Consider the following 144,179-nt stretch of genomic DNA (forward strand, 5'->3'; position numbering starts at 1 on the left):
CCCCTTTACTCAGTATAAAATAATAACATCAAATAACATGGGGAATAAAGAGGCAGATTGAAGGACAAAGAAATCACCAGATAGTAAGCCACTGAAGAGAGCTACCACCATTTCCCTCTGTACAAACAGCATGGAAATTACCATTATATGTAGCATTTTACTAACATGATTTGTTATAGTTTTACAAATTAGTAATGTTTTTTATGTTATTACTTTTTTAAAGTTTTTAGAGAATTTCCTATATACCTCACTATGCTTTCTTATTTACTTGGCTAATTTTTTTCTGTACTATATGCTTCTAATTATGTAGGACAAGTTAATGGAAAGTAAGACTTAGGGCAAGTGTGGATCACATAATTTTCAGTTCAGTTCAGTTCAGTCACACAGTCGTGTCTGACTCTTTGCGACCCCATGAATTGCAGCATGCCAGGCCTCCCTGTCCATCACCATCTCCCAGAGTTCACTCAGACTCACGTCCATCGAGTCCGTGATGCCATCCAGTCATCTCATCCTGGGTCGTCCCTTTCTCCTCCTGCCCCCAATCCCTCCCAGCATCAAAGTCTTTTCCAATGAGTCAACTCTTTGCATGAAGTGGCCAAAGTACTGGAGCTTCAGCTTTAGCATCATTCCTTCCAAAGAAATCCCAGGGCTGATCTCCTTCAGAATGGACTGGTTGGATCTCCTTGCAGTCCAAGGGACTCTCAAGAGTCTTTTCCAACACCACAGTTCAAAAGCATCAATTCTTTGGCGTTCAGCCTTCTTCATAGTCCAACTCTCACATCCATACATGACCACAGGAAAAAGCATAGCCTTGACTAGACGGACCTTAGTTGGCAAAGTCATGTCTCTGCTTTTGAATATACTATCTAGGTTGGTCATAACTTTTCTTCCAAGGAGTAAGCGTCTTTTAATGTCATGGCTGCAATCACCATCTGCAGTGATTTTGGAGCCCCCCAAAATAAAGTCTGACACTGTTTCCACTGTTTCCCCATCTATTTCCCATGAAGTGATGGGACTGGATGCCATGATCTTCTTTTTCTGAATGTTGGGCCTTAAGCCAACTTTTTCGCTCTCCTCTTTCACTTTCATCAAGAGGCTTTTTGTCTTCACTTTCTGCCATAAGGGTGGTGTCATCTGCATATCTGAGGTTATTGATATTTCTCCTGGCAATCTTGATTCCAGCTTGTGCTTCTTCCAGCCCAGTGTTTCTCATGATGTACTCTGCATAGAAGTTAAATAAGCAGGGTGACAATATACAGCCTTGACGTACTCCTTTTCCTATTTGGAACCAGTTGTTGTTCCATGTCCAGTTCTGTTGCTTCCTGACCCGCATACAGATTTCTCAAGAGGCAAGTCAGGTGGTCTGGTATTCCCATCTCTCTCAGAATTTTCCACAGTTTATTGTGATCCACACAGTCAAAGGCTTTGGCATAGTCAATAAAGCAGAAATAGATGTTTTTCTGGAACTCTCTTGCTTTTTCCATGATCCAGCGGATGTTGGCAATTTGATCTCTGGTTCCTCTGCCTTTTCTAAAACCAGCTTGAACATCAGGGAGTTCATGGTTCACGTATTACTGAAGCCTGGCTTGGAGAATTTTGAGCATTACTTTACTAGCATATGAGATGAGTGCAATTGTGCGGTAGTTTGAGCATTCTTTGGCATTGCCTTTCTTTGGGATTGGAATGAAAACTGACCTTTTCCAGTCCTGTGGCCACTGCTGAGTTTTCCAAATTTGCTGGCATATTGAGTGCAGCACTTTGACAGCATCATCTTTCAGGATTTGAAACAGCTCAACTGGAATTCCATCACCTCCACTAGCTTTGTTCGTAGTGATGCTTTCTAAGGCCAGCTTGACTTCACATTCCAAGGTGTCTGGCTCTAGATTAGTGATCACATCATCATGATTATCTGGGTCGTGAAGATCTTTTTTGTACAGTTCTTCCATGTATTCTTGCCACCTCTTCTTAATATCTTCTGCTTCTGTTAGGTCCATGCCATTTCTGTCCTTTATCGAGCCCATCTTTGCATGAACTGTTCCCTTGGTATCTCTAATTTTCTTGAAGAGATCTCTAGTCTTTCCCATTCTGTTCTCTTCCTCTATTTCTTTGCATTGATCACTGAAGAAGGCTTTCTTATGTCTTCTTGCTATTCTTTGGAACTCTGCATTCAGATGCTTATATCTTTCCTTTTCTCCTTTGCTTTTTGCCTCTCTTCTTTTCACAGCTATTTGTAAGGCTTCCCCAGACAGCCATTTTGCTTTTTTGCATTTCTTTTCCATGGGGATGGTCTTGATCCCTGTCTCTTGTACAATGTCACGAACCTCATTCCACAGTTCATCAGGCACTCTATCTATCAGATCTAGGCCCTTAAATCTATTTCTCACTTCCACTGTATAATCATAAGGGATTTGATTTAGGTCATACCTGAATGGTCTAGCAGTTTTCCCTACTTTCTTCAATTTCAGTCTGAATTTGGCAATAAGGAGTTCGTGATCTGAGCCACAGTCAGCTCCCGGTATTGTTTTTGTTGACTGTATAGAGCTTCTCCATCTTTGGTTGCAAAGAATATAATCAATCTGATTTCAGTGTTGACCATCTGGTGATGTCCATGTGTACAGTCTTCTCTTGTGTTGTTGGAAGAGGTTGTTTGCTATGACCAGTGCATTTTCTTGGCAAAACTCTGTTAGTCTTTGCCCTGCTTCATTCTGCATTCCAAGGCCAAATTTGCCTGTTACTCCAGGTGTTTCTTGACTTCCTACTTTTGCATTCCAGTCCCCTATAATGAAAAGGACATCTTTTGGGGATGTTAGTTCTAAAAGGTCTTGTAGGTCTTCATAAAACCGTTCAACTTCAGTTTCTTCAGTGTTACTGGTTGGGGCATAGACTTGGATTACTGTAATATTGAATGGTTTGCCTTGGAGATGAACAGAGATCGTTCTGTCGTTTTTGAGACTGCATCCAAGTACTGCATTTTGGACTCTTTTGTTGACCATGATGGCTACTCCATTTCTTCTGAGGGATTCCTGCCCGCAGTAGTAGATGTAATGGTCATCTGAGTTAAATTCACCCATTCCAGTCCATTTTAGTTCGCTGATTCCTAGAATGTTGACATTCACCCTTGCCATCTCTTGTTTGACCACTTCCAGTCTGCCTTGATTCATGGACCTGACATTCCAGGTTCCTATGCAATATTGCTCTTTACAGCATCGGACCTTGCTTCTATCACCAGTCACGTCCACAACTGGGTATTGTTTTTGCTTTGGATCCATCCCTTCATTCTTTCTGGAGTTATTTCTCCACTGATCTCCAGTAGCATGTTGGGCACCTACTGACCTGGGGAGTTCCTCTTTCAGTATCCTATCATTTTGCCTTTTCATACTGTTCATGGGGTTCTCAAGGCAAGAATACTGAAGTGGCTTGCCATTCCCTTCTCCAGTGGACCACATTCTGTCAGCCCTCTCCACCATGACCCGCCTGTCTTGGGTTGCCCCGCAGGCATGCCTTGGTTTCATTGAGTTAGACAAGGCTGCGGTCCTAGTGTGATTAGATTGACTAGTTTTCTGTGAGTATGGTTTCAGAGTGTCTGCCCTCTAGTATTTAAAGAATAAATATTGGGTTGGCAAACTAGTTCGTTTGGGTTTTTCCATAAGATGTTACAGAAAAACCAAAACAAATTTTTTGGCCAAGCCAACAACTGGTAAATTCTATACTGAAAGTACATCAGCCCTATATTTATCACAATGCTTCCTTAGATTATAAGCAACATGTACCAGGTAAGTGTTTTTATCCTTTTATTTCTCTATTTGAAAAAAGAGTCTCTATAAAAATAATTCATTTGAAATTCTTTAATTAGGTATACATTTTATATCCAGCTCAAGTACTGGAATATGTACTCACAAGTATCTCTCTTTCACTCAGAAATACAGGAGTGTCATTGTGGTGCAGCTATCAGAGTCAGGTGCAAAAGCCTTGGGTGGAGCATACAAGCTAGAGTGTGGAATGACAGGGAATTATTAAGACGTGCTTTTGAGGAGTTCATAGTAGGAGAGAAGCCTGCATCGTAAGTGTGAGATTACAACAGAGTGTGATAAGCATAATGATAGGGGCATGTAGAAAGGGCTGTGGGAGCAAAAGAACTCTTCCCAAAGGGGCTAGAGGGCATCAAGGGAAAAGGACATTTGAACTGCATCTTCAGAAGTCAAAATTCAGCCATGTGTAGAATGCTGGCTAACGCTCTTTCCCATAATTCCTCTGATCAGATGATCCACCTACACATGTTCTGTGGCTTCTCTGTCATTACATGATTTCACTGTCTTCCTGTGTGTGTCACTGCGCTGGGGCTTCATGCATTCCAAGGGCATGTCACATGGCAACAAAAGAAAGAGCGAGAACTGAGGACCGAGGGCCTTGCTCGGGGATGTAGCTGTTATATGGAGCCCTCTTTGCAGTCACATGATCCTTGTTTCTTCCTATAACATGGGAGAGTCTTTCTTTTTAGGATTCAGCGGCTCAACAGGTTTGGAAGGATTTGGTAAGGGGATGCCTCCTTGAGTTCTATTGCTTGGAGAAGACAGGAAATTAAGCAAGTCAAATGGCAAAGGTAAAACCACTGTGGAAGGTTTCTCTGTGGACAAGGATTGAAGGGTGTGCAGGTACCGAAGCTGAGCAGCGGCTGGAGTGCCTGATAGAATCTCGGCTGCCATCCTCAGGGACTCGGAGGCGGCCTTCTCCCCTTCTGCAGCGATCATCTAGACAAGGGATGCGAGGAAAAACAATGTGTGATTTTTCTTCTTCGCTCCATGAAGGTTTTAATCCTACTTAGGGTGATTCAACAAACAAGCACTAGTATCTACTATGGGACAGGTGCTGCTAAGCACAGGGGAGCAGACTGCCTTTTTGCTTAAGATCTTGATCTAGGGAGAGAGATATATTGTTGATTATAATGGGCTTTCCAGGTGGCACTAGCGGTAAAGGATCCACCTGGAAGTGCAGGAGATGCAAGAGGCTCAGGTTCAAATCCCTTGGAGGAGGAAATGGTAACCTACTCCAGTATTTTTGCCTGAAAAATTCCATGGACAGAGGAGCCTGGTAGACTACCATCCATGGGGTCACAAAGAGTTCATTGTAACTTGGTGCAGAATTTGTGAAGAGCAATAAGTGTTAGAGGAATTACTATGTCTGGTGGGCCTTGGAAGAGTATTAGGGTTTTGCTATTTTAGAGGAAAGGTTGGCCTGCATTCCAGGCAAAGACATGCAATCCTGAAAGAATGACTCCCAACTCAGGTTAGCATTTCAGAAGAAAAAGCACAAAAAAGGTCACCACCCAAATGTCCCCTTAAAGTGGGCAAAGGGCACTAGACTCAAAGATCTAGAAGCAGCTCTGCCCAGAGGACTGCCTTCCTCCCCATCTTCGTCCACCAGTGCTCCAAAGTTATCCATCCTCTTGGCAGTATGGGATTTTCCTTACCTGCTTTCTGTTCTTTAAGGGGAAATCTGCCTCCCCTCCAGCCCTCATTTTCCTCTTCCCGACCCCCTTTCCCACCCACACCCAATCCTCTGGTAGCCACATCTTCTCACTGGCATGCCTGAGCAGATGCCATGCGTGGCACAGCCTCCCCTGGGCTCTAGAGATGAGGGAAGTGTGCTCTGACATGGTTGTCCCTCCAGAGCTTGCACAGAGCTAAGGATACAGGCCTGGGTGTCATTAACCTAGAGGGGACAGGTGACGGATATCACTCAGGGAGAGATGCCAGTGCTAGAGAAGAGGGATGGAGTTCAGGGAAGATACCTCTAGGGAAAGAGAGTGAAGGCAAGACCAGGGAGGAGGAGGTCAGTGTTACCAACAGCATCAGAGAGAGGGTGTAACAGGGAAAGAGATGTTGCCCTGGTCAGTTAGGAGGCTGTGAGCATGCCCGAGGAGGATAATTTTAATAGCGTGGTGTGTGCACAAGCCAGATTCCCCCCAGCGCCTGGATGGATAGGTGAGGAGCGAAGGGGAAATCTTCTCCACAAGGAGGGTTTCTTTTGGATTTTCTGGAGCTCCTCTGATGCTCCGCCACTGTGCGGGAGGACGGCATGCTCAGGGCTGGCTCACCCGCACTTTGGCTTGTCTTTGTGCTTCGGCTTCCACCGCCAATGAGTGTTGCAGCCCAGCCGGCAGGCGCACATCCTTACTGAAAGAGAAAGCGGGTGGGTAGGTGAGTGTGCAGCGCAGCTTTAGCAGCCAGAGCTTTCAGACAAACCTGCCGCCTTCTCTACGCTCGGTTCATGATACATAGTGGATTCTGATTAAGCAGAGTGTGCCGCCCTAGACCTCTGTGCAGACAATGGGCAGAGAGGAGGGGCTTAAGCATCATTGCCTCCAGTGTGGATTTTTATTATCACTGATGCTGTAGTAGAGCTGTGGTTTTCTCTTTACAAGTAAAGCAAATTTTGTGTTGCTGTATTGGGTTGGCCCAGAAGTTCGTTCAGGTTTTTCCATAGTATCTTACAGAAAATGTGAATGAACTTTTTGGCCCACATAACACTATGATAATTTTCCCACTTAAAGTTTAATCTGAATTCTGGCTACTAAATCTGAATAATGAACAACAGCCTTGAAGAGCCATACTATTAATAATGAGGGAAGTCATCTAAGTTGACAAAAGAGAACTGAATCAAAAAGGGTAGAACTGATCAAGTACTTAATGTACTGGAAAAAAGATACAAAATTGGATTTTTCCCCCTGATTATAACTATAAAAAGTACATAGAAAACAACTTGGCAGTTCCTCAGAAAGCTAAATATGGAGTTACCAGATGATCCAGTAATTTCACACCTACGTATATAACCAGCAGAAGTGAAAACATGTTCACATATCAACTTGCACATGAATGTTCATTGCGAATGTTGATTGCGGCCCGATTAATAATGCCCCCAAAGTGGAAGCAACCCAAATGTCCATCAACTGAGAGTAGATCAACAAAGCGTGGTATAGCCAGTCACACGATGGAATATTATTCAACTGTAAAAAGGAAGGAAGCACTGATGCACGCTACACCACGGAGGGACACTGAAAACATTATGGTGAGTGAAGGAAGCCAGACACAAAAGGCCACAGATTGTGTGATATGTTTATATTAAATTTCTAGAATAGCCAAATCTAGAGAGACAGAGAGGAGTCAGTGGTTGTCAGGGGCTGGGGGTTGAGGCAGAAATGAAGAGTTCCTGCTTAATGGATGCAGGTTTTCTTTTGGAGATGATAAAAATATTCTGGAATTTCATGGTAGTGGTCTGTGAATATACTAAAAACCACTGAGTTTCAATTTTAAATGGTTAAAAATGATGAGTTTTATGTTATACGAATTTTACCTTAGAAAATGTTTAAATCCATAGAAAATAGGACATTTACCCAGATGTTTATAGTGGTTGTGTTACAGTAATAAGATAATATGTAAATTTTTCTTTCTTCCAAATTTATGCTAATATGGCTACAGTACTCATTCAATGAAAATAACTTTTCAAATAGAAGTTTTTAAATAAGATCAAAATATTTCCCTTTATCATGTTGTTCTTCCTGGTTAATTTCCTACCCACATTTCTGTTCTCTCCACTTTGATTCCCCAAATACAGGTCACTGCATCCAAGGCAACCTGTGGAGGGAAGAGTTGAGACATCAGTGAGAACCTCTGGGTGCACCGATGGCCACTGCACTGAGAAAGCACATTTCTTCTGAAAGGCCATTATGTCCTTCCCTTTTTCATTTTAACATTATAAGGCCTTGCAAAAAACTGTTTAGTTTGCACAGTGCCACTCAACAAATACTTGTGGAGTTAAAGATGGTGTGGTAGGCCGACTAATGGCTCCTAAAGACATCCCTGGAACCTGTGAATGTTACCCTAAAAGAAACTGTGCAGACGCAATTTAAGTTCAAGGCTATTAAAATGAAGGGCTTATCCTGGATCTTCCCAGTGGGCCCAAAAAGCAACTGCCAGGGTCCTTATAAGATGGAAGCGTGGTTGGGGTGGGGGACAGCTGGCTACAGAAGAGGAGAAAGTGATGTGATGATGCAAGCAAAGGTTGCAGTGCTGTGATTTGAAGACGGAGGAAGGGGCCACGATCTAAAGAATACAGGCAGCCACCCAGCGCTGAAAAGGGCAAGGAAATGGATTCTCCTCTCCAAACCTCCAGAAGGAACCAGCCCCTGCTGACACCTTGACTCTGGCCCAGTGAGACGTGTTTTGGACTTCTGGCCTTGAAACCATAAGATAAAACTGGTGGTGATTTGTGGTTTGTTACAAAAGCTATAAGAAATATAGAGATGGTATGTTTGTTAAATTTGCTCTAAAATACATTTATTATTGGGGCTTCCCAGGTGGCGCTAGTGGTAAAGAACTTGCCTGCCAATGCAGAGATGTAAGAGATGTAGGTTCAATCCCTGGGTCAGGAAGATCCCCTGGAGAAGGGAATGGCAACCCACTCTAGTATTCTTGCCTTGAGAATCCCATGGACAGAGGAGCCTGGCGGGCTACAGTCCATAGGGTCGCAAGAAGTTGGACATGACTGAAGCAACTTAGCACACAGCACATTTGTTAAATTTGTTCTAAAATGCATTTGTTAGAGAACCAATATTTTTAGTCTCTCTCTCATAGGATATTCTCTTCCATATAATATTCATTTATGGGAGCTTTCACTTCCTGTTTTTGGCACCCGTCTCCCCTACCTCCCCATCTCAGGAGTGGGAAGAAAATGAACTGTGGGTTCTGGAAAGGAGGGATAGGCATGGAGCAATAGGTGGGCCATACTCTTTTTCCTTTTTAACTTATTTCTGATGATTTCTTGGGGACTAGATAGCTTAGTACACTGGGAACCCTGAGAAGACTAATTTGAGGGGTTGATGGGAGGAAGAAATTTTGAAAAAGACTTCACAGAGGAGGTGGCATCTTAAAGAACAATACAATCTTGCCGGTGGGGAAAAGGGAAGTATTTGGTGCAGTGCTGGGCTCTGCTTAGTCACTCAGCCATGTCCAACGCTGCGAGGAACAGCCTAAGAGGAGGCATGGGGGCATAGACAGGCTGAACGCTGGAGAAACACTCGCGTAGAGTATCAGACACACCAGAGGAAAGACGGCAAAGCTGAGGCTACAACAGTTGGGTCATTTATTCACTCATCCAAAAACCCAGTATCTGGCTGCTGTGTAAGAGCCCAGGACCAAGTACTGAGGACAAAAAGATGAATAAAATATGACCTCTGACAGAATGGAGTTCAAGGTCTGCGGAAACAAATGTGTAAATATATAAATTATAATTCAGCATAACAAGGGCAAGCTTGAACGTCAAGCATCTGGACCTTATCCATTATCCCTTGAGGAGGGATGAACAGAAAGAGAGGGTTGAAGGGAGGATAGAGGGGAGCACACGACAGTGGTTTTTAAATTACAGAGCAGCAACTTCCCTGTGTCTTCTTGCTCTAACTTTCTCTCTTTTCAGCTTCTCTTATTTCCTGAATTCTTCCATTTTCACTAGGATGCTAATCCCAGTTTTATCAGTGATGAATTGCACAAGCCACAAACATTCGGACACCTCATTGTCTCAGCTGTGTCTGCCTAGGCCTCATCAAGAATAATCATTATCAGTGCCTTTGATCCTAATGTTGCTTCTGCTGGAGGTCTTCCTTTAGCTAGACTTGTTCATAACCTCCTCGGAGAAGGCAAGGCACCCCACTCCAGTACTCTTGCCTAGAAAATCCCATGGGCGGAGGAGCCTGGTAGGCTGTAGTCCATGGGGTTGCGAAGAGTCGGACATGACTGAGCGAGTTCACTTTCACTTCTCACTTTCATGCACTGGAGAAGGAAATGGCAACCCACTCCAGTGTTCTTGCCTGGAGAATCCCAGGGACGGGGGAGCCTAGTGGGTTGCCGTCTGTGGGGCTGCACAGAGTCGGACACGACTGAAGCGACTTAGCAGCAGCAGCAGCAGCAGCAGCAGCAGCAGCTCGTAACCTCCTAACTCAGTTTAGGGCCTGGGCGCCTCTTGGCCTCAATGACATCCTCCATCACTGATGATAACTGCCACTTGACTGGCCGGCTACCTAGAATGCTGCTCTGTTCTCATCTCTCTTCTGAACACCTCTGCCAACTTGTCTTGGTAAGAATTGCAGACACCCACTCTGGTTGCGAGCGAAGTTGCTGAGCTTGCTCTCTGCAGGGCTAGATGCTGCTGCTTGTGAGGCAGTTCTTGTTTTTCTCTCTTTTCACCCCAGCTCAATAAAATCTGGATCATTGGCTGGGTAATTAACCACTTAAAGGTCTGTGATATTTTGCCTCTTTTAACCTGATAAAGTTTTTCAGTCTTTATCATTATCTAACTTTGCTTGTTTCCCCAACTAGACTGTAATGTCCCCAAATTCATTCCTTATCATTTTTTATTCCACCACCCCCTCCTTCCAGCCACTGGGGGAGGGTGAGAAGCAAAAGTGTGGCAATGACTGACTAATCGCAGCACAGATGGGTGACTAGGACTGGTTCAGGGTCTGATTGGCAACCTCTTAACTGTCAGCTCCTTTCGGGATTGTACCTTTAACAGTGAATGCACGGCACATGGAAGATTCAGTAAATGGTCAATGAAGAAATGAATAAAAGGTAAAGGGATATTTCAACATACTTGGTGTTAAATTCGTCTAAGTACCTTTACATCTTGAGCAATGTTCTTCCTCTCAAGAAGAATTTCAGTGAGGGATCGATGAGCTAGGAGACGCTTCATGGTGGTTTGCACAAGGAATTGGACGGCTTTGGACACATGAGCAAGACTGTTTAGGAGAAGAGAGGCATTTTCCATGCGGTAGTAGCAGACGGCATCTATCTCCATCACAAACATGTCTTTGGTTACAATCTAGGCAGAAAAAAAAATTTTGGATGACAGGCCTGATTCTTGGGCTTCTTTCCCACATAAGGATAGAGCGGTTAAATATGTCCAAAGGGTATTTTCTCAGAGACAGATAATAGTAAGAAAAAAAAAAAAGAGTAGTTGGCTCAGTCTTTAATCAAATAGACATTGAAAAAAATTATGGAGTTTGTATTAAATACACTAAACAACTCAATTTAAAGGAATCCTGTTATAAATCCTTTTGTAAAAATATCAGGAATAATTTTCTTATATGAAAACATCCAGTTGATTGTATATCAGGTCTTTTTAAACTGATGCCAAAAAAATCTGCTAAAAGAGCAACACATTCTGGGAAACCAGTACTCATGTGTATTGAGTGTATATTTAGAGGGCAGTTTGTGATACGTATCAAAAGCCCTAAGAGATGTATGTGTACAACATTTCCTTTTTTAGACAAAAGGATATATTTTAAGGATTTAACTGTAAAGATGTGATTGACAGTATTGCTTATTGTAAGAAAAAATTAGAAATCGAGAGTTCCCTGGCAGTCCAGTGGTTAGGGCTTGGAGCTTTCACTGCTGGAGGTCTGGATTCAATTCCTGGTCTGAGAACTGAGATCCCATATCCCATGCAGTGCCTGTGTGCTTAGTCATGTCCGACTCTTTGCGGCCCTTTGGACTGTAGCCCGCTAGGCTCCTGTGTCCATGGGGTTTTCCAGGCAGGAATACTGGAGCAGGTTGCCATTTCCTCCTCCAGGGGATCTTTCTGACCCAGGGGTCAAACCCACATCTCCTGTGTCTCCTGCATTGCAGGAGGATTCTTCACCCACGGAGCCGTCAGGAAGCCCATGCCACGCAATGCAGCAGCCAAGAAAGTTTAGAAATAATATCAACAGTAGGGAATTAGCTGAGTAAATTCCAGTTACTAAACTCAATTAGTGAAGTAAATTAATTGAGTAAAATCCACACCATGAAATGCTGTATGTCTGTCTAAAATAGAGGTAGAAACATAGCTAATATATAAAAAGATGGTAACAGTATATTTTTGAGTGAGAAAGGATAGGTGACTAAATAGGTATGTATGGTATGATTGATATATATGATGTATATATGTAGTATTTATGTATATATGATGTGTATATATATATATATATACACACACACACACACACATATATATATATACACACGTCTGAAAGTATAACCACATATATAGAAAAGTTTGAAGGATACATTCCAAAATATCAACTCAATGGGTAACAGGATTAGGTGTATGTTTTATTCCTTTTTCACATTTTATTATCTAAAATAAGCCTTTTAAACAAATATCATTTTTATTCACATTTCTGTTTGCCAAAAGAAAGGATGAGAAAGAACCTCAAATGGAAAGTAGGAGACCATTTAGGAAAGGTTTATAAATCGGAATCAGTAACAGGAAAGTCTAGATGTTAACTCAACATTTAACTTTTAATTGTGGTAAAATGAACAGAACATCAAATTCACCATCTTGACCATTTTGACAAGCACAATTCAGTAGAATTAGGTACGTTCACACTGTTGAGCAACAAGCATCCAGAACTCTTTTCATCCTGCAAAACTGAAACCCACTGAACACCTCTCTGTTCTCTCCTCCCCCAGTCCCCACAACCATCCTTCACTTTCTGTTGCCCTGAATCTCACTCCTCCAGGTTCCTCATACAGGAGTCATACAGTATTTGTCTTTTTGCGACTGGCTTATTTCACTTAGCATAATTTTCCCAAGGTTCATCCATGTTGTAGTATGTGCCAGAATTTCATTCCTTTTTAAGGCTGATTAGTATTCCATTGTCAGTATATGCCACATTTTGTTTATTCAGCATTGATGGGAACATGGATTGCTTCCACCTTTGTGGCCATTGTGAACTGCTGTTGTGCACACAGGTATATAAGCATCCCTTCAATTAGCCTGCTTTCAATTCTTTGGAGTCTATACAACCAAAAGTAGAATTGGTAGATTATATGGTAATTCTATTTTTAATTTTTGAATAACTCTTTTCTACACTAGCTGCACCATTTTACATTCCCACCAACAGTATACAAGGGTTCCAATTTCTCTACATCTTTGCCAACACATTATTTTGTTTTTTTTTTCTTAGTAATTGCCATCCTAATAGATGCGAGGTGGTATCTCATTGTGTTTTTTATTTGCATTTCTCTAATGATTTTAGTGATGCAGAGCATCTTTTCACATGTTTATTGGCTATTTAAATATCTTTTTTGGAGATATATGTCCATTCAAATCAAGGTATATACAATATATCATATATAGAGGGCAGTCTTCTTTACTCATTCAATTTAAAGATTAATTTTATCTAAAGAATACCATAACAGCAACATCCAGATGTATTTGAACAAATTATGGGGTACCATGCCTTAGTCATGTTGACACATAAAATTAACTATCACTAAGGCCTTTGTCCATTTTACTTGGATTGTTTGCTAACTTGTTGAGTTATAAGGTTTAATATATTTTGGATATTCACCTCTTATAAGAGAGAATATTTGCAATTTTTCCCCATTCTATAAGTTGCCTTTTCATTCTGCTGATTGTATCCTTTGATGTATAGGAGTTTTAAATTTTGATGTAATCTTTCTTTCTTTTTTTTTTTTTTTTTCTGCTTTTGAGCAAGAATAGTCATTTTCTTCTAGGCCAGAATTGGTAGAGTGCTTAGCCAGGAAAAATGTAGACAGAAAGAAAAATCCCCCACTTGGCTTACCTCATGAAAGGGTATCTCCAAGGTTTGGAGACGAAGGTCAACCTTGTGGTAGGTATCCAGGCAGGGCAAAAAGAAGAAAAGGCCTAGAAATGGGGGGAAAGGGAAGTGACCAGTGAATAGCTGGCATGGAGGCTGTTTGGGGTTCACTTTTTTGGTGTCAAGTTGAATGCTGAGTCACTTTTCTTAGCCTCAATGGTCTATGCATAGACCATTGGGCCATCACACCTCCACCCTGTGTTGTGTTTGTTGTTGCTAAGGTTACCAAATAATTTGTTGTTCCATATGGGACATGTTTAGGGGTGAAAGGAAAGGACTACACCGGGACAACAGGCCCAATCAGGGATTATACCCAGTAAAATGGGCTGTATGGTCAGCTTGGTCATGGTGCTGACCTGTCCAGATCTTGGGTCACACATCTGTCTCCTTCATCAGATTTAAACTCTCTAACACAAGTGTCTTATGCATTATTGTTAGCATTAGTGCCTAACTAGTGCCTTTTAGGTGCTCTATAAAAAACTAGTTTTTGAATCCATGTGTGTACCAAGGTGACCAACTTTAGAGCCAGCAACCTCAATGTGGTATTTCTTATACTGGGAGTCCCAGAGGTGATCAGGACAGCAGCATCATGATATCAGCCTCTGGTTGGCTAGTCAGTCCTCACCCACCCAGTATAATGTGTAAGGTGCCTGGCTGTAGGTCCTAACCTAGGGGGCCCTAGCACATAGCTGTCTGCATCCACTCTCTTTCGGTCGCTAGTGACCTGGTAGTAATGCTCTCTGAAGGATTTCATAATAACTGGTGTTACAAATAACAGACTGAAAAATGAAGATATCACGAGTCAAGTCACTTCATGGAGTCTGAGGGCCATATTACAGATATACATGAATTGATGAAATTGGCAAGTTTCTTGCGGGGGGTGGGGTGGAAAGAAGATTGTTCTTACCAGGGCCTTTGGCTCGTCCAGGAAGCAGATGTCCCAGTCGGAATATAATTACTCTCTCATACTCCTGTACAACCTAAAGGGAAATGTAATACTTTTGAATTACTCTAGGAGAGAAAAATGAAGTCTTCAAAAGACCTTGGCATGACAGTGATTATAAGTATCAGAAATCTCTTGCTTTGAGAACCAAGAAAAAATTTCTCTTAAAACTTACATTTTCAAAATGTAGAATTTCAGGAACCAATGAAAAAGTATATTGGCCATGTTAATTTTTGAGCCTGTGGACAGAATTTTGATTAGGACTCACGATTGTCTGAAAAATAATTGCTTCCACCAAATCAAAGAAATCACAGCATATTTAATCTTGTATTTTTGCTGTGACTGATACATTAATAGCTTTACATGAATCTCTTATTCAGTTCAGTTCAGTTGCTCAGTCGCGTCTGACTCTTTGCGACCCCATGAATTGCAGCACGCCAGGCCTCCCTGTCCATCACCAACTCACGGAGTTCACTCAGATTCACGTCCATCAAGTCCGTGATGCCATCCAGCCATCTCATCCTCTGTCGTCCCCTTCTTCTCCTGCTCCCAATCCCTCCCAGCATCAGAGTCTTTTCCAATGAATCAACTCTTCGCACGAGGTGGCCAAAGTACTGGAGTTTCAGCTTTAGCATCATTCCTTCCAAAGAAATCCCAGGGCTGATCTCCTTCAGAATGGACTGGTTGGATCTCCTTGCAGTCCAAGGGACTCTCAAGAGTCTTCTCCAACACCACAGTTCAAAACCATCAATTCTTCGGTGCTCAGCCTTCTTCACAGTCCAACTCTGACATCCATATATGACTACTGGAAAAACCATAGCCTTGACTAGACAGACCTTAGTCGGCAAAGTAATGTCTCTGCTTTTGAACATACTATCTAGGTTGGTCATAACTTTTCTTCCAAGGAGTAAGCGTCTTTTAATTTCATGGCTGCAATCACCATCTGCAGTGATTTTGGAGCCCAAAAAAAGTAAAGTCTGACACTGTTTCCACTGTTTCCCCATCTATTTCCCACGAAATGATGGGACCGGATGCCATGATCTTCGTTTTCTGAATGTTGAGCTTTAAGCCAACTTTTTCACTCTCCTCTTTTACTTTCATCAAGAGGCTTTTTAGTTCCTCTTTACTTTCTGCCATAAGGGTGGTGTCATCTGCATATCTGAGGTTATTGATATTTCTCCCGGCAATCTTGATTCTAGCTTGTGCTTCTTCCAGTCCAGCGTTTCTCATGATGTACTCTGCATATAAGTTAAATAAGCAGGGTGACAATATACAGCCTTGATGTATTCCTTTTCCTATTCGGAACCAGTCTGTTGTTCCATGTCCAGTGCTAACTGTTGCTTCCTGACCTGCATACAGATTTCTCAAGAGGCAGGTTAGGTGGTCTGGTATTCCCATCTCTCTCAGAATTTTCCACAGTTTATTGTGATCCACACAGTAAAAGGCTGTGGCATAGTCAATAAAGCAGAAATAGATGTTTTTCTGGAACTCTCTTGCTTTTTCCATGATCCAGCAGATGTTGGCAATTTGATCTCTGGTTCCTCTGCCTTTTCTAAAACCAGCTTGAACATCAGGAAGTTCACGGTTCATGTATTGCTGAAGCCTGGCTTCGAGAATTTTGAGCATTACTTTACTAGCATGTGAGATGAGTGCAATTGTGCGGTAGTTTGAGCATTCTTTGTCATTGCCTTTCTTTGGGATTGGAATGAAAACTGACCTTTTCCAGTCCTGTGACCACTGCTGAGTTTTCCAAATTTGCTGCCATATTGAGTGCAGCACTTTCACAGCATCATCTTTCAGGATTTGAAACAGCTCAACTGGAATTCCATCACCTCCACTAGCTTCGTTCATAGTGATGCTTTCTAAGGCCCACTTGACTTCACATTCCAGGATGTCTGTCTCTAGATGAGTGATCACACTATCGTGTTTATCCGGGTCATGAAGATCTTTTTTGTACAGTTCTTCCATGTATTCTTGCCACCTCTTCTTAATATCTTCTGCTTCTGTTAGGTACATACCATTTCTGTCCTTTATCGAGCCCATCTTTGCATGAAATGTTCCCTTGGTATCTCTAATTTTCTTGAAGAGATCTCTAGTCTTTCCCATTCTGTTCTTTTCTTCTATTTCTTTGCATTGATTGCTGAAGAAGGCTTTCTTATTTATTCTTGCTATTCTTTGGAACTCTGCATTCAGATGCTTATATCTTTCCTTTTCTCCTTTGCTTTTTGCCTCTCTTCTTTTCACAGCTATTTGTAAGGCCTCCCCAGACAGCCATTTTGCTTTTTTGCATTTCTTTTCCATGGGCATGGTCTTGGTCCCTGTTTCCTGTACAATGTCATGAACCTCATTCCATAGTTCATCAGGCACTCTGTCTATCAGATCTAGGCCCTTAAATCTATTTCTCACTTCCACTGTATGATCATAAGGGATTTGATTAAGGTCATACCTGAATGGTCCTGTGGTTTTCCCTACTTTCTTCAATTTGAGTCTGAATTTGGTAATAAGGAGTTCATGATCTGAGCCACAGTCAGCTCCTGGTCTTGTTTGTGTTGATTGTATAGAGCTTCTCCATCTTTGGCTGCAGAGATTATAATCAGTCTGATTTCAGTGTTGACCGTCTGGTGATGTCCATGTGTAGAGTCTTCTCTTGTGTTGTTGGAAGGGGGTGTTTGCTATGACCAGTGCATTTTCTTGGCAAAACTCTATTAGTCTTTGCCCTGCTTCATTAGCTACATACAAACCTTATGGCAGCCATTCAGGTACTCAGACCACCCTTCAAGAAGAGCCTGCAGCCAACTATATGTTGTCTGTATGTGACACACTTTCTAGTCAAAAGTACAAATAGGTTGAAAGTAAAAGGATAGAAAAAACTACACCATACAGAGTAACCAAAAAATAGCAGGAATGACTACACTGATGTCTGACAAAATGGAGTTTAAAAACCAACATACCAAAATGTTACTAGTGATAAAGAGGGACATTGTGAAATGGTAAAAGTGACATTGTGAAATGGTAAAAGTGTCAATGCATTAGGAAAGTATAACAACGGTAAACATGTATGTATCTAAAAATAGAGCTCCAGCATATATAGGGCAAAAACCAAAAGAAGATAAAAATAGACAATTCAACAATAATAGTTAGAGACTTTACTATCCCACTTTCAATTGTGGGTAAAAGAACTAGACAGAAGGTCAACAAAGAAAGAAAAGATTTCAACAACACCATAAGTAAACTAGACCTAACAGATAATTATGCATAATTCCACTCAACAATAGAAGAGTACATATTCTTTTTGTGAAAACGTGGACTATCTCCAGGATAGACCAAATGCTAGGCCATTTAAAAAAACCTCAATAAATTTAAAAGGATTGAAACCACACAAAGTATTTTCTCCTATAACAATGAAATGAAATTAGAAATCAATAACAAAAGGATATTTGGGAAATTAAATCACACACTCTAACCAACAGGTCAAAGAATTTATCACAAAAGGAACTGAAAAACACTCTGAAATGAATGAAAACAAAACCTCAAGATACCAAAATGAATGGGATGAAACTAAAGCAATGCTTAGAGGAAAATTTATAGCTGTAAATATCTATAATAAATGAGATGAAATATCTCAAAATAATACACTAATTTTTTAATATAAATTTATTTATTTTAATTGGAGCTTAATTTCTTTACAATATTGTATTGGTTTTGCCATACATCAACATGAATCCGCCACAGGTATAGGGTTCAGGATGGGGTACACTAATTTTCTGATACTAGAAACAGAAGCACAAACTAAACCCAAAGTAAGCAGAAAGAAAAAAGATTCAGTGGAAATAAATGTAATAGAAAATAGAAAAACATTAGAGAAAATTAATTGAAACCATAGTTGAACCCAAAGAACCATAGTTGGTTCTTTGAAAAGTTCAGCAAAATTGATAAATATTTAGCTAGACTGACCAAGAAAAAAAGAGAGATTAAAATGTTGAAATCAGGAGCCAAAGAGGAATGACAAAGACATCACTACTATCCTTATAGAAATAAAAAAGATTATAGATGAAAATACTATAACAACTATACACGAACAAATTAGATAACAAGTAAAATAAATTCCTAGAGTCATAAACTACCAAAACTGATTCAAGAAGGAAAAATAAAAGTGAAAAAGACCCAGAATTAAAAGATTGAATTAGTAGTTTAAAAATTTCCAGCAAAGAAAAGTCCAGGGCCAGATGACCTCACTTGTAAATTCTGCCAAACATTTAAAGAGGAATTATCAGCAGTTCTTCACAAATTCTCCCACCTCATTCTCTGAGGCCAGGATTACCCTGATACCAAAACAATACAGAGACATCACAAGAAAGGAAAACTATAGACCAATATCTCTCATGAATATAAATGCAAAACTCCTCAACAAGACAACAAGCAACCTGACTCCAATAACATATTAAAAGGTTTATACACCCTAACCAAATGGGACTTATCCTAGGAATATATAGTTGATTTACCACCCAAAATTCAATGAATACAGTATACCACATTAGGAGAATAAAGAGCAAATGTCACGTCATCGTCTCAATGGGTGAAGAAAAGGCATTTGACAAAATCCAACACTCTCTTATGAAGATGAAGGAGAAGAAGAGGAGGAAGGAGAACTTGCATGAAATTGGCAACAGCCTCAGCAGCATCTGCAGCGTTCCCACCAAAGACATACTCTTCCTGGCCACTCCTGCCAGTGACTAAGAATGACAGGGATACAAGGGCCTGGCCATTTCTGTCCATTGTGAGACTCATCTCCGAGGCAAACTTGGCTCAGGAGTTCCCTTTCAGTAGGTCCAAGACTTCCTTGAAGTTGTCCCAGTCTGAGGCTCCTTCTGTCCAATCCTTCCCTCCCCTTCTCAGATCACAGGTGTTAGATCTGCCTCATTCGCGGAAGGCTTTCCCTTCCCTACTTCCATTCTCAATCTTTCTTACAATGTCTCCCCACAAATCCCTTGCACTTCTAATTCCATCTTGGTATGTTCTTCCTGAACTGACACAAGTCTTCGTTTACTTCAGGGACAGCTTCAGACACATGTAAAACCACCTGTGTGTGGATGCCAAGTTGCTTCAGTTGTGTCTCGTTGTGATGTATGGACTGTTGCCTGCCAGGCTCCACTGTCCATGGGATTCTACAGGCAAGAATACTGGAGTGGGTTGCCATGCCCTCCTCCAGGGGACCTTCTGGCCCCACGGATGGAACCTTCACCTCTTACGTCTCCTGGTGCCTGGTATTGGCAGGCAGGAAGGTTCTTCACCACTAGCGTCACCCATGGGCCCAAGATGTTTGTCATTCGTGATCTCCTGAAGCTGCCTGAGGTTTCCTGAATGTGTTAATAATAGGCACCATGACCTATTCTCGGGGAAGGCAACGGCACCCCACTCCAGTACTCTTGCCTGGAAAACCCAATGGACGGAGGAGCCTGGTGGGCTGCAGTCCATGGGGTCGCTAAGAGTCAGACACGACTGAGTGACCTCACTTTCACATTTCACTTTCATGCATTGGAGAAGGAAATGGCAACCCACTCCAGTGTTCTTGCCTGGAGAATCCCAGGGATGGCGGAGCCTGGTGGGCTGCTGTCTATGGGGTCGCACAGAGTTGGACACGACTGAAGCGACTTAGCAGCAGCAGCAGCAGTAGCAGCAGCATGACCTATTCTGGGCCCGTCTTTGTGTTAGTATAGAGTGTAGATCAACTGGATACAGGTCCTGTCTTGAAGGGGCTCTCAGTCTAATGGCAGAGATTGAAGTGAGTGAAAGTTGCTCAGTCCTGTCCGACTCTTTGCAACCCCATGGCCTATACAGTCCATGGAATTCTCCAGGCCAGAATACTGGAGTGGGTAGCTGTTCCCTTCTCCAAGGGATCTTCCCAATACAGGGATCAAACCCAGGTCTCTCTCATTGCAGGTGGATTCTTAACCAGCCGAGCCACCAGGGAAGCCCAAGAATACTGGCGTGGATTGGGTATCTACAAACATTATACTTGTGGTAATTGCTAGAATGGATGAGAAAGGTGGGGGAGATGAGAGCACAAGGAAGGGAATGATAGTCTGGAGGAGTCAAGGAAAGCTTCTCAGTTCTCTTTGAGCAGGTATAAAAGAGTAAGAGCTCTTCTGCAAGGTGATTGGGAGTGAGCTCATTCCATGCAGAACAGACAGCAAGTACCAAAACACAGAAATGAGAGTGGACATGGGGTGGTGAGTGAGAGACACCAGGAAATTACTTGTTAGGTCCTCATGGACTCTCACCTTTATGCAGAACCAGATAGAAAAAGGGAAGGTCACGATGATGAAGAGCAGCGATGTGAGGACAAGAAGCCACTCACAGGCCCCTAAACTGGAAGACTTGGTACCTTGAAAAAAGAAAAAAAAAATTATATTGGAACTTCACCACATTTACTGACTAGCGCCTCTAGCTCAGTCCCTGATATTAAGGTCGGATCAGTTTGTAGACTTAGCTGGAAACAGTAGAATGAGCTGGACGTCAGTGTGCTCGTTTCCCAGAACCTGTCTGTGTGACGGGCTTTGGGGGCTGACAGAAGGCGGAACAGGCTCCTGGAAAGGCAGCGGTGGGCACCCTGGAACAAGCCCAGCATCTGAACATGTGGTCTGGGCTCCAGTTCTGATGCCACCGTTTTCTGTTCAAATGGCCTTAAGCAAGGCACACAACCTCTCAGTTTCCTCATCTATTCCAGGAAATGCTATTCATCGCATGACTATTTCATAATAACTGTCTCATGGGCTATTTCATATCTGGCATAAGGATGAAATGACATATACACATAGAAGCATGAAACTGTTTTCTTTTGTGTGTGTGGTGGTGTTATTTGAAGTGATTCAAAACACATGTGTCCAGAGGTTTATCTTCCCTGAAATTACAACCCCGTCTATCACTTGCCTCAATAACTGAAATTTCTGCATGACAGCCCCTTCTTGTTTTCAAGTCGTTTTTTGTTTTTGTTTTTTTTGGCTGCACCCCACAGCTTGTGGGATCTTAGATCCCCCTGACCAGGGACAGAACCAGGGCCCCCACAGGGAAAGTTCCAACTCGTAACCACTAGACTGCCAGAGAATTCCTGGGAGCCCCTTCTTTGGGTAAAGGTGTGGATCTTTAGACAATCTCTGAAAATCACCTTTGTGGGGTAATATTAGCCCATCTGTGCCTATAAAAAGGTGATAAGGAACTGGAGTACAGACCATCCAGGTTGCTTGAGTGATAAATGAAATGGTGTTTTTATCAGGGAAAGTTCATCTCAAGAACACAAGCTTCTTAGGGCCTTGTCTTATTTACACTGTGTCCCAGGACTACAGTAGTGCCTGAAACACACATTCAGCAAATAATTCTTGAATGTAGAAAGGAAGGCGAAGTGGATAGTGAAAATGATTTAAATGCAATAGTTACAGAAATCTCAAGAATTTTAATCTTTAGGTACTAGAATATTGGCCAAAGGGACACTATTTGTCAGTTTAAAAAAATCTCATAGAGAACTAGAAGGTGACTAAAGATTACAAATGGTAAGAAGTCTATTTTTAAGAGAAGGGATGGAAACGGATAACTAATTAGTGGGCCTGAAAATTTTATTTCCATGCTGGGAAAATAACTGGAAAGGTCATCACCAAACTGATGTGCAGATTAATTGAAGAGGGCAGATAAACAAGATGCACCAGCAGAAAACTAACCTCAGTGCTAGATGTCAATCTGTGGTGGTTCCCAAATGGTGTCCCACAGAACACTAATCCCACAGGGTGCTCCACAGATCAACAGTTCCCGGAATAAATGAATTTAGAAAATACTGTGAACGGTGTTCCCCTCCTGGAGCTCCCAACAGTCACGGGCGTATTGAAGCTAGGAGAATCCCTTCAGCAAAGAAGCCTTCTTAACTTTGTTTAACCTAGTATTTCCCAAAATTTGACCAGGTGATGTTTTCTCCAAACAAATGCATGTTCCATGGAATTTATTTCTCATGCAACCTGTTTGGGGAGAGATGACTCTATCAGGATCACATTGGTTTTTACAATATTCTTTCCTGAGAGCAACAGTAGTGTTCTTGCCATGTTTAAACACGTTTATAATAATATTTCATTTGCCAGTGATAAGCATGGTTAGTAAAAATAAATAAATGCACATACAGACAAAATTTACATTTTCTCAGTGAAGAAAGTCCTCAAAATTCCTTCATATAATAGTTAGGGATATGAACAGAAAACTAATATCTATACCCAAATATAACTTATACGTTTTACTAACAAAGTATTTTTCTCTTAAAATGAGTTCCTTGAACATCCAGTTTGTTAGGTTTAAATAAATAGTGAAATATGACATGTTAAAGCCAAAAGAGCCTTTAGATACGCCGTAGTGTGAGAATCCCCAACATTTCAATGAAGTGAAGCTTCTTTTTGTTTCTCCCAATCTTAGGTGGCCTGGTAGAAATGTGGTGCTACATGAGGAGGAGAGGGGGTATTGCTGTGTCTGTGGGAACCACAGAAAGCTCCCAGTCAAGGACTCAGCAAGCAGGTCTCATCCTTAAGGTGACCCATCCACTTGGGGGGCCACTAGCTCTAGTGACTTTATAGCTGAAGAGACTGAATGAGGCCCACAGTGTGAAGCTACTAGCCCAAGGCCACCGCTAGTTGGGGGCAGTGCTGGAACCATGACCAGAAATCAGGCAGAACACCCTGCAAGGACGGGCTTTTCAGTAAGACTTATTCTGAGATTCTGGCTTCTCTAGTTTCCACCTGTAGGTCTTGGACAAGTAACTTAATTTCTCAGCATTTTTTCTTATCTGTGCCTACTCAGTAAAGCACTTAGCTTGTGCCTGGCACAAAGTAAGAGGTCCAAAAATGGGGCTCCCTTCCTTTCCTACCCCACCCATATGATCTGAAGCACAATACTTCTCAGCATTAATACTCACAATACTAATGACTCACAATACTAACCTCAGCATTAATGTAGCAGTGAATCCAATAACCCTTTAATAATCAGAAATTTCTGATCCATGAAGAGGCATCAGGTAGGCAAAACAGCATTAACATGGTCAACATAAACAACAGCCCAACTGCTGGAATATTTCTCAAGTCATAGCTTTCAATGCTACAGCATATAGGGAAGTGCTGCTAGCTGGGAAATGTTAAAATTTTGTAGTCAGCAGAAAGTAGTATAACACTACTCCTTATTTACCTTCCTTTAAAGTTAAACCTCCTTCATCCTATAATTAAGGTAATGAGTTTTTTCTTCATTCATCATAAGATGGATGGGAGTCAGGGACTTCCCTGGTGGTCCAATAGTTAAGATTCCACCTTCCACTTCAGGAGGCATGAGGTCAGTCCCTGGTCAGGGAACTAAGGTTCCACATGCCACAGAATGTGGCCAAAAATTAAATTAAAAAAAAAAAAAAAAAAAGGATTGGAAGCAGATAAATTTGCTCCTAAGAGTTGTTTCACCTGCAGAAGCCAAAGAGACCCTTTTCCCTGTGATTCCCTCCCTTTGGTCTAACTTGCCTCTTTTAGCTTGCAAAGATTCTGCTCTGAGCATTTATATGTATATTCTTTCCAGGCTTTGTGTAAGATAAGCACTTTGAATGTTTATCTTAGCACATTTCATGTGAGCTCATTTTAATGTTTACGTTAGCTCATTTTATCCTCACAATTACCCTCTGCGGTGGGTACTCTTGGTGTCCCCATCTGATAGATGGGTAAGGCTCTGCCTGAGATCAAATGGTTAACTGAGATCTGGCTTTTCTTTACTTGGCTCTATGTCTCTACTTTTTAGAAAGAACGATCAGCGCAAGGAAGGTGTAAAATGCTTTTAGGTTAAGTCTGATGAAGAGCCGAGAAAAAGCTACAAACTACCCCGAATCATCAGCTCCTGCATTTCTTAAACTAGGGGCCCACATACTCTTCCAGCCACAGGAGCAGCTGCAAGGTTCCTTCGGCATGTTGGTCCCCAACCTGGACCACACTCCCTGCCACCTTCCAACCGTGGCTGACCCCTGCGAACAGTGGTATTCGGTGGATGTTATTTGTATTTCTTCTGATGTATTTTGGTCTCCACCACTGGTGGGTCAGCGGGTCCTAACTCGCTGTCTTTCATTTCCTGGGAATCTGAGCAGGTCCAGCCGGCTGCTCTGACCTCTGTAGCTCTCAGGGCGGTGACTCGTTGCACCCTAACTGACATTTCTTGGGTACCACTTGGAAAGACCGCACCCTCTCCCGGGGCCTCAACCTGCCCGCTGTACCTTCCTCGGGCCGCTCGCTCTCCAGCAGCGCCACCACTTCGGTGCCCTCTTCGCCAGAGCCCCGGACTTCATCCACGTCCACCACAGTGGCTGCCGGCGCTCGGGGCTCGCCCGGGCTCCCTGCCCGCCCGAGGGCCGGCTGCTCCGGCTCTGCATCCCGGTGCCCGCGGCCTCGGCCGCCCCTGTCCGTCTTCGCCCTTTTGCTCTCCTTGTGCGAGGAGCCGCTGCCTCTCCTGTGGGCGTCTCTGGAGGAGCTCCGAGCCCTTTTCTCCATCCTCAGAGCGACCTGGCCCGGGAGTGCGGTTCCTGCGGCGTCTCTTGGCAGGGATGCACGCGCCTCCCTGGGGGAGAATATAATGACCCTGGGCGGGGGCGGGACCCCAGAGGTGTGCGGGCGGGGCTCTGCTCAAGGCGAAACCCGACCGCTGTTTCTCAGGGGTCAGGGCGCGCCGCCCTTGAGACTCGGTGCCACCTTCAGCAGTGAGTTTGTGTGAGAGCCCGTGTGCCGGGTTAAAACGTTTTAAAATGTGTTTCTAGAGACGAACATTTGAGCTGAAATATCATGCAGGCCCGCAAACTGCTGAAGGTGTGATGGCACTTTGCTTTACGATTTGTTAATATTGTATGAATTACAATATGTGGTCCCCGCGTAAGGCTAGTGAGATTAAGGGACAGAAAAGGTTGTCCGATTAGGGTAACTTTAAGGTAAAATTAGAAACTTCTCTGCAAGCACCACCCCTCCCCCCATCTCTGCCTTAAGATCTTCTCAAGGTTACCTTTCCTCTCCTAATTTACTTTATGTCCTGGCCCCACTCTTTCTGCCAAAGATTTCGCAGGTAAAGGTGTTGGCTGACTACTCCTGGGAAGATTCACATTTTAAAAGGGGCGAAGCAGGGGTGGGGGTGGGTGGGGGTAAGGAAAATTCTCCCAGACCTCTACTTACACACACACATGCTCTCATTTATATTTCTTTTTTAATAATTTATTATTATTTTACTAATGCTTAAGCCTGCTGATGTTGCTTCTTGAAGAATCAGAAGAGAAGGGATCTGATTTAACTTTTTTTTTTTTTTTGATTTAACTTTTTTAAGGAAAGGGCTACTTTTGTTCTTGGCTAAACCCTGTTCCCATTCGTCCTTCATAAAGGCAAGAGTTTTGCTTTTTTAAGCCTTACTGGCCATCTCCACTCAGCAGTACCCTGGGGTAGCTGCCCCACCTGCATCTGAAACGTTGAATGGATCTATTTCTTTCTTATTCTCTATTAATAATTTCTCATTGAATAGGAGGTTGGTCTGGATAACCAAAGTCAAGATTTATGATTCTACTCAAAGAGTTCATTACAGTATGGTAGAGATAATGATCACTTAGTTTTAATTTTCCAATATTTATTGAGTTCACATAGTGATAGCTTTTTTTCTTTCTCAAAAACTTTATTAAAGAATGAGGCCTGGGAGACTTTCCTGGTAAGAGGGTAAGACTCCATGTTTCCAAAGCAAGGACTGCAGTTTCTGAAGTAACTTAAATTGACTCTGGAAAAACCATTCTACTATTTTCTTCCATATATTCTGAGTTAGGTCACTGGGAATATAATAATTAAAAGATGAGTAAAAAAAGTAAAATAGATTTATTTTTTTACTGTCTAAACCTGATTATTGTGTGGACTACATAGGGAGGGTAAATGTTGCTTTTCAAGTGCCTGACTCAGTGTTTTTTCCCCATAACACTATACTGAAAAAATTTTTGAAGTTGCATTTGGCCCAAAGGGGGGAAAATATGATTATTTACTATTCATTCAAAATTAATAGTTGCTATTAAACATAGCTAGTTTATCATCTTTAAAGATTTTCCTATTTGGGAACTGTAGCATTTATTAATTTTTTCTCATCTTTTGATTCTGTTATGTATTAATTTGACCTAGAGTCCTAGCTGTAGACTTTTAAACTAAAATTGTACCTCAATTTTTGAGGCAAGAATTGGCAGGATATCTGGCAAATTACATTCTCAAAGCTGTACCTTCTCCCCCAATAAGATTTCTTGTAGGAGAAAAATTGATGAGAAAAAGCTATACTTGATTGTTGCAGCCCGTGTTGGGTACTTGTTCTCAAGTCTCCTCTGCTATTATCACTGCTTCATTTTCCATGTCCATTTATTACAGTAACACAAGCATCTGCTTACATCACAAGGCTCTTTGGATTATGAGTGACAATGACAATATCTGAGAAAGGGGGTAACATTCCATGTTTAAAAAGGTCAACATGCTGAGTGCTGAGGTAGCAGCACTAGTCTCTAGCTGGCTGGCCTCATCTCTTCTTAAAATGATGATGCTGTTTTCTTTTAGATTCCTTTTTAATTGAAAGTGTGTCAGTCATCCCTTTGCTGAAAATATATGTGCACAGCTTTATCTCTTAATACATTAGCCCTTGTTTGGGTTTGTTATGAGGCTGACCTCTGTGGGAATGGAGGTATCAGGAGAGGGAGAGGACCAATTAAAGTTGCTGGCTTTGAGTTTGTTTCTAAGACAAAGGTCATGAAAGATTTTAATGCTTTCTAAATTAATATACTTATTCTCATTTAGCAGCTTGAAATTTTATATCTATAATGAAGAGTGAATATTTATACATCTTATTTAATGGAAAAGTGGAATTCATTATCACTAGATAAAATTGCAAATATTTTAAAGCTAGAAGAAACTATAGGGACTTATATGTAACTTTCTCAATTTGTAGGTGGCAGAGAAACCAACCAGGAGGGCACAGTAGTGGTCTAGGAAAGCGATGCTGATGAGAGCTGGCTTTGGCAGTGGGGATGGCTTAGAGTCAGGAAATTTATTTCTGAGGTAGAGAAATAGCAGAATTTAATGACTGCATGGAGTTATGAAGGGGGTGGTGGGGGTGAGGGGATAGACGAGAGATTTTTACCTTTATAGGTTGAGCAGTTGGTAAATAACTGCAGGCATCTCTGGCAGACCCACTTCCCCTAATTATACTGCTCTCAAGCATTTCAAGCTCTGGCCTTCTTTGCCTGGAGAGGCAGTTGTCTACTTGTTAGGTGTCGGTAAGACTGCCTGGACTTTTCTCTCATGAATTCACTTCACAGATACATAGTGAGCGCTTACCGTATGTTTAGCATTGCTCACCTCTGAGAATGTAAAGGTAAGATATGTTCTTGAGAAACAAGAGAGTCTAACAGGGAGAAACGTGTAAACATACAGGTGTGATAAAGTGTGTATGTTATGACAGAAAGATCTACACCAGGGTTTCTCTGCCTCAGCCCTATTGACCTTTTGGACCAGATAATTCTCTGTTGCAGGGGTCTTTCCTGTGTAAGATCTTTAGCAGCATCTCTGGCCTCTACCCACTACAAGATGCCAGTAGTACCAACCCTGAGACATTATCAAGTGTCCCATAGGGACAAAACTGCTCCTGGTTGAGAACCACAGATATCTATATGTTACCATGAGGACCCAAAGGAGGGGACAAGTAATTCTGAGTAAAGTCAGAGAAAACCTAGTTTAAACCATATTAAGAGGTGGGCAGGTGATTCTCAGAGGGCTTCAAGAACTGGGCCTTCCAGCAGATCAAACGACTACATGAAATTCCTAGTCAAGGGTTTTTGATAAGCTTTAAATATTTTTTGTTACCATGGATGAGAAATGTGTTCACACACTTTTTAAAAAAAGATTCATTTTATTTGTGGCTGTGCTGGATCTTGGTGGCTGCCACAGGCTTTCTCTAGTTGGAGCGATCCCTGGCTACTTTCCAGTTGCAGTGGGCAGGCTCATTGTAACGGTTTCTCCTTCTTTTGGAGTATGGTACAAGTGGATTTCAAATTCAACCAAACTTTTTCCAAACCAGTATTTCAAAATAAAGATAAAACTTCAGGCATGGAATTGGCTGCAAGGGCTCAAGCCTGCTGCGCAGGAAACCCCACGTCGCTCCCCCGCCCTTCGTGGGCCTCGCTTTACGCTGCGCAGCCTCCTTGCGCACCGGAAGGGACGTTCATCCGCGCTTTGTCTGGCGCTCCTGGACGCAGAAAACTGGCCCCACCCAGCTTCTTGCAGAATTCAGTGAGTGTCTGGCTCTTACCTTGCTCCCTGGAGGCCTGTGAGCATGCCAGCTGACCCCACTTGGTCGCCTTCTGAAAAGTCTGGGTGGAGGTTACTTTTGACCGGAGGGGTCCCCAGCATCTCCTTTTCCCCCAGCCTTCAAGCTACCCTTACGGGCTGAGAAAATCAATCCGATAGACCGCACACCAGTAATCTATTCGGGACAATGAATCAGGGGTGGGGGTAGGGTAGGAACTGCAGTTCTCACTTTAGCGGCGATCAGAATCACCTCGGGGCTTCCCTGGTAGCTCAGCTGGTCAAGAATCTACTTGTAATACAGGAGACCCCTGTCCCGTACCTGGGTCGGGAAGATCCCCTGGAGAGAGGATAGGCTACCCACTCCAGTGATCTTGGGCTTCCCTGGTGACTCAGACGGTAAAGAATCCGCCAGCAATGCGGGAGACCTGGGTTCCTGGGAACCCATTCCTGGGTTGGGAAGATCCCTTGGAGGAGGGCATGGCAACCCACTCCAGTATTCTTGCCTGGAGAATCCCCATGGCAGAAGGAGCCTGGTGGGCTATAATCCATGGGGTCACAAAAAGTCGGACACAACTGAGCCTCTAAGCACAGCACAGAATCACCTGGAGGGCTAATTAAACTGCGTTGTTGGGCTCTTCCTGCCCCTTCCCCAGGTTCTAGTTGAGCAAGTCGGGGGTGGGGTCTGATAATTTCTAACAAGTTTCTAGATTGTTTTGATGCTCTGGAACCACAAGTCGGGAATCCCTATCTTAGAGGTTAAACAAAGTGTTTTCTAAATACTCTGTTTAAAACAGCCCCTTCTCACTCCGGCTTACCCTGGTTTATTTTTCTTAAGTTATCGCTATTTGACGTTTTATATATTTATCTGCTTTTTGTTTGTCTTTAGTTAGGTCCAGGAGAACAGAACTTTGTCTTGCTCTTGTAGTTCCATATTCTAGTACTGCCTGGCACATGGTAGGAACTAGAAAATCTGTGTTATTTGAATGAACATGCGTTTTGGAAGGCATGAGCCAAAGCTGAACATGTGGGAGTGAAAAAGGTCGCTCAGGAAGAGGGGGAAGACTGAAAAGGAGGAGCCAAGGCCAGACCCTGGTAGGTGTGGACATTTAATGGAATAACAGAAATAAGAGCAGAAACCTAGGTGCCAAGCTCAATGAAGCAGCATTATAGACACCCAGAGAGGAGAGATTTTCAGAAAGGGAGGGGACACAGAGAGGAAACAGTAGCCATCACCTACCGTGGAAAGATTGAAAAGTTCTTAGGATTTGTCATTGGTGGTTTTGATAAAACTGAGATGTTCAGAGTAGCAGACTGAGTGCTTTGGATTGAGTAGCGATTGGTGGATGAAAAAGCGGGGGAAAGTGAGCGTGGACTGTTTATTCAAGGATTTGGCCAAGAAGGAATGGCTGGAGGATGTCAGAAAGAAAGTGTTTTTCGCTCTGTCTCTCCCTCTCTGTGTGTGTGTGTCTTTGGGAGGCAGAGCCAAGTCATTTTCTAGTGGTGAGGCAGGAATATGTAAAAAAGTTTAACAGGGATGGCAAAGGTTTAGCGTAATTGCTGTGAGGAATAGAACTGAACAGTGACATCAAATGGCCCCAAGTTGGGCATAATGTTAAACTTTGGGAGGTTGGAATGCTGCCCAAGTTCTATCATGAGCTTCTAACTCACCTCCTCCTTCACGGACAGTGTTTTCAAAAGATTCTCATACTTGTCATGGGGCATATATTAAAGCTTCAGATTCTTAAAACACACACACACACAACAACACAAAACTCATTATTGGCTGTTTTTTAAGGCAGGAATGCTGGTAGGAGCAGCTGCAATGGAAATATCCTCCCAGATACAGGCAGGGGATGGGAGGAGACCAGGTGGAAACAGTTAATTAACAGAAGAAAAGTGTGCTCTGGTCATCATAGTAGGATGGGAAACACATTGGTCTGACTCACAGAGCTGTCTGGTTGTGGTAATTAATTGTAGGGTCCCAGGGATGAAATCAACAAACAACTCACTAAGTCTTTTTGATTTGTGTAATTACAAAAGCAAACAAACCAACAAAACACAGTTCTAGGTCTGGGGAACGGAGGACTCTGAGTGAGAAACAGGACTCGACAGTTCTGTTCCAAGAACTAAATCAGATCCCAGGAGTGTAGCCTAAATATTCTTAAAGAAGGATGCTGCTGAAACACTGTACCTAAGTACTGCAAACCTTTTCTCCAGCCTTTCCCCAAAGGCCTTGGAACCCCTTATGGATAAATGTTCTGGAAAACAGGAGGAACTCAAACTTCTTAGTAACTGTCACTAATTTCAAAAGAACACGAATGTCACTGTGTGCTGTCAACATTGAGAATATAGGGGTTAGGTGATAAATGAATTAAATTCTGGTCAAGTTCACCTTTGGGCAGGGCTAGTAGGACTGTGAATTCATCCTGTGGTTAGTACCCTACTTGCCAAGTGAATAGCTGGAATAGGTAATCTTAGCAACTGACAGAATTCTTACATGGGCACAGTCACTCATTGAGTAAGGGCTATTCTGGTAGAAAATGCCAAGTCATGTGCCAAAATAGTACATCAAAAATATTACTACATACCTGCAGAGTGTCTCCATCAAAGGCAAGAAAGATGCTAAGGTGATGGTTCCCACCTCATTCCAGTTTAGGCACTACGTAAGTCTGACCGTTCTGAAACCCAAGCAAGTGATGACTTCAAGTGTAGCTTAACTCTTCCAAATGGGGTCCCCTTATTGAAGCAACTCAGTCCCTGACACTCAGGTTGCAGTTATTGATCTGAGATTTAGCTCCAGAATATCTTGGTAAAAATCTCTTATTTTCACATTATGCACCAATAACTTTCTAGATTTGATCAAGAGTTTTGTTTTTATTGCCTATCACTTTTTTATATCCTTGTTAATTTCTGCCAGTTTCTTTAAAGTGGGCATCATAATTGTACTTTTTCAGATTGTTAAAATTTGATAATCTACGTTAAGAGCATGTAGTAAGTGCACCATATGTTACCTATTATCATAGATAACGGGGTGAAAATCAGGGATATGGTTTTTCAATTCATTGTCCATTTTGCTCTCAGGTTGTTTAGTGAGATGGTAAATTTTCAGAATTTTCGGGTGTTCCATTTAAATGCTGATTTGGCTGGGTTAAGGATTTCAGTTTCAGCTTTAAAGACATTGCTCCATTGAGAAATCCAATGGCAATATAATTTCCATTGCTTTCCATTGTAAAAGCTCTTCTCTTTCTTCTGGATGTTGTCTAGAATGGGATCTTAAGTTTATTAGTCATCCTAAGGACTCAGTGGAACCATTTAATCTGAAAATTTGTGTTTTTCTTCAAATCTGAGACATTTTCTTCTTTCCAAATTTCCAACCCTCACCAACATCTGTTGTTTGTGTAATACCTGTCATTCAGAGGTTGGAGTAGTGTCCAGCTGGATCCATTCTTAATGTTTCATCACTTTCCTTTTAATTTTCTATTTAGCCCTGTCCGTTTTGCTATAAACTAGCCCACAGATCTTTTCTGTATTTCTGAGATTACTCAGTATTCTTGGTTCATTGATGAACATTTTGTTCCTTAGAGCTTTTGTCTTAATGTCGTGGGATTTTAGGTCAAAGTAGATGTGTGTGCTCTGGTTTCTTTCTTGACTCATCCTCGGTTATATTTTGGTTTTCTTATTCCTTTAATTAGATGGTATATTTTAAGGTAAAAGTCTTCATACTCTGCCTTTCTAGTCTATACCTCTTAAACTACCATTATCTGGTTTTCAAGGCCCTTATGCTGCTGCTAAGTAGCTTCAGTCGTGTCGGACTCTGTGCGACCCCATAGACCTCCTCCGTCCCTGGGATTCTCCAGGCAAGAACACTGAGTGGGTTGACATCTTCTCCAATGCATGAAAGTGAAAAGTGAAAGTGAAGTTGCTCAGTCGTGTCCGACTCTTCAGCGACCCCATGGACTGGAGCCTACCAGGCTCCTCCGTCCATGGGATTTTCCAGGCAAGAGTACTGGAGTGGGGTGCCATTGCCTTCTCCGAAGGCCCTTATACATCTGGCTTAGTCCACTTATCCAGTAAAATACACCCCAGGTTATTTCCTCAAATACATCCTCTTCTTTAGTTTCCCAGCGCTTTTCTCTCCAGTGAAGTTCTCCACTCATTCGGGAAGCCCTCGTTGCCCCACCCATTCCGCTCTGCTGGGAGCTGCATCTGTCTAGCTCAGCAGCGCTTCTCCACCAAGCATCAGAATTGCCTGAAATTTCCTCCAATAGACCCACACCGGCTAGAATCAGAATATCTGCTGATCAGACCCGAGCATCTTTTTCACTTCTTAAAGAAGCGCCACGGGCGACTGAGAGGCACACCTAGGCTAAGACCTTGCAGCCTCCTCCTCCTCCGGCCTAGAGGTGTTTGGAAGGGTTCTTGTGCGCGCTGCCTCACCTCGTGCCTCCCAAGCACGTCGCAAGAAGTAGGCGCCGGCCATCCCAGAAGGCTGCCTGGGGGGGGACCTAGGCGGCCCCAGGACTGGGACCGAACCCAGGCCAGATCCCGGAGCCACCAGTCCTACCTAACCGTCCCACCGGCCGTGAGCCCTCGGGGCCGGAACTCGGCGGCCGGAGCGCACCTCGCGGGCCCTCAGGCACTAGTGCGCAGGCGCGCAGGCCGCCTCACAGCTGCGGGTCGGTGGTTGCTAGTTCGTGTGCGCCTTTGACGTTGCCAGGCCCGCAACGGCAGCGGCAGCGCCAGGGTGAGGGGCGGCCGGCAGGGTTGGCAGCTGAGGGTGCTTCGCCTGCTTCCCGCCCCCCTACCTCTTTTACCCAGGGCCGAGGGCAGTCCCCTTGAGGGACTTTGGGAGGTAGGGTTGGGAGGGGTCAACACCTCGCGCCCAAGCCGAGCAGTTGGGAGAGGGCGCGCAACGACAAGGTGGTTGACTTGGAAGACGACGCGGGGAGCCTCTCCGTAGGTTTGGGCTCTGGAGAAAGTCTGCCGTCTGAGCGTGATTCCGCGGAGCCCAGTCCTCGCACTGTAGAGGAAGGCGTGCTGCGTGTGCCTCCTTCCCAGTGCTGGTTCCGGAAGAGTGGGCGAGAGTCTCTGACAACGAAGTCTACAGTGTAGAGTGAGATCCGGGACAAGCAGAGTTAAGGCTTTACCAAAAAGCGGGCCAGGAACTTAAACTTTTCACACGTTAGGTCGCGGCAGGGATTTCGTGAGGCACACTTGGGTTAATCATCACAGATTGGGATTTAGACTTTGAATTATGTAGGAGCTTTCCCAAACCCAAGTTTCAGAGCACCTTTGTGGTATTGTTTCTGCCTCGTTTACCTTTAAAATGCACCTCTCAGTTGTTTATATTCCACTTTGGGCCATTTTAAACTTTTTATTATTTTTTTTCCTCTTGGGTTTGCCTGCTTTTCCTCATGAGCAATGATTCTGCCTTAAATCTTGTAGGGTGCAATGTCTGAACAAGAGCGTATACAGGAATGCCTGAGGAAGGAAATAAGGTCACTTCTCATTTCCACCAAAGATGGTTTGACCCCACAGCAGTTGGAAAAGGAGTACCTTTTGATGGTTGGCAACCATTTGCCGCTCCGAATCCTTGGGTATCGGTCCACAATGGAGCTGGTGTTGGACATGCCTGATGTTGTCAGTGTCTGCCCCTGTGGGGATGGTACTGTAATACTGAAAGGTAGGTTTAAGATCTGGAGGTCTGGGGACTTATCTGGTGGTCCAGTGGCTAAGACTCCATGCTCTCAGTGCAGGAGGCTGGAGTTCGATCCCTGGTTAGGGAACTAGATTCCACATGCTGCTACCAAGAAGTTGCATGCCACAACTAAAGAACCCACATGCCACAATGAAGACCTGTTGTAGCCAAATATATAAATTAAAAAAAAAAGATTTGGAGGTCTATGAACTTTGTAAGAATAATCACTTGTTAAAGAATTGTTATAGCTCTGCAAGTATCCTGCATTCCAGGTAGGGGATTTTACTTTCTTGAGGGAGAAGAGAGATCATAGGCACCTTTGAGGTTGTGGGCAGAGTTAGATCTTTAGCACAATCAGGAAACCCTCCCCAGAATGCTGTGCTTTCACAAAAACTACGTTTTGCATATGATTTCATGTTTTAACATCTTATGTCAGGAGAAACTTAAGGGGATTTTTTAATAATGGAATCTTGTTTTAAATTTCATGAGGCACAAAAACATCATTGTAGGGAAGTTTATTGTTCATCTCTAGAGTTTCAGATCTTTCAGGAGTTAATTAGTAGCAGTGTTAACACGTTGGGTTCCACTGTACTCCATCCTCCAGTAGAGAAGCTAACAAGCTGTTGTCTAGAATACAAGAAATGGAGTAACCAGGGATTCATGTTTATCCTGCCACCTAGATACAAAGCTACTTGGAGAACAAAAAATTATATAACCACAGGTGCAAAGAATGAAGAAGGGAGCCAGTTTTCACCTAAATATGATTTCTTTTTTTTTTTTTTCTTTACACCTCCTAAGCCATCCCAGATGAGTCCACCAAAGGAATAGCAAATTTAGTTGCAAAACAGAAGAGCAACCATAAGGTTCGAAACTCTGTGCAGAAGGGAAGGGCCAGTGTTTGCTCTGGTCCCAGCTCTCGCCGGCGAGTACCTTACCGAGGAAGGGTGCCCCCTATTCTTCCAGCCGTTGTGAAGAGCGAGTTGAAAGACCTCTTGGCGTTATCTCCTGTTCTCCTTTCTGATTTTGAAAATGCATTTGCCAATCGATTTGGACGATCATTCCAGTATGTGCAGTATGGCTTCCTCTCTATGTTCGAAGTGCTGAATGCTGCTTCAGATGTTGTTTCTGTGGAGCAGACCAGAGCAGGTTCTTTGTTGACACTGAAGAAGAGTGTATCAGAGGAAAAGCAGAGAGGATGGCCTGCAGGTAAGCACATTAGCACAAGTAACCGTATTGCAGATCAGCAAATTTTGGAGCTGTTGTACATATGTGTATATATATATGTATGTAATGGCTAAGCTCCATTAGTTTGTTGAAGTTGAATCCTGGCCCTACCACTTGCTAGCCGTGTTATCTCAGGCGAGTTACTTAAAATGGCTAAGCCCTTAGTCCCCTCATCTCCATAATAATTATACTTGGCTCTTGGAGTCATGCTGAGGATTAAATGAGACAAGATTCGTAAAGTGCCTGGCATTTAGTAAGCCCACAGTAAGTGGTAGCTACTATTATGAAAACATAAGATCAGCTCTCTCTGGAGTGCTATAAATTAACAGTTATGTGTGTTCAGGTAAAGAAGATATAGCATAGAAAATGAAAAGTTTAAAAAATAATACTGGTCTGTGGCATTTGCTATCTGATCTTGGCTATCACTGAATCTTTGATACCCTAGCAGGCACTGTACTAATTTATGTAGTGTAATGATAACCACTGTATTTGTATAGCATTTTACCTTGGATTCTCATACTATAGACAGGTTGGGTGAGTAACTGTCTTACAGATCAGAAAGCCAAAACTCAAGAAAGTTGAATGACTTTTCAAAAATTTCATGGCTAGAAAAGTGGTACAGCTAAAGTTAGGTACTGAACTCTTATTACTGCTCATTCAGTGCTTTGCCTACCCAAGTACTGTCTCTCTTAAAGGCTCAGAAGACTAATATGATTATTGATAAAATGTCTGTCTAGACCCTTGACAGTGTAGAATCCATTCACTGCCTATTTGAGGAACTCTATGCCCATTTCAGTGATTTTTCTTTTTCTCAAAATCTGTGTTTTTAGATTGATATAGAAAAATCATGAAACTATCATGAATTTATAAACCAATATTTAAATTGTGATGGGAAGTGTAATTTGACAAGGATATGGTAGGGGGTTTACAGGTTCTAGTCAAGGAAGACTATGGGGGCCACTGAGTGTTTTGCATCTAAACCTCAATGGCATCAGTATTCTTTTTTTTTTTAATTTTTTGGCTGTGCCATGCCACTTGTGGGATCTCTGTTCCATGACCAGGGATGGAACCCAGACCGCAGCTGTGAAAAGTGCTGAATCCTACACTAGGCCACCTGGGAGCTCCCTGTGTTAGTATTCTTGAGGTGCTTAAACTTTGGGAGAGTAACTCATGCTATTCAACTTCTATGAGTTTGAGCTGTATAAAGCAGTTTGACAATTTAATGAATTGTAGGGGGTGGATATTCCTTCCCAGTGATTGAATTGTTGATTTTCTCCACCCATAGTCCGTTATTCCTCATCAGGATATCTTGGAAGTAATTTTTTTCTCTTGTCAGCTTGATCTTAGGGTGAAAAAAGAGCTAGGCCTTGCTGGGGTTCAGTTATCTTTCATGTTTTTTAACAATATACCTTTCTCCTGTGGTGTTTCCCTACCTGCTAATCTTGAAGAAAATAATCTATACTCTAGGATAATATCCTTTATTCTGTAGCTTTTCATTCTCCACCTCTCCCCTCATACCACTAGATGGTTATCCAGTTTGAAAAGCATAATTCAAGCAGATACTTTATTTGAAGACTTAATGGTCTTCTAAACAAGATACAGCTTTTTTGATTTTTACCTATTGAGTCCTGCCTCTTTGTAATGATTTTCAGGTGTCCTTAAGTAGAGTTTTAGAAATCCCCAATCTTTCAGTAACACCTTATTATCTCCTGGTTTTGTTCTGTAGATGACTAATCATTTCCATTGTATGTAAAGTTGATTAGCATAATATGAAAATGCAAGCTGACTCTTTAGTTCTAAGGGCCTAACCTCTATATATAGCCACCAGAAGATTAACTAGAAATTGGTAGTGATAATTTTTCTCTCTTCTTTTATTCACCGAAGGTAAGATTTTCACCCAACCTTTTAGAATGAAGCAACAAGGGTCATATCCCATAGGCTTCCCAGTAGCAAAGGCATGCTTTTCAAAACCCACTTCAAACATGGAACCACCAAAGCAAATACTGGACATGGAAAGGAATTCTAGATCAAATGTAATGGAGACTTCAAGGCTGAATCACAGTGAAAAATTAAACCAGGTAAGATGTCTGAGTTTGGAGCTGTAAATACACCACAACTGTCTTTAAATTTAGTGGTTATTACTTAACTTTCAAGGGAAAATTGCCCTTTTGAAATTCAAGTCATTCACTTATTTCAGATTTAACTTAAGCATTGTTTTGTGGCTCTGTGGTTTAGTAAGAAGTGAGACCTGGCAGTGAGAAGGGTACAATTTTATCAACTCCTTGGTTTCTACTATTTTCTGCAGATGACTCCCAAATCTGTATCTCTAGTTCCATCTTCTCATCAAAGTTATAGAAGCATACTTGCCACTTACCTCATGAGTATCTTCACCTGAACGCTGGCCCTGACACTGCAGTCCTGGTAATGTGACTGTAATGCTGAAGGACTTTGAGTAAAAACTATTAGACTAGACCCAACAAAAACCCGGTTAAGTTTGCAAGATGAACAAGTAGAGCTCAAAATAAGGTCATGGAAATTAAAGACATAAAAGTGCTTTATTTCTGCATGTAACAGTCCAGTTTTCCCAGCACCATTTGTTGAAGAGATGTCTCTGCAGCATTGTATAGTCTTGCCTCTTTTGTCATAGATTAATTAACCATAGTTGCATGGGCTTATTTCTGGGTTTTCTATCCTGTTCCATTGAGCTATATTTATATTAATATTCTTGTGCCAGTATCATACTGTTTTGATGACTGTAGCTTTCTAGTATAGGCTGAAGTCAGGGAGCCTGATTCCTCCAGCTACATTTTTCTTTCTCAAGATTACTTTGGCTATTTGGGGTCTTTTGTGTCTCTATACAGATTTTGAGATTTTTTTTGGTTCTAGTTCTGTGAAAAATGCCATTAGTAACTTGATAGGGATTGTACTGAATCTGTAGATTGCCTTGGGTATTACAATCATTTGGGCAATATTGATTCTTGCAATCCATGAACTTAGTGTATCTTTCCACTTGTTTGTATCATCTTTTATTTCTTTCATCTGTATCTTATAGTTTTTGGAGTATAGATCTTTTGTCTCCTTAGGTAGGTTTATTCCTAGGTATTTTATTCTTTTTCATGCAGTGGTCAATGGAATTGTTTCTTGAATTTCTCTTTCTAATCTTTTGTTGTTAGTGTATAGAAATGCAATAGATTTCTGTGTATTAATTTTGTAACCTGCAACCTTACCAGATTCATTGATGAGTTCTAGTAGTTTTCTAGTAGATCTTTAGGATCTTCTATGTATAGTGTCATGTCATCTGCAAACAGTGACCATTTAACTTCTTCTTCCCCAATTTGGATTCCCTTTACTTCTTTTTCCTCTCTGATTGCTGTAACTAGGACTTCCAAAACTGTTGACTAAAAGTGGTAAGAATTGGCAACCTGGCTTTGTTCCTGATCTTAGAAGGAATGCTTTCAGCTTTTCACCATTAAGTACAATGCTAACTGTAGGTTTGTCATATATTGCCTGTATTATGTTGAAGTATGTTCCCTCTGTGCCCACTTTCTGAAAAGTTTTTATCATAAATGGGTGCTGAATTTTTGTCATGTATACAATGGAATAACACTCAGCCATTAGAAAGAATGAAATAATACCATTTGCAGCAACATGTATGGATATAGAGTGTCATATTGAGTAAAGTAACTCAGAGAAGTGTTGTATGACCTCCTTTATATGTGGAATCTAAAAAGAAATGATACAAATGAACTTATTACAAAACAGAAAGAGACTCACAGACTGAGCTTATGGTTACCAGGAGGGAAGAATGGGGTAAAGGATACTTAGGGAATTTGGAATGGGCATGTACACACTGCTGTATTTAAAACAGATAGCCAACAAGGTCCTACTGTAGAGCACATGAAACTATTTTAATGTTATGTGGCAGTCTGGATGGAAGGGGAGTTTGGGGGACAATGGATACATGTAATGTGTATAACGAGTCCTTCACTGTTCACCTGAAACTATCACAACATTGTTAATTTGTTATACCCCAATACAAAATAAAAAGTTTTAAAAAAGTCCTTTTTTCTATAACTTTAAAAAATTAGCTTTAGTAACTTAATTTATATATAGTAAAATCTGTCCATTGAAAATGTACAGCTTGAGTTTTAACATATATATCTAGATGTGTAATTGCCATCAAAGTCGAGAAACACCATTTCAGTCTTCCCCAGTGAATTCCTTCATGCCATTTTGTAGTTGATCTCTTTCCCCAACTACAGCTACAGACAACCAATACTTACTATAATTTTCACTTTCCAAGAGTTTCATATGAATGGAATTAAATAATGCTTAACTTTTTGTGTCTAGTTTCTTTAACAGGATGCTTTTGAGATTCATCCAATATATATCAGTAGTTTGTTCCTTTTTCTTATTGAGTATTGTTTCTCTGTATTGATATACCACAATTTATTTTCCATTCATCATTAGGTAATATTTGGGTGGTTTCCTGTTTGGGGTATTATGAATAAAGCTGCTATGAACATTTGCTTATACTTTGTGTGAACATTGGCTTAATTTCTCTTGGGTCAATACCTAAAAGGTAGATTTTTGCGTCAAAGAGTAAGTTTAACTTTTTAGAAATTACCAAACTCTTTCCAAAGTGGCTGTACGATTTTACTTTGTGAGCTATGTATAAGAGTTCCACTTACATCTCTGTTAACATTTGGTATTATCAGTTTAAAAAACAGTAGCCATTTAAGTGGATGCATGGTAGTATCTCATTATGGCTTTAACTGAAGTTTCTCTAGGGATGAATAATATTGGGTATATTTGCCCAGTGGCTCAGGGGTAAAGAATCCACCTGCAGTGCAGAAGATGCAGAAGACATGGATTTGATCCCAGGGTTGGGAAGATCCCCTGGAGGAGGGCAAGGCAACCCACTTGAGTCTTTTTGCTGGGAAAATCCCATGGATAGAGGAGCCTCACCAACTACAGTCAATGGGGTTGCAAAGAGTTGGACCCAATTGAAGTAACTGAGCATGCGTACACACACCATTTGTATACCTTCTTGGAAGCATCTCTTCCTATCTTTTGCTCATTCTTAAAAATCAAATTTTCTTTGTATTGAGTTGGAAGACACTGATTTTATAAGAAATATTTATTCGGTCTTCATCCTTTTCTCGCACAGATCTCCTAAAACCTTTGGAAATTCCTAAGTAAAAAGAGCAATAAAGGTGGCTTTTGTTATTTTAATGAGGTGACTTTTGGAAAGCACCTAAGAATTGCTAATTCTTACTTAGGTTCAACCTAACTCCATTAGGTTGCTAATGGAGTCAACTATGTAATTCAGTTCAGTTCAGTTCAGTTCAGTCGCTCAGTTGTGTCCGACTCTTTGCGACCCCATGAATCGCAACACGCCAGGCCTCCCTGTCCATCACCATCTCCCGGAGTTCACTCAGACTCACGTCCATCGAGTCTGTGATGCCATCCAGCCATCTCATCCTGGGTCGTCCACTTCTCCTCCTGCCCCCAATCCCTCCCAGCATCAAAGTCTTTTCCAATGAGTCAACTCTTTGCATGAGGTGGCTAAAGTACTGGAGTTTCAGCTTTAGCACCAGTCCTTCCAAAGAACACCCAGGACAGATCTCCTTCAGAATGGACTGGCTGGATCTCCTTGCAGTCCAAGGGACTCTCAAGAGTCTTCTCCAACACCACAGTTCAAAAGCATCAATTCTTCGGTGCTCAGCCTTCTTCACAGTCCAACTATCACATCCATACATGACCACAGGAAAAACCATAGCCTTGACTAGACGGACCTTAGTCGGCAAAGTAATGCCTCTGCTTTTGAATATACTATCTAAGTTGGTCATAACTTTTCTTCCAAGGAGTAAGCATCTTAATTTCATGGCTGCAGTCACCATCTGCAGTGATTTTGGAGCCCCCAAAAATAAAGTCTGCCACTGTTTCTACTGTTTCCCCATCTATTTCCCATGAAGTGATGGGACCAGATGCCATGATCTTCGTTTTCTGAATGTTGAGCTTTAAGCCAACTTTTTCACTTTCGTCTTTCACTTTCATCAAGAGGCTTCTTAGCTCCTCTTCACTTTCTGCCATAAGGGTGGTGTCATCTGCATATCTGAGGTTATTGATATTTCTCCCAGCAATCTAGATTCCAGCTTGTGTTTCTTCCAGCCCAGTGTTTCTCATGATGTACTCTGCATATAAGTTAAATAAGCAGGGTGACAATATACAGCCTTGATGTACTCCTTTTCCTATTTGGAACCAGTTGTTGTTCCATGTCCACTTCTAACTTGCTTCCTGACCTGCATACAGATTTCTCAAGAGGCAGGTCAGGTGGTCTGGTATGCCCATCTCTTTCAGAATTTTCCACAGTTTATTGTGATCCACACAGTCAAAGGCTTTGGCATAGTCAATAAAGCAGAAATAGATGTTTTTCTGGAACTCTCTTGCTTTTTCCATGATCCAGCAGATGGTGGCAATTTGATCTCTGGTTCCTCTGCCTTTTCTAAAACCAGCTTGAACATCAGGAAGTTCATGGTTCACGTATTGCTGAAGCCTGGCTTGGAGAATTTTGAGCATTACTTTACTAGCATGTGAGATGAGTGCAATTGTGTGGTAGTTTGAGCATTCTTTGGCATTGCCTTTCTTTGGGATTGGAATGAAGACTGACCTTTTCCAGTCCTGTGGCCACTGCTGAGTTTTCCAAATTTGCTGGCATATTGAGTGCAGCACTTTCACAGCATCATCTTTCAGGATTTGAAACAGCTCAACTGGAATTCCATCACCTCCACTAGCTTTGTTCGTAGTGATGCTTTCTAAGGCCCACTTGACTTCACATTCCAAGATGTCTGGCTGTAGATTAGTGATCACATCATCATCATTATCTGGGTCGTGAAGATCTTTTTTGTACAGTTCTTCCATGTATTCTTGCCACCTCTTCTTAATATCTTCTGCTTCTGTTAGGTACATACAATTTCTGTCCTTTATCGAGGCCATCTTTGCATGAACTGTTCCCTTGGTATCTCTAATTTTCTTGAAGAGATCTCTAGTCTTTCCCATTCTGTTGTTTTCCTCTATTTCTTTGCATTGATCACTGAAGAAGGCTTTCTTATGTCTTCTTGCTATTCTTTGGAACTCTGCATTCAGATGCTTATTTCTTTCCTTTTCTCCTTTGCTTTTTGCCTCTCTTCTTTTCACAGCTATTTGTAAGGCCTCCCCAGACAGCCATTTTGCTTTTTTGCATTTCTTTTCCATGGGGATGGTCTTGATCCCTGTCTCCTGTACAATGTCACGAACCGCATTCCACAGTTCATCAGGCACTCTATCAGATCTAGGCCCTTAAATCTATTTCTCACTTCCACTGTATAATCATAAGGGATTTGATTTAGGTCATACCTGAATGGTCTAGCAGTTTTCCCTACTTTCTTCAATTTCAGTCTGAATTTGGCAATAAGGAGTTCATGATCTGAGCCATAGTCAGCCCCGGTCTTGTTTTTGTTGACTGAATAGAGCTTCTCCATCTTTTGCTGCAAAGAATATAATCAATCTGATTTCGGTGTTGAGCATCTGGTGATGTCCATGTGTAGAGGCTTCTCTTGTGTTGTTGGAAGAGGGTGTTTGCTGTGACCAGTGCATTCTCTTGGCAAAACTCTATTAGCCTCTGCCCTGCTTCATTCCATATTCCAAGGCCAAATTGCCTGTTACTCCAGGTGTTTCTTGACTTCCTACTTTTGCATTCCATTCCCCTATAATGAAAAGGACATCTCTTTTGGGTGTTAATTTTGGAAGGTTAGAAAGCTTCAGTCCAGCTCTAAACCTCCTAGGAGGGTAGAAGAGTTGGAAATGAATTTCATTCATAGCTAGTGGTTAATCAGTCATGCTGATGTAACGAAGACTCCATGAAAACTCCAGAGGGTTTGTAAAGCTTCTGGTTTGGTGAACATATAGAGATTTGGGGAGAGTGGCATGCTAGGAAAAGGTGTGAAAATTCTGCAGTCCTTCCCACATATCTTGCCCTCTGTATCTCTTCCATTTGACTTTCATTGAGTTATATCTTTTTATTTATTTTTCATTGATTAACAAAACATATAATTGACATATAAGATTATATTAGCTTCATACAATAGGATTAAAACAGGATTAGATATATGTATGTATTGTGAAATGATCACAATAAGTGTACTAAACATCCATCACCACACAGAGTTAAAATGTTTTTTCTTGTGGTGAGGACTTTTTAAGATTTACTCTCAGCAACTTTTAATTATAGAATGCAGTATTATTAATATACAGTTAATACCTATGTGTGTGTATATATATTTATATGTAAAAGAAATACCATGCTGTCCATTACATCCCCAAGACTAATTAGTTTATAACTGGAAGTTTGTACTTTTTGAGCATCTTCACCTCTTTTGCCCACCCCCTGCATGCTGCCTCTGGCAACCACCCATCTATTCTCTGTTTCTGTGAGTTTAGTTTTCTTTATTGTTTTTGTTGAACCGATTTCACATGTAAGTAAGATCATGCAGTATTTGACTGACTTGTTTTACTTAGCATAATGCCCTCAAGGTTCATTCATTGTTATTACAAATTGTGGGATTTCCTCCTTGCTTTATGGCTAATACATATATTCCACAACTTCTTTATGTCTGTCAATGAACCCTTAAATAGTGTAAATGCTGCAGATAATATGGGTATGCAGATATCTTTTTGAGTTGGTATTTTTGTTTCCTTCAGATAAATACCCAGAGGTTGCTGGATGATATGGTGCCTCTTTATACCATTTTGTATGGTATAGGCACCAATTTACATTCCCACCAACAGTGCACAAGAATTACTTTTTCTCTACATCTTCATCAGTACTTGTTTTTTCTAGTCTTTTTGATAATAGTCATTCTACCAGGTGTTAGGTGATATTTCATTGTGGTTTGGTTTGCATTCCCTGTGTTAGTCCCTCAGTCTTGTCCAAATCTGTGACCCCGTGGACGGTAGCCTGCTAGGCTCTTCTGTCCGTGGAATTCTCCAGTTGAGAATACTGGAGTGGGTAGCCATTCCCTTCTCCAAGGGCTCTTCCCAACCCAGGGATCAAACCCAGGTCTCCTGCATTGCAGGCAGATTCTTTACCATCTGAGCCACCAGGGAAGATGATTGTTTGTATCAGGCAGCCCCTTTTCACTTACCTGTTGGCTCTCTGTACATTTGGCAGGGGCAGGGGGAATGTCTATTCAGATCCTCTGCTTTTTTTTTAGTTGAAGTTTTTAGGGTTATTTTTTTCTTTGATGGTGAGTTGTGGAAGTTCTTTTATATATTTTGAGCATTCATACCTTATCAAACGTAAGATTTGCAAATATTTTCTCTCATTCATTTTTGGATAGTCTTCTTTTTTGTGCCATAGGTTTTTAGTTTGATGTAGTCTTCCTTGTTTGTTTTTGCCTTTGCTGCCTTTCCTGCCTTTCCTTTCAGTGTCAAATTCAAAAAGTCATTTCTAAGACTGAGGACAAGGAGCTCATCATCTAAGTTTTCTTCCAGGTGTTTTATGGTTTCTGATCTTAGGTTCAGATTTTTAGTTCACCTTGAGTTACTTTTGTGTGTGGTGTGGAGTTCTACCTTTTTATTGTTGTCATTGTTTAGTTGCTAACTTGTATCCAACTTCCCTGTGACCTCCATGGACTGTAGCCCACTTGGCTCCTCTGTCCATGGGATTCTCCAGGCAGGAATACTGGAATGGGTTGTCATTTCTTTTGCCATTATCTTTTTATAATAAACCAGTAATCTAGTAATTGAAATGTTTCTCTGAGTTCTGTGACCCATTATAGCAAATTAAATTGAACCCAAGGAGAGGGTTATGGAAACCTGCTTTATAGCCACTGCTCAGATGGCAGCCTGGACTTGGAATTGTCATCTAACGTCAAAGGATGCCATGGGTGTTCAGTCTTGCAGAACTCAGCCTTGTGGAACTGGGCCATGGAATCTGAATGCTGTCTCCAATGTCAGAATTGACTTGAATTGTAGGGTACGCAGCAAATAATAAGTAATTACCAAAAAACCATAAAGTGATGTATATATTAAAATGATGTATAACATAACCACATTTATTTAAGAATGTATTCCAATATCAAATAGCAAAGTTCAACAATGGAAAACTGCAATTAATTTTGCACCAACCTAATATATTTGGGTAGAGTGTTCTATAAATGTCAGTAAAGTTGGTTATAGTACCATTCAGGAATTCTTTATTTTTGCTGATGTTTTCCTAGTTTTTCCTTTAATTGCTGCAGGATCAGTGTTGAAATATTTAAATATAGTTGTGGATTTGTTTATTTTACTTTTTAGCCTTAGATATAAATCTCTGTTAGGTGCATATATATTGAGTTGGCCAAAAAGTTTGTTCCATAACATCTTATGGAACAACTTGAATGAACTATTTTAGTCAGTCCAATATTTAGGATTTATGTATGTCCTGATGAATTGCCCTGTTTATCATTGTGAAATACCCCTTTTTATTGCTCATGATATTCCTTGTTTTGAAGTTTACTTTGTTTTATATTGCCATAGTGATGCTAGCATTCTTTAGATGTTAACACTGTATATTTTTATATATTTTTATTTTTAACATACTTCTTTTATATTTCAAATGTGTTTCCTTAAGACAGTATTTGGTTGTCTTGCTTTATTATTTACTCTGTCAGTTTCTGTCATTTAATGGGCATTAAATCTGATTTTTGCGTTTTAAATCTGATTTTTGCAGGTTTTTCCCTATTTTTTCTTCTGGATTAATTTTTAAAAATAAAAATTTTAGAGCAGTTTTAAGTTCACAGCAAACTTGAACAGAAAATACATGGAGTCCCCATATTTCCCCTGCTCCTACGTTCAGGCGGGGTCTCTCACTATACCATGAGCTTTCTGCAGCAGAGTGATACCTTTGTTACAGTTGAACCTTTACTGACACATCATAATCACTCCAAGTCTGTAGTTTACATTAGGGTTCACTCCTGATACTGTAAATTCTGTGGATTTTGACAAATATGTAATGACATATATTTACATTGTAATATCACACTGTATAGTTTTACTGCCCCTCACATTCTCTGTGCTCTATGAGCTCTTCTTTTCCTCCTTTCTAGCCCATAGCAACCACTGATCTTTTTACTGTTTCTATAGTTCTGCCTTTTCCAGAATGCACTATAGTTGGAATCATACAGTATGTTGCCTTTTTATATTGCCTCCTTTCATTTAATGATATGCATTTAATGTTTCTCCATGTGTTTTCATGGCTTCTTAGCTGATTTCGCTTTAGTGCTGAGTAATAGTCCATTGTGTGCATATATTGCGGTTTATCCATTTACCTCCCGAAGGACATCGTGTTTGCTTTCAGGTTTTGGTTATGAATAAAGCTGCTGGAAACAGTCTGTGTGCAGTTTTGTGTGTAGACATAAATTTTCAGCTCCTTTGAGTAAATACCAAGGAGCATGATGGCTTGATTATATGATAAGTGTTTAGTTTTACAAGGAACTGCCAAACTGTCTTCCAGAGTGGCTATATCATCTTGCATTCCCACCAACGTGAGAGTTCCTATTGCTCCACATCCCCATCAGCATTTGGTATTGTCAATGTTTTGGATTTTGATCATTCTGCTAGCTGTATTGGAGAAGGAAATGGCAACCCACTCCAGTATTCTTGCCTGGAGAATCCCATGGACAGAGGAGTCTGGCCTGCAGTCCATGGGATTGCAAAGAGTTGGACACGACTGAGCAACTGATATACACTAGCTGTATGGTGATACCTCGTTGTTTTAATTTACACTTCTCTAATGACATTGTGTTGAACATCTTTTAATATGCTTACTTTGCTATCTGTATATCTTCTATAGTGAAATGTCTGTTCAGATATTTTGCCCTGTTTTTAATTAAGTTGTTTGTTTTCTTATTGTTGAGTTTTAATGGTTCTTCGTATGTTTTGTTTGACAAGTCTTTATCAGATATATATTTTGTAATTTCCTTTTTTTTTTTTTTGCAGTTTGTGACTTTTCTTTTCACTGTCTTTATATTCTGTCTTAGAGCAGAAGCTTTTTATTTTAATGAAGTCCAGCTTGTCAGTTATTTTTTTAAATAGATCATATCTTTGGTGTTGTATCTTAAAAAGTCATTATCATACCCAGGGTCATCTTGATGTTCTCTAATGTTATTGTCTAGGAATTTTAATAGTCTGTATTTTACACTTAGGTCTGTAATCCACGTTGGGGTAATTTTTGTGAAGGGTGTAAGGTCTCTGTCTGGAGTCAGTTTTTTTGCATGTGGCTGTCCAGTTGTTCCAGCACCATTGTTGAAGATTCTCTTCACTCTGTTGTATTGCTTTTTCTCTTTGTCGAAGATGAGTTGGTTGTATTTTTGTGGATCTGTTTCAGCATTCTTTGTTCTATTCCGTTGGTCTGTTTGTCTGTTCTTTTGCCATTACCAAGGTATCTTGATTACTGTACCTTTATAGTAAGTCTTGAAGTCAGATAATGTCAGTCCTCCAATTTTTAAGAAATGTTTATTTTTATTTGGCTGGGTCTTAGCTGCAGCACTCAGGATCTTCCATCCTTCTTGTGGCATGCGGGGTCTTCTGTTTGTGACGGGTGGGATCTTTTTCTTTTTTAAGTTTTTAACTTTTAAGTTTTGGCACGCAGATTCTTTAGATACAAACTCTTTAGTTGTGGCAAGAAAACTCTTAGTTGTGGCAGTTGGGGTCTCGTTGTTCCCCAGCCAGGCACTGAACCTGGGCCCCCTGCATTGGGAGTGTGGTGTCTTAGCCACTGGTACCACCAGGAAAGTCCAGTCCTCCAAATTTGTTCTTCTCCTTCAATATTGAGTTACTTATCCTGGGTCTTTTGTCTCTCTATATAAATTCTAGAATCAGTTTGTTGATATCTCCCAAAAAGCTTGCTGGGATTTTGATTGGGGTTGGATTGAATCTGTAGATCAAATTGGGAAGAACTGACCTCTTGATGACATTAAGTCTTCCTATCCATGAACATGGAATACTTCTCCATTTATTTAGTAGTATTAATAGCTCTTTGATATCTTTCATCAGAGTTTTGTATTATTCTTCATACAATTCCTGGGATTTCTTTCGAGGGAATGATGCTAAAGCTGAAACTCCAGTACTTTGGCCACCTCATGCAAAGAGTTGACTCATTGGAAAAGACTCTGATGCTGGGAGGGATTGGGGGCAGGAAAAGAAGGGGACGACTGAGGACGAGATGGCTGGATGGCATCACTGACTTGATGGACACGAGTCTGAGTGAACTCTGGGAGTTGGTGATGGACAGGGAGGCCTGGCGTGCTGTGATTCATGGGGTAGCAAAGAGTCGGACACGACTGAGTGACTGAACTGAACTGAACTGAACTGATACCAAAGTATTTCATTTTGGGTGCACTGACTTAAATGGTCATGTGTTTTTACTTTTGAGTTCCACTTCTTCCTTGCTGGTATATAAGAAAGTGATTAGCTTTTGTCTTATTAATGTTGTATTCTGCAACATTGCTATCATTGCATATTCATTCTAGTTTTTTTTTGTTGATTCTTTGGAATTTCTGTATAGTCAAATATGTCATCCTCAAGCAGAGATAGTTATATTTCTTCCTTCTGAATTATTGTACAGTTGACCCTTGTTGAATACTGTGAGGGTTGGGGGCACCCACCCCCTTGCACAGTCAAAAATCTGCATATATCTTTTGATTCCTCCCCAAACAACTACTAATAGCCTACCTTTGACCAGAAGTCTGATAACATAAACAGTTGATTAACATGTTTTGTATATTAAATGTTATTATATACTGTATACTTATGATACAGGGCTTCCCTGGTGGCTCCAGCGGTAAAGAATCTGCCTGCAATGCAGGAGACCTGGGTTCAGTCCCTGAGTTGGGAAGATCCCTGGAAGAGGGCATGGCCACCCACTCCAGTATTCTTTCCTAAACAATCCCCTGGACAGAGGAACCTGGCAGGATGCAGTCCAGGGGGTCTCAAAGAGTCGGATACAACTGAGTGACTAAGCACATACTTATGATAAAGGAAGCTAGAGAAAAAAATTTTAAAGAAAAGCATAAGAAAAATATATTTACTTATCAATATCATAAGTTTACATTGTTTATAGGATGAATCATCTGTCAGTACTTACATTAATAATGTCTTACATGATACAAAACACTGTATGTATTATATTAACACTAGATGTCAAAAAAGATAATGTGAAACAAATTAATGTTAATTATAGGTATAGTGATTCATACATTGATATTGTAGAAGCAGCAATATGATTGTTTTATGATAGCCTAAAGTAATTGATATGATTGCTTCATGGTTGCCTAGCCTATACACAACACTATGACTTGTCATAAAATTTTTATGACATACAGCATTATAGTTACATGCATAATACAGTTTTGGGAACATTGTTACATTTTTAAAAAAACCACTTATCTGTAGCTATAGGCTGATGAGCAGTTTCTCCAATTAGGAAAGGTATATTGCACACTAATTTAATTCTTTGAAAGTACAGTTATAAAACAGTAAGAAAATGGACACATTGTTAATTTTATCTTAAATGTCACTCATCTTAATGCCTGTGTACGGATAGACCAGTATCTGCATGTATTTTATACGTTCATGACATATGTTTTAAAATTTTTTTGAATATTTCTGTGCTACACAGTTCACCTACAAGTTTATTCAAATTTTCATAAATCTCGATAATTTTATATATTGTTGAAACAAATCTGTAAGTGAATCCATGCAGTTCAAATTCATGTTGTTCAAGTGTCAGCTGTGCTTTCCATTTCCTCCAAAAACAGCGTTGAGAAGCAACAGTGAGAGAGGACATTCTTACCTTGTCCCCAGTTAACTATTTTTTATGATTCTATTTTATTGCGGTTATTTGTTTATTAGTTGTAACTCTTTAAAAAACATTTTTAGTGGATGTGGATGCTTTAGGGCTTTCAACATATATTTTAATTTATCACAGTTGGTCCTCGTGTAATATTACACTATTTCATGTAGATTAAGAACTTTAGAACAATAGATTTACATTTCACTTTTCCCATCTTTTGTGCTGTTGTGATACATTTTAATTGTATGTATGTTATATGCTCCTTAACACATTTTTGTTTTGCTTTAAAGTATTTTGATAACAGTGATTTTCTGTTGCATTTAATCCCATTCAGATTATTTTTCATTTTAGATATTTTTCATTTCTGCATATTCCACTTAGATCTTTTTTATATCCTTTATCTCTTTATTGTGTTCATACTTTCCTTATATACGTAACCATTTTTTGGATGCACTGCATCATCTGGGATCCTAGTTCCTTGACCAAGGATCGAATGTGTGCCCTCTGCAGTGGAAGCGTGGAGCCCTAACCGCTGGACTGCTAGGGAATCCCCTGTTTTCCTTTTTGATATGGTCATATTCTCCTACCTCGGTGCATGGCTGGCAACTTTGATTAGCTGCTAGACGTTATGAAGTTTTCATTGTTGAGCTTCACTCAGTTAATTTACTTGGGCTCAATTGAGTATTTTGAGTTTTACTTTTTTAAGACTTGTTAGGTCAAGTACTTGGGCTTCCTGGGTGGCACACTTGGTAAAGAATCTGCCTACCAGTACAGGAGATGCAAGAGACGTGGGTTTGATCCCATCCCTAGGTCAGGAAGATCCCCAAGAGTAGGAAGTGGCAACCCATTCCAGTATTCTTGCCTGGAAAATTCCACAGACAGAGGAGCCTGGCGTGCTACAGTCCATGGGGTTGCAAAGAGTCGGATACTACTGAGCCCTAGAGGGTTATGGTTAGGTTAGAGGGTTTACTATCCATTGAATTTTTTTTTTTTAATCCATTGAATTTTGTTATCTTAAAATTCATATGTTGAAGCCCTAACCCCCAATGTGTTAGTATTTGGAGATGGAGCCTTTGGGCAGCAATTATGTTTAGATGAAGTTGTGAGGGTGGAACCCTCATGACACTATTAAGTGCCCTTGTAAGAAGAGAAACCAGAGAGCTTGCTCTCCTTCTCCATGTGCATACAACAAGGAAAAGCTGTGGGAGCATACAGCAAGAAGTTAGCCATCTGCAAGTCAGAAAGAGAATCCTTACCAGGATCCAGCTGCGCTGTGTCAACTGAAAAAATGCACAACCCAAGAGCTGAGAGTTTTTTTCAGCAGACATTCTTAGTATTTCAAGCCTAGGAGACAGCCTTTCAGATAAATGCCAAGGAAACTGTTCTGAAGAGGAAGGTGCAGGGTAGGAGATGGGAAGGATATATAGGAGTTTTTATAATAATACCAGGTAGTCGGAACAAAAGGCTACTGTTAATAAAAGAAAACTAGATAGCTCAAGTTATGGAATTTAGTTAGGATCTGTCTGCATAGGGGAAGGTGCAAGAGTCTGGGCTCACTGAAATCATTGCTTTGATACGCACCTCAGCTATCTGGGGCCAGTGTTCGGTGATTTCTTATGCTGTACCATCGCGTGTAGCTCTGTTCTGATGGCTGCTAGATGGTGGGCATTCCTTATTTCTCCCTTAGGATCCATGTCTGGGTGGCTGCAAATTGCTGATGGCTGCAACATCCTTTATTTACTGATATGGCAAGCAATATTTTATCCGTGGTGGCTCAGCGGTAAAGAACCTATCTGCCAGTGCAGGAGACAGGATTGATCCCTAGGTCGGGAAGATCCCCTGGAGAAGGAAATGACAATCCACTCATGTATTCTCACCTGGAGAATCCCATGGGGAGAGGAGCCTGTAGAGGAATAGGCTACAGTCCGTGGGCTTGCAAAGAGTTGGACACAGCTGAGCAACTAAACAACAGGAACAATTTTATTTTTCAGATGGAAGCCTGATGTTGGGCTTCCAGCCTCCAGAATTGTGAGGAAATGAATTTCTGTTGTTTGCAGCCACCTAATGTCTGTTATTTTGCTATGGAACCCTTAGTAGACTAAGACTTCTAGTTCAAAGAAACCTTCAGTCTAGGGCTAATTTGGCTCCACCACTGAGGCATTTCCTTTCTGAGGAGTCACCTGGATGTGTTAAGAGGAGGTCCTTCCATTCTGCCTTAGTCAGTTCAGTTCAATTGCTCAGTCATGTCTGACTCTGTGACCCCATGGACTGCAGCACGCCAGACTTCCCTGTCCTTCACCAACTCCTGGAGCTTACTCAAACTCATGTCTGTCCAGTCAGTGATGGCATCCAACCGTCTCGTCCTCTGTCATCCCCTTCTCCTCCTGCCTTCAGTCTTTCATAGCATCAGGGTCTTTTCCAATGAGTCAGTTCTTTGCCAAAATATTGGAGTTTCAGCTTCAGCATCAGTCCTTCCAATGAATATTCAGGACTGATTTCCTTTAGGATGAACTGGTTGGATCTTCTTGCAGTTCAAGGGACTCTCAAGAGTCTTCTCCAACACCAGCTGGAGAAGAACACCAGTTGGAGAAGAACACCAGTTCAGAAGCATCAGTTCTTCGGTGCTCAGCTTTCTTTATAGTCCAGCTCTCATATCCATACATAACCACTTCTTTAGTGGAAATAGTTAATTTTTCTCAGCTCCATGTGAGCTCTGGGTGTTGTGTGGCCTGTTGCTTCTTGTTTGTTTCACCAGTTTCAGAGTACATCCCCTTCCCCCCTGCCTTATGTATAGATCACTTGTCATCCAGACACTTCGGGGGTCCCTCTACAGATCTCTAGAGCTATCACTGTCTGTGCCAGTCCCTCTTCTCCATACCTATCCATATATTAGCATCCTCGTCCTTCCCAAACTCGAATTTGTCTCCTCAGTTCATCTGTTTCTATTACCTCTTTCTGGGCTGCAGACTGAAAATTCTCCAGGCTGCCAGGTGGGGCAGTTTAGGGCTCTCCACTCAGTTGTACACTGTTATTTAACATCTGTAACTCATCTGTAACTCAAGTTGTTTATGGCAGGAGGGTGGGGGTCATAACTTTGGTTCTAGAGGTAGAGACTTTTTAACACAGAAAACTCAGCCTAAAAAAGTTATTCATAGTCCTACTGTCAAAAGATAGTTTTCACTCCATTCCTTTCTTAGTGATTTCTCCATTTTTTAGGTCTCTTTTGTTTTTTTTGGCATTTCCTGTGCTGGAGAGACCTCACATGAGTCTACTCATCTTCCTTTGTAGGTAAACTTGCTATATGCTTGTCAATGCCTGTCGTTATCTTTGAAATTCAGAAGATCACAATGAACTAACTGTTGGACTCTTTCCCTTTTATTTTATTAAAAAGATTTGCTGCAGTACATGGACTCTTGACTTCGCACACAGGCTCTGCGGGGTCTTCTGTGGTTGCGGCTAGGAATCTAGGTGGCTTCTCTCGTAGAGCGCGGGCTCTAGAGCATGCCAAGTTTAGGACATTTGCGCCTGGTATGGCTCCAAGGAGAGGAGTTAGACACAGAGACACTTTTCCTATATTTATTTTCCTTTGAGTTTCATCCTGTGTTTTGCAGCCCTAAGAATTCTTCATAGATGCAACCTGATCACAACTTTTCACTTCTCGTTGGAGCTTTTTGCTATCAAAACTATTTAAATCTTTTTTTTTTTAAGGAGTAGGCTTTAATTCCTAAATCATATATTTTAATTTCCTGGTGGGACAGATGCTACATAGTTATCAGATCCCACATAATTCTATTTATAAAAAGTACAACTTTCTATTCCTTAAAATTGTAGATCTATAAATTCGCCAGGTGTTGCCTCAACTCTACAAGTATATGTATGTGTTTTTGTATTCATAGAAAAATAATAGATAAATTTATAACAAATTTGTTAATTGGAGAATTTTTTGATCATTTTTTAATGTTTTTTTTGTAGTGAGCATACATTATTTTTGTTATAAGAAAAAAATGTTATTAAATCAGTTTCTCCTTTGTAAAATGAGGACTGGAGTTTCTTCATTTTTTTCACCTGCAAGAGGAACAGGCCAACTTGTTCATTTGTATCCTGTGTTTTCCCGTTTTCCTGTTTTATTTCACAAAAGCAAATGGTTAGAATAATTTAAACTATTTTTGTGAGACATGAATAATCTTTTTACCACATTCTATTCAATTTCCTTTATTTTGATCTCTTTAGGGTAAGTTTAGATGAGAGATGAAAATGTGAATCGGCAAGTATGGATTAGCCATTATCATTCTAGTGAATGAAGCCTCAGATACTCTAGCCAGTCCAGCTCTTCAGAATTCTGTGCCTGAGTGTGTACTAACAGTGATGTTACTTAATAGGTTATTGACTGAAAGAGTGTTTGGTTCAAGTACAGGGATCTGGCATTTCTTTGTTCTCTAGCTTTACAATCAAGAGTACTGTCAGTGAAAAAAAGTGAATCAATAGTTGATCTAAGAGTGAAATGGGAAATTTTGCTGGAGCCAACCTGAGGATTATAACCCATGAGGTGGTCTTTCAGAAAGTTCTAAAGGCTGTTCTGCTTGTTAGAGGTCAAGGCACAGTTAAATCAGTTTTTGAGACCAAGAGTTATACATCAAAGTTTACATAGTCCAACAAGGTGAGTAGTGGATTGTTGTGACCCCCTAGAGGATTAAGAAAGGAATGTTGTCTCCTAGGGAATTACTTTGCTGGAGCCAGAAGGAATTTTTTTTTTTTTTTTGCAAGTGGGCATTCCTGTGTCTTCTAAGGGAATCTAGTTAATATATAATGCAGACATACAGTACACACTGAAGCGAGTAATAGCTCAGATGGGCAGAGAGATTTTATGTTTAATTTTCCTGTCCTGTCTTAAAAATTTTACGTCACAGTACCCTTTCCTACCCCACATTTAGAAAACTTTATTGTAATATTCGACATGAGATTTAAAGTAGGTAAACCTGGAGTTATAAACAAAGTTCTAGTCTTGAGTGAACTGAAAATCAGGGCTGGGTGTTAGTTTGCAACTGACTTTTACACTCAAACAATTGATAGTTTTTACATGAATTAGATTCTGTGATTGGTGTTGTATATAAGAATAGAAGCTTTTTATTTATTTATTTAAGGAAAGAAACTTTTAAAATTTTACGTGGTGACCTGGCTCAACTGTCTTGAAAGAGTAACCTCAACAAGTAACTGGGTATGCTAGACAGTTAATGTGGTTCTCTGAAAGGTGCATTTTCTGGCCAACGTGGAGTAGTGTTTCCCTGCCTATTTTTTTCCATGAGTTCAGATGAAATGTTTAGTATGGCAAGTCAGATTCCATACTTACCTAGTTTTTAGTCAGTTGAGATACTTAGCAAATATTTGAGCAGTTGAAAGTGTCACTTCTGTGTGTGTGTCTGTGCCAGTTTTGTGATCTTAATCAGAAATGTATTAATGTTTTACCATATGGCCAAACGGTCTGCAATATATTCTTCTAAAGATGTTACTTCTGTTCCTTTCTGCTTTTAGCTTCATGCGTCTTCTTTCCAAAATGCTTCCACCTTCAAGTTTCTAAATATCACCCAGGTGTCTTACGTTTTACAAAACTTTCTTATTACAAAAGTAATACAGATTGATTGCAAAAGATTTACAATACAGAAAAGCACAGAAGAAAATGAAAATCACCTGTTCTTTTACCACCCAGAAAAGTTGACGTTTTCTTTCAAAGAAAATAAAATTAGCATCATTCTGGTCCAGGTTTGTGACTTGCTTTTTTAAGTCAGGATTATGAATTATGAATATTCCACATTATTAAATATTGCAGCACAACATAATTTTTAATGGCAGTATGGATATGCCATAATTTTTTAACTTGGGGATTTAGGATGTTGCTATTTTTGCTATTAAACATAACCTTATTGTTGAAAATCTTACTCAAATTTGTACAAATTGTTAGTTTCTCCATAGGATAAAATTCTAGATAAGTAATCACTACATCTTGGAGAAGGAAATGGCAACCCACTCCAGTATTCTTGCCTGGAGAATTCCACAGACGGAGGAGTCTGGCAGGCTATAATCCACAGGGTTCCAAGAGTCGGACACAACTTAGTGACTAAACCACCACCACTGATCCCTATATCTGAAGAAACATGTACTTTTATGACTCATGATGTATGTAGTTAATTGTCCTCCATGAAAGTTGTTTCAGTTAACATTCACACAAGATGCTTGTGAATGGGCTTGTTTAATTTGTACCTTTGCTAGTACTCAGTATAAATTGATGCTTCATCCAAACACCGTCCCCTGACCTCTCCCTTCTTACCAACCCTTGTCCAAGTTAGATCTCCCATTGCTTTCCTAATACTTTCAAGTATAGTATTCTTTGACACTATAGTATTTGACACTATATTTGACAAAGTATTTGACACTTTGATGCTATATAGTATTCTATGACAAGTCTGTGGGTTTTTCATAATCTTTATCATAATTGTAATTATGTAGTTATATGACTGTTTCATGGTGGTCTCTCATCACTAGACTGAAAGTTCCATGAGGGCAGTGATCATACCTAATTTATTTACCCCTGTATATTCAGTGCTGAGTACAATGTGAAGTGCATAGTATGTGTTCAGTACATATTTGTTGAGTGAATAAATGAGCATTCTTGTAAAAATACCAATTTGATAGGCAAATAACCATATTTGACTATTAATATCTGTTTATTAGAGGTTGAACTTTTATTCTGTTATTGGCTAGCTCATGTTAATTTTTTTAAATCAATTGCCTTTTCATATCTTCGTCCGTTTTTCTGAGGGGTGTATCTTTTTTATTCAGAGCTCTTCTCTGCTTCTTCTTGGGTCCTGTAGGCTCCTATCTGAATATATATATATACACACATATATATGTGTGTGTGTGTGTATGTATACATATACATGTATGTATTATATATTACAATATATATGTGTATATATATACACCTTAACCCTATATATATATTCATATATATATATAATGGGTTATTTTCCATCTTTATCGCCTTTTATAATCCTTTGTTCACTTGATTTATTGTCCATTTTTTTTCTGTTTGGTGTGTAGGCATCTGAGACTAAAGCATTGTTGAAATCAGGGTCCCCTCTTGATTACTTTCTTCATGTCAATCACTGATTGCCTCTCACTCTTTTTTTAAATTTATTTTTGGCTGCACAGGTTTTTCTCCAGTTGTAGCAAGCAGAGGCTACTCTCTGTTGCAATGCTCAGGTTTCTCATTGTGGTGGCTTCTCTTGTTACTGAGCATGGGCTCTAGGGCTCCCAGGCTTCAATAGCTGCCATTCCCGGGCTCAATAGTTGTGGCACGCAGGCTTAGTTTCTACGAAGCATGCGGGGTCCTCCCAGATCAGGGATCAAACCTGTGTCTCCTGCATTGGTAGGCTAACTCTTCACCAGTGACCCACCAGGGAAGCCCTACCTCTACTCTTACTCCCTGCCCTCCCACATTGTAGCTGTTAACCTCTGCTTACAGATATTTCCAAGATTACTTGGACTTTAATAGATCTCCCTCACCCCATTCAATATATAGTCAGCAGAATTTAGTCTTCTAGCTTGAGGCAAAAAAAAAATTTTTTTTTCCTTATCTTGAGATGCTTTCTGTTCTTAGCTAAGAGTCTATCATTTTGACATCTTAACCCAAGCTTGGCAAATATTTTCTCAAAAGGACCAGGTAGTAAGTATTTGAAACTTTTTAGGGCCTAATGATCTGCATCATAACTACCAATCACTGCCCTCATAGTGCTAAAGCAACCTTGGACAGTATGTGAATGAGTGATAAAGAAGTTGTGGTACATATACACAATGGAATATTACTCTGCCATAAAAAGGAACCCATTTGACTCAGTTCTAATGAGGTGGATAAACCTAGAGCCTATTACACAGAGATAAGTCAGAAAGAGAAAGACAAATATTGTGTATTAATGCATATATGTGAAATCTAGAGACAGTACTGATGAACCTATCTGCAGAGCAGCAGAGGACACGCAGACGTAAAGAACAGACCTGTGAATACAGAGAGGGAAGGAGAGGGCGGAACGAACCGAGAGAGTAGCACTGAAACACACATGACCGCATGTGAAATTAGATAGCCAGTGGAAATTTGCTGAATGACACAGGGGGCTCAAATCTAGTGCTGTCTGATAACCTAGAAGGGTAGGGTGGTATGGGAGGTGGAGGGAAGTTCATGAGGGAGGGCACATATATATATACACATACATATATATATATAGCTGATTCATATTGATATATGGCAGAAACCAACACAATATTATAAAGCAATTATTGCCCAATTAAAACTAAATTAAAAAGCTATATGAATGAGTCAATATGGCCACATTCCAATAAAACTTTATTTATGGATACTGACATTTGAATGTCATAAAATTTTCATGTGTCACAAAAGTTACTTTTTTTTCCCTCCTAGCAGTTTGAAAATGCTGAAACAGTTCTTAGCCAGTTTTGACCCATGGGCCATAGTTTGCTGACTGTATCACAAGCCGTGTTCCATAGAGATAACTCATGCTTATAATCACCACCCTGCTACTTATCTCCTAGTTTCCCAAACTCTTGGAATTGATTAAAAGCCATCAAAAATCTGCCTCTGTGTTTTAAGATCCTTTGTTTTCTGCATAAAACTTGAGGTCATTGAGGCTGTTTCCCTGGTCTCTTTTTTTCCATCCCTGTAGAATCATTGGTTCCTTCCTCTCTATTATATTCTTCCCTAGTTTCTGTGGAATCCTCCTTTGATTATCTCCTCTTTCTTCTCTTCTTACTCCCTTGGCACCCAGGGTAAAACTCTTGCCCTGTGAGTTGTGGTGTTTTAACTGGTCACGCACTGCACCAGTGTAATTTTCTGCTGCCAGATTAAAATTATGAAAATGTCTCTCCTTTGCTAAAAATCTCTGATACCAGTTTTTGTTTATGTAACCCAAGAAAAGCTCCTTAGCTTGGCATGTGAGGAGTTGCTACAATATGACTTCAGCCTGCTTTCTTCAGTTTTCTACTACTTTTCTGATGCCTTCAGGCAAACTGCTAAATTCTTTTCTCCTTTGTTTATCAAGTTCCTTCTACCGTCATTGCCTCCTTTACCACCTTTTTCTACAATATCCTCCATCCTTCAAGGCCTTCCTAAAAGAAAGCCTTCTGTATGACTTGGTATAATATGTCCTTCTGCATTCTTGTACTTCTTTAATGGCTGTCAAGAGTCAGCCAGTGCAAGAGACGCAGGTTCAGTTCCTGGGTCGGGAAGACCCCCTGGAGGAGGAGATGGCCAACCCACTCCAATATTTTTGCCTAGGAAATCCATGGACAGAAAAGCCTGGTGGGCTACAGTCCATGGGATTACAAGAGTCCATGAGGTTACATGAGTCCAGCAGGACTGAGCCCGCACACACACACACACACACTCTGAGCACGCACACACACACACACACTGAGCACACACACACACGTGCACACACAGAGTCAGCCTTAAGGTTATAGCTGTTTATGCATTTATCTCATTTCTCTACTTAATTGTAAGTGGCTTGAGAGGAATGATGCTGTCAAAGGTGACACTTTTTTGTCACCTGAAATACCTGGCTTGGTGATAATAAGTTGTTGTATTGAATCTTCAAATGGTGGGAGGATGTTGAGATGTGAAGAATCAGTTATCTTGAGATTCTTTTATTGTTCACTGAAAGAGCTTTAGGGAATTATCTCATGACAGTTCCGGAAGAAATATAAAGAACCTAAGACCAAAGGCTGAGGCATTTTGTGAAAGCTAGTTATACAGTCTTAGGAATCCCCCCTTCCCAGATCCCACTTTCCTGTCAACCTTAGGAAACAGAGATTATCTTCATTTTTCAGATGAAGAAACCTTAAAAGTTCATATACCTTGTAAGTAATGGCAGGCCCAGTGACAATAAGAAGAAATATTAAAAAAAAAAAGTTTCAAAGGAAAAAACAAATAGTGATTGTGTTTATGTGATAGGATTTTAGGTAGTTTTTTTTTATACTTTTGTGTCTTTTCTAGCATATGCGTGTATATATATGTATATGTATTTTTTTTTTACATAGCAGCTTTAAATATAACTCCATGGGCTTTCTTTTTTTTTTTCTTTTTTCATGATCTTTCAATCTGTTACAGATCTCCACTCCATGGCTCTTCACTGGACCTTGGTGTCTGGTTATGCTCTACGATACTCTCTACTCCTAACCTCCTGTGCATCCAGCTTATTTTTTCAGTTATTCCCATGCATTGTCTTTTTTTCCTTTTTTTTTTTTTTTTTTACCATATTGGGACCTCTCTATACCATTAACTTTTTTCTGCTAAAATCCTCTAACCCCTACTGTCTTAACTCAGGCCTCACCTATCTTTACTCCCTACCTGATGAGTTTAAATAACCATCCATTATTTCCTCAGCTTTATTTTTCTACTTTCTCAACTATCTGAGCTCCCTTCCCTTTTATGCTGTTGAGTGGGCCTTACTTCTGAACTCAAAAAGGGAATGCTGAAGCTATCAGGTAGTGACTTTCTCCACCTGCCTGACCCTACGTTTACAGAGCCTTTCTGAATCCATGCTGGTCCTTTCCTCCTCCATTTTTGTGACAGGGGAAGAGCTCACCTTCCTGCTTTTTAGGGCAAGACCTTCCGCCACTACTCTGGCTCCCAGGGACCTTCATTCATCCCATCTCTTCCCTGCATTAATGCATTTAATAAACACTGAATAATTTTATAAACAAAATTAGTAACAAAAATCTTTCCTGGGTAAGAGTGTGGGATTTTGTATTTGAAGATTCTAAACCTAATGGTTAAGGAGAATGCTAATTATCCTGGGAAATGTCAATATTTAGTCTTATAATGAGTCCACCTCTCTGAATGTATTTTATAGAGTATGAAATGTTACAGTGTTTCTTAATAACAATAGTCTATTTGGTTGAAACATGCTTTCTTCGATAGGTATTTCCTTTATTTACTGTTCAGATTTATCTTTGACTTTAAAAAAATTTTTCTGACTGTAATTTGAACTTTTCCCCCCTTTTTTCATAGTTGGAGAATACCTTCAAATCAGTTATTGCACAAATTGGACCTGGAGGGACTATTAATCCAGAACTAAAACATAAGATAAAATTTGTAAGTATTTTTCATTTTGGGGAAATGGATGGAAATAATTGATCATACATTTAGGTATTATTTATGATTAATTTTACTTGCTTACAAGTATTTTAGTTTTATATTTATTCTTCATCTTTTCATATATACTGCAAATGGAGTGGCTAATCTTTTAAGATCAGAAAAGAATTAATTAAAAGTTTTAATTAATTATTAAACTGTAATTCCTCCATAAATTCTCTTTTCTTCTCCTTAAATTGTTGTTCACAGTTCAAAGTCTTTACAATACCAAGTTTATATGTATGTATGTCAAATATTATTCTAAATAGTGCATGGTATCCCGTTGTGTTGATATACCGTATTTTACTTGTATGATCTGTTATCAGTTAACATTTGGGGTTATTTCTAGGCTTGGTTATTAAAAAATGCTGTAGTTGATGTCCTTGAACATTAACCTAGAAGTGGAGGTTGCCAAAGGTATTGAATATTTTAGGTTTTGAAAAATACTGCTAAATTGCCCTCCAAGAGGTTTGATCAAATTTACATTCCCACTGACAATGAAATGACACTATCTAATCATCATTAATTCAACTTAATACCTCTTGATTTTTTACATTGTGCATCTTTTTGTGTGCTTCCTAGCCATTTATATTTCTTATGTGAATTGCCTGTTCATGTCCTTGGCCTAATTTATTGTTTTTCCTTATTAGTTTGTGAAAGTTCTTTAGCAGTTTCGCATTGGGCCAAAGGGTATGTAAACTTAAAATTTTGGTGTGTGCGTAGCTCAGTCGTGTCTGACTCTGTGACCCCATAGACTATAGCCTGCCAGGCTCTTCTGTCCATGGCATTCACCAGGCAAGGATACTGGAGTGGGATGCCATTTCCTGCTCCACGGGATCTTCCCGACCCAGGAATCAAACCTGGGTCTCCTGCATTGCAGGTGGACTCTTTACCAACTGAGCTAGGAGGGAAGCCCAAAATTTTGGTGGGCGCTGTTAATTGTGATTTGAATGGTCAGAGTGTCATTACAGCTTTTACTGCCTTATTTTATTCTGTTTCAGCTGTTGTGATTTTATTAGAAACGCAAAAACCTTGGTGCATTCAGGCCCTGTTGTTTTGTTTTGACATTGACTAAGTGTCCAACAATTTATTTAAGGATGTCCAATATGACTTTTTTTATGGTAACAAAAGATTAGACAAAGGTTAAGTGTTCATTGAAAAAGGATTGCTTACATTATCCACTCAACTAGGGAGTATCATGCAGCTCATAAAGTTTCTATATTATCTTGATTAATTTACAAGGAAGTATCTTCTTGACATATTGTTGGACATTAAAAACAGGATTTATAGAATAATATGTTTAGTATTGTCTTTTCATGTAAAATCATGAATAATATGAGTGTGGGGGGGCATAGAAAGGTTTCTGAAAGGATGTTTTTTGAAATGCAACAAATAACTATCTCTGGGTCACAGGAATTTGAAATAATTTTTACTTTATATTTTTCTGACACTTGAGTTAGAATTTTTAATAAGATATATAGTATCTGAAAAAGTCTAGGAAAACATAAAGCTTTTTATACCTTACTGGGATAGAATAGGAGAAGGCAATGGCACCCTACTCCAGTACTTTTGCCTGGAAAATCCCATGGACGGAGGAGCCTGGTAGTCTGCAGAGTCGGACACGACTGAGCGACTTCACTTTCACTTTTTAGTTTCATGCATTGGAGAGGGAAATGGCAACCCACTCCAGTGTTCTTGCCTGGAGAATCCCAGGGATGGGGGAGCCTGGTGGGCTGCCGTCTATGGGGTCACACAGGGTTGGACATGACTGAAGCAACTTAGCAGCAGCAGGGATAGAATAAGTCCACTTGTAGGAATTTATCCTAAAAATATTTGTATAAGTGTGCAGAATGCAAATATGAAGATAATTATGTGCTATTTGTGATGATGAGAGATGGGAAATAACCATAGATAATTGATTAAATAAATTTAATTATATTGAGTATTTGAAAAAACTATAGCTAGTGATGCCAAAAGCTCAGCCTCTGTACACTGGTGCCAAATCAAACCTCAGACAGAGTTTTGGGTGAAGTAGAAAAGAACAGCTTTATGGCTTTTCCAGGCAAAGGGAGACAGTGCGGCCCTTTGCCTTGGAAACTGTGTCCCAACCCAGGGAGTTTGGTGAGGAGTCTTGAGGCGGTGCTGCAAGGGTGGGGTTGTGGAGAAGATAGGGGTGTGTGAAGGTCCTGCTCTTCCTTTAATCTCGTTAATCTTCTTAATGAGCTTCTCAGAAGGCAGTGGCACCCCACTCCAGTACTCTTGCCTGGAAAATCCCATGGACGGAGGAGCCTGGCAGGCTTCAGTCTATGGGGTCGCGAAGAGTTGGACATGACTGAGCAACGTCACTTTCACTTTTCACTTTCATGCATTGGAGGAGGAAATGGCAACCCACTCCAGTGTTCTTGCCTGGAGAATCCTGGGGACGGGGGAGCCTGGTGGGCTGCCGTCTGTGGGGTCACACAGAGTCAGACACGACTGAAGCGACTTAGCAGCAGCTAGTTCTTTTAGTTTGGCTTCAGGTGGTCTTTCCTGGTATGAAGAATGCTGACACCTTCTATTTATTGAATTTTAATTCTCAGTTCAGTTCAGTCGCTCAGTCATGTCTGACTCTGCGACCCCATGGACTGCAGCACGCCAGGCCTCCCTGTCCATCACCAAATCCCAGAGTTTACCCAAACTCATGTCCATTGAGTCAGTGATGCCTTCCAACCATATCATCCTCTGTCATTCCCCTTCTCCTCCTGCCTTCAATCTTTCCCAGCATCAGGGTCTTTTCAAATGAGTCGTCAGTTGTTTGTATCAGATGGCCAAAGTATTGGAGTTTCAGCTTCAGCATCAGTCCTTCCCATGAATATTCAGGACTGATTTCCTTTAAGATGGACTGGTTGGATCTCCTTGCAGTCCAAGGGACTCTCAAGAGTCTTCTCCAACACCACAGTTCAAGAGCAGTTCTTCAGCACTCAGCTTTCTGTATAGTCCAACTCTCACATCCAAAAATGACTATTGGAAAAACTGTAGCTTTGACTAGGTGGACCTTTGTTGGTAACGTAATGTCTCTGCTTTTTAATATGCTGTCTAGGTTGGTCATAACTTTTCTTCTAAGGAGTAAGCATCTTTTAATTTCACTGTAGTCCCCATCTGCAGTGATTTTGGAGCCCCCCAAAATAGAGTCTGTCACTGTTTCCACTGTTTCCCCATCTCTGTGCCATGAATTGATAGGCCCAGATGCTATAATCTTAGTTTTCTGAATGTTGAGTTTTAAGCCAACTTTTTCACTTTCATCGAGAGGCTCTTTAGCACTTTCTGCCATAAGGGTGGTGTCATCTGCATATCTGAGGTCATTGATATTTCTCCCGGCAGTCTTGATTCCAGCTTGTGCTTCATCCAACCCAGCATTTCTCATGAAGTACTCTGCATATTAGCTAAATAAACAGGGTGACAATACAGCCTTGACGTACTCCTTTCCCTATTTGGAACCAGTCTGTTGTTCCATGTCCAGTTCTAACTGTTGCTTCCTGACCTGCATACAGGTTTCTCAAGGGGCAGGTCAGGTGATTTGGTAATCCCATCTCTTTCAGAATTTTCCACAGTTTATTGTGATCCACACAGTCAAAGGCTTTGGCATAGTCAACAAAGCAGAAATAAGAGTTTTAATTCTATAAAGAGCTTAAAGACATTGTTATGTATATCCCTTGAGAAGAAGCCAGGACCCTATCTCAAGGCTGCACTATTGTTTCTTGACTTCCTCCCTTGACTCTGCATCTACCTTGTCCCTTCCTGGATTGACAACTGTTCAGATTTGTTCTTTGGAACTCAGGGAAGGTCATGGAGGCCAGAGTCTGTTTTCTGTAAGAAATGGGGGACGTGGAATCACTTCTGTGCCCAAGAGCCCCACAGTCTCCAGTTCAGTTTCACTAGTAAACATGTTGATCCATATTTACTGGTATGGAAAGAGGTCTACGAGACGATATTAAAAATCGAGAGAAGCAATGACCTGATTTTCATATTAAAGATATTTTTGTGTGCATGTGGACAACAGTGGCCAGCATCTTTGCTTAACTGTGTTTTCCAGTGTTTTCTACAGTGTCCATTGTATTTCTTTTCTGCCCTTTAAAATGCTTGAAATTATGCCATAGAATATTTATTTTACATGAGCTAAGACTAAATATGTTAGCTGAGCTAAAGAACTCTAGGAATTTCTGATCAGTCATGGCACTGCTATTTTATGCAGGAATGATTTCTTAACTCTGGAAATGTTGGAATTCACTGTCTTTTTTGGTTGTTACAACTTTTTTAAAACTAGAAGGTGACTTTAAAAAATTACTGTGCCTTTTAATTCATTAACTTAATAATGTCATTTTTGCCTTTGTTGCTATGTAAATTTATACTTTCTTATTTTGATATTTTGCCACCCAGCATTCCCATTGTGTCTGTTTATATTGTATTTCACTTTTTATTTATTAGGTTGTATCCAAGTTTCCAGAGGGTTTGCTTATTTCTAAATTGCTTAGAGAGTTTGAGGTGAGTGTTCTTTTTTTCACCAATCATGGTTTTTTATGGCTTGCATATGTTTCTCATCCTTGATGAAAATTTTGTTGCTACTCCTTGGATCCTCCAAGTCTGTGCTCTAGAACTTAAACATTTTGTTTTGCATTTTGGTAGCTGCTTTTTTACTCAAAGAGTTAAGAATATGGTTTTTAATAAATATTTGATTATGCGTAGAAAGAATATCTTTGCCACTATTGTTATATAATTAGAATGAGAGTTAATTTGTTTCTCATGTTTGATAATACCAAGCGTCAGTGGGGATATGGAGAAACAGGATACCTCATGCGCTGCTTGTGGGACAGAACCTCTTTGGCAGTATGACTTTACTTGACAAAATGTACCCCTGATAATTCTGGAGTCCACTTTTATAGATGCACTTCAGAGAAACTCTTAAACATGTGCACATGAAGACAAACATATGATACATACATTGCAGCATGGTTAAAAACTGGGAATAAATTGAATGTCTATCAATAGGAGAATGGATAAATAAATTGAGATAATGGAGTAATATGTAGTAGAAAAAATAAACAACCAAGATTTAGCTCACTCATGCCACATGGATCATTTTTGGAACCTATCATGTTAGGTGAAAAAAAATCACATTGCAGAATGATAATTCAGATACTGCCATATGCCTAATTTTAAAAAAGGGGTAGGTGTGGTGGGCTCTATTCAGAATGCCTTTCTAATAGTAGTCCATTTGTTTTCACAACAGACTGAGGCATAGAAAAGTAACTTGCCTACCAAATAGGTAGCCAGTAATGAGTGGAGCCAGGATTTGAAATCCTGGCAGCCTAGCTTCAGACTTCAGTATCCTAACTCTTAACTACTATGTCATGAACATTATCATATATTTGTACATATAAACAAGTTTGTTTGAGATACTATATAGTGTAATGATTGATAGATCAAATCTGTGTGCTATTTTACAGATGATGTGTATAATGTTATCTACTTGATAAAATTTTGTAAAGAAGTTTAAATGGCTTAAAATAATTAGAATGTTGCCTGCCGCATAGTAATTGTTTGGTAAATGTTAAAACTCATAGTAGAAGAAAAAGAAGAAAACTTTTTTTAGAAAAGATACACATCACCCCTCAAGTTCAGTTCAGTTCAGTCACTCAGTCGTGTCCGACTCTTTGCGACCCCATGGACCGCAGCATGCCAGGCCTCCCTGTCCTTCACCAACTCCCGGAGTTCATCCAAACTCATGTCCATCGAGTCGGTGATGCCATCCAACCATCTCATCCTCTGTCATCCCCTTCTCCTGTCCTCAATCTTTCCCAGCATCAAGGTCTTTTCAAATGAGTCAGCTCTTCGCATCAGGTGGCCAAAGTATTGGGAGTTTCAGCTTCAGCATCAGTCCTTCCAGTGAATATTCAGAACTGATTTCCTTTAGGATGGACTGGTTGGATCTCCTTGCAGTCCAAGGGACTCTCAAGAGTCTTCTCCAACACCACAGTTCAAAAGCATCAATTCTTTGGTGCTCAGCTTTCTTTAATGCAGAAAATTTAATTTCACATTATGAATGAAAGCAATGACTCCTTTAAAGCCTCAAAGTTTATTTCAGATAGGCCCATGAGAGAAAGCTTAAACAGTCTTGATATCTTTTGGGTTAACAAGTCAAGTCACTTATCTAATAATGAAATTACAGAATAAAGTGTAAAATAGAGTAGTAAAGTAATAGCATATGACTTAATTATTAGAAAATTTATGGGTAAAAATAAACTTCCTATGCCAGGTTCACAACTCAAAGTGAATAGTTTCCTACCATGAACGTTTTAGCAAAAGTAGCTTCCTGTATTAAAGATTCATGGAGTTAAGGTTACAAGTCAACAATTTTGTAGAAATTAAAGCAAACCTTTTTTAAATAGGATTTTTTTAAATTTTATTTTATATTGGAGTATAGTTGATTAACAATGTTTTGATTTCAGGTGTACAGCAAAGTGATTCAGTTATATACATACACACACATATATATATATGTGTGTGTGTGTGTATGTATGTATCTGTTCTTTTTTCAAATTCTTTTCCCATCTAGGTTATAACAGAATATTGAGCAGAGTTTCCTGTGCTGTACAGTAGGCCCTTGTTGGTTATTTATTTTAAATACAGCAGTGTGTACATGTCAATCCCAAACTCCCAATCTATTCCTCCCCCCACCCCAGTCACACCTTTTGCCCCTGGTAATCATAAGTTTGTTCTCCAAGTCTGTGAGTCTGTAAAACAAACCTTTTAATGTTACAGGAAAGGTCTTTGCCTTTCTTAGTAAACAAACTTCTGCAGAAATTCAACATTATTATTAAACATATATAATAAGTATAGATTTAATTTAATCTTTATTTTAACTTGTAGAAATACTAAACCTTTATTTATCCAACATGATATGAAAGCTACCTTGTGATTTGTCCTCTTGAAATACTTGGACAACAGTCTGCCCTTCTTTCAGGATCTTTTGCTAAATTGCTAATTGAAGGAAGATAGTGCAGAGGCAGCATAGGTTTTGGATCTTCCTGAAGTGCCAGTTATAGAGAGTGAGTGAATGAAGTTGCTCAATCGTGTCTGACTCTTTGCGATCCCATGGACTGTAGCCTACCAGACTCCCCACTCCATGGGATTTTCCAGGCAAGAGTACTGGAGTGGGTTGTATTTCTTTCTCCAGGGGATCTTCCCCACCCAGACCCAGGGATCGAACCCAGGTCTCCCACATTGCAGGCAGACGCTTTACCATCTGAACCACTAGGGAAGCCCATAGAGAGCTAGAAGCCACATAGAGAACTAGATGGCAAAATAGAAAATCCAAAGACAGTATTGATAACAAAAGTAGGTAATATATCTCTGCAAATAATTGCTGGAGAGTAATCAGCTGCTTCCACAAAAGCCTCATGATATCAGTGTCTGTGCCAGGAGAAAACAGGAGCACTAATGGATCTATGAGACAGAAGAACTGCAAAATAGTCATCAGGTACTCACTTCTGGCCTGGAGAATTCCATGGATTGTATAGTCCAAGGAATTGCAAAGAGTCAGACACAACTAAGCAACTTTTACTTCATCCACTAGAATGTACAGCAAGCCATTTCGAAAACTGTAACTGAAACTGTGTGTTATTTTGACCTAGTAGCAGAAAATGCTTCATAGTAAGAGTTGAATGGGGCTGGAGCATCATAGCTCCTGTGAATTCTTGAAACTGACCAGCCAGAGCTCCCTCATAGACACTAATGAAAAATTGAGCAGGATACAAAAAGAGGAGTCTTAGGTGTAAGTAGTATTAAGGGAAAAGAGCCAAGAAATTTCAAAACTAACCTACTATATTTTTAAGCAATTTACAAAAACAATGGAAGGAGGAGCTCTGAGAATCAGAAAGTAATCCAGAATGATGTCCTACAAGTCAGGAAAATGAATTTCATGTAAAATATGCAGCAGAAGAGGATCTGGGTCAAATTGCATTGTTGTTTGAATTAAAAAAGAGATTAAGTAACAGAAGAGCGTATCCACTGATAATAGGAGCATGTCAGAAATACATGTCCCTAATACAGATAAAAACTGAAACATTTTTCAAAAATATAAAGTGATACAAAACATGAAAGAACGGCATAAATCTGAATTATACAAATTTGGGAATACAGTGAAGGGTACTCAGAAAATTACTCAGGAAAGAATTATAAATAAAAGAAAAAAAATTTCAGAAATGAAGGCTAAACTTCTAACATTACAAGAACAAAAATATAGAACAGCTGATGCCCTAAGAAAACCAGTAGATAAAAATGAGGTACATTGTGAAAGTCAAAAGGAAATGAGGGAGGCACTGGGTATCCAGGTATGAAAGGCTCTGTCACTAAGATTTTTGAAATCTAGTGAGAAACTTAGGCATGCAAATAAATTAAGGTAATATGTCTGAGTAGCCTACATTGGAACCATCCTGATGATAATTATTATAAATTCTGGACAAAATATACAAAATTACTCTCTGAAGGTACTAGAAATTGTTCAAAAGCAGGCAGAAATTGGAAAGGAGTCAGCACCTAGAGAGGAGAGAATAGTACCTTTTTTATTTGCGTGGAGTTTGGCCCAATGTCGGGCCCCATACATAGTTTGGAATTGATAACTGGATAGAAATCAAAAGTTTTACCTGCCTCTGATTTGGAGCTACATAAGCAGTTGAAAAATGACGAAACAAATCATTGCGACCCCATGGACTGTAACCTGCCAGATTCGTTTGTCCATGGTATTTCCCAGGCAAGAATCCTAGAGTGGGTTGCCATTCCCTTCTCCAGGGGATCTTCCCCATCCAGGGATCAAACTCTGGTCTCCTGCATTGGAGGCAGATTCTTTACCGTCTGAGCAACCAAGGAAGACAAGCAGTTGGAAGATGAGGCAAGAAGTCATGGGATAGAGAGGGAGCATCAAATTCTGCACGTAAATTCTGCTCAAATCTCTGACTGATTCTTGAATTACACATGCCTGGGGCAGACTCACAGAAGCCTAGTAAGGCTGAAAGAACTGAATCTCTTTCAGCTGTGGCCCCAAACAGGGTCAGAGTTTTGAGTTTAAGGTTAGTCAGGTTAACTCCCTATTGAAGTTAAGCAAAAAGCAGTACTCTCAGAAGAAGCATAGAAGATTCCACAGTCTACAGCTTACCTATTATGATGTCCCAGATACAAGCAAAAATTACTGAATTAACAAGAAAATGTGCCCCTTGGTGAAGAGAAAAAGTAATCGATAGAAATTGATACTGAGATGATGCAGATGTTGAAGTTAGCAAAAAGGTTTTAAAGGAATTCTTAAAACCACATTAAAAAGAGTATAATGCAATATGTATTCATATTGAACAAATGGATAAGAAACCTCAATGGAGAAAAAGAAACTGTAAAGCCAAGTAATTTTCTAGAGCTGAAAATAAAATATCTGAAGTAATTTCACTACAGTATCTTAAGATCAAATTGGAAATGGCAGAAGAAAGCATCAATAAACCCCAAGACAAATTGGTAGCAATGATCCAATCTGAAGAACAGAGAGAGAAAATAAATGAAAAAAAATTTTTTTAAAGCAGAACCTGGGGACTTTTATGGTGGTTCGGCCATTAAGAATCAACCTTCCAGTACAGGGGACACAGGTTTGATCCCTGCTTCAGGAAGATTCCACTTGTTGGGGGGCAACTAAGCTTAACTGTGGAAGCCCTAGAGCCCATGCTCTGCAGCAAGAGAAGTCACCTCAACGAGAAGCCTGTGCAGCACAACTAGATCGTAGCACCCACTTGCTACAACCCAAGAGAGCCCATGCACAGCAGCGAAGACCCAGCGCAGCCAAAAATAAAATAAATAAAAACGGAATCTGGGGGTTCCCTGCTGGCATAGTATATAGAATTTGGCACTTTTGCTGTGATTTGGGTTTGATCCCTGGCTGGGGAGCTGAGGTACCACAAACTGTGCAGCATGGCCGGAAAGAAAAACAAACGCAGGATTGGAGAGACCTGTAGGACAGTACCAAGTGGTCTAACATGTATAATTGTGAGGAAAGAAAGATGGTAAAAAAATTATGAATTTCATAAATTTTATGAGTTTACAGATTTAAGAAGCCCAGAAAAGCCCTCAAAATGAATACAGAGGGAATCTTATGTAAAATGTGTGGGTATATAAAAGACTTTCAACCAATTAAGTCTGTGACCGTTTAAAGCAAAAATTACAACATTGTATAACCGGGTTTGTAACATACAGATTTAGTACCTGTGAAAATCATAGCATAATGAGTGGAGGGGCAGTCAGTTCAGTTCAGTCCCTCAGTCGAGTCCGACTCTTTGTGACCCCCATAGACGGCAGCCCACCAGGCTCCTCCATCCCTGGGATTCTCCAGGCAAGAACACTGGAGTGGGTTGCCATTTCCTTCTCCAATGCATGAAAGTGAAAGTGAAGTTGCTAAGTTGTGTCCGACTCTTAGTGACCCCATGGACTGCAGCCCACCAGGCTCCTACATCCATGGTATTTTCCAGGCAAGAGTACTGGAGTGGGGTGCCGTCGCCTTTAGATACATTAAAATGGAATTGTATAAAAGTACTCAATAAACTCAAAGGAAGACTGGATTTACTGTTCAGCTTTTTTGCTTGAAAGACAACAAAGGAACAAATTTTGAGAGAAACAAAATACAGATGGAATCAGCAGAAATTAAATAGCAAAAAGTGGTAGCTATATAGGATAAAATATTTGCAAACAGTATGAGCAGCAAGGGCTCCAATTCCAAAATATACAAACAACTCATGCAGCGCAATATAAAAAACAACCCAATCAAAAAATGGGTGGAGACTTAAACAGATATTTCTTCAGAAACATACAGAGGGCCAACAGGCACTTGAAAGATGCTCAACAGCACTGATTAATAGAGAAATGCAAATGCAATGAGGCATGACCTCACACCAGTCAGAATGGCCACCATCAAAAAATCTACAAATAATAAATGCTGGAGAGGGTGTGGAGGAAAGGGAGCCTTTCTGTGCTGTTGGTGGAAATGTAAATTGGTGCAACCACTATGGAGCAACAGTATGGATGTTCCTTAGAAAACTAAAAATAGAGCTGCCATATGATCCAGCAATCCCACTGCTAGGCATATATCCAGAGAAAATCGTAATTCAAAAAGATACATGCACCCCAGTGTTCTATGCAACACTATTTACAATAGCCAAGACATGGAAGCAGCCTAAGTGTCCTTCAACAAATGAATAGATAAAGAAGATGTGGTGTATATATATACACATAATGGAATTACTCAGCCATAAAATGAATAAAATAATGCCATTTGCTGCAACGTGGATAGTCCTAGGGATTATCATACGAAGTGAAGTCAGTCAGAGACAAATATAACACTTCTGTGTGAAATCTTAAGACATAAGTGAACTTCTTTACAAAACAGAAACAGACTCACAGACATAGAAAAACTATGGTTACCAAAGGGGAAAGGGAAAGAGGGATATATCTGGGATTAACAGATGCATACTAATATATAAGAAATAAGTAAACAACAAGGATATACTGTATAGCACAGGGAACTGTATTCAATATCTTATAATTACCTAAAAAGGAAAAGAATCTGAAAAAATATATATATGTGAAATGAACCATTTTGCTGTACACCTGAAACCAACACAACATTGTAAAGCAACTATACTTCAATTTTAAGAATGGTATCTGTAAATCCACTTATATTAATAATTTAATAAATATAATAGAGTATATATTAAAATTAATGAAGTTATAAGATATAATGAAAAAGCAGAATGCAACTAAATGCCATGCATATGAAATATACTGTTAGTAGGAAGACATAAATTGGTTGACAGTAAAAGATGAAAAAGATATATATATAAAACAAGCATAAAAGAACTAAAAAGACTCAAAAAAATCAGGTAAAGGAGACTTCAAGGCAAAGTGTATTATTATCAGAGACAGAGAAACATTTTGTAAGGATAAAGGGTTAATCAGGAAGCACCATGGTCAAATGTATATTCACCTAATAATGCTTTAAGATAAATGATCTAAAAATTAACAGAATTAATTGTGAATTAACTTCCACAATTATAAGGATTTTCTCTTTCTTGCAATTGATATAATAGTCAAAAAAATGAATAAGGACATGGAAAATCTGAGCCATAGTCTCTATCATCTTGATCTGTTTGACTTTTATAGAACACTGTACCCAACAACTACAGAATACACCTTGTATTCAAGTACACATGGAAGATTAAATTTACCAAGACAGACCATGTAGTTGGTTATAGAATAAGTCTAAACAAATTTCAAAATACTGAAATCTTAAAGTATGTTCTTTAAGATGGAATTAAATTACAGATCAATACAATGAGTTCCCTAAGTATTAACCCTCCAGAAAGCTTGGGAATTAAACAGTTCTCTTCCAAATAACTTTCTGGTTTAAATTGAAGTATAGTTGATTTGCAATATTGTGTTAGTTTCTGGTGTATAGCAAAGTTATTCAAACATATATATATGTATACTTTTTCATATTCTTTTCTATTGTTGGTAAAATATTGAATATAGCTAAACAGTTTATTAAAGATAGAATAAGGGAAATTTGAAAGTATTTTCCATTGAATGCTATTGAATTATATCAGAATTGTGAGATGCAGCTGAAGTAGTGCTCAAAGGGAAATTTATAGCTTTAAGATGCCTAAATTAAAATAAAATGCCTAAATTAGAAGAAAAGAAAGGTATAAAATTATCATTGACCTAAAGGTCTACCTGAATAAGTCAGAAAAAGGAGGAGGAATGTCTACATAGAAAACCCTAAAGACACTACCAGAAAATTACTAGAGCTAATCAATGAGTATACTAAAGTTGCAGGATATAAAATTAATACACAGAAATCCCTTGTGTTCCTATACACTAACAATGAGAACACAGAAAGGGAAATTGAGGAAACAATCCCATTCACCATTGTGACAAAAATAATAAAATACTTAGGAATAAATTTACCTAAAGAAACAAAAGACCTGTATATAGAAAACTATAAAACACTGATGAAAGAAATCAAAGATGACACAAATAGATGGAGAAATATACCATGTTCATGGGTTGGAAGAATCAATATAGTGAAAATGAATATGCTACCCAGAGCAATCTATAGATTCAATGTAATCCGTATCAAGCGACCAACAGTATTTTTCACAGAACTAGATTTGTATGGAGACACAGAAAACCTCAAATAGTCAAAGCAATCTTGAGAAAGAAGAATGGAACTGGAGGAATCAACCTGCCTGACTTCAGACTCTACTACAAAGTCACAGTCATCAAGACAGTATGGTGTACTGGCACAAAGACAGAAATATAGATCAATGGAACAAAATAGAAAGCCCAGAGATAAATCCATGTACCTATGGACACCTGATCTTTGACAAAGGAGGCAAAAATATACAATGGAGAAAAGACCATCTCTTTAACAAGTGGTCACCATACACAAAAATAAACTCAAAATGGATTAAAGATCTAAATGTCAGACCAGAAACTATAAAACTCCTGAAGGAAAACATAGGCAGAACTCTCTCTGACATAAATCACAGTAGGATCCTCTATGACCCACCTCCCAGAGTAATGGAAATAAAAGCAAAAATAAATAGGACCTAATTAAACTTAAAAGCTTTTACACAACAAAGGAGACTATAAACAAGGTGAAAAGACAGCCTTCAGAATGGGAGAAAATTATAGCAAATGAAGCAACTGATAAAGAATTAATCTTAAAAATATGCAAGCAACTCCTACAGCTCAATATCAGAAAAGTAAACAACCCAATCAAAAAATGGGCCAAAGAACTAAACAGACATTTCTCCAAAGAAGACATACAGATGGCTAACAAACACATGAAAAGATGCTCAACATCACTCATTATCAGAGAAATGCAAATCAAAACCACAGTGAGGTACCATCTCACGTTGGTCAGAATGGCTGCTATCAAAAAGTCTACAAAAAATAAATGCTGGAGAAGGTGTGGAGAAAAGAGAACCCTCTTACACTGTTGGTGGGAATGTAAACTAGAATGGCCATTATGAAGAACAATGTGGAGGTTCATTAAAAACCTGGAAACAGAACTGCCAGACCATCCAGCAATCCTGCTGCTGAGCATACACACCAAGGAAACCAGAATTGAAGGAGACACGTGTTTCCCAATGTTCATTGCAGCACTGTTTACAATAGCTAGGACATGGAAGCAACCTAGATGTGCCTTGGCAGACGAATGGATAAAGTTGTGGTACATATACACAATGGAATATCACTCAGCTATTAAAAAGGCATTTGAGTCAGTTCTAATGAGGTGGATGAAACTGGAGCCTATTATTCAGAGTGAAGTAAGTCAGAAAAATACCAATACAGTATATTAATGCATATACATAGAATTTAGAAAGATGACAACAATGACACTATATGCAAGACACAAAAGGGACAGCAAAAGAGATATAGAGAGCAGATTTTTGGACTCTATGGGAGAAGGCGAGGGTCGGATGATTTGAGAGAATAGTGTTGAAATGTGTATATTACTGTATGTGAGATAGATGACCAGTCCAAGTTTGGTGCATGAAACAGGGCACTCAAAGCCGGTGCACTGAGACAACCCAGAGGGATGGAATGGTGAAGGAGGTGGGAGGCGGGTTCGGGACAGGGGTGACACGTGTACAACCCATGGCTGACTCATGTCAGTGAGTGGCAAAACCCACCACAATATTGTAATTAGCCTCCAATTATAATAAATAAGTTAATTTTTTAAAAAAGAAAAAGGAATGACAAGATAGTAGGAGAAAATAGTAAAGTCAAAATAGTAAGAGACAAGAAATGATAAAATCAAGAATAGACATTAATAAAATAGCAACAATTAAGAAAGCCAATATTGATTGCAAGGTCCCAAAATTGATGAACCATTAGCTAGTTATATTAGGAAAAAAGAGGACACAAATACCAAAGTCAGGAAAGAGATTATATTATTATCATCTTACAGATGTTAAAAGGACAATAAGAAAATTTTATGAACAATTGTGCCTATCATTTGTCAACTTAATGGAATGGAAAAATTCCTCAAAAGACACGAATTACCCAATTGAGACAAGATGAAATAGAAAATCTGAATATCCCTATATCAAAGAAATGAATTTTTGTTATTTAAAAACAATAAAAAACAAAAAGAATAAAGTCTGACACTGTTTCCATTGTTTCCCCATCTATTTCCCATGAAGTGATGGGACCAGATGCCATGATCTTCATTTTCTGAATGTTGAGCTTTAAGCCAACTTTTTCACTCTCCACTTTCACTTTCATCAAGAGGCTTTTTAGTTCCTCTTCACTTTCTGTCATAAGGGTGGTGTCATCTGCATATCTGAGGTTATTGATATTTCTCCCGGCAATCTTGATTCCAGCTTGTGTTTCTTCCAGCCCAGCGTTTCTCATGATGTACTCTGCATATAAGTTAAATAAGCAGGGTGAATTTATTAAGGTCAAAGATAAAATATTAAAAATATATATTGTATTAATTATATATTAACAATAAAAATAATATGTGAAAAAAGTGAAAGAGGAGAGTGAAAAAGATTAGTAATAAAGTCAAGTAGATTTATTTTTTACTGCCTAAAAATAGGAAAAGGAGTATGTCAAGGCTGTATATTGTCACCCTGCTTTTGAATTGATGCTTTTGAACTGTGGTGTTGGAGAAGACTCTTGAGAGTCCCTTGGACTGCGAGGAGATCCACCAGTCCATCCCAAAGGAGACCAGTCCTGGGTGTTCACTGGAAGGACTGATGCTGAAGCTGAAACTCCAATATTTTGGCCACCTCATGTGAAGACTTCACTCATTGGAAAAGACCCTGATGCTGGGAGGGATTAGGGGCAGGAGGAGAAGGGGACGACAGAGGATGAGATGGATGGCATCACCGACTCGATGCACATGAGTTTGGGTAAACTCTGGGAGTTGGTAATGGACAGGGAGGCCTGGCGTGCTGTGATTCATGGGATCACAAAGAGTTGAACACGACTGAGTGACTGAACTGAACAGAACTGAACTGAAGCCCATCCAATATATTTAATTTTGTGAGTTCATATGATGTTAAAAACTAATTGGTTATCATGGAAGATAATGGAGAACTAATTCATTTTCTTAAAAAATGGTAAACAAAGAGAAAAAGCCAGTCACTTATCTTGGCTTTCCTGAATGAACTGGTAGGACTGGGTAACTAAATAACGGATGAGGGGACCATATCTCTATAAAATATTCCAACTAAATAATAAAGAATCGATAGATTAGAATATCACTATATTAAAACTCTCAATAAATAGTAAACAGGCATTGACCAGTAATGGCTACGATAACAGCACCAACATAGAGACAGCCAGACATTATGTATTCTTTTTAGAATATGACATCACCAGTAGCTTTGTTAAAGGTGTGGAGCATGAGTCTGATCAAGCCTCTGGGTCCAGCTACCAATTTGCGAAAAATAGAGTTTGCACTATGAAAGTGTCATCTGCAAAATCTGCTCTGAGAAAATTAAATCTTATAATACATTTGAAAACATAAACTCTTAGGAAAACATAAGATAACTAAAATGGATTGGAGATGGAAGACAGTGGAAGTAGAAATAAACGTCAGTTGCTTCCTTACTTATGGTGGGAGTATATAGAGAAGATAGCATAAGAAAGATATTAGGGCAGTGTGTCTGATATGTCAGCTGATGGACTGAACTAATTTACTAAAAGATTCTGAGGATCACAAAGCAAAACTCCACTATGTTTCATGTACTGATTTGGAAATATCTCCGTATTAACGCATTAAAAGATACAACAAATGTAATCTATTATGCTAAAGGATGATGTATATTCACGTTTTGACAGTTTCTGGCAAGTTTCACAGAAGAATTTGCTGGTGATGATTTCCACACAAAACTGCTAATAGTGGTTACCTCCAAGGAGGTGCTCTCCTGGTCAGCTGAGAAATGGGAGTGGACTGGAGACTTAGTTTTTGCTATATACCTTTGAAAAACCTCCAAATATCACTTACTCAAAAAATCAATAACTTATAGTTAAAAAAAATCCTTCCCAGCCTAGTCTTATGTTCAACTGAATTGCACATTCATAGTACTAGGCACTTACAGAGAAGGGAAAGAAACCCTTAAAGAGACTAATGAACATAAAAAGGAAAGAAGCCATAGTATGTAATGTACAAAGAAGTAAGTAGAGGTACCAAATCTAATTCATTACCACCCTTCCTCTGTCCTCTACCAGTTCTTTCTCTCTCAGGATAATCATGATTGGCTATATAATGACTGTTTTAAACTATGACTTGACTGATACAGGGCAACACATTTGCAAGTGTCCTGGGAGAAGTCATAAAGAGTTGACTTGGATCTGAGAGCATTACATCAACAAGAAGTATGCACTGCAGAAATCCTACCCTTTGGGCTTGGAGGCAGTGACTGGGAAGGTGGAGATGGAACTGGCAGGGCCAGTGAGCACCGAGCCCCTTGAGCCCCAGAGGGTAACTGAGCTGGCTGGTGCGCTGGCAGCCATGTGACGCGGCAGGCCGGTGTTCAGCATCAGCATTGAGGATGCCTGCAGGTGCTGTTCGTGTCCAGCAGGCTGGTGTTCAGCGTTCAGCATTGAGGATGCCTGCGGGGCGCTGTTCGTGTCCAGCAGGCTGGTGTTCAGCATTCAGGATGCCTGCGGGGTGCTGTTTGTGTCCATGTTCTTCAGGTCCAAGGACGATGACAAGATGGTCTTCCAGACAGAACCTAAGGAAATCAATAGTCATACCTCTGACATTAAAAAGGCTCCGTGGTGTTAAACAGATCCTTTCAGCTGGTGATAAAACTGTTCTACTCTGGGATCACACGACTATGACAGAGGTGAAATCTCTAAGTTTTGATGTCTTTAGTAGTATGGGATGTATTCCTAAGGGAATGCCTGGTAATAACTTATGGACCATCTGTTGCTTTTCATAGTGCAGTAAGTTTGGACTCAAATCGTTTGAAGCTCCTGCAACCATCAATTCTGCATCTCTTTGCCCTGAGAATTTCTTGTAGCAGCAAGTGAAGGTTTTAAACCTTATAAATATGATTATAGTAGTGAAGATGAATTATAATCCTACAAAGGACACTTTGGTCCCATTCACTGTATGAGGTTTAGGTCTGATGGAGAACTCTGTGCCAGTGGTTCTGAAGATGGAACATAGAGACTGTGGCAGATTATGGTAGGAAAACCTATGGTCTTTGGAAAGGTGTGCTTTCTGAAGATAGTAGTGAGCTGGCAAAGCTGAGGATCCATTTTTCAGAGCCAACAGAAGAAGAGATAGAAGAAATTGCTTCAGAGAATTCAGATTCCATCTATAGTTCAACTCCTGAAGTTATGGCCTGAGCGTCAGACAGATGCCACAGATAGTACACAGCTTACAGACTAAAGCAGAGAAAAGCATCAGCCTCCGAGTTACTCTCTGCTTAAGGCAAACATGAGCAGTGAATAATGAGGAATATGAATAAGCTCCAGTGCTGGAACTTATCAACTTGGTGATACCTATGAGTGAAAACACAAGAGTATCAGATTAAGACAGATGGAGTTATCCTCTTGTAGTCTGATGGTCTGTTGTCTTTTTAATGAATATATGTAAGCCAACTTTCAGTTTCTCTTATTACAGTTAGATTTCTGGTAGCTGTTTCTGTTATGAAGAGCGGAAATGTATTGGCTTATTTTTCTGACTCTTCCCTTAAAGCAGAAAGTTGGGTTTGCTTGTTTGCTTTAATTGTAAAGAAGAGGGAATACATGATAAAGCAACGGGTTTGACATCTCTTTCATTGTACACTACTTCTGAACATCTAATTGTTTTGCCTTGTCTCAATAAAATGCCTCTAAAACAAAGACATCCCACCGTTTGTCAAGGGTCAGTCCTCTAAAAGTGTTTGCACTGTGTGTTCCTGTCGATCTTCTCCAAGGTGATTAAGTCAGGGCAAGGATTTATTTCCTACCAACACCTAATTAGGCTTCCCAGGTGGTACAGTGGTAAAGAATCCTCCTGCCAATGCAGGAGAAGCAAGGGACGTGGGTTCAATCTCTGGGTTGGGAAGATCCCCTGGAGGAGGAAATGGCAACCCAATCCAGTATTCTTGCCTGGAAAATTCCATGGACAGAGGAGCCTGGTGAGCTACAGTCCATGGGGTTGCAGAGTTGGAATGTGACTGAACCAACCCGCACAACACCTAATCAAAAGGAAGAGAGCAAGAAACATGGTTAGCTCAACTGCTTTACCTTGGTTAGGGAGACAAAAGATTTAAGAATTCAGACCTTTTCGTTGGAGATCTTGATTAACAAGGAATTCTCAGGTGGCTCAATGGTGAGAAATTCACCTGCCAGTGCAGGAGACACAGAAGACGTGGGTTTGATCCCTGGGTCAGGAAGATCCCCTGGAGGAAGAAATGGTAACCCACTCTAGTATTGTTGCCTGAGAAACCCCATGAACAGAGGAACCTGGCAGACTACAGTCTGTGGAGTCACAAAGAGCCGAACACGACTGAGCAACTACACGCACACTCACTCTATTAGCAAGGACAAACCTAACTAATTCACTGTGCAGTTTAAACCAGACATATTTGTTATTTATTCTATATATATTATCTTCTGTGTCTATTTGGTATAATTCTTCTTTTTTCCAAGTTAAGAAAATCAGTGTGCTGTAGAAAATACACTTACACTTACCTATTTATCCCAACTTCAAGGGCGAAATAATAAGCATAGTTTTAAGGAAACATTTAAAAATAGTATTATTTTATTGCATGTGAAAAGTGGTAGTGAATATTCTTTCTGTGAACATAGAGAAATATCAACAGTTTTATTAGGATTTCTGTATTTTGTGTGTTCCCCTCTTTTTTAAAAGACTTTTGCTTTATAATCATACATTGTGAAAAATGAGAGGTAAAAATGTCTTCTAATTTTCTTTTTAATTACCATGTGCTCTAAAAGGAACTTGAAGGTGGCCTAGAAGTTTATGGTGAGGGATTATAGGTTGCTTGGTTTGTATTATACTCACGTGGAAGCAAGTGTTTATTGAATGCTGAATTTACTCACCCCTACAAATTTTGTTTGGAGTCCAAGTCCAAATTAAAGCATTGTCCTTGAAGTATTTGCATATGTTATATTCCTTGTTTTTTTTTTTTTTTTTGGTGACAGTTAATTTTTAAAGAGCAACTTTCACCCAAAAAACTGGGCTTCTTAAATGTAATAGAGCTTGTTGGAGCACTTAGTGACATTCTCCATGTTGAGTTCAGGGAAGGAGAACAAGACTTGCTGGTGTTTGATGCTGATATGAAGCCTCTAGCATCTGGTGAGTTGTATTACAGTATGATGCAAACCTGATGTTTAATTATCTCTGTAAGGACAAGGAAAAAGAATGCATCGTTTAGGTAACTATCTTAATTGTAACCACATCAACCAAACAGATCACATGTTAGCCTTGAAAACGTTTCGTATATAATGACCTCCTTCCTGATGATGTATGTTGTAATAATGCTGCTATATTAAAATCTGAGTTTTTAAAGTTTACTTTCTTCATTGTTTAGATTTTTTAATAATTCTGAAGAAATAAGTTTTCTGAGATGATGCTCTCACGGGGAAACACTAGGTGGTCCAGTGGCTCTTAACTCAGTTGTTCAGCACTGAGCGGTCTGTGTAATTCTTTTATGTAATTATGTTATAGTCCATTTAACCAGTCTCCTATCAATGGACATGTAGAGAGTATCCCCTTTTTTGTATTATAAAATGTATAGTGTTCAATATCCTTGTGCCTACATCTTTGTATAGTTACTGGTGTATTTCTTTAGGAGCTGCTATGGTTTTATGTCTATCTGGAATCCATTTTAGTGTGTCAACCTCTTATAATTGTCATAAACATATAAATTTGAACAAAATATGTGATTGGTTTGGGAATTCCCTAAAAATTAAGAGATTGTGTTATGGAACATTAAGTGGTTACATACATTGAGGTTCCGTTGTACATTAGTAGTACAAGTAGTTATACTGTACATTAAGCAACAGTGAATGTTCACAGCTAAAGTTGAACAAGAAATAAATTGAAATAAGGATGTTGAAAAATAAAACCTTTCACCAAAGTTTAAAAAACCTTACCAGACTTCTCTTCCAACCTCCTCCCCCATCATAAATAATGTAAGATTTGTTCCCATCTGGAACTTCCCTTGTGTCTCTCCATACTGAAAGGTCTGCAAAGACAGGTTCGTATCTATCATTATCTGCCCAGTGCCTGGCACATAGAATGTGCTTAGTAATAGTTTACAGGTTATTTTAATAGATACACATAGGTTTCTCTATCGGTCATTTCAGATGGAGCTGTGTCATCAGTCAGAAATTCATTTTTAGTTCAATCAGATAAGAAAATAGAAGCCAAAGCTTGTGTGTCCAATCCCCCTAGAAATTCACTGTCTACTGCTGTTATCAAGGAGACTACTTGGGATTACCCTTCAAAAAACCATAAGGAACCAGAACAGAAGATTTTCAAGAAGCCTAATCTGGTGGTAAAACCTTTGCAGCTGGTGAGTATGGTTTGATGTCTGTCTTCAAGCACTGAAGATTCAGCATTATGAAAAGTAACTGAATGAGTGTTTCTTTAGACAAAATTTCTGTTTGAGAAAAACTCTTATTTCTAGACATATGATTTTTTAGACAAGACCAGAACTTTGGTCTGAAGTCATCTTATACAGTGTTCATTCTGGTTTTCAGTCTTTTATATAACTAGCTTTCCTTGAGTCTCATTTCAGAGTTTTCAGTTGGCTTTGAAGACTTAACTGTTGTTTGAGGATGACATTGCTTGACAGACGTTGATTCTCTGTCCATGTGTTTCTGTAGGCTTGAAAACCCTTCAGGGCTTCAGAGGGAAGAACTGAGAAGCTTGGCTGTAACCGTATTCTCAGTACTTAGCTGTAGGTTGCCCCTGCACCTAGCCTCAGTTGTAGGGTGCTTTTCTCTTTTATTTGATCTCCACACACACACTTCTCCGCTTTTGTGTTCTCATCTCCTGTTAGTTATTTTGTCATTATTAAGAAATTAGTTGCTTCCTCTTCTTCCCTTTTGCCCTTCATACCTGGTTTCTTTCATGGAGGGAAAACATTTTGTTTGGAGAGGCTGCTGTATTTTCTAGAGGATGATAGAAAAGCCTAAAGGAAAATAGTATATTTTAGAATGAAAGTGTTTGAGAAGTCCCATTTTTGGGTGGAACAGTAGTCTGAAATTTAATCCATTCTTTCAAGTTGCCTTTGTTGGTAGGGTTGGTTAGGATGAGGCTGTATCTTATTTAGGCTGTAACTTAGTTCACCCTAAGTATTTGAAGCACCATGTTTTCAGTTTTGTACAGGGCAGTTGTGTGCGACACACTTTTAACTCTCTCTATGTACTTTACTTTTAACTCTCTTTATGTACTTTAACTCTCTTTATGTACAGTACTTTTTGTACTTTAGGTAAGGATCATCTTGGAAATTGTTTTAAAGGCATAACTGTGGGTCTCACTTCCAGATATTCTGAATCACTGAATCTGGGCTAGAGCCTAAGAATTTTCATTTTTATAATTTGCCAGGTGTTTCTAGTAAAGGTAACTCATGAAATATACTTTTAAGAAACATTGTCAAAGTTTGACATGTTACTCAAAGATTTATAGTGGTTTCTTTTCTTTTCTTTTTTTTTTAATTTGTAGCAAGTAGAAATGAACAAATCCCAGCTCAACTTGGCAATGGCAAATCATGACATCCCACCAGATGCTGTGCGGGACAAGAAATTATGCAGACTGCCCCCATTAGATACCAGTACCCTCGTGGGTGTCTTTGTGGAGTATATCCTCTCTCCTAGTCAATTCTACATCCGAATCTACAGCAGGGATTCATCAGAGTTACTTGAGGACATGATGATTGAAATGCGGTAGGATTCTGTTATTTTCAATGTATTTTTCACGTACCTTGTTAAGTCAGTTCTCAAACATTTTGGTCTCAGGGGTTTTAAAAATTAAGGACTCAGAAGAGCCTTTGCTTATCAGTATTTATTGTACCAAAAATAAAACAGTGAGAATGTAAAATATTGCTTAAAAATCATGATAAGTTCATTTTTCTGAATATAGTATTTTTATGGAAAATAGCTGTAGTTGGCTTACTAGAAGAAAGTTGTATTTCAGTATCTGCTTCTGCTTTTAATTTCTTGAGATACATTCTTTTGGTGAAAGCTTATGAAAACATCTGGCCTCAAATAGGTACATAGTTGGGAAAAAGAGTATTTTAACAGCCTTTTCAGAAAATTGTGAATATTATTTTGATAGTATATGAAACCTTGACAAGTAGTGGTTTCTTAAGGTTTGATGTAATGTAGAATTTGAACTTTTCAAACTCTTACTATGTTAAAATCCATTTTTTAACTTTGCACTTTGAATGGATCCAGGATTAGCTATATAATTGCAGGCTCTAGTGCAAAATTGACATGCAAGACTTATTGTTTAAAAATGAAGAATTTCAAAACAGCAGTAGCAGAGCATTATTAGAGTAAACATTCAGTTCAGTTCAGTCACTCAGTCGTGTCTGACTCTTTGCAACCCCATGGACTGCAGCACGCCAGGCTTCTCTGTCCATTGCCAACTGCCAGAGGTTGCTCAAACTCATATCCATTGAGTTGGTGATGCCATCCAACCATTTCATCCTCTGTCACCTCCTTCTCCTCCTGTCTTCAGTCTTTCCCAGCATCAGGGCCTTTCCAATGAATCAGTTCTTTGCATCAGGTGGCCGAAGTATTGGAGCTCAAGCTTCAGCATCAGTCCTTCCAATGAATATTCAGGACTGATTTCCTTTAGGATGGACTGGTTGGATCTCCTTGCAGTCCAAGGGACTCTCAAGAGTCTTCTCCAACACCACAGTTCAAAAGCATCAATTCTTTGGCACTCAGCTTTCTTTATGACCCAACTCTAACATCCATACATGACTACTAGAAAAACCACAGCTTTGACTAAACGGACCTTTGTTGGCTAGTGAAGTTGCTCAGTCGTCTCCGACTCTTTGTGACCCTGTGGGCTGTAACCTACCAGTATGCTCTGTACATGGGATTTTCCAGGCAAGAGTACTGGAGTGGGTTGCCATTTCCTTCTCCAGGGTATCTTCCTAACTCAGGGATCAAACCAGGGTCTCCTGCATTGCAGGCAGACGCTTTACCATCTGAGCCACCAGGGAAACCTTGCTGAAGGTTTGTCGGCAAACCTTTGTAATATTCTGCCTAGGTTGGTCATAGCTTTTCTTGCAAGGAGCAGGTGTCTTTTAATTTCATGGCTGTATTCACCGTCTGCAATGGTTTTGAAGCCCAAACTGTTTCCACTGTTTCCCCATCTATTTCCCATGAAGTGATGGGACCAGATGCCATGATCTTCATTTTCTGAATGTTGAGCTTTAAGCCAACTTTTTCACTCTCCTCTTCTACTTTCATCAAGAGGCTCTTTAGTTCCTCTTCGCTTTCTGCCATAAGGGTGATGTGATCTGCATATCTGAGGTTATTGATGTTTCTTCCGGCAATCCTGATTCCAGCTTGTGCTTCATCTACCCTGGCATTTCACATGATGTACTCTGCATGTAAGTTAAACAACCTGGGTGACAATATACAGCCTTGACATACTCCTTTTCAACTTTGGAACTGATCTGTTGTTCCATGTCCAGTTCTAACTGTGGCTTCTTGACCTGAATACAGATTTCTCCATAGGCAGTTAAGGTGGCCTGGTATTCCCATCTCTTGAAGAATTTCCCACAGTTTGTTGTGATCCACACAGTCAAAGGCTTTGGAGCAGTCAATAAAGCAGAAGTAGATGTTTTTCTGGAACTTTCTTGCTTTTTCTGTGATCCAGTGGATGTTGGCAATTTGATCTCTGGTTCCTCTGCCTTTTCTGAATCTAACTTGAACATCTGGAAGTTCTTGGTTCATGTATTGTTGAAACCTAGCTTGGAAAATTTTGAGCATTGCTTTGTTAGCATGTGAGATGAGTGCAATTGTGCAGTAGGTTGAACATGCTTTGGCATTGCCTTTCTTTGGGATCGGGATGAAAACTGACCTTTTCCAGTCCTGTGGCCACTGTTGAGTTTTCCAAATTTGCTGGCATACTGAATGCAGCACTTGCACAGCATCATCTTTTGGGACTTGAAATAGCTCCACTGGAATTCCATCACCTCCACTAGCTTTGTTGGTAGTGATGCTTCCTAAGGCCTACCTGACTTTGGACTCTAGGATTTCTGGATCATGAAGATCCTTTTTGTATAATACTTCTGTTTATTCTTGCCACCTCTTCTTAATATCTTCTGCTTCTGTTAGGTCCATACCGTTTCTGTCTTTTATTGTGCCCATCTTTGCATGAAATGTTCCCTTGGTATCTCTAATTTTCTGGAAGAGATCTCTGGTCTTTCCCATTCTATTGTTTTCCCCTATTTCTTTGCATGGATCCCTGAGGAAGGCTTTCTTATCTCTCCTTGCTATTCTTTGAAACTCTGCATTCAAATGGGTATATCTTTCCTTTTCTCCTTTGCCTTTAGCATGTCTTCTTTTCTTAGCTGTTGGTAAGGCCTCCTCAGACAACAATTTTGCCTTTCTTTTTCTTGGGAATGGTCTCGATCACTGCCTCCTGTACAGTGTCGCAAACCTCCGTCCATAGTTCCTCAGGCACTCTTTAACTATCAGATCTAATCCCTTGAGTGTGTTTGTCACTTTCTACTGTATAAGTAAGCATAGAGACCTTCTAAGTGTGGACTCAATGGAACTGGCCCTCAATTTTACCACCATTTGTGATTTTAAAACATCATGCATTGGTCTTTTGGAAAATACTGGTGCAGTGAGTTATATACATCTTCCAAATGTGGATGTTTCATCACACAATATATTTTTAAAAAATCACACTCATCTGATATCATCAGAAGAGTATTATGTATTAGGAAGCTGTCAAGCTCACAGTGCTAGATGTAACATTTCAAAAATTTTAATTGGAAAGGTTTGAATTTTATCATTGACAATAAATACTGTAAGTGTTTTCCTGGAAGTGACAAGCCCACTTCATTCTTGAGAAAGTGTGAGTCAAATACCCAAATCTGAATAAACATAGTTTCTGAGTGGACCTTTCATGCAAAAATGGTGTTTAATAGTGTCTTATTCATCTTCCAACTAAAAACAATACTCCATACGCACATATACACACGCAGAACAGCTGGTTCAGTTCACAACTGAAATCCGTAAGTGCTTTTCCTTAAGGCAACTTAGGAAGCATTGTACTTCCATTTTTGTTACAGAGAATATTGAAAAGATAGTCACTCTGTGTTTGAGATTTAATACACTTAATAATTTTTATTGCTTTATCATGGACATTCTTAAGTTAAATTAGCCTTTTTTTTTCTTTAAAAAAATTTAATTGGAATGCATGGCAGTGAAAAATAAATGACTACTAGTACAGTTGAATCAGAGAAGGCGATGGCACCCTACTCCAGTACTCTTGCCTGGAAAATCCCATGGACGGAGGAGCCTGGTAGGCTGCAGTCCATGGGGTCACGAAGAGTCGGACATGACTGAGCGACTTCACTTTCACTTTTCACTTTCATGCACTGGAGAAGGAAATGGCAACCCACTCCAGTGTTCTTGCCTGGAGAATCCCAGGGATGAGGTAGCCTGGTGGGCTGCTGTCTCTGGGGTCGCACCGACTGGAGTGACTTAGCAGCAGCAGCAGCAGTAGTACAGTTGGATGTCACTGGTTTGATTCAGCAAAGGCACCTGAGTTTTACCCTTTTGTAAAACTTTGTAAAAGCAAAGGCACCATTGCTTTTATACCATCAATGCAAATGTTAACCCAGTGAAAAGGGCAAATAATTATTTTCATAATAATACAATATATTAAAATAGCTTTGATCTTATGAACTCTTTGAAAGTATGTCAGGGTCCCAGGAATTTGTAAACTGCACTTGGAGAATTACCGCTCTAAATTATCTTTTTTCTATTGAATAATGATGTCTTTTGTTAGTAAACACTATGTAAAATGTTTACATTTTCCTTCACTAGATTTATTCATGAACAGCAATCTGATTTTTACATTGGTGTCACATATAAGAGTAATTTCTTTTGTATCTCTCCAAAAGCATACTGTGTTTTTTCTAAGTAGACTGTATCACTATATTATATATATTATATATATCACTATATTATATACTGTATCACTATATATATGTATGCCAAGAATACTTGGTATAATGTTAATAATGATCACTTAGTAAATTTCTATTTGAAGAAGTTTATTGGTAAAGAGAAAGAATTTGGACATGAAAAAGAAGATTAATTGGTATCAGTAATAAGCATTACCAAATCAGAAAAAGTGAGAATTTTTCTTTGCCTTTTGCCAAGACTTTCATGCTCTTGATAACATCAGTAAAACTGATCTTTAATTGTTTTCTTTTTCTATGGATTTCTTTTATGGAATTCTGCAGGCGCTGTTATTCTAATCAGTTGGTTTCTGATCGATATGCCATGCCAGAGTGTTTTATCCAGCCAGGACATCTCTGTTGTGTAAGGATTTCTGAGGATAAGTGGTGGTATCGGGTCATTATCCATCGAATTCTTGGGAAACAGGAAGTTGAAGTGTTCTATCCAGATTTTGGAAACATTGGAACTGTTCAGAAGTCTTCCCTGAGGTTCCTCAAGTGAGTTAATAAGTTCATTAAGAACAATTTAGGTTTGAACCATAATGCTGGAGTTGTGGGGGAGTAATGACCTCTCTTCCTTTTCTCCTGCCTCCGTCCTTTCTACCCCTTTCTTCTGAGTGCAGATTTGGCAAATGGTCATTTAGTTTCACAGCTGGATTACAATCTCTTGTGTTTTCTGTCACATGACTGTGAATCTGAATGGACCATGAGACTAAATTTCATCCTCTTATTAAGAAAATGATGCTTTGGGTCATGCTAAGAGTTGCATTTATATATCATGAAGTTTGGACTGTTTCCCCCTATATTTTAATTTCATGGTTTCAAAGACTTGTTATGTTTTACAAATTTCTTTCTTAGACATTAGTGTGAAGTGGTAAGACATTTCATGTAAAAATGCATGCATTAAATACTCTGAGATGGTGTGAAAAACTGAAATCAAGAAGTGGATAAGACTTGCACCACAGCTACTGAAGCCCACATGCCTGGAGTTCGTGCTTTACAACAAGAGAAGCCACCTCAGTGGGAAGCCCGTGCACTGCAGTGAAGAGTAGCTGCCACTTGCTGCAACTAGGGAAAGCCCACATGCAGCAAGAAGATCTAGCACAGCCAGAAATACATAATTTTTTTTTAAAGAAAGGGATAAGAGATTCCATAAAATGCAGTTTTAAAATATTAAATATTCATATATTTGTCTGTTGCAGGTGCTGCTACACAAAGCTTCCTGCTCAGGCTATCCCTTGTTCTTTGGCATGGGTGAGGCCAGTAGAGGTATGTTTGTTTGCTCTCCATTTAATAAGCAAACATTTGATGCCAAGAACAATTCTAAGTTCTCAGGATAAAAAAATAAAACATGAAAAAGAAAGTCATTGTAGAAAGAATGGGAGAAAGGCATGTAGACAAAAATAATTGTACTTGTCAGATTTCCTAGGGAGTTTTATAGTGTATGACAGAAATACAGAAGGAACAGCCCTTGTTTCTGTTCAAGGTAATCAGAGACAGTGTCTTAAAAGAGGTGACATTTGCATGAAACTTTGAAGGAAGATTAGCACCATAACTGAACAAACAAGAAAGACATTCCAGGCGAAGGAAGAGTAGCATGAAGTATCTCAAATTTGAGGAATTTTAAGTGGTTCTGTTTGGCTATGTAATAGAGGATGAGCTGCAGTTGGTGCATGGCAAATGATGTCAGAGAAACAGGAGACTAAGGTGGAGACCTGTAGCCATGTGCAGGAGTCTGGACATTGTCCTTTATTGTTTTAAAAACTTTTTTTTTTGTATTGGCGTATAGCTAGTTAACAAACAACGTTGTGATAGTTCAGATGGACAGCAAAGGGATTCAGCCATACATATACATGTATTCATTCTCTCCCAGACTCCTGTCCCATCCAGGCTACCACATAACATTGAACAGAGTTCAATTATCTTAGGTTAGGTTGGGTATCTGTTTTAAATATAGCAGTGTGTACATGCTGGATGTTGTCCTTTAGTTTCTGGGGAGCAACTAAAGAGAACTGCCACAATCAGAAATACATTTTTAATAGAGTTCTCTAGTGACATTGTTGTAGGAGATGTTTGGTATGGGGTGGAACAGGAGCCATTTTCCTCCATATAGATACATATATTTGTGTAGTTATAATTATGCACCTAATTTTGTTTTTTTTTCCCCTCAGAACTCTTAATTATCCATACTGTACACATTTATTATCCCATATTGGTCTGTTTAAATAACTTATCAGTAGCTTCCATTTGTTGTTGTTGTTCAGTTGCTAAGTTGTGCCTCACTCTTTGCGACCCCGAGGACTGCAGCACACCAGGCTTCCCTGTCTTTCACTGTCTCCCAGCGTGTGCTCAGATTCACGTCCACTGAGCCGGTGATGCGATTTAACCATTTCATCCTCTGCCACCCTCTTCTCCTTTTGCCTTCAGTATAGTATTAGAACTATCTGCTAATGAAATTGAAGTTTACAAATTTACTCTTTAGGAAACAAAACTATATTATTGAGGTAACATTGATGTATAACGTTATGTTTATAATATTGATTTATAACATTATGTGTACAACATTGTATTTCCACTTCTATATACATATATCCTACCACATACTCACTACCAAAAGTTTATTTTCCATCAGATGACCCAACCCCCTTTACCCATTTGCCCACCCCCTCTTCCCTCTCCTCTGATAACCATTACTCTGTTCTCCGTATGTACATATTTGTGTGTTTGGTTTGTTCATTATTTTTTGCTTGTTTATTAGTTTTTAAATACTCTACAAGGTGAAATCATGTGATATATGTCTTTATCCATCTGACTTATTTTATTCAGCATAAAATGCTCAAGTTCAATCCATGTTGTTGCAAATGGTAAGGTCACATTTTTTTTTTTTTAATAGCTGAGCACTATTCCATTATATTTATATGCCACATTTTCTTTATTCTGCTGTTGATGGGCACTTCACTTGATTCATATCTTGGCTATTTAAATAATGCCAAAGAATGTGAGGGTGCAGATATATTTTCCGATTAGTGTTTTCATATTCTTTGGATAAATACCCAGAAGTGCGATAGCTGGATCATATGGTAGTTCTAGTCTTAATTTTTTGAGGAATCTCCATACTGTCTCTGTCTATCCATCAATTTACTTTCTCACCAGTACTGTATATGAGAGTTCCCTTTTCTCCACATCATTGCCAACACTTCTATTTCTTACCTTTTTGATAATAGCCATTCTTACAGGTGTAAGGTGCTGTCAAACTGTGGGTTTGATTTTTATTTCCATAATAATTAGTGCTGTTGAGTATCTTTTCATGTACCTGTTGGCCATTTGTATATTGTCTTTGGAAAATGTCTCTTCAGTTTCTTTACCCATTTTCGAAACAGACTGTTTTTGTTGTTGTTGAGTTGTATGAGTTCTTTATATGCTTTGGATAAACCTCGTATCAGATATATCATTAGCAAAAATCTTCTATTTGGTAGACAGTCTTGTTATATATGGAGAAGGAAATGGCACCCCACTCCAGTATTCTTGCCTGGAGAATCCCATGGACGGAGGAGCTTGGTGGGCTACAGTCCATGGGTCGCAAAGAGTTGGACACGAGGGAGCGACTTCACTTTCACTTTCACTTGTTATATTGCTAATTTCCTTTGCTGTGCAAAAGCTTTTTAGCTTGGTGTAGTCCCTTTTATTTATTTTTGCTTTTGTTTTCCTTGCCTGTGGAGACATATCTAAGGAGATATTGCTAAGACTGATGCCAAAGAGCATACTGCCTGTGTTTTCTTCCAGGAGCTTTATTTAGTCTCAGGTCTTACGTTTAGTCCCGGGCTTCCCTGATAGCTCAGTTGATAAAGAATCTGCCTGCAATGCAGGAGACCTGGGTGCGATCCCTGGGTTGGGAAGATCCCCTAGAGAAGGGAAAGGCTACCCACTCCAGTATTCTGGCCTGGAGAATTCCAGAACTGTATAGTCCGTAGGGTCACAAAGAGTTGGACACTACTGAGTGACTTTCACTTACATTTACATCTTTAGTCCCTTTTGAGTTGATTTGTGTATATGGTGGGAGATAGTGGTCTGTGCTCTAGTTGCAGTATGTGGCTTCTCCTGTTGCGGAGCCTGGGCTCTAGGGTGCACAGGCTTCAGTGGTCGCAGCATGAGGGCTCAGCAGTTGTGGCCCACAGACTTAGTTGCCCTTGCAGCGTGTGGGATTTTCCCGGACCAGGGATCAAATCCATGTCCCCTGCATTGGCAGGTGGATTGTTAACCAGTGGACCACCAAGAAAGTCCTGTTTGGTTCTTTCTTTCTTTTTTTTTTTAGAGTTTCAATCTCTTAGGTGAAGTATTCCTTCTGTTCATTAACTTTATTCATGAGCTCATTAAACTGCCTTTCTCACTGCTCATTGAATTTCTTCGCAACAGCTATTTTGAATTCTTTAACAGTTAAATTGAAGCATTCCATGCCTTTGGTTTCTGGAGAACTGTTGCTGTCTTTTTGTGGTACAGTGTCGCTGTGAGTCTTGGTGGTGTTTGACCAGGTGTTCCTGAGCTGGTGTTGAATGATAGAGTAGGAGTTCGATTTCCTCCAGTAGGTGGCGCAATCATTTAAGGTTTTGGTTTCTTTTACCTGAGCGGCCTCTGGTTGTATTTGAGGGTTGGCCCTTTCCAGCCTCCACCTTCCCTGTAAGAGGGGTGGCTCCATGCCTTGTTTGTCCCTGCTTTTTGTGCCACCAGGGTCTTCGCTGCCTTGCTTCTGCTGTAGCCGCTGTTGTCATCTGGCCTGTGGGCTCTTTGCTTGTGTCAGGGCTCCCCTTGAGACACAGGACCTGCTGAGGGGAGAGGTGATGAAGGGGGTGCAGGTGGGGTCGTGGGCTCCTCAGATGCTGGAGGGACAGGCTCCCAGGCCCTGCTGCCGCTTCTGCTTGCGGCCGTGGGTGCCAGGGGCGGTCAGGTGGCCACAGTTGTGCGCACGGCCTTCCTTGTGGCTCCCAGGTTCTCCGCAGCTGTGTGTTCACGACCTCACCCAGAGGGCCAGGATGCCAGCATGCAGTCTGCAGTTCCCCCGCCCCTCTGTGCGTTTCAGTCCATCTCCTTTTGGGTGTGCAGATGTGTGGAATTCTGCAGTGCCCTGTGGTGCTGGGCAGAAGCACGTTTTGTGAGCTGTGGATGTTTCACTGGATATAGATTGAAGGAGAGAGGCAAAGGTAGTCTTTACTACTCTACCATGTTTCTGAAGTCTGAAAACTGTGTTCTTCGGTTTTAATATGTTTATGTGTCGATTTGTTCTTATGTATCCTACTTTGTGGTTCATTGGAATTTTTATCTGTGCATTTTTACTTTTCATTCAGTTCAGTTCTTAGCCATTATCTCCTCAGTTACTGTCTTTTCCCTATATTCATATTTATAGCCCCCCCTCTGTTTCTCTCTTTTTGTAGAACCATAATTTAAAACATGCTAAACCTTCTCAGTTCGCCTGCCATATCTTTTAACCTCTGTTCTGTAGTCTATATACATTTCTGTCTTCTGTGTTGCATTCTGGGTAATTTTTCTAAATTATCTTCCAGTTTACTAATTTTTTAGAAGTTTATTTTTTAATCGAAGGATAATTGCTTTACAGAATTTTGTTGTTTTCTGTCAGACATCAAAATGAATCAGCCATAGGTGTTTATTTTTTATTTCTACCTAATCTGTTATTGAATACACCTATTAGGGTTTGGGGACTTCCCTCATGGCTCAGACGGTAAAGCATCTGCCTACAGTGTGGGAGACCTGGGTTCAATCCCTGGGTTGGGAAGATCTCCTGGAGAAGGAAATGGCTACCCACCGCATTATTCTTGCCTGAAAAATCCCATAGATGGAGGAGTCTGGTCGCCTACAGTCCATGAGGTCACAAAGAGTCAGACACGACTGAGCGACTTCACTTTCACTTTCATTAGGATTTTACTTTTGGTTATTATTACTCTATTTTTACTTTCTAATTTCTAATTCGAATATTATTATTATTATATTTTTACTTTCTAAAAATTCTCTTGATTCTTTAATTCTGCTAGATTGATTTTTAATAGATTGCAGATCTCTACAGAAGCTTTCAAGTTAATTTCATTTTTTGTTTGTTTTTACATGTAGTAAGTTTATTTGTTTTGTAATTCATCTGGAAATTCAGATATCTAAGGTTTCTGAGACTTTGTATTAGTTATATTGTATTTGTGATTTGTTGTCTCTTTATATACTTTTTATCTTTGCCTATGTCCTGTTTATTGACTTTTAAAAATTTTTTTGTAAAATTGGTTGGAATATAGATTGAGTTTGCCTGCCTCTAGAAAGATGTACATTCTCTTCTGCCAGGTACCTAGCAGTCTAGAACCATGTTAATTCAAATGAACAACGTGAGGATTTGTGTACCACCCAGCTGATGTGAAACTTGAGCTGCAAATCCATGTGAAGGCTAATTTATTTCTTCTTTTGCCTTATTCTGAGCATGTATCCCTAGGGACTCAATAAACTCCTCTCCACTCTCTCTCATGGGCAGATACTGGCTTGAATTTCTGCCCTCTGACCTGTAAGATCATTGAAACCAAAGTTCAGATTAGCCTGGATTAGCAGATAACCTTAAGACAAAAATAGTTCCCACTTTCCCTTTAATTTTGACCTGACCTGTGTTACTCTTTTGTTAGTTCTCTGATGCTTTTTTGGACATGTTTTAAAAATATTTTATCTAAAATTTTTAGTTCCTGTGGGAGGGTTGGTCCAATAATCTAACTCAGTCATTTCCAAACATGGAAGTTTTTCATCACATTAAGATAAGTTTTCCCCCCAAATCCCATTTTCACCATTTTTCCTTTATTCTACCTTTTCTCATCCCCAAATCATAAATATCCTCAAATGTGTTATTCTGGGATTTTCATGGTTTGATTTTTCCACTAAAATCCTTAGTTCATTAGGAATTCACTTGTATTTGTGGTTTGGTTTTTATAATTGGTGTTTGAATCTGTCATCTGAATCTCACATCTTGATTGTATTTCAGGAACATTGGACATCCAGAGCTGTTTTGCAGTTCCAGAAGTTGTGTGGCTTGAAACCATTAGTAGGGGTAGTGGATGAATATGTAGATGGGATCCTGAACATTTTCCTGTGTGACACATCCTCAAATGAAGATGTCTATTTCCACCACGTCTTGAGGACAGAGGGTCATGCTATTGTATGCCGAGAAAATGTCCCTTCTAAGGTGGAGCAGTCTGAATGTATTTTGTAATGTATTTTGTTTAATCTCAACCCTTCAAGGTATGAGAATTTAATACAGAAGGTTATTTGATTGATTCTTTAAGAGACATCTGTGAGATGCCTGGCTTACAGCACTTTCTTAATTTTCTCATGACCACAGAAAACTACATTTGGCTTATTGTCCTTTAGAATGTGAGTGCTTTTATTTTAAATAGTGGAGAATTCTGTCTTACCCCCTAGTATTTAATTCTCTGAAGTTTTCTTAGAGCAGAGCAACACTCTCTTATTTTCTAATTATTGATAACAGTGTCTACATCACCATTAATATTGGTGTTGATCATTTTTGTGGCCAGCAAGCACTATCAGTATGGGAAAAATACTATTAAATTTTAGAAGATAATACATTTCCACAACATTTGAGAATTATGGAGTGCTCTTTCCATTTTTTTCTGAGAAACTAAACTCTTCCTCCTTCTTTTTCTTATCCTAGGGTTTCAGAGACCTCAACCCTTTAGCTTTATACACTAAATCCAGTGTGAGGCCTGAGGACATTGTCCTAAAAGAGCTGGGCTATCATTCCCAGCAGCACTATTTTAATGAAGACCGAGAGATCAGTCCACAGTCAAAAGAGAGTGACTTATATACCCTGGTAAGAGGTTTTCTGCAAATACTGTCATATTCTTTTTATTATTGTTAATATTTAATGAGTACTTACTGTATGCCAGACACTATAAAAGGCACTTTTAATATATTATTTAATTCTCATAAAATACTTGTGATGTAGTGCTTAGTTGCTCAGTCGTGTCCGACTCTCTGCGACCCCATGGACTGTATCCCACCAGGCTCCTCTGTCCATGCAGATTCTCCAGGCGGGAATACTGGAGTGGGTTGCCATGCCCTCCTCCAGGGGATCTTCCCAACCCACGGATCAAACCCAGGTCTCCCGCATTGCAGGTGGATTCTTTACCATCTGAGCCACCAGGGAAGCCCAAGAATACTGGAGTGGGTAGCCTATCTCTTCTCCAGAGGATCTTCCCAACCCAGGAATTGAACCAGGGTCTCCTGCATTGCAGGCAGATTCTTTACCAGCTGAGCTACCAGGGAAGTTGTAGTGACTATAATTAACCTTATTTTAGCAATGAGGAAACTGAGGCATTTGCAGACCTGGGGAGGTTTGGAAACTCCACAGTACTCTCAATAGTTACCTTGTCTCTTACCATTTGCTGGTTTAAACCTTCATTTCAGCCATACTTTTTCCTGCATAATTTCTCTCATATACTGAATTCTGCTGCCACCTTGGTGCAGTTGTGACCTTACCTGCATGGATCCAAATGCTATTTTTTCTTCCCTCTACACACTTCAGATGTTTCTTAAGTGTTCTCATTTCTAACTTTTTCTGTAAACCTTGTAGCAACTCCTACCCACAGTAATAATAATCATATTGTTATGTATTATTCTATACCACAGTTCAGTTGCTCAGTTGTGTCCAACTCTTTGCAACCCCATGGACTGCAGCATGCCAGGCTTTCCTGTCCATCACCAGCTCCCAGAGTTTGTGGAAACTCATGTCCACTGAGTCAGTGATGCCATCCAACCATCTCACCCTCTGTCATCCCCTTCTCCTCCTGCCTTCCATCTTTCCCAGCATCAGGGTCTTTTCAGTTCTTCGCATCAGGTGGCCAAAGTATTGGAGTTTCAGCTTCAGCATCAGTCCTTTCAATGAATATTCAGGACTGATTTTCTTTAGGATGGACTGGTTGGATCTCCTTGCAGTCCAGGGGATTCTCAAGAGTCTTCTCCAACACCACAGTTCAAAAGCATCAATTCTTGGGCACTCATCTTTCTTTATGATCCAACTCTCACATCCATACATGACTACTGGAAAAACCATACCTTTGACTAGTCGGACCTTTGTTGGCAAAGTCTCTGCTTTTTAATAGGTTGTCTAGATTGGTCATAGCTTTTCTTCCAAGGAGCAAGTGTCTTTTAATTTCATGACTGCAGTCCCTATCTGCAGTGATTTTGGAGCCCCCCAAAATAAAGTCTCTCACTGTTTCCACTGTTTCCCCATTGATTTGCCATGATCTGATGGGACCAGATGCCATGATCTTAGTTTTCTGAATGTTGAGTTTTAAGCCAACCTTTTCACTCTCCTCTTTCACTTTCGTCAAGAGGCTCTTTAGTTCTTCTTCGCTTTCTGCCATAAATGTAGTGTCGTCTGCATATCTGAGGTTATTGATAGTTCTCCTGGCAATCTTGATTCCAGCTTGTGCTTCATCCAGTCCAGCATTTCTCATGATGTACTCTGCATATAAGTTAAATAAGCAGGGTGACAGTATACAGCCTGGATGACAACAAACCAGTCTGTTGTTCCATGTCCAGTTCTAACTGTTGCTTCTTGACCTGCATACAGATATCTTAGGAGGCAGGTCAGGTGGTCTGGTATTCCCATCTCTTGAAGAATTTTCCACAGTTTGTTGTGATCCACACAGTCAGAGGCTTTGGCATAGTCAGTAAAGCAGAAGTAGATGTTTTTCTGGAACTCCCTTGCTTTTTCGATGATCCAGTGGATGTTAGCAATTTGATCTCTGGTTCTTCTGCCTTTTCTAAAACCACCTTGAACATCTGGAAGTTCACAGTTCACATACTGTTGAAGCCTAGCTTGGAGAATTTTGAGCATTACTTTGCTAGCGTGTAAGATGAGTGCAATTGTGTGGTAGTTTGAGCATTCTTTTGCATTGTCTTTCTTTGGGATTGGGATGAAAACTGACCTTTTCCAGTCCTGTGGCCACTGCTGAGTTTTCCAAATTTGCTGGCATACTGAATGCAGCACTTTCACAGCATCATCTTTTAGGATTTGAAATAGCTCAACTGGTATTCCATCACCTCCACTAGCTTTGTTGGTGGTGATGCTTCCTAAGGCCCACCTGACTTCAGACTCTAGGATGTCTGACTCTAGGTGAGTGATCACACCATTATGATAAAAAGATAACAGTGACACTGTACTTGTGCTGTGTGGCAGGCGCTATTCTAAGTACTTGCACGTACTAGTTAATTGATCTTCACAACCACTTTACCAGGTTATTTCTTTAAGATCCCCATTTTAGATTTATGTAAAGTGACGCACATTAGTGAATAAGTTAAATGACTTTTCAGCAAATGAGCAAATAAATAGACATGTCTTCAAAGTCTCATATTCCTCATGGCAATAAGTACTGAACTAAAAGTATAGGTTGGGTTCAGTTTGAGAGTCCCCAAATTTATTTTTTTTAGACATGACAAAGCTTTATTCTTTGAATAAAATATGAAAATAGTTTTGTAAGTATGTTTTTTATATATGACTTTTTAAATTATAGGGATAATGTTATTTTGTTAGTGGACTTGCATTATTAGAAAAGATAAAAAGGAAAGGCTATTTTGCTGTACCCCTGAAACTAACACAACATTGTAAATCAATTATATTTCAGTAAAATTTTTTTTCAAAAGACCATTTGACTACTGGGAGATTAACCTACTCTGAAAAATGTGTATGAATGTTTACTGCTGCATATTTCAAGCAATATCAACATTTTAGATTTCATTTCAGTTTAAAGCTAGTTAAAATTAATTGGGCTTGTTTAACCTGTAAAACTTTCTGAAATCTGAATTTTTGTTAGTCCTTACTTGGTTACTTGAGTTTTTAGAATATCTTATCATCACTGTGTTGATGTCTTTAAATAATCATACTTCAGTCCTAAAAATGAAATAAGGCCATCTTTTCTGCCAAGAGATAAGGCCTAAAGCTTCTCTATTGTACCCCAGCCTGTATTTTAACGTATCAAGACTCCCACATGCTATATACACACATAAACCTACCTCTATACACTTTGTTGTTTAGTCACTAAGTCGTGTCCAATTCTTTTGTGACCCCGTGGACTATAGCCCACCAGGCTCCTCTGTCCATGGGATTCTCCATGCAAGAATACTGAAGTGGGTTGCCATTTCTTTCTCCAGGGGATCTTCCCAACCCAGGGATCAAACCCATGTCTCCTGCATTGGCAGATGGATTCTTTACTGCTGAGCCAGCAGGGAAGCCCCTCTATACACCGGATTCCCTCTAATCCTTGCTTTTCTTTTACGCATCCTAACAGTTTGATTTATCTCCTTTATTACATGTTCTCAGACATCTTCCTTCTCCGGTATTATTTTGGTCAATGTGACATCTCTGTATTGGCTCTACACTGAAGGTTGTGCTGTGATGATCTGATTGTGTATCTTCATGCTATATTTGAGTTCTTTTAGAGCTGGGCCCCTGTTGCATTCATCTTTATACCCGCAGAGCTACCCTGTACACATTACATAATATGTACTCAATAATTCTTAACCTCTGTGTGCGTCCTCGTCATGTCTGACTCTTTGCGACCCAGTGGACTGTAGCCACAGGCTCCTCTGTCCATGGGATTCTCCAGGCAAAAATACTGGAGTGGTTTATCATTTCCTCCTCTGGGGGATCTTCCTGACCCTGGATTGAGCCCATGTCTCTTATGTCTCCTGCATTGGTAGGCAGATTGTTTACCGCTTTGCCACCTGGGAAGCCCTTGGCCTGAACTAATTTAATAGGATGGGAATACCTAGGGTCAGTGCCTAAAGTTAGAAAATAATGTTGCATATGTATGAACCATAGTGAAAAATTGCCCCCAGAATTTATAGGCGTGTAAATGTTGGAAACAGCATTACTATAGAAAATAAAATAATTTCTCTTTCTTATCTGCTAGCAAGATGTTAATGATGAAAAGACTTTAAGTCACCTTAAATCAGTCACCTCAGAGGAGCTATTAAAGGATTCTAAATTAAATTCTTTGGAAATACAAGATAAGAGCTGTGAAGAAGATCCAAAGTGGTCCATCCCAGAGCTAAAGGATCTGAAAGAAGAAAATGAGGTAGGAGAAGGGGATATAGCTTTTTAAAAACGTAATTAATAAATTAATGAGTGAAGGAGACTGAAGTAAAATAGCTCTTTATGCCCTATTCATTGTAGTGCCATCAGAGCATCTCCCACAGATGAATTACAAATTCTTCAGCAATCACCAAGAGCAAAGTTTCAGCAATGTAGCCTTGATCACAAAAAAGAAAAGCCATTATCTGACTTCTGGGCAATTTTTAAGAATTATGCAGTGATTAGAAAGTAGTATTGAGAAATAGTATTAGGAAGACCCATCAAGAAAAATGTTTGACAGCTCTCTTTGGAGGGCATATTTTTAATCAAATGTCCATGTGCTCACAGCTTTCTTAAAACCAAATGTTTATGTACACACAGCTTAGAGTTCCCCATAACCCCTTCCCCTTCATTTCCTATTTCACAGAGCAACCATTTTCATTTCTTTTAACATCTTCTTTTGGAATTTGTCTCTATTTCTTTCATTAACTAGGATGCTTATATTGTTATTTCCTTATTTTTCAGTTTTAAGCATATATGGCCTTCCCAGCATGAGAGATGAAGGTTTAGTTCTGTTTCATCTCTTGTCCCCTGCCCAGACAAAAGTATCCTTTCTATTCTCTCATCATCTTACTAATATATCAAACTTTCTATTAGATCACCATTCATTGAATATTTTGTTATTGTGACTTTGTAAATGCTATATACAGTCAAGTAATATGTGATGGCAAGTTTTCCTTTCCTGCATAACTTTTATTTTCTCTGGTGTTAATACTGCTTTCTAAGTGAATATACAGTAAACAATTGACTTTGTACTCAGAGTACTGTCCTATCAATTTTAATATGTGTATAGATTTATGTAACCACCACCATAATCAGGATGCAGAATGGTTCCATCATCTGAAAAAACTCCCTGATGCTACTCCTTTATAATCACATCTCCCCAAATCCCTAATCCCCTAGCAAGCATTTATGTTTCCTGTCACCATAGTTTTACCTTTTCAGGACTGTCAATTAAGTGGAATCATGTGATATGTAACTTCTCAATAGGAACTTGTTTGATTCAGCACAGTACCTTCATTTAAATCATTGCATGTATCAATAGTTCATTTCTGTTGATGATGTGTAGTATGGTGTGGATATACCATAGTTTGTATATCCATGCATCCATTGAAGACATTATGGTTATTTAATGTATGAATTGATCGTCTGTATTTTGGTATGAATAGATCTTCTGTAAATATTCATGTGTAGGCTTTTTAATAAACATAATCAAGAGTCAGATTGCTGGCTCATGCGGTAAATAAATGTATGCCAAATTTTTCCAGACTGGCTGTACCATTTTGCATTCCTACCAGCAGTATATGAGTTCCGGTTGCTCCATATCTTATCAGCACTTGATATTGTCAGGAATTTTTATTTTTAACCATTTTCATAGGTATGCAGTAGTAGTATCACAGTGTGGTTTTAATCTGCATTTCCCTAGTGACTGTGATATTGACTATCTTATCATGTGCTTATTTGCCATCCACATGTATTTCTTGGTGAAATGCCTGTTACAGTCTTTTGCCCATTTTTTGAATGAGTTGTTATTCTTTATATGTTCTGGATATGTTCTGGATAGCCCCTTGTCAGATTTGTGATTTTCAAATATTTTCTCCCACTTGTAGCTTCATTCTCTTAATGGTGTCTTTCATATAGGAAAGGTTTTTAATTTTGAGAAAGTATATCAGTTGTTTTTTCTTTTATGTACTGTGTTTTCAGTTTCAAAACATCTTGATTTAATTTTAGTACAAGGGGTGAGATTTAGGTTAAGGTTATGGATTTTCAGTGGTTTTGGTGCAATTTGTTGGAAAGACTATGCTTTCTCTATTGAATTTTAAAATATTTTTTGATATCATCGCTTACATCTTTTTGTTTTATGTACCTCTTAACTGCTTATTGTAGATACAGACAATTTTACTTTTAACTTTCCTACTAGCTTTATAAGTAGTTGATCTGTTACTTTACCATATGTTTGCTTTTACACATTGAGATTTTTCTTGTAATTTTTATATGTCTAGTTGTGATCTTTTCTGCTTTAAGAAGCCCCTTTAACATTTCTTGCAAAACTGATGCTGAACCCTTGTAGACTTTTTGATGATGGTCATTCTGACCAGTGTGATGCCTCACTGCAGTTTTGATTTGCATTTCTCTAATAATGAGCAATGTTGAACATTTTCTCATGTGTTTATTAGCCATATGTCTTGTCTTTTTTGGAGAAATGTCTGTTTATGCCCACTTTTTGATGGGGTTGTTTGTTTTTCTGGTATTAAGCCTCATGAGCTGACATTAAATGAATGGCTCTTGTTTTCATTCTCTTTATACCCTCAATTCCAAAAAACTTCATAGGAGTAATTCCTGAACTTTTGCAGTATTTATGGTATAAGCTTGGGTTGCCTCTCAGATTTTCCTCCTAAAAGCTCAGGATTCCACTTTCTCAGGATTACTTAACAAGTTGTCCCTTGTCTGATTTCCTGTATTCAGAACATAGGTGATGTTTTCCCCTCTTATTTCTCTTTGACTGTAAGTTTATACCTTGAATCTATTTTATTTTGGTGCTATGTCTGAAGGGGAGAACGTAATGAATTGTATATTCAAACTGCCATCTTTACCTAGAGTCAGGAAAAATTGTAAAGCTCAATTTCAAAATGTATTCATACAGGAACAATAAACTAAAGTATTTCTTTGTCGCCTAGGATGAGATCCCCACTGGAATGCCGTGCCTGGAGTCAGTAACCATAGGTGATGATATTTGGGATGAGAACTGGTTACCTTTGCAGGCTAAAATGGGAAAAGAAAGCGATGCTGCCTCCCACTTGTTTACCTCAAGCCTTGGTGGAAAGAAACCATATTCATCATGTAAAGAAATACCACAGAAGGTTAGATCCTTGGGAAAACGTAAAGAAAATCATTACTGCAAAAGGAACTGTTAATGTAATTGTCGAAGCCTCAGAAAAGCTGCACATTCTGCATTTCATGTGGATTTCTCAGACAATAATTCAGAAGAATGCATTTCCTAGCCCCTCCCTCCCTGCAAAGAAGACAGTGTTAGGGATGGAAACAAGATGAAACGGGAGAGTAAACCATGGACATATTGTGTCTATCTACCCTATCAGTCATTACAATTTTTGTTTTATCGTTGGCACCTAGTCAAGGTCTTAGAAACTAGAAATAAAGTGTTTTCCCTAATTTAATTTTTGTTGCTCTAACCTTATAATATCTGGATCTGAGTATATTTACTAATATTGGACCCTATATATTTAAATTTTACTTTATTTCCCACTGGCTACAAGAAAGAAGATACATCAGCATTAAGATTCTGCTTCTTCTTTGTGCCGTTTTAATACTGAATGATTAGAAAAATCATCTAGCCATGAAAAATGTATTGAAGATGATACTACAAACAGAATCATACTTATTTTTATGAGATCTGTGTATTCAAAGGAATTCAGTGTGTTGGGTATGGACCAGTAAAGCAAGAGGGAAAACTCACATTGATATTAGAACGTTAATATCTTTTCTTGTTCAGTTAGTATACACTACCTTCTTGCCTTTACCTTGCCCAAGTTATCCTCCATATGAATCACATGGCACTGTATCTCCGTTTAGTATTGCAGTATTTTTTTCTCTGTAGGATTGGTGTTTTTCTATACCCAAAGATATATGGGATGATTCATGGCAGCCTTCAGGCCTTGTGAATGGAATGAAAGTAGAAGTTCAAATACCAGAAGGACTGGGTGCTCAAGAAAAACATGTTGACACAACCAGGATTCAAAAGGTAAGTGTCTAATGAGTGCTACTGTGACAGGTTTTTTTATGAGGAAGTGCTTTCAGTTTTAGAAGGTGAGATTCTGGTGAATGATCCCTCTCTCAGCATTTGGTAGACTACATATACATAAAAATGTATGTTTATTTAAAAATTAATTTCAGTTATCTTATTATAGTTATTCATCTCTCCAGAAGAAAATTCTGAGCCTAGCATTAGAAGACTGATTAAACATTAGGGATAGAGAAAAATAAATATTTTCACTTAGCCATACATTTCAAGTTCTGTATCTGCCTAATCATCTGCCCAATCATTTCTTTTCTGTTGCTTTAGTGGAAAGCACTAACCCTAGAATAAAATTCATTTGTTTTGTGTTTCTCAAATATTTTATGAGCATCTTGAAAATAGGAGGACAATTTGTGTGAATCATGAAATTTGGCTAATGGTCTCTGTACTTTTGTGCAGTACACTGAAAATGAAGGACTTCATGTCTAGACTTGTTAAAAAAGCAGAGTTGTGGACGATGAACCTTCTGAGTGATATATTTTCTGCAGAATGTGATTACTTTGCATGAGATTATTGATAAAGTATGCTGTATTACATAAAACAGTCTGTTCCGTAAATGTAGGTTTCTTAAAGCACAGGTTTAGTTTTAAGATAAAGTTGTTTGTTTTGTTTATCCATGCATCAGTTGATGAACATTTGAGTTATTTCTGCTTTCCTGCTATTATGAATAATGCTGCTGTGACATGTGTGTATGTGTTTCTACGTGGATGTATGTTTTCAGTTTTCTTAGGTATATACCCGGGAGTTGAATTACTAGGTTCTGTGGTAATAAATCTAGGCTCACTCCCCCAGCCCCCGGTGGCTCAGCAGTAAAGAATACACCTGCAGTGTAGGAGACACAGGAGACGTGGGTTTGATCCTGGGTTGGGAGGATCTCCTGGAGAGAGGAATGGCTACCCCCTCCAATATTCTTGCCTGGGAAATCCCATGGACAAAGGAGCCTGGTGGGCTACAGTCCATAGGGTCATGAAGAGTAGGGCATGACTGAAACGACTAAGCACACACACACACGGTAACTCTCTGTTTAGTATTTTGAGGAACTGCCAGACTGTTTCAAGCGTTTGCACCATTTTATATTCCCATCAGCAATCTAAGAGTGTTTCCATTTGGTCCACATCTTTGTCAACACTTGTTATTATCTAATTTTTAAAATTATAGCCATCCTAGTGGGCATGAAGTTTTATGTTATTGTGATTTGGGGCTGTGCTTTTGATTACATGTGTTAATGTTTTATAAATCATGAATATATTTCTTGGAAGTTGCCACTAACCTCTGGTTCCATAAGGGTGTATTTTCAGACAGCGGTGAAGGAGTTTTTCACTGATAACTATAGAGCGAGAATCTGGCAGAGCAGTGCATCTTGAACTACCAGTGTTTATAGTGATCACCTGAGAATCTTGTGAGACTGCAGATTCTGATTGAGCAGATCTGGGCTGGGGACTAAAGTTCTCCATGTCTTACAAGCTTACAGGTGATGCTGATGCTGCTTGGTGATGAATCACACTTTGAACAGCAATGCTCTAAACTGCTCTTAACTTTTCACTTACATGCTTAAACTGACCACAGGTACTTGCTTTCATAGTGGCATACAAATTTAGTAGGCATTCACCAATGTTCTTTTCTTTTTTTCAGAGTGAAAAAGTGTCAGAATGCATCTTAAATGTGTTTTAGCAATTTGTCTTTCTTCAAAATCATATTTATCAGGAAAGGAAAAAGATACAGCTTTTAGAAAACTATTTCTGATTTTGACTGAAGGGAATGGTAACCCACTCTAGTATTCTTGCCTGCAGAATTCCATGGATAGAGGAGCCTGGTGGGCTTCAGTCCATGGGGTTGCAAAGAGTCGGACACGACTGAGCAACTAACACATACTTTCACACACTGCTAAAAATAGGCAGCAGGGCTTAGTGTAAAAAACAGTTGCCTTGGAATTCTATAATTTAGAGCTTAATCTTTACCACAAGTTTGAGCAAGTTGCCTTTTGGGGCCTTAGTGTATCCATCTGCAAAAACTGATTTTGACTAATGATCTTTCCAGCCATAAAAGCTTATCATATTAATGTTAACTTAATTATCATTGAAGCTTCATTTTAAGAGAGAATAAACTTAAAGGGTAACTTAAAGCACACACATGAAGTTGCATAAATTAAGCAAAAATTTAAATCCAGGTCTTTGCTTTCCTGAAGTAGCATATTATATGGTAAGGTAACTACGTGGGCTTTTAGAGATTTCATTTTTGCTGCCCCAAAAAAGAAGCACAGCCATTTGTATATAATGTAATTATATAAGCCATATCCTTGCCAGCCATGTTTAAAAATGAACAAGGTTTTTTGTTATGGAAGAGAAAAGGAAAGCCAACTGATATTGAATGTCTTAACACACCAGTCTAAAGAACATACAAAGCTACATTTTCTATTCATATAATTTTTGTTTCAGTTTACTCTAGGCAGATCCCAGACCCTAAGCCACTTATGTGGGTTTATTATGGCAGCTCCTAATGAGGCCCGGGTGTTGGTGATGGACAGGGAGGCCTGGCATGCTGTGATTCATAGGATTGCAAAGAGTCAGACACAACTGAGCAACTGAACTGAACTGAATGAGGCGCACCTAGTTGTGTTAATGCCAGTTACTGTCACTTTATCTTCTAATGCCAGTTAGAAGATAAATGCTCTGAGTCACCCTAGACTGTAACTATTTCAGCAGTGCTCTGTAGGAAGATACAGGATCTATTGGTTAAACCTTGGCACTTCATTCACTTTAGCCCAAATTGAGGCTTTGTTTGGGAATTCCATCTTTTCCTCTCAAACCTCAGTTTTTAGTACTCCATTTTGTCAGTTCTCCTGAGGTTCCTTCCTTTAAAGCCGTTGTGTTCTCCTAGAGTGTTGCTGATGCTGCAGACGCAGTTAATGCCTCCTTCACAGGCACCTACCGGCCAGGTTCTGTTTCCCTAGCTGAAAACCATGAGCTCTTCAGGGACAGGGATCGTATCTACTGAGGTGGTGTGATGGAGCAGGGAGTGCATAGGCGAGCCTGAGTTTGGATCTCTGTCTTGTCCCTTACTGGTTGACACTGGATAACTTGCTCCGCCTCTTGCGAGAAGCATTCTGCTAAGTGAATAAGATGCCATACAGAAGACCCAATGACACCTAAACTAGGACAACGTTTGGATGTTTCAGTGAAGAAACATGTGCCAGCAGCCTGGCACTGTGCCTGACACTGAGTGCTCAGTGAATGTTATTTCTCTCCTTCTCCTGCCATTTTTCCCTGGCTATGCATAGCAGTCCTGAGTACCAGGTTTGCTCATAATACGTGTTCAATAAACACTTCTTAAACTCATGGTCCCTCAGTTAGAGAAGGACTTGTTTTCCAGAGAGTATCTAGACTCTGAAAAGTAGGGAGTTTTATTTATGATATGAAAATATTCTTTTGTATATAAGGGAGGAAACAAAATAGACAGTTCTTACGGTTAAATTAACAGTGACTTTTCATGCTTTTGCCCCATTTCCCCCATTCTGTAGCAATCAAATGTCAAGAGTGCCTCAGATTCTCCCGTGTTGCCCAAACTGGAGGAGTTCTACATCTCTCTTATCCAGTCACAGCAGTCAGCAGAAGGCGGCCAGTTTGAGCCTAGCAACACTCAGACTCCACCAAAGCAAATTCAGCTGTCCTCACCTCCCGCATTGGTCAGTTCTGGGTCAGGTAGGTTGACAGACGGTGGACAGATGCAGTGGTTGGCTGTGTTGCTGAAAACCTTGATTTATATTTTTCAGAACATAACTTGAAAAATTATAAACACTAGCATTTGTCTCAAGTCCTCGTGTTATTTTTGGACTTAGTTCTTCCTTTTTGCTTTGCCACTTTTCTTGTTTTCTGCAGTTTGGGGAGATGATCAGGTTTATGCACTTTAAAGTTTGCCAGTTTTTAAGTATGAAATTCTGTGAGTTCAGACAGATGTGTACAGTCCTGTAGGCAGCACTACAATTATGATAATAGAACATTTTTGTCACTCTGAAAAGCTTCATGTGTCTTTGCAGTCATCCCTCTTACTCCCCATCTCATTGGCTTTCTAGAATTTCATATAAAGGAAATCATAGTATGTAGTTTTTATGGCTGACTTCTTTCAATATTTAGCACAGTGTTTTAGAGATTCATCTATGTTGTTGCCAATGTCTAATGTTTTTTCTTATTTATTGCTGAGTAGTACACGGTCGGAGAAGGCAGTGGCACCCTACTCCAGTACTCTTGCCTGGAAAATCCCATGGATGGAGGAGCCTGGTGGGCTGCAGTCCACAGAGTCGCTAAGAGTGGGCACAACTGAGCAACTTCACTTTCACTTCCATGCATTGAAGAATGCAATGGCACCCCACTCCAGTATTCTTGCCTGGAGAATCCCAGAGACAGAGGAGCCTGGTGGGCTGCCGTCTGTGGGGTCGCACAGAGTCAGACACGACTGAAGCGACTTAGCAGTAACAGCAGTACACAGTAGTAGGGACATACACCAGTTTATGTGTTCACCAGATGATGGATTATTTCCTGATTTGGGTCATGAATAAAACTGCTGTGAATGTTCAGCTCTTTGTGTAGACATGTATTTTTTATTTCTGTTCATTAAGTACCTAGGAGTGGAATTGCTGGGTCATATGCTGACGGGTATGTTTAGCTTTTTAAGAACTGTCAAAATGTTTTCCAAAATGACTGTGCCATTTGGTAATTCACATCAGCAATGTCCTTGATCCAGCAGATGTTGGCAATTTGATCTCTGGTTCCTCTGCCTTTTCTAAAACCAGCTTGAACATCAGGGAGTTCACAGTTCACGTATTGCTGAAGCCTGGCTTGGAGAATTTTGAGCATTACTTTACTAGCATGTGAGATGAGTGCAATTGTGTGGTAGTTTGAGCATTCTTTGGCATTGCCTTTCTTTGGAATTGGAATGAAGACTGACCTTTTCCAGTCCTGTGGCCACTGCTGAGTTTTCCAAATTTGCTGGCATATTGAGTGCAGCACTTTGACAGCATCATCTTTCAGGATTTGAAACAGCTCAACTGGAATTCCATCACCTCCACTAGCTTTGTTCGTAGTGATTCTTTCTAAGGCCCACTTGATTTCACATTCTAAGATGTCTGGCTCTAGATTAGTGATCACATCATCATGATTATCTGGGTCGTGAAGATCTTTTTTGTACAGTTCTTCCGTGTATTCTTGCCACCTCTTCTTAATATCTTCTGCTTCCGTTAGGTCGAGACCATATCTGTCCTTTATCGAGCCCATCTTTGCATGAAATCACTGCAGATGGTGACTGCAGCCATGAAATTAAAAAACGCTTACTCCTTGGAAGAAAAGTTATGACCAACCTAGATAGTATATTCAAAAGCAGAGACATTACTTTGCCAACTAAGGTCCGTCAAGGCTATGGTTTTTCCTGTGGTCATGTATGGATGTGAGAGTTGGACTGTGAAGAAGGCTGAGCGCCGAAGAATTGATGCGTTTGAACTGTGGTGTTGGAGAAGACTCTTGAGGGTCCCTTGGACTGCAAGGAGATCCAACCAGTCCATTCTGAAGGAGATCAACCCTGGGATTTCTTTGAAAGGAGTGATGCTAAAGCTGAAGCTCCAGTACTTTGGCTACCTCATGCGAAGAGTTGACTCATTGGAAAAAACTCTGATGCTGGGAGAGATTGCGGGCAGGAGGAGAAGGGGACTACCCAGGATGAGATGGCTGGATGACATCATGGACTCGATGGACGTGAGTCTGAGTGAACTCCGGGAGATGGTGATGGACAGGGAGGCCTGGTGTGCTGCGATTCATGGGGTCGCAAAGAGTCGGACACGACTGAGCGACTGAACTGAACTGAATGTCCTTGATTGTTGATTGCTTTATATTCATGCCAACATACTATATCTCCAATCTTTAAAATTTTCCCATTTTAGTGGATGTGTAGTGGTATCTTATTGTGGTTTTAATTTACACTTCCCTATTTACCAGTGACATTGACTGTGTTTTCCTGTGTTTATGTGCCATTTGAATTACCTGTTCAAGTATTTATGCATTTCTATTGGATTATGTGTTTATTGGCTTGTAAAAATTCTTCATTCTAGACACAAAACCTTTGTCAGATGCTTATATTGCAAGTATTTCCAGGTATACGGCCTGCATTTTCATTTCCTTAATAGTGTCCTTGGAAGAGCAAGTTTTCCTTTTGATAAAATCAGATTTGTTAATTATTTTTTCTTTATGGGTTGAAGTTTTTATATCCTATTTAGAAATTTTCCTAACTCAAATAATTAAGACTTTCTCTTACAGAAGTTCTGTAGTTTTAGGTCTTACGTTAGGTCTGTGATCCAGTTGTTAATTTTTGTATGTGATGTGGTGTAAGGATCAATGTTTATTTTGATTGCATATAAATATTCAATTGTTCCAGTATGATTTATTGAAAAGGCAGTTCTTGCTCCATTTAACTGCCTTGATGTCGTTGTCAAAAGCCAATAAGTTGTGTATGTGAGGGTCTATTTCTTGACTTTAATTATGTTCTCCTGCGATTATGTCTGCCTTTATACCCCTGTCTTGATTTCTGTGGCTTTATAATAAGTCTTGAAGTGATACAGATTTGTTCATTTTTTAAAAAATTGCTTTGGCTATTCCAGGTCATTTTCCATATGAATTTTAGGATTAACTTAATTTCTACAGAAAGCCTGCTAAAATCTTTACTGAGGTTAAAAAAAAAATCTCTAGATTAATTTGGGGAGAAGTGACGTGTTAACAGTATTGAGTTTTCTTATCTGTGAGCATAATATAACCTTTTCTTGTTCTGTGCTTAATATATTATTTTCCTGTCTGGTGTATTTTTCATCTCAGAAGTTCAATTTATAACCTGTAGGGTTTTTTTTTTTCTTTTGTATCTTCCCTCTTTCTCTGCGTACTCATCATTCACTTCTTGAATACTTTGAGTGTTCTTGTGACAGCTGTTTTAACACTCTTATCTTGTGATTCAAGCATATGTATCATTTCTGCATTCTGTCATCTGTCATTTCTGAACTGGCTTCTACTGAATGGTTTTTCTCTTAATCACAAGTCACATTTTTCTGTTTTTTTGCACATCTGATAGTTTTTTTATTAGATGGCAGGTACCGAATTACACGTTGTTGACTGAATGACTGAATCTCTTTTTCTTCTCTCTTTCCTTCCTTTCTTCCCTCCCTCCCTGCTGTCTATATAGTATCTGTCTATCGTTTGGGGGTAATTAAATTATCTGAAATAGATTTGATCATTTCTGCATTTATTTTAGATTTCATTAGGCTGATTAGAAAAGCTTTTAGTCTGTGGGCCCGGCTAGGTAGTACCTTTCTGAGGGTGTTGATGGGACTTGATGTCCTGCAGGTGTCTTTACACTGTAGCTGGTGGGAACACAAAATGTTTTGCCCCAACATAAACTTTAGTGATTGTTCTGCCTACTCCTTTCAAATAGGTCTTCTCCCTGGCCTTGGTGGTTTTCTCAGGCATGAGCCAGATCACTCCCCAGCCTCAGGCTGGAGGGGCCTCTCTGCAGGCCTCCAGCTGCTTCTTTCCCTACAGCTAGCTGCCTTTGCACTTGTACTCCCCCCACCAATTCCAGCCACCTTGGTTGTTGTTTAATCACTAAGTCATGTCTGACTCTTTGCGACCCCAAGGACTATAGTCCTTCAAGCTCCTCTGTCCTTGGCCTTCTTGAATTCCAAGCTCTGTCTTCTCAGTGCATTGAGACCTCCAGGCTCAGTGTGGACTCTCCCTCCTTGTACTTCAGCCTGGACTTTATCTTGACAGTGAACTCAGGCACTCATAAAGCTTACTCCATTTGTTTCCCATTTCTCAGGGATTGCTGTCATGTAAGCTTGTTGGTAATGGCACCCCACTCCAGTACTCTTGCCTGGAAAATCCCATGGACGGAGGAGCCTGGTAGGCTGCAGTCCATAGGGTCGCTAAGAGTCGGACACGACTGAGCGACTTCACTTTCACTTTTCACTTTCATGCATTGGAGAAGGAAATGGCAACCCACTCCAGTGTTCTTGCCTGGAGAATCCCAGGGACGGGGGATCCTGGTGGGCTGCTATCTATGGGGTCGCACAGAGTCAGACACAACTGAAGCGACTTAGCAGCAGCAGCAGCAGCAAGCTTGTTGGTCAATGTCTGAGAGCTGTTGTTTTATTTATTTTGTCCAGTTTTCTAGTTGTTTAAAGCAAGAGATATTGTTTTTCAATCCCTGTTAAATTAGCATCATGTCAGGAAGCTGAAGTTTTGTTGCACTCCTAAATTCTTTCAAGTGTCCCTGCTTTCATATTTTGATACCTTTTAAAATCTGAACTCATCAACGGCTGCATGTAAAACCCATTATTTCACTAGAATTCACCATCTCTTTTTCACTCCAGTGGACATTAATGATAGTCTTGTGTTGAGAGTTTTACTTTTTAGAATACCCTATCAAATTCTCCTTAATTTATCACAAACGTATGGCACATATATCACACGCCTAGTCCACTAGATGTTAAAGATAGAAAGATGGATAGGATATTAGATTGTGCCTGCTTTTTCTGAGTTTTTTTTGAAGTCTGTCATTTTAGGGTCTAGAGCAGTGCTTTTCAGAATGTAGTCAGCATACCAGGACTTGTCTATGAAGCATTTGTGATAATGGACACCACAGTAGCACTTCACTTGGCTCACCTAGATTTTTTTTTTCCTAAAGCAGGACTTTCTTGAAGGAAGCAGTGTGTTGGCTTAGGTGCTGGCACCAGCTCCTCCCATCGCAGGCAGGTAACAAACAGTTCATAGACCAGCTCCTTCAGTAGCCCTGGTGCAGAGTACATACGTGAGGTGCCTCGTAACCTCCTCTTTGCTCTTAAGACCTCTTGGCATTGGAGTTCCCAGCAATTTGTCTCATGGAAAAGACCCTTCTTCTTAGTTAAACTAATTCCCAAGGAATTCTTTTTATGGCTGATAACTGGTTTTTGGAATTTCTTAGCAAACACAGTCTTGTTCAGTTTTGTTTTTACACCAGCAGATGTGGAATTGGAATGACTTTGGCAATAGAGAAGGCCTATGGGACACTATTTTGCTCACTGCTGGAAGGAAATAGGAGAGCCTAAGGATTCTTTCTTGGAATTGGAATTATATTCAGTTTATTTTTATGATGTCCTAGAAAGAGATCTCCCCTTCCTTGTTCACAAGTACATGTTTTTCCTCTTATCTTTGACCTCACTTGACCTTCCTCCTCCTCTGATCTCACACTGACAAGAATTTATCTCAGTGCATGATCCCCCATCCTCATTTCCTTTCCATTGTTGACTGGTTTCTGGGCTTCCTTCTCTCTTGATTTGTCACTGGTAATTTTACCACCTAACCTTAAGATGGGGTTTCCTTGGTGGCTCAGTGGTAAAGGGTCTGCCTGCCAGTGCAGGAGACGTGGGTTCAATTCCTGGGTCAGAAAGATCCCCTGGAGAAGGAAGTGGCTACCCTCTCCTGGAAAATCGCTTGGACAAAGGAGCCTGGTGGGTTACAGTCCATGGGATTGCAAAAGAGTCAGATGACTTAGCAATTCAACAATGACAACAACAACAGATCTGTAAAGATGTAGAACAGGAGAGTGTGAGGACCCCCTGAAGAGACCTTTGTTTTCTTTCTTTTTCAGTGGAAGGCTCCCCAGAGAGCCTAGAGAACGAAGATTTTTCTAGTAGCTCTGCTATTACAGTGTTCAAAGATACAAGTCAGGGAGCCGTGGACCAGCTCTCTTTGATTTTGTCTCCTGAGCACCAGATTTCTCAGAAGTTCTACATTCCTCGAAGCACAGCCACTGCTGCCTTAGGAGCTGCCGCAAGGCTCGCCACATCCAAGAGCCTCCTGCACTGGTACCCCAGTGTGAAAAAGATGGAAACATGAGGGCAGTGGGGAGGAAAAAGTCAACCAGAGACTTAGGGCGTGATGCCTTCCCAAGTCAAACCAAGAAGGAGGTATTGAGACAAACACAGTATTTTGTTGACAAAGTTTCAAGACAAAGTTGATGCCTTTGTCTTTCTGTGCAACCCTTTGTTAGCTTTATTATGCTCACAGTCCCCTTTGTTGTTTAAATATTGATTTCTAACATTCATTATCATTTTCATTGATGTTTATTTTTCTTAGAGTTTTGTTCGCCTTTGTTCAATGTAGAAGTTTAAAGGACTTTTTAGTTTGTGTTTCTATAAATGTTTTTCTTGTATATATCATGACTGATAAATGTAAGCTGAAAAACTAATGTTTTGTGATCCATACTTAGCAAAAAATTGTCGCAGCTGTCTCCAGAGAGAGGATGTCTGACTTTTAAGGCTGCTTTTCCTCGTTTGAAAACTTCTATACCATAGAGAGAATCTACGGCTCCAATCTTCGCTGTCATTAATTCTTTGAAATACTAGGATCACTAAGAAAATCCACACCATGAATCTTTGCTCATTTAAAAAAAAAAAAAAAGATGAAGCTATCTTTCAGTGTAGGCAGTTTCTTGAAGACTTAACAAGAAAATTAGAGACCAGTTGTTGAAACTGAGCTGAGCCATCTCTGCAGTCATCATAGTTCTCTGGAGCCTTAATGTAACAGTAGCTAAACAGTGGTATTGTTTAAGCATTTATAGAGCACTTGTGAAACACTCAGTCATGTCTAACTCTTTGTGACCCCATGGACTGTATAGCCTGCCAGGCTCCTCTGTCCATGGAATTCTCCAGGCAAGAATACTAAAGTGGATGGCTGTTTGTCCAGGGATCTTTCCAACCCAGGGATCAAACCCAGGTCTCCCTCACTGCAGGCAGATTCTCTACCATCTAAGCCACCAGGGAAGCCTGCGTCATAGAGCATGATTTATTATAGGAAATTCTGTTTAGCTGATAGTGTAAACTATCAGGAGAAAAGACTGAAAGGTGAAATTAAAGAATGTGAATGATACCAAATTCTTTGTGGTAAAATACAAGACTTATCTCCAAATTTAAAAAAATCTAATACAGAAGCATTTCTTAGTGATAAAATCAGAGAAGGAGGTGTGAATTACTGGCCTGCTGCATATGACTAGATCCTCACCCTCCTAGCCCCTCTTCTAAAGCCTCCTGCTTTGACATTAAGTGGCAGAGCTGGCTCCTAGTTCCTTTCTTTCCTCCTACAATAAGGAATGTCTCCTCTGTTCTGCTCAGTTAGTTCGTCAGCAAAATGTCTACTGAGGAAGGGGGTGAAATGAAAGTAAATATCAGAGTACATTTAAATGTAGAGTATTAATGGTTAAAACTTCTGTCTTAGGATGAAGTGATCGTGAAACAAACCCAAAGTCTCTTTAACTGCTGAGGGTTTTGGTTTAAAAACCTTAGAACATTTTTAATGCAGTAAAAATTTCAAATCCAGATTCACCTCTCAGTTCAATTCAGTTCAGTTCAGTCGCTCAGTCGTGTCCGACTCCTTGCAGCCCCATGAATCGCAGCACGGCAGGCCTCCCTGTCCATCACCAACTCCCGGAGTTCACTCAAACTCACGTCCATCGAGTCGGTGATGCCATCCAGCCATCTCATCCTCTGTTGTTCCCTTCTCCTTCTGCCCTCAATCCCTCCCAGCATCAGGGTCTTTTCCAATGAGTCAACTCTTTGCATGAGGTGGCCAAAGTATTGGAGTTTCAGCTTCAGCATCAGTCCTTCCAACGAACACCTAGGACTGATCTCCTTTAGGATGGACTGGTTGGATCAACTCTAATATATCTGTATCAATGATGGTATGCTAATTAACCAAAAAAATGTAATCTGGAAACATCACTGAGAGTTGACCCAGATAGAACAGGTTTCCCATTTGGGTTTTTGGGATTTTGTATCAGATACCTTTATTGGAGAAGGCAGTCAAAGAGTTATATGGAGGGTCAATGAACCGTTAAATATCACTTTGACAGGTAAATGTCATATATGATACTTGACTGTGATATGAACTGAAACAGCTGCTTTTCATATAAGTTTATGTAATTATCCACAATTTGTTTCTAAAGAAGAAAACTCATTTTGAATGATTGTTCAGAGAAAAGGGCAAGTTTGAGTTCTACTCTTCACTTCTCCAGATGGACAGTCACTGGGTTCCAGGCCGAGTGAATTGGTAGAAGCAGTCTTTACATATTTAGTACGTCAGGTTGTAACTCTCTCTGCTGCCGATAAGTCATGTCAGTCGTGTCCGACTCTATGCGACCCCATAGATGGCAGCCTAACAGGCTCCCCCATCCCTGGAATTCTCTAGGCAAGAACACTGGAGTGGGTTGCCATTTCCTTCTGCAATGCATGAAAGTGAAGTCACTTAGTCGTGTCCGACTCTTCGCGACCCCATGGACCGCAGCCTACCAGGCTCCTCCGTCCATGGGATTTTGCAGGCAAGAGTACTGGAGTGGGGTGCCATTGCCTTCTCTGAACACTCTATAACAGCACAAAACTACCAGCAAGAACCCTGCCAACAGTGGGTAACCTGATGGCAACTAATTTTACACTTTGACAGTTAGATGGGGATTATGGAATCATTGTGTTATTAACGCTCTTTCAGAATCGTTTGCAAATGACCAGATCATTTAGACAGAGCTATCTCAAACTAACGAGTGTCAACATACTTAAACCGAGGCCTGTTTAGTAATGAATAGTTAAGATCTTATTTAAATTAGAAGAGTGAAGGAATGAACTTTTGAGAGGCTTGTACAGTTTGGCTACTTGACTTTGACTAAGACAGCCAATCTGCCAATGTTTCCCTACCTTCTCCCATAAGGTGGGCTTTGGTGGGTAACTGAAATGGCTCAAAGCATCAAACAAATTTAATAGATCATTTGAAAATGAGTAAATAGGTTTCTGTATATGGGCAGGAGTAGCACTAAGAACGGAGAAGGCAATGGCACCCCCACTCCAGTACTCTTGCCTGGAAAATCCCATGGACGGAGGAGCCTGGTAGGCTGCAGTCCATGAGGTTGCTAAGAGTCGGACACGACTGAGCAACTTCACTTTCACTTTTCACTTTCATGCATTGGAGAAGGAAATGGCAACCCACCCCAGTATTCTTGCCTGGAGAATCTCAGGGATGGGAGAGCCTGGTGAGCTGCCGTCTATGGGGTCGCACAGAGTCGGACACGACTGAAGCGACTTTGCAGCAGCAGCAGTAAGAAATGTTGAAAAGATAGGGAAATGCTCATGGTTTAGGGTTAATTGTATTTCATTGTCAAAAGATGGGTTGACATCTACTACACTTAGAAAAACCGCCATCTCCTCCCCATGTTTTTGGTGTTAAGCTTAACCTATTAGAAGTAGTGGCAGTCCCCAAGGAATGTTAAGTGGGAAGTGGGAACCTGAGGTATGTATTGAGGGCATGGGAGGTTGAGAACACATGGGAGAATCCTGGTCATAAACTCCTTAGGGTTAGAAGACAGAGAGTGGCTTTACTGTTAGCCACTCAGGTTTTAACTGCAGTGGCTTGTAGTCAGTACCCCTCTCCTATCCGGAAATACACCATAGGAAGTCAAAAGAGGGCCATGCCAGCTGCACCGAACCATGCCTTTTCTCTCTCACTCTCACACATTTGAGATGCCAGTTGTCTGTTTCAAGGCATAGGGATGACTAGAGACTTCTGCCTGCAGTCAGGCATGTCTAGCCTAAAGACTTTGTAGGTTTTGATGTAGAAAGGATGTCAGATAAGGAAATTTGAAACCTAGACTGACTGACTTGCCTGTGGTCACACAGCTTAAATTCCCATGTCTGCTGACTCCTAGCTCAGGGAGCTTTCCACGGGAGAACAGTGCAACACCATCTGTGTCATATCAATGATTTGACGCCAGAAAACATAGTTTGGTATTTAAGTCCAAATGAATGGTGATTCTGATAGGTAGCTGAGCAATCCCTGGTGTTGGTGGGAAAAGAGGTTGATCTACAAAGATATCATGTTCTTCACTGTGTATAGCTTAAATAACAGTGGGCCAGTTCTGCAGCTGAAGAATCTGGACAGGGGCATCTTTGGGGATGAGAAACTAAAATCTTACAAAGCAGTCCTTCTGAGGCTTCCTATTAGCATCTATACTAGGAAGCAAGGCCTTTCTAACAAACTTTTGGTATCTTTTCAGAATTAAATTTGTTTTATTTATATGTACAGAGTTACATTGTTCATAATTTTGCAGGAGCCATCACCAAGACATTTAAAAGATTTCATTTCCTATAGTCCATTCAGATTATGACGTTTTCGAAGATGTCAGCGAAGGCGCCTATTAAATAAATTTGTCCACATGCTTTGAACGCAACCCTGTTCCTAACAGCTAGGTGTCATTTGTCTTGGTTACCAGTCAGCCGAGTAAGTTCTTGGTGTCTTAAGCCTTTTGGAACCAGAATACCTTAATCTCTGCTGTTCTTCACACCATGGTAGACAGAAATCGTTTTAACTTTTCAGTAGAGGACTTCTTTAATATTAGAATCATCGTGTACCACTTTTTACATGAAATTGAGTGTTTGATGTACCCCAAAACTGAGTAGAGAACTTGTTCACAACTCCATTTTCTTGGTTATAAGCATAAATTTCAGGAAATGCTTTTATTTTTCTGTTTGGTATAAACTTTGTTTTATATTTCTGTTAAATTTTTTTTAGTATTTTTTAATTTATGGAAAATGGTTATATAGAAACCATTTTTTACTTGGTTATTATTTCTGGTGCAGTTTAGATAAAAATTTGATAAGGAAACCAAGATATGACTCTCTGTCCTCTAAACTTCTGTTACAGAACTCATGGGAAGTTATTGGGCTCAAAGAATTATGATCAGCCTAATTCTTGGAGTTTGAAATAGCATTTTGTTTGATTTATTTAAATATTTATGAAGTTGGAATTTGTTTTGTTAGAAATGTCGAGGTGTTTTTTGTGCTTTTTGTTGTGATGACTCTGCAGGAATGAAGATCACTTAAATATGTGACCTAAAGAACTTAGTTTCACTTTTCACTTTCATGCATTGGGGAAGGAAATGGCAACCCACCCCAGTGTTCTTGCCTGGAGAATCCCAGGGACGGGGGAGCCTCATGGGCTGCCGTCTATGGGGTCGCACAGAGTCGGACACGACTGAAGCGACTTAGCAGCAGCAGCAGCAGCAAAGAACTTAGCTGAGTACAATACAAAGTTCCATTATACAGTAAAAGCAAAGATTTGACATTCTTCTTGACTAAAATGTTTGTCTTCATTTTGGGCATGACCTCTTTATTCTTCACGTACTTTGACCTTTGTGAACCTTTGCTATCCTGTAGCTAAATACCTTAATTCCATGAAATTGGAGATTCATTCACACTGGAGCCTTTTAAGTACTTGGCAGCTACTCAAAGACTTGGTTTCTTTCTCTTGTTCACAGCAATGTCATCGAATCTTTGTAAGTTGTCTCCCAGTTTCTTAGATGCTCCCTGGGGACTGTTCCACACGCTGAACACCAAACCTCATCCCATCCCTGTGACTGGAGTTCAGTGCTGTTTCAGCCACTTCCTGCATTTCCTGATTCCGCATACAGAAACTTTCCTGCAGTAGCTCTTCTGCCTGGAGCATAGTGTTTCCAGGTACTTCTCAACTCCATTTAGGTGATGTCTGGTACAAACTCTTCCTTAACCTGTCATTCCACAGGACCATAGTAGAAACCAAAGATTGAGCTCAGTTCATTTCTTACTGCAGCAAAGGACTTCTCAACAAAAGTATCCTGTTACTACAGTACTGTCACTCATACGTTCTGATAAAAAAATCTCTTCCCATGGCCATGTATATGATAATACCTGTCAATTAAGTGACTGTATATGTAACATTTAGACTACTATTAGGCAAAATGGATCCCTGCAGGTTGTTCCTTATTTCCTCCTCATGGTACCTTCCTCCTAATGGATGCAGGTCTTTGCCTAGAGGGATGAAACTTCAGCAGACATATCACAAGTTTATCCTCTCTTTTCTGAATTTTAAAAGCAATAACTTGTCTTGTACTGATCAGGAGTGGGACAGAGGCCTGTCAAATTGTACCTCTTAAATGTCTCATTAGTCCTCCTGGTTCTCTGTAGAGTTATTGAATTGAGAGAAGAGGGGTGGAACTTTTGACTATAATTAAATGATAGCATCCTTCTTATGTCTCACATTGTACGCAGTGGAACATCTGTTTATGATCAAGTAGAATGTTTTTCAACAACCTTTTCTGCAGTCGATACAGAATTATCTTTGATAAACTATTTGAACTCAGAAACTTAACTCCACCAAAACTTTTTGGTCTTCATTTACTTTCTACTTGGAATTGATGCAACAGTTGACTTTATCCAGATTTATAAGGCTTGGTAAAGTTGTGTCAAAACATGAGTTAAGAGAAAAATTGTGAGTTTTACAATAAAGGCCAAAATCAATTCTAGCCAGCATCATGGAATTATCAATAAACCAGCATTCTATACTGGCTTTGCTTAGAATCACTTCAGATTTACAAAGTAATTCAACATTCAATTTTTGGTATCAATTCTAGAGTTTTGTGGAATTTTTATCAAGTCTTCTAAGCTGAGCAAAATTAATGCTCAGTGATGCTACTTTGTTCTTATACCAGATCCTAAGTATGGAATACTCTTGGGACATAGTTTTATTAAAGACTATTTGAACAACTTGGCAAAATCATGTTTGATGTGAATGTAATGTTTAAGAATTTCCAATTTTTATATGCTGTGTATCACTGATCCCTAACCTTTTATGGGGTTATTAATTTTTGTCAAATACTGAGAACTATCCAGTGTCAGTAGTGTCTGACTCTGTGACCCCATAGAATTCTCCAGGCAAGAATACTGGAGTGGGTAGCCATTCCCTTCTCCAGGGGATCTTTATGACCCAGGGATCACACCCATATTTCCCAATTGCAGGTGGATTCTTTACCATCTGAGCCACCAGGGAAGCCCCCCAGAAAGTGCACATTCGTCCAAAATTGTTCCCTATGTTCTAGGAGTCCATGACTCCTGAAACCCACCTTACGCATTCGTGAACAGAAAAAGGTCAAGAAAATCACCCTTCTCCGCCCAGGCCCTACCTCCATCCCTGGTGTCCTTGCCACCACCCACTAGTTGCCTGAGATATAAATCTCAGAGTGGGATCATTCTTGACTGCTCTCTGCCCTTCATCTCTCATCCAGCCCATCATAAAAGCCTGTCAAATGCTACCTCCTAAATAGCTCACCAGCCCTTCTGTTTCTCTGTGGAGCTACTGCCACCACCTTAGAGTTGCCTCCTTTCTGGCAGGTTGGTAGGTGTTCAGTACATTTCGAGTGAATGAATGAGTAAACAGGGCAGAGAATAGGATATAATTCAGGTCAGTTGAAATCTTGATCTGTTTCTGCTAGGCTATATATTCTGAATGTCTATTAAACAGAAGGCTTTAGTGGGAAGAGTCTGATCAAATATGAGCAAAGAGCCCATTTAAACTTTGAATTTCGAGTTGAATAAGGAGCACATCTCCCAGATGAGAGAACTGAGAAGGACTGGAGATGTTTTGACTAGGTTATTCTTCTGCACAAACCATATTTGGTTATTTTCCCAGTTTGGCTTATGAAAGAAAGTGCCAAAATAAATAAAAGTTTTATATTTGCAGCTTCTCAGCAACCAGCTTCTTAGCTTTCTCTCAGAGAAGTTTGATTTACCAGATTGACTCCTTGTAGTGTATGGCTCTGATTCATCCTTGGAGGCACACCTTTGATGTCCCATCTTATTTTCCAGAAACTCCTTTCAGCACCACAGACCCCAGTTCAGTGATCAAACAAAAGAAATTGATTAAAATTGTTCTTTGGGGGTAATATATTAGTTTGGACGGAAGCTGTTTTTGTGGGCTTTCTCAGTTGGGGCTAAATTGAGTTGTGTCATGGAGGGGGGAGGGTATTACAGGCAGGATTGAGACAGTGCTGCTTCTAGTTTCAAATAATGGCCTCCAGGGGCAAAAACAAAATGAAAGACACCGAAGAATCTGCTCTTCTTACCAAGAGCCTCCCTTTTAGTTTTTGGTGGCTTTTATGTCATTAATACTTTTAAAAGTACTGTTAATACTTTTATGTCATTAATGCTTTTAATGACTTGGAAGATTCATGTTGTGAGGTTTCTGTTTTGAATTCAGTGTAGTGATTTGAAGCTAATGAAATTAGCAGGGGAAACTGCCACTGGCTTTCAACTTGCTAGATGGCAAAGGTTAAATTGAAAATTCACATTGAAAAATCAAATGCTCATGACTGCCCATTACCAGCATTTCCAAGCCCACAGGAAGGGCAGCAGTTTGCCAGCCTGGCCCTGTTTCAGTCTCCTGGGGGACTTGGAAAAAGGTCTGCAGCTTGGACCACAGCATCCTCCAAAGGCTTTGGTTTTATTGGTCCCAGGTGTTCCGATAAGCTGAAGGGCAGAGAACTACTGTGCAAGAAGATAATCCCAACTTCAGGAAAAACTACGCACTGTGTCCTGGCCTGTCTCACCATGAGCTTTATTTTTTATTTTTTAGCCACACGGCATGTGGGATCTTGGTTCCCTGACCAGGGATTGGAACCCACATCCCCTGCATTGGAAGCTCAGAGTCTTAACCACTGGACGATGAGGGAGGTCCCTTCAACCATGATGGTTCTTACGGGAGGGCTTAGAGGAGGCTGCTGTTCAACTTTTTCAAACTATTCCTGCTGCCCCCTTCAGCCTGCCCGATTCCTCGTCCTTTGCTTCATCTGACAGGGTCCAGTATCCTCCAGCCCCCCACTGCCCTTCACTTTCCCTCCCAAGTGCAGAGATGTGAGCTGCTGTGACGGACTGGGGGGTTTATCCCTCAGAAACACTGCTGTGGGAATAAGAACGTGAGAACTGTTGTGTTAGAAAATCGTTACTATTTGAAGAGTAGGGTGGTGATTGACTTCTGTGACCAAATTTTTAATTTTAAGTGAAAACATTGGACAGGAGATCAATAGATTTTGGAGTGCACAACACAACATCGTTCGCTACAGCCATGATGTTGGACAGCAGATCCCTCGAACTTACTCATCTGAATCTCTGAGGTTTTAACTCCATTGGTTGGCATCTCCCCATGTGCCCTAAAATGATTTTAAGTTGGTTATCTGATATCTAAATCCAGGTTCTTTGATCTCCCCTGGTGGCACTTTCTCACTCAGTATCGTAAAGACTTAACATGGGTGGTGTGATATGCCTCAGTTACTGTGCTTCTTCTCCGCCCTCTCAAAAAGGACCAAGTGTTACAGTCCCATGACAAGTGTGGGAAGGACATGCAACGCTGGAGTCAGTAGTAACTGTTTTACTCTTTGTTAACCAGTTCTCATTTTATCTTGATTGGACAAGAGAAACTGATACAATTGGAAACTTGATATGAAACCTTAACAAAATTCAATTTCCTGCTGTCTTTGGAAGGAATCTATTGCAGTGTTGGAGTGGTCTGGTGTCACAGAAGGCATTAGCTCCGGATATGATGCTAAAACTTCCCAGGCTTTCCTTCAAGACCAGACATAGCTGAGCTTAGAACAGCAGCTGCTAAAATGGGACAGACAGCAAGAGTGAAAGTGTGTGAAAACCTCGTGGAAGTTTTAACTTGAGGATTATAAACCCAGGATTTCTCTACCTGAATTACCTCTCAGAGTAGATCTTGTGATGGGAATATTTTACCAAAGCTGGATTTTTTTTTTTTTTCCCAAAGCTGGATTTAAAAACAATCTGCTGCTAAGTCGCTTCAGTTGTGTTCGACTCTGTGCGACCCCAGACACGGCGGCCCACCAGGCTTCCCCGTCCCTGGGATTCTAAGGCAAGAACACTGGAGTGGGTTGCCATTTCCTTCTCCAATGCATGAAAGGGAAAAGTGAAAGGGAAGTCGCTCGGTCGTGTCTGACTCCTAGCGACCCCATGGACTGCAGCCTACCAGGCTCCTCTGTCCATGGGATTTTCCAGGCAAGAGTGAAAAATCTGCCCTGTTCTAAATTAATTGAAGTTCATAGTTCTTCTGAAATCAGGTTTTGCTCTCTCCTCACTGCTAGGTGGTGCTCTGGGACAGGAGTTCTGTTGCCAGCCCTGATGCTGAAAATCCTTTCTTTGACATTCTGTTGACAGCACTGTAGAGTTTCAGTGTTGGATAGACCTTGGAGCTCACCTTAAGCTACCCTCTTTTTTTTTTCTTGAAAAAAAAAAAAAAAGTGACATAAGTGACTTCTTTGGGAAGTAAGGATCTTAGAGTAATTCTCATAGGGTGACCTTACCACAGTTTAAGCTTTCTTCTAATTTGGCCCCATGAGAAGCCACCAGAGAGCTCTCTTTACAGAACTTGGACTTTAGAAACACTGTATGTACATCTTTATCACATGAGGGTGGAGGGGAAGCTCCAACATAAGCACGTTTGGAAGCTACAACTACTGATGCTACCTCGCTCCACTGAAAAAATTCTAAGGAAAAAACATCACCTTTCCGTCTTTATTTTGGACTTTCCAAGCAGATATACTTTTATCTCTTTTGTAAATTTCTGTTGTTAAAAAAACACAGAACTTTTACAATTGAAGCACATTTTTGAGTCTTTAAAAGGCTTTTCTTATCCCAAGGCTTTAAATGTTGTGTGTGTGCAGGTCTTCCTGGGGAAAGTTCCCCGGATTCTTCAGATCCTCAAGAATGATGAAGCATACCTGCAGGAATTCTGCTGCCTGTGCTAGAAGACTATAGAGGAGATGGAAAGCAACTGTTAGCCCTTGGGACTTCACTCTCGGTGAAGGCAAGCGACTTCTCTGTGTGGAGAATGGGTTTGGCTCACAACAAGATCTTGAGTCAGTTATAATAACCATCACTTCATCGGGCTTTACACATTGCCAGGCAGCAGAGACAGCTGCCATCAAAAGTTAACGAGTTTGGATCACAGTAACACAAGGATAGCAAACAAGTTCAGCACCCTGTCCCTTCTGGGCAGCAATGTATTTATAAAAAGAGGTAGGCCAGCATTCACAAAAGAATTGCATAAATAATAAGAGCTTTATCTAATTTATGTAATGTGCCACAAGCCATTTGTTACAGATTATCTGCTTTATACAGATTATCTCATTTAATCCTTTCAGTAACACTGTGGAGTAGGTACTATTTTTACTCCCATTTTTCAAATAAAACTGAGGCATGGAAAGGTTAAGTATCTTTCCCACACAGAAATTATGTCATAATAATGTTGATATTAACTTACTAAGTACTTATTATATGCTACACCCAGTATATATATTGGAGTTTCCCTGGTGGTTCCATGGTAAAGAATCCACCTGCCAATATAGGAGACGCAAGAGACACGGGTTTGATCCCTGGGTCAGGAAGATCCCCTGGAGTAAGAAATAGCAACCTATTTCAGTATTGTTGCCTGGAAAATTCCATGAACAGAGGAGCCTGGCAGGCTACAGTCCATGGGATCAGAAAGAGTCAAACATGACTGAGCATGCGTGCACATATGTATTTTATTTGATTTTCACGGTATCCATATTACTATTCCTGTTTTACAAGAGGAGAAGTGGAAGCTCAAAAAATTAATTTATCCAAAGTCACATCTCATATGGGGCAGGAACTAAATGTCTCACTCCTCCAAAGAGTTGTCTACTTTGTCTCCCATCGCGTCTCTCCTATTCTCTTCCAAACCCACTCCAGTTCCACCCAAACCATCCTATCAAAAGTGCTCCTGTCAAGATCTCCTCTGACCTCCAAGTCTCAGAGTCAGCTCTCAGCGCTCATCTTGCCTGGCCCATCATTAGCATTTGATGCCCCTTCTCTCTTTCTAGGACTCACCTTCTCTGGGGTTCCCTCCTACTTGTTGGTCGATGCTTGGCTTCTGCTTTCTTGGCCCCTCCCCCACCCCCCCCCACCTCTCCATCCTAGAGAGCACCAGGCTTCATTTTCTTGCAAGTTCCTCCAGTCCCAAGGCTTTAATTACCATCTGTAGGCTCCCATGTAGCTACCGCCCAGAACGCTCTCCTGAACTCTCTACTCAAATGCCCATTTGACCTCACCACTCAGATATCCAAACAACCTCTGAAGGTAGCAGGTCCGAAATAGAACTCATGATGTTCGCCCTGTCTTCAGCCAGAACCACACCTTGTACAGAGTTCTGTAACCCCTGTGATTGCAACTCCCTCCGTCAAACTGCTGCTGCTGCTAAGTCGCTTCAGTCGTGTCCGACTCTGTGCGACCCCATAGATGGCAGCCCACCAGGCTCCCCCATCCCTGGGATTCTCAAGGCAAGAACACTGGAGTGGGTTGCCATTTCCTTCTCCAATGCATGAGAGTGAAAAGTGAAAGTGAAGTCACTCAGTCATGTCCGACTCTTAGCGACCCCATGGACTATAGCCCACCAGGCTCCTCCATCCATGGGATTTTCCAGGCAAGAGTACTGGAGTGGGGTGCCATTTCCTTCTCCGTCAAACTACGCAGGCCCAAATCACAGATGCTTTTCTTTTCTCTCACACCTCACACCCAATCAGCCACAAAATCCTACTGGCTCTTTTTTCAAAATGTATTCATTGTTTACCTGAAATTCAAATGTAACTGGAATCCATATTTTTATTTGCACTCTCTGCCAACTCTCCCCACAAACCCATTGCTGACCTGTGCCCCCTGTTACCTTCTGCCCTCATCCCTACAGCCTTCACCGTGCTTGCTTCAGTCCTCCCACACTGACCTTGCTATCTTTTTGTCAACAGGCAGCTCCCACCTTTGGCTTTGCCTCGGCTGTTGTCCCTTCAGTATTTGCATCTCCTCAAAGAGTTCATTTTGAAAATTACTGCTTGACCTTGCACTCCAGATCCCTCCTACCCTGCTCTACTCTTTTTCCGTAGCACCTAACATATGCTATGGTTCCCATATCACTCAGTGGTAAAGAATCTGCCTGCAATGCAGGAGACCAGGGTTCAATCCCTGGGTCAGGAAGATTCCCTGGAGAAAGAAATGGCAACCCTTTTCAGTACTCTTACCTGGAGAATCCCATGAACAGAGGAGCCTGGTGGGCTATAGTCCATAGGGTTGCAAAGAGACATGACTTAGAGACTAAGCAACAACAATGTATGATATAACCCTTTATTGTGTATTGTCTGTCTCCAACAACCAGATTATGAACTCCACAAGCAGGCATTTTTGTCTATTTTGTTCATTATTATATCCCAAGAGGCTTAAACAATAGTACATAGGTGGTTCAATCTCTGTCATGTCCGACTCTTTGTGACCCCATGGGCTGTAGCCCACCAAGCTCCTCTGTCCATGGAATTCTCCAGGCCAGAATACTGGAGTGAGTAGCCATTCCCTTTTTCAGGGGATCTTCCTGACCCAGGGATCAACTTGCATTTCATGTACTGCAGGCGAACTCTTTACCATCTGAGCCACTAGGGAAGCCGTAGCACATAGGCACCAGATAAATATTTATTGAATGAATGATCTCAAAGGACTGTGCTCCTTTTTGTTGCATTAGACCCCCTCTGTTTCAGCTTGTCTCATGAGAAATATTTGAAGAACCTGAGAGTGTATAGTTTGGAGAAGAGATGATTGGCCAGCTTGGAGAGTGCACGTACTTTCCAGCTGTGATGGTTCTCTGGGATCTTCTGGATCAAGGCACAGATATGTCCACATCTCTCTGCCCAGGTTTTCGGTACACAAGGGTCCATGCTAAACTCCAAGGGTATGAGAATAAACAAGATAATTCCTATGTAGAAAGACCTTATACTGTGGTGGGTTTGAGGTTCCTGCCTGTTTGGTAAAACAAAAGGGAACTGGGCCTGACTGGCCACATTTGCCCCCTTTCCAAAGAAAGCACCGCAGCTTCTAAGCGCCCTCTATATCCAATCACCTCCTCCACCCCGCAGCTTTTTTCCTACTCTGGTAATCCCCAGAGAAAAAGCAGAGCGAATATTAAGCACAAGCAGTGAGAAGAACATCTGCTCTAACCTCACCATGACCCCGATGCGCTGGGCAGAGATAAATTAAAGCAAGTGCAGGAAGCCTGTTGGCGTCAGTGTCCAATGACGCCAACAGGAAGGTGGAGCGGGAGAGGGCGGGTGCGTGAGTGCACACATGGGCACCAAGAAGCAGACTCGGCGGCTGAAAATCATTTCCTCCCAGAACATCCCAGGAGGGAGGAAAATCGTTACTACTGGGATAATAATGTTTACTCAATAACGTCGTATAGATCTTCAACCCACCTTATTTCTGCACTGTTATGTTCCTGAATTACTGATTAGCGACATCACCATCTTGATACGCAATCAATCACTAGAAAATTCTAAAGCGTTTTGCAGAAACGTAGTAGTAACACATAGGCGAGACAATGGGGAAGTATCTTTGGGGGAGGATGATTTTCTCACTTTCCCGCTTCATCCTGGATGGACCTTCAGCTTGTACTGGTCACTCAATGAGAGGGCTGTCAGTATTCTAATCCAATGAAAATTTACTATAGGCTTGTTTGACACAGACTGTGACACTTCCTGTGTCCATGGTATTAAATTTACTGAAAGGGCTTATCTTTTACAAAAAGGAGATGGCTCTCTAGTGCAAAGGACCAGGCAGAGAGAGGGTAAAACTGAGTAGGGCTTGAGATCAACTACATGCCAGGAGCAAGAACTTGTTCTCTTGGAACTCAGGACACCTTAGATGACAGCCCAGGGTTCTAGAGGGAGATCCTAGACCTGGCAGATCTTGAAAGGCAGAACTGGCCCAGCCAAACTGGGGAGGGGTCATATTGATCCTCAGCGTCATTGGATTTTCATTGTCAACTCTTCTCTCTCTGACCTTTGTTCACTGTGCCCCATGGAGGGCCCTGCCCTTCCCCATCACAGCACACACAGGCCCTGCTGGTGGTGCTGGCCCTTGTTCCACATTTTAGAGGCACGATTAAGCTACCCAGTTTATTATTATTTTTTTAATGTATTTATTTGGCTGCTCTGGGTCTTAGTTGTGGTACACAGGATCCTCATTGCGGCGTGTGGGATCTTTAGCTGTAGCGTGTGGGATCTAGTTCCCTGACCAGGGATCGAACCCCCGCCCCCTGCATTGGGAGTGAGGAGTCTTAGCCACTGGACCACCAGGGAAATCCCTAGCTATGTAATTTAAAATTGTATCCGTCGCTCTTAGAAACTATTAGTGTCTTATAGTGAAATCTAGTCCCCTGGCTAAATCATCCCTCTTTTTTCTTTTTTTCAATAATTGCACATGTAAAGAGAGGAGACTATGCTCTCTGCATATTTGCTTCAACAGCATGAAGATTTTCCCATCAGTCCTTTATCTTTGAGTTAAACGTTTCTCTGGTTTTTGGTAATGACATCCTATAAGGAAGTATCTTAAACTTGTTTTGGCACTTCCTGTCACTTTGATGAAGTGGGAATCTGGGGACCAATAAGATTCAAATTGCAAAAATAACTTTAAAATAATTTTATTGGGACAAACTACACTTTGAGCACCAAAGTCAGAGAACTATTTTCAATCATTTTAGTAATCATATCGCGAGATGCTTGGGGTAGGACTGGCAGGCTGTCCACAACCATTGGGAACAATCAGGCTGGAGGTTCAGCACTGTTATTTTCTTTCTTTCTTTTTTTTTCTTTTGCTTCTTTGTTTTGCCATTACTTTCATTTTAAAGATTACTCAGTATGCCAGCAAATTTGGAAAACTCAGCAGTGGCCACAGGACTGGAAAAGATCAGTCTTCATTCCAATCCCAAAGAAAGGCAATGCCAAAGAATGCTCAAATTACCGCACAATTGCACTCATCTCACACACTAGTAAAGTAATGCTCAGAATTCTCCAAGCCAAGCTTCAGCAATACATGAACTGTGAACTTCCAGATGTTCAAGCTGGTTTTAGAAAAGGCAGAGGAACCAGAGATCAAATTGCCAACATCCTCTGGATCATGGAAAAAGCAAGAGAGTTCCAGAAAGACATCTATTTCTGCTTTATTGACTATGCCAAAGCCTTTGACTGTGTGGATCACAATAAACTGTGGAAAATTCAAGAGATGGGAATACCAGACCACCTGACCTGCCTCTTGAGAAACCTATATGCAGATCAGGAAGCAACAGTTAGAACTGGACATGGAACAACAGACTGGTTCCAAATAGGAAAAGGAGTATGTCAAGGCTGTATATTGTCACCTTGCTTATTTAACTTCTATGCAGAGTACATCATGAGAAACACTGGGCTGGAAGAAGCACAAGCTGGAATCAAGATTGCCGGGAGAAATATCAATAACCTCAGATATGCAGATAACACCACCCTTATGGCAGAAAGTGAAGAATTGAAAAGCCTCTTGATGAAAGTGAAAGAGGAGAGTGAAAAAGTTGGCTTTAAGTTCAACATTCAGAAAATGAAGATAGTGGCATCTGGTCCCATCACTTCATAGGAAATAGATGGGGAAACAGTGGAAACAGTGTCAGACTATTTTGGGGGGCTCCAAAATCACTGCAGATGGTGACTGCAGCCATGAAATTAAAAGACGCTTATTCCTTGGAAAAAAAGTTATGACCAACATAGATAGCATATTGAAAAGCAGAGACATTACTTTGCCGAATAAGGTCTGTCTAGTCAAGGCTATGGTTTTTCCAGTGGTCATGTATGGATGTGAGAGTTGGACTGTGAAGAAAGCTGAGTGCCGAAGAATTGATGCTTTTGAACTGTGGTGTTGGAGAAGACTCTTGAGAGTCGCTTGGAGTGCAAGGAGATCCAACCAGTCCATTCTGAAGGAGATCAGCCCTGGGTGTTCTTTGGAAGGAATGATGCTAAAGGTGAAACTCCAATACTTTGGCTACCTCATGCGAAGAGTTGACTCATTGGAAAAGACTTTGATGCTGGGAGGGATTGGGGGCAGGAGGAGAAGGCGACGACAGAGGATGAGATGGATGGATGGCATCACCGGCTCGATGGACGTGAGTCTGAGTGAACTCCGGAGTTGGTGATGAACAGGGAGGCCTGGCGTGCTGCGATTCATGGGGTTGCAAACAGTCAGACACGACTGAACGACTGAACTGAACTGAACTGAAAATTACCACTGCTACAAAAACTAGGATCTGACAGGATCCACTATCAACTTTATCCCAAACCCAATCTTCTTTTCAGGGAACTTAGCCGTGTAGCAGGGGGATGTGGCGAAACCAAGTCAAAAGGAAAAGCTAAGACTATCAGAGTTTTGATGACCTTTCTTGGAGTGCTTGCCTTTTGGAGGAGCAATGTATGAATGAAGAAAAGGAGGATCTAAATGTCCAGGACCAAATAGGCCCTTCTTAGATGCTATGCCTCAAAATACTAAGAGAATTAACTATAATTCTGAGACTACATCAAGAAGACAACATTCCATTGACCCTCCTCATAACTGAGACAACTTCTAGTTAGTTATTTTTATTTTTTAACTGAAGGATATTTGCTTTATAATGTTGTGGTGTTTTCTGCCATACAACAATGCAAATCAATCATAGTTATATATATATGTATATATATACATATTTATCCCCTCCCCCTTTAGCCTCCTTAGCCCGTCCCATCCCACCCCTCTAGGTCATCATGGAGTGCCAGGCTGAGCTCCCTGGGTTTTATAGCAGATTCCTTCTAGATATCTGTGTTATGCTTGATAGTGGATACATGTCAGTGCTACTTTCTCAACTCACCCTACCCTTTCTGTCCCCTGCTGTGTCCACAAGTCTGTTCCCTACATCTGCATCTCCATTCCTATCAACCGTTCCCTCTTCCAGACAAATGCCAGTTCCATCGTTTCTAATTCCTCACACAAGGTAACATGAAGTGGTATTATTTTAACTATGAAAAGATGTTAAATTTCTTTATCACTTTGTCCAAAAATGTGTGATTCAGTCACATGCAAAATGAAAGAGGGCTGTTAAGGATTTCTTCCAAGACAAGTCTCTAGCTCTCCCAACTCAAAGGACCCATTTTAAACTGAGGAACTGGCTGTAAGAGGAGACATTCAAGCCAAGTGTGAGTAAGTGCCTAGACCACTGGTCCTGAATGGCTGAAGCTCAGCTGCTTCATTCAGTCAACACATATTTGCCAGGAACCTACCATATGCCAGTCATTGTGCTAAATGCTGCAGAAATCCTGTCTTTAAGGATTTCACAGTTTGGTGAGAGGGTGGGCAGGGTGGCAGGAGCTTGCAGATAAGCAGCCATTGCAGGCTTGATGGGCTTCCCTGCTGGCTCAGACGGTGAAGAATCTGCCTGCAATGCAGGAGGCCAGAGTTCGATCCCTGGGTTGGGAAGATCCCCTGAAAAAGTAAATGGCAACCCACTCCAGATTCTTGCCTAGAGAGTTCCATGGACAGAGGAGCCTCGCAGGCAACAGTCCATAGGGTTGAGGAGTCAGTCACAACTGAGTGACCTGGGCTTCACAGGTGGTGCTAGTGGTAAAGAACCTGCCTGCCAGTTTTCAAGATATAAGACACACGAGTTCGATCCCTGGGTCAGGATTGATGAGTGCTCTTTGGAGCATGTTTAGGGACCCTCAGCAGCACAGAAGGCCTAACCCAGCCTAGGGCTGGCAAGCAGCATACATTGCAGAGAAGTCTTCTTTGAAGTCACCTGTGGTCAGTTTTGAAGGCCATACACCTGTCTGTGGTTTTAGTGCACAGAAGGTGTTTAAAAACCACTGAAAAGGTATTTCAAAAGCACAAAGAAAGGAGGTATGGGAGATATTTTCCAGTGGTTGGTGGGGATTTAAAAAATAACTTTAGGGAAAATATCCAAAACTTCTAAAGAAGGTAAAAGATGATTTTATGACCTTTGATGTCAAACTAAGAGCATTTTCTAAAGAGCCTACCAAATTTCATTTGCACAACTGATTATGGCCTAAACATTTTACAAGTCTGTGAAATTTATAGTGTGATTTTCTTTTCTGTCAGTTTAAAGAAGAAAACTCTGAGGTTTGTAGTTTATTGTCTTATAGAACATAACCAATTTGAATTAACTAACTTTTTTCCACTAAGTATAAAAATCCCAAGTTTTCACATTACCTTTAAAAACAGCTTTGCCATCCTGCTGGTTTCATTATTACAGTAAATAAAACTTTAAAATGAGCACTCTATTTTTTGTTGAAAAATCAGGTTTGTAACATTTTGGGAATTACACTTTGATGGGTAAGTATGACCAGAAAATAAAGAGCTCGTTATGAAAACATATACTGCGTGCAAAGTGCTTATTAAAGGTTTTGAATGTAGTGATGTTACCCAACCCTCATTAGCTACGTTCTCCTCTATTTTTCCATCTTAAGAAAAATAGGGATATTCAGTAATATTCTAGACACAGCACTTCCATGTAGGCTGCAGCCTCAACTCTTGTTCTGTCACCTATGTGCCCAAATAGGAACTGTTTTTCACTGTTTCATCCAGGGGACTTATGGAAATATTAATTTGTGGGGTTTTTTTTCCCCCTGTGCTTTAAAAAAGCATATACATTTACAGGGATTAATTTGAGAACACCAGAATCATACAGAACAATGAACCATGTAGAACAATACACTGGAACCAGTAGGCAATAAAGAAAGTGTATGCCTGCCAGGAAACCAGCCTACATCCTGCTGGAGAAGCACAGTACTGTGACTTTCTTCTGAGCTTGGTCATCACAAGATCCAAAACTTTTGACATGAGCTTGAGTAATTTTTAAATTAGTTTATGGTTAAAATTTGTAAGGGAGTTCTTTTCTTCTTCACTTAATTAATTGTATAAAAATTGAGAGATAGGCATATAGATAAATGAGGTGGAGAGTGAGTATGCATCAAGCAAAGAGCTCACATGTGCAGAGGCCTAGAGATGTGGGGATAAAGGGGAGAATGTATTTAAGGAACTCCAAGCGGATCAGTATGACTGGATCACTGAGGAGCAGATAAGGTAATGAAGACATAAAGCTGCCCACATAGACAGAAGCCAAATGAAAATGGGCCTTGCAGGCCATGCAAAGGAATGGAGACTTCTGAAGAGAGTAACAAGTCATTGAAGGATTTCAAATGCACTTTATGAAGACCACTTTGATAGCAAATATGAATTATAGACTGAAGGAGGCAAGATTGGAAACAGGGTCACTGGTTAAAAGGTCATTGCAATAATCCATAATCCATGTATAAGTAATGAAAGCCTAAAGGAGGACCTAGGGAATGGAGAGGATTAGATTACCTCCCCTTGAAAAGAAAATGGTCCAAAGATCTTATCAGAAAGTATAACTCTTTCCCATGTCTTGTATCCACATCTGTTTGAATGAAAACAAAGAGATAATAGTAACATTCCAAGCAATAATTCTGTCTTGAGTCTGTTCTGGGAATAATTCTGCTTCACATGTGGGCTCTCCAGCTGTATCTTTTGCTGTATATACATTTAAGAACTCAGAGTCTATGAAACTTGACCCACATCCCTCAGAAGAGCACCCTGAGAGGAACTGATCACATGGGAGAAACACTGAACTACAGTTATCTCCCTTCAAGTCTTTTAGAAGCAGAAGTTTTTCATTTTCACAATTCCAATGAATCACTTATAACTAATCAACGTCTTTCTTTAAGAAAATGCATCATTTTCTTTTGCTGAAGTTTGTATTTTCTCTGGCATGCAGTGGAAAATTAGATACGTTGATCTCTTACACGGGGCTAGGATCTCAAATGGTCATTTAAGAATGAGGAAAGAGCTGCAGAGCCTGGAACCTAAAACCATCTGGGAAACTGGTGGAGTAAAAATCTCCGAAAATTTTCTCCTTCATAAAAGCAAAGAAAACACTAGCAAGATTGCAAGAATCAGCTTGTTCTAAACCCTGGAAATTACCAAAGGCTTGCAGCAATCCAGAAAACGTGGGTTCAAGAAAAACTTTGTAAGGAGAGCAAGCTTTGTGGCATTTTAATTTGCCCTATTTCCATTCCCCCTCTCCCCAGCATCACGGTGGTCTTGAAACCAACAGTCAGTGTGAAAATCAGCTGTCTGGCGGCTACTGTAAGAAACACAATAGAACTGGAACTTCTTCAAAGTCCCATTACCAGAGAACTTCTATTTTTTGAACTGTCTGGCAGTTCCCTGGAAGACTTCATTAGCAAGTATAACTTTTAAAAAAATTTTATGTTGGAGTATAGTTGATTTACAATGTGTTAGTTTCAGGTGTGCAGCAAAGTGATGCTGTTATGCATAGCTATTTAAACTTATGGTTACCAAAGGGGAAATATGGGGGGGGGGGCAGATATTTTAGGAGGTTGGAATTAACATATACACACTATTTATGTAAAATAATCAACAAAGACCTACTGTGCAGCACAGGGAGCTCTACTCACATCTCTCTAATAACGTATATGGGAAAGAATCTGAAAAAGAATAGATATACGCAAATCTATCTTCACTTACCTGATGTAGAGTTCAACCAGTGCAAACAACCTATTCTCTAGGTATATTTATTGAGAACAATCAGAGGCAATTGTTCTACATCATGAATGCCGGAGGCAGTGAATAATAGTTGGGACAATTTGTTGTAGATCAGTCGCTAAGTCATGTCTGACTCTTTGTGACCCCCATGGAGTGCAGCATGCCAGGCTTCCCTGTCCTTCGCTATCTCCTGGAATTTGCTCAAATTCATGTCCATTGAGTCAGTGATGCTATCTAACCATCTCATCATCTGCTACCCACTTCTCCTTGTCCTTAAATCTTCCCCAGCATCAGGGTCTTTTTCAATGTGCTAGTTCTTCACATCAGGTGTATTGGAACTTCAGCTTTAGCATCAGTCCTCCCTGTGAATATTCAGGATTGATTTCCTTTAGGATTGATTGGTTTGATCTCCTTGCAGTCCAAGGAACTCTTAAGAGTCTTCTCTAGCAGCACAATTTGAAAGCATCAGTTGGGACAATAGGTGAACCAAAAAATCTTAAAAATGGAGAATGAGATATATATATTTTAAGGTTGGTGCAAAAGTAATTTTGGTTTTGCACTGCTGAAATTTACCATTTGATACTGGAATACATTCTTAAATAAATGTGGTTATGTTATACATCATTTTAATGTGTATTTCTTGCTTTATTTTTTGCTAATGACTTGTTACTTGCTGTTTATTTTATATGTATTTTAGACTATGGAAATGATGTTAGACAAAAAGCAAATTTGAGCAGTTTTCTTATTCAAGTTCAAAATGGCTTGTAAAACAATGGAGACAACTCACAACATCAACAATGCATTTGGCCCAGGCACTGCTAACATGTACAGTGCAGTGGTGGTTCAGGAAGTTTTGCAAAGGAGATAAGAGCCTTGAAGGTGAGGAGTGTAGTGGGCGGCCATAAGAAGTTGACAACAATCAACTGAGAGCAATCATCGAAACTGATCCTCTTACAACTACATGAGTAGTTGCCTGAGAACTCAACGTCAACCATTCTACAGTCATTTGGCATTTGAAGCAAATTGTAAAGGTGAAAAAGTTTGATAAGTGAGTGTCTCATGAGCTGCAAATCAAAAAAATCGTTGTTTTGAAGTGTCATCTTATTCTGCACAACAGCGATGAACTGTTTCTTGATCAGATTGTGACATGCGATGAAAAGTGGATTGTATATGACAACCAGATTGTATATGACCAGCTCAGTGGTTGGACTGAGAAGAAGCTCCAAAGCACTTCCCAAACTTTAACTTTCACCAAAAAATATCATGATCACTGTTTGGTGGTCTGCTGCCAGTCTGATCCATTACAGCTTTCTGAATCCCAGCAAACCCATTACATTTGAGAAGTGTGCTCAGCAAATCAATCAGATGTACTGCACTGAAAACTGCAAGGTCTGCAGCCAGCATTGGTCAACAGAAAGGGCCCAGTTATCCATGACAAGGCCTGACCACACAACCAATGCTTTAAAAGTTGAATGAATTGGGCTAAAAGCTTTGCCTCATCTGCCATACTTATCTAACCTCTCACGAACTGACTACCACTTCAAGCATCTCGACAACTTTTTGCAGGGAAAAGGCTTCCACAACCAGCAGGAGGCAGAAAATGCTTTCTAAGAGTTTGTCGAAATCTCAAGGTACAGATTTTTAGGCTACAGGAATAAACAAACATTTCTCATAGGCAAAAATGTGTCAATTATAATGGTTCCTATTTTGATTAATAAACATGTGTTTGAGCCTAGTTATAATGATTTAAAATTCAGGGTCCAAAACAGCAATTACTGTTGCACCAACCTATAGATTGTTGGAAAGCTCTGATATGTGTATTCCTGGGAATCTAGAAAGGCATGTATATCTTCAAGACTGTGCATATGCTCTGGGAAGAGCATATATACAAAATTAATTCAAAATATATCAAAGACCTAACTTAAAAGCTGAGACTGTAAAACTTTTAAGAGAACATATAGGCATAAACCTTAGTGATCTTGGATTTAGCAATGATTTCCTGGATATGGGCTTCCCTGGTGACTCAGATGGTAAAGGGTCTGCCTGCAATGCAGGAAACCTCAGTTGGTTCCCTGGGTTGGGAAGATCCCCTGGAGAAGGGAATGGCTACCCACTCCAGTATTCTTGCCTGGAGAATTCCATGGATTTTATAGTCCCATGGGGGTCACAGAGTCAGACATGACTGAGCAACTAACACATACTTTCTGGATATGACACTGAGAATACTAGCAAAAAAAGAAAAAACATAAACTGGATTTCATCAAAATAATCTTGTGCTTCAAAGGATACATCAGGAAAATGAAAATATAGCCCAAAAATGGGAGAGAATTTTCATAAATACATTCGATAAGGGACTTGTATCTAGAATATATGAAGAAATCTTACAACTCAGAAATAAAAAGGCAACTAGCCCAATTAAAATGGGCACAGGATATTAATAGGCATTTCTCCAAAGAAGATAAACCAATGGCCAATAAACACATTAAAAGGTACTAAACATTAGCAAATAGGGAAATGCAAAAAGCAAAACCACAAAGTAATACTTCACACTCACTACTGTGGCTATAATAAAAATAGATAGTAACAAGTGTTACGAGGATGTGGAGAAACTGGAACTCTCATACATTTCCAGTGAGAATATAAAATGATGCAGCTGTTTTGACAAGCAGTCTGGCTAAATACAGAATTACCATATGACCTGACAATTTTACTCTTGGCTATTTACCCAAGAGTAATGACAAGTTATGTCTTTATAAAAAACTTGGACATGCATGTTCATAGAAGCTTTATTCATAATAGATAAAGAAGTGGGAACAACCCAACAATGACTGAATGAATGGATGAACAAAATGGGGTATATCCATATGATGGATATTATTCAGCCATAAAAGGAATGAAGTAATGATTCATAGTACAACATACATGAACCTTGAAAACATGATGGTAAGTGAAAGAAATGAGACACAAAAGGCCAAATGTTGTATGATTCCACTTATATGAAATTTCTAGAAGAGGCAAATCCATAGAGAGAGAAAGATCAGTGATTGCCAATGGCTAGTGGGGAGGAGAGAATAAGGAGTAACTGTTAATGGATATGGAGTTTCTGTTTGGAGTGATGAAAATATTCTGAAACATGGCAATAGCTTCCTAATTTTATGAATAACTCACTGAATTGTACACTTTAAGGGGTGGATTTTATGGCATGTGAATTATGTCTTGGTAAAAATAAGTTAATTGAAATAAGTCTTTTGATAGGAGCAAAAGCCTATATCTGATCAAACAGGGTGCTTTTGACTTCAGACTCAAAAGGAGGCTCAGGACACAGTGCTGTACAGGATCTTAATTACAGACATGAATCAGAATCATTTGTGGAGCTTTTAGACCATGCAGACAAGAGGCCCACTTTTACATTTTCTGATTTAGTGGGGTCATGGATAGGACCAAACCTAAGATTTTATATATTCCTGATTTAGATGTTGAGGACTTCCCAGTTATTAGAGGACAGCAGGAGAAATTAGGAGTTGGAAAATCCAGATGAGTCACAATTCTAAGTCATTTTGGTTCTAGAGAGAGATTTCTCTCCTCTATTCTAAGAGTGGTTGCTGTCTACTCCTTACGTTTCATGATGATATTTATAAAGCATATTGATCACTTACATTTCTTTTCCCAAATTCATGCCAGTATCTCAACTGTGTTAGTTAAATAAGAGGCATTCAGTATTGTTAGTGTATTTTCCCTTCTTTATATCTACTTTTATCTGAGCCCTTACAGCTTTAGGAATGAATAGCTTTCTCAAAGAGTAGCCTTGGAATCTGGAATAGTAGCTTTGGTAATAATACTTGAAGTATTGAGAGAATAAAAAGACTTTAGATAGGATTAATATTGGTTCATCTAAAAGGAAATATGAGTTCTGGGGAAGATTAGAAATCTCCTTCATCACTGAATGGCATTCCATATGTAAATCTGTTGCTCACACCCTCAGTCTTGGCAAGTATTAGGACACGAACTCTCTAGGGCTGTCCCAAACACAGTGGGTCCCAGAAAAAGAGGTATGACTCATGACAAGAACCCTGTGGGGTGCTTCAATCTGTTTCTGTGATTTATGACCCCCTTTCCCCAATGGTGACTCCTACCAAACCTACAGAGACCATGTCTGACAATTTGGCAGAGAGAGGGGCATGTACCATCTTGAATCTATCTTGGGCTCACAAATCACCTTTCTTCCCTGCAAAGTTATTAGTTGCTTAATTATAGAGGAGAGTTTGCATCTGTGGCCAGATACCAAGGCCAGGTTTAATAAAACCTGAAATGGCTCCCAGTTCCCAAGGACAATCAACATCGAAGAATTCCACTGCACACTTGCCCAGGACTATAGGGTTGATGAAAAATGCCAGCCTTCCCAAGAATAATATTTTCTCAGATTCCAGAATAGCTACTGACAATGTGTAATAAAACAACTGCTAATACATCTGGGTTTGAGTGAGATAATCAGGAAAACAAAACTATCAAGGTGACCTACAAAAACTCACTTCCCATCTGTCTCCATTCCTCTTCCGCTAAAACAATATGTAGGGCACTTTGGTATGGCCTTGAAAAAGATAGGGAAGAGGGATGAATGACTTTTTAAGAGAGTCGTTCACTTTAACTTCCCATACTGTACAATCCTATGATGGGGGGTTATTTTTACAGCTAGTAATATACACATTGCACAAAACTTTAAAGATTTTAAAAGATCTACAGAAGAAGTCTCCCTCGCATTCATTCCACTTAACCCTCCAGCGTCTTACCCCAGGATGGGGCCGATGGGGGCAGGCATGGATGGTGCTAGGCAGTGTTTTAGGTCCTGGGGACAGAGCAGCAAACCTAACAAAGTCCCTGGCCTCAGTGAGCTTACATTCTGGTGTGGAGAGACACAAAATAGGGTCCTGGTAAGTCCTACGAGAAAAATAAAATAGCCTGAGGAGGACTAGCCTTTGAGGCTCTCAAGGAGAGCTTTGGTTGGCTCTACCAAATGTTGCCGAAATGCTCAATGTGGAGCTACATAATAGTGATGTGTCTACCAGATTTCCCAGCATGAAGCTGGTTGGTGACCTTGACATTGGAGGGTAGGGAGAGAAGCTTGATTATGATGGATGGAAGAATGTGTAAGTGAGACAGCGGCAACAATACTAACTCACTCCAGAGGTTTGCTATGAGTGGGCAGAGAAACGGGACCCTGGCTGGAATGTTGTTGCACACGTGAAATGAAACAATGCGTACACAGTGCTGAGCCCAACGCCTGGCACAGAGTGAGCACAGGGCTCTCCGTATTATATTTCCTATCCTTAGTTCTGTCTGTGTCTATTCAAAGCTCATTTTTTTTCTGAAAGATATTTTCAATCTATGCTTGTCTTATTTGAGTCCTGCGAATGTACAGTGACTCAGAGAAGCATCCGCAATTATGAATGATTATATCTCTAGCGACTATGGATAAGAGTTACTGTTCTAGGAATTGTAAAAGGAAGGGCTTTGTGTTGTAAGTGGTTTGTCAGAATGCATTTGGTGCTGGCAGGGTGAGGTCAGATGAGAACTCATTTCAGCCTGAAAGAGTGCTTTGAAGGGTTCTGCCAAGTACCAGGTTTCAGGCAGTAAGTGATCTTTCTCTTTTTTCTTTCTGCTACTGGGTCCCACCTTCAGTTCAATCACAATACAGATGTGAGGGTACCCAGGGAATTCTCTAGACAGGTTTTCTGTGTCTCTAGACAGGTTTTCTGGCATTTCGTATTTTCTGGGTGTGGGGGCAGTGGTGGTGCTGGGTTTGTGGTTTATCTGCTTTTGGTCTTTTGTTTGAGAAATGTCAGCCATATAGACACATTTCCCAATTGTCACTATTTACAATCACTTAAATGGCCATAGGGTCACAAAGAGTGGGACATGACTGAAGCAACTTCACACACACGCACAAATGGCCATAAGGATAGAAAGACAAAGCATCTTGGACCACCTACAACCGAGGTAAACTACCCTAGCAGGAGGGAAAGAGGGCTAGTGGTACCCATCCTAAGTCACTCCAGTCCTGTTCCTCAAGGCACCTGCTCGTGTCCCAAACAGTAGCTCCATATTTGTTTCAAAACTGTATATGTGCAGAATGTCAATCCTGTTAAAGGATCAGCTAACCCCAGATTCCCAGTATATTCGTCTGTTGGTACCCGGCTGGGTAGCTATTGTCCTGGGAAGACAAGAACAGTCCTCTCATCTTCCAGGTGCTGGAGTCAGAACACACCGTTCTGTTGCTCTTCCTGCCAGCTGAAAGACTGCATGCTGGAGCTACTCCTCTTGGAGTTGTGGCTTCTCCCTCCACGCCTACCCACCAACTCCCACGATGTCTCTTCAGCACTGTCTCCTTTTTGAAAGCAGTTCAGTGTATGTTCATTATATAAGCCCATGTATTTGTGACTTCAGTCATTGCCTTGTATTAACATATTAGTTATTTTGTATGTCTTATCTTTCCAACTATAATTGTGACACCCTTAAATTTCTTTGAATTCTTTTTGGCTGAGTATATAGAACAGACACTGTAAATATTTTTGACTTAGTTCTACCGCATTTCCTTACCCTCAAGGATCTTAACATTTCACTGGGGAGGGAAGGGATACTCAGATGAAATAGCTCAATAAAAAGTCAAGACAACAACTCAACGCCAAAGTGGAATGTAGACCTAGGAGGCACAGTGGCAAGGATGCCAGGGGAGAAAAAGTCACAAGGCTGAGCCAGTCTGAGAAGGCTCTTAGTTGCCCTGAGACAATAGGTCAATAGTTGGTTTTGTAAATGAATCCAGCTAGCCTACCAGTATTACTACAGCTGTCATTTTGTCTTTTGTATACCGAACTCTCTGCTTCCCAAAAGGGATTTGTTCGACTGACAAGCCCACATCCTGGCCCCTAGAAATCTCCCAGCAAACTTTACTCCTGTCCTCTTTTCCTGCTTTCAAAGCCCTTTCGTCATGATTCTTTTTTTTTTTTTTTAACTTCTGTGTCTATGAAAAGATTTATCTTACGGTTCAGCTCTCTGAAAGAAAGAGCCGATAGCTGGAGAGTGGGCATAGAGAGGATGCGCATGCTTCCCTGTGCTGCTTTCTGGGTGCTGCAGTTGTGCTTTTAATCCTGCTGCTGTCAAGCTCCATTAGGAGGTTTGAGCATCAGCCTCCTACCTTTGGGGCCTGACCTCCCATCAGCTCTGGCTGAAATGAGGACGGTGTTTGAGACTGGTAATCAAGAAGAAAGACAGGTTGGATATTTGCAAAGAGCCCTTACTCACCATGCTTACCACCCAGTCACCTTTCATATCACATGGGGGCATTTATCCTCCCATTTGCAAGCACTGACTGCCATTAGGGAAACCATCAGGATGCCATGTGCTGGCATCCATAAAATCATTTTAAAACAGTAGTAGGGAATCAAGGCTAAGCTTCTGTAACTCTCACATACCTCTGAAAAGGAACGGATTGCTTCTTTCTGGGAACATGGAACAGTGCTGAAGGAGCAGGGCCCCCTTCTCCTCCAAGTAGGCAAAGCAGTCTTGATAATCCGGGATGACAGATGTTACAACCAACAGCCTTCACATCTGGCCTC

General features: G+C 40.1%; 2 protein-coding genes across 2 annotated transcripts; one reads left to right on the forward strand and one right to left on the reverse strand.

Moving 5' to 3' along the window:
* Positions 1-4,469: 4,469 nt before the first annotated feature.
* On the reverse strand, positions 4,470-25,138 carry NPHS2 (NPHS2 stomatin family member, podocin). Its single transcript, XM_052654133.1, has 8 exons — positions 24,865-25,138; positions 20,879-20,982; positions 14,562-14,634; positions 13,619-13,701; positions 10,666-10,869; positions 7,576-7,631; positions 6,095-6,173; positions 4,470-4,748 (listed from the first exon to the last, which is right to left on the reverse strand). The coding sequence occupies exons 1-8, from the start codon at positions 25,136-25,138 to the stop codon at positions 4,470-4,472; spliced, it is 1,152 nt and encodes a 383-aa protein (XP_052510093.1).
* Positions 25,139-34,399: 9,261 nt separating this feature from the next.
* Positions 34,400-115,117, forward strand: TDRD5 (tudor domain containing 5). The gene is made up of 17 exons (XM_052654040.1): positions 34,400-34,631; positions 35,445-35,852; positions 37,755-37,948; positions 61,823-61,906; positions 66,410-66,466; positions 82,190-82,343; positions 83,357-83,565; positions 84,720-84,940; positions 89,500-89,712; positions 90,417-90,483; positions 96,230-96,430; positions 96,917-97,075; positions 101,181-101,345; positions 104,080-104,262; positions 105,018-105,161; positions 108,733-108,913; positions 114,870-115,117. The coding sequence occupies exons 1-17, from the start codon at positions 34,400-34,402 to the stop codon at positions 115,115-115,117; spliced, it is 3,120 nt and encodes a 1,039-aa protein (XP_052510000.1).
* Positions 115,118-144,179: the final 29,062 nt, after the last annotated feature.

Source organism: Budorcas taxicolor, chromosome 16, assembly GCF_023091745.1.
Source record: "Budorcas taxicolor isolate Tak-1 chromosome 16, Takin1.1, whole genome shotgun sequence".
NCBI classification, from domain to species: Eukaryota; Metazoa; Chordata; class Mammalia; order Artiodactyla; family Bovidae; genus Budorcas; species Budorcas taxicolor.

Coding starts and splice junctions, on each gene's coding strand:
- NPHS2 (XM_052654133.1), bottom strand. CDS start 25,138: ATGGAGAAAAGGGCTCGGAGCTCCTCCAGAGACGCCCACAGGAGAGGC. Junction 10,870..13,618: donor TGGAGATACCCTTTCATGAG/GTAAGCCAAGTG, acceptor TTTTCTGCCTAG/ATTGTAACCAAAGACATGTT. Junction 7,632..10,665: donor ACATTGCTCAAGATGTAAAG/GTACTTAGACGA, acceptor TTCCCTCCACAG/GTTGCCTTGGATGCAGTGAC.
- TDRD5 (XM_052654040.1), top strand. CDS start 34,400: ATGTCTGAACAAGAGCGTATACAGGAATGCCTGAGGAAGGAAATAAGG. Junction 61,907..66,409: donor TAAAACATAAGATAAAATTT/GTAAGTATTTTT, acceptor TTTATTTATTAG/GTTGTATCCAAGTTTCCAGA. Junction 66,467..82,189: donor AATTGCTTAGAGAGTTTGAG/GTGAGTGTTCTT, acceptor TTTTGGTGACAG/TTAATTTTTAAAGAGCAACT.